This window comes from Protopterus annectens, chromosome 2.part1, assembly GCF_019279795.1.
Source record: "Protopterus annectens isolate FY-2018-M chromosome 2.part1, PAN1.0, whole genome shotgun sequence".
Classification (NCBI taxonomy): Eukaryota; Metazoa; Chordata; order Ceratodontiformes; family Protopteridae; genus Protopterus; species Protopterus annectens.
The window spans coordinates 406,287,412-406,431,590 of NC_056729.1; positions in this window are offsets into that span (position 1 = coordinate 406,287,412).

Here is a 144,179-nt window from a genome sequence, read left to right on the forward strand (position 1 = left end):
TTGCAGTATGCAGAGATCCCCAATGAATAAACTGAATTGGCATTATGTGGACTAAGTAACACTTAAATGACTTATTAATATGGATGAGCATACTGCTTATAAATGCCTTTTACCTCTGAAAATCAAGACAGTGACAATAGTCAACATCCTAGCCAGAGACCCATTTTAGGGGTCCTAAGGATGTCTTGGTATATTACAAGCATCTTCAGTCAGGATTCTAAACCACATGCTTGAATTTAAGGTGCCACATGCAGTTGAGGTAATCCAGATGCCCATTTCCCCATGATATAGGCTAGAGTGCAGCAAACCAGGAGATATAATACACCAATAAGCAATTTCAAAAAGGGAGAACAGGAGGCTATGTTCCCTTTTAGAGGACCGCACTTTCTATCCTTCCTGGAAAAGTGTGTGCCATAGTGCTAGAAAGGACATTTTACCCTATAGTGGTGCCCCTGATTTAAGAGGGGAAATGTGGATTCTGGCCTGGCAAGTCTTTTTCCTTGTACATATATTCAAGGAGGTCAGGGGAGTTTGACAGCACTGTCTATATGTGTTTGTGGCCTTGGAGCTAGCATGTGACCACGTACTCCAGAATGTTGTGTTGGAATTGCTACACCAGCATAAGGTCTCAGAGCCAGTGCTATGTGCAATTTGGTTGCTGTATTTGAGGCATGAAAGTTGTAGAAGAATTTTTAACTTTGAGATGAATTTTTTCAAAGTGGTCATTGGACTCCAGTAGTAGTGTATCTTGCCTTCTGTCCTGTTTCTGATTTTATTGGGAAATACAAGATACATCCAAGGTGTGGAAAGTATCCAGTTTAGGGATGTGAGGGTATCACCTTTGCTGTTTACAGGTGATAATGTCCTATTAACCACAAGTGACTGTGATTTCTTTGCTGATTTTAAGGTAACTGAGGTGAAAATAATTACCTTCAAATCAGATGTCATGATCTTCTCTCAGATCGGAGTAGATCCCCCACTGCAGATCAGGGCCAGCAGTTGCGTCAAGGGGAAGCATTTAAACATATTGTGATCTTGTTTATAGTTACCCTTCACTTGCAAATGCACAGTCATGTGACTTTTCACTGAACTTGTTCAGTCAAGGTATCATTTTAAGTATATTGACTGCTTTTTTAAATTTAATTTATTTGGATATGTTGTGGTTGATTTTCTCAAATTGTCTGGTTTATATGATTTGGTATGCTTTTGTGATTACGGTTGTATTTGTTATTTTTAATTTATGGGCATGGTTACTTTGTATGTTTTATTCAAAATGCATTTGTTGATATATATATATATATATATATATATATATATATATATATATATATATGTTTGTTTGTTTATATGTTTCTATATTGTTCTTTGAGGTTTAGGTTTGTTTTTTGTATGTAATGAATGCATTATTATTTACTTTTTACAGTGTGTTTTGTCTTTCATTTCATAGGCTTAGTGAGATCACTATTTAGGTAAGGCCACTGTATGTTGCAAAAGTGAGTTTTGCTTTACCCCCAGTTGTTGGGTAACTGTGGAGTTAGTAGGGACAAATAATGGGGTGGTGCAGAGATGTGTCTTGACCACTGCGTAGATTTTATAGGTTCATAGATATAAAGTAAGCAATCAGTCTGCATACTATTATATCCCTAGCCAATAACCAAACAGTGAGCAAAGGTGAGACTCAAACCTGTACTTCAAATCTGTGAAGTAAACACCTTAACTGTTATGCCAACCCCCAACTCTAAAGGATGAGATCTGTGTTGTGTTACAGAGAAGATGATGTTGAGAGAAGGTTCTGACATTGATGTAGACTCACCCTGCAGTATAACAGTTACTCAAGGCTCCTATTATATTGAGGCCAGCAGGTAAGGTCATATTTACACAACTTCATACATACACACACACAAGTTGAATGCTATAGTATTAGAATTCCCTACCTATCTAGTTATACAATCTAGAGAACACTGTACTTAATGCAAGTGCCACCACAGAAGTGTTTTTAATGCATTTTTTAAATACATTTTTGTTTAATATGTTTAATATTAGGTTAACTTAAATGGTAACACTTATATTGTTATACTGTAGAGGAAGCTTTATTCATGAGTGAAAATGGAGGGGATTGGGAGACTGACCAATGGACGGACAGGTGCAGGCATGATAATATTGCAGGTATTATGCTGCAGTGTGGTTGTGAAGAGAGACAACTGTGTCTTAAAAAGAATAAAGCTGCCATTTTGCTTGTTAGTCTGTGTTACCATCCTCACCTATAATCATGAGCTTAGGATTGTGGCTGCAGATGAGAACATAAATACAAGCATCATAAATTAGTATATTCATTATACTTCACTGTTGTGGTAATCACTTTTGGGATTTCCTGCCCTGCAGAAACTTAAGGCTGACCCAAATGCCAGAGACTTTCTCCCTTCCCCCAGGCCTGGTGGACACCCACCATTCTGACATCAAGGTATTGGGGTAAAAAAGGTTATTGACCAGTGCCACTTCTTTCCTACCACTTGAATCTGATTTAATAGAAATTACAGTATGTCAGTCAGTTTGAAGCTAGAAGACTTCCCAAAGCTGTGTGCACCACTGGGGGGGTGTTGTGTTGCTTGGATTTTGGTAGATATCAGGCAGATATCTTCTATCTGCTTAAAGTGTAAAAAACAGATCTCCCAGCATAATTTTTAATTCCTTTCTGCATGTTCTGTCTGGATCTGGAGCATGGCATTCCCAGATGTCCCCATTCCACGTTTTCAATGCTTGTATGATTAGGCTCAGGTCTGAGTCTTTGAAAAAGTATTTAGATCAGCACAAGGAAAGTCACTGGCCTACACTTGCTATGGTGTCTGATGGTCTCTCAGTTGATATCACATGTAGAAGGAAGGAAAAGTATCTTATGGTCTCATTCTGCATGACAGAGTAAGGAGTTTAGCAATCTAGGATGCTTTAGGGTTACAGTCACATGTCATCTATGTTAACAGATGTCAGTTATGGTAATCTAGACCCCTTCTGAAGATGCCCCATAGGCACCTCCTGTGGGAAGTGTAACTCCTGAAGCCCATTGGGAGGAGATGTCATGGCAGTACCACAACAAATTGGGGGGATTATATCTAGCTCTCCCTTGAAGACTGTAACTGGGCAGAAGGAAGTTGGGGTGACCCAGCTCACCTTGCTACCACCATGACCTTTACCAAAAAAAGTTAGAAAATGGAAGGAAGGATAGATGGATGGATGGATGGATGGATGGATGGATGGACATTCCAATAATAAATACATAGAGGAAAGCATTCAGTGAACATATACATTTAAATAGTGAGGACAAAGTAGGAACAGATGTGGCTGATTAAGGATAAATGCTATAAACTACTGATTTATATTTTATGTTAACTTTGTCATTGTTGTGAAAAAGAAGCTGATGAGGAGTCTTTGTCCTTGTGCAGATTTTGTCGGGATCATGTGGGCTTATTTAGTACTGTCTCTATGTGTTTTGTGATCTTTGAGTTAGTAATGGCAAGCCACTGACATGACAGTACATAGGGATCTATATTAAAAGACCGAACTTTCAAAACCGGACAACCGCGACATGTAAACGCTGAAAAGCTGAAACAGTGAAACACGTAAACATCGAAATACGGAATGCCAAACGTATTTCCTTGGCCAGCAGGGGGATCATGGGTAAGAGGAAATATATCCTTTTGCCCACTGTAGTGTGATCTCGGGGTTGGTAAATATAAGAAGGGGGTGTGGGGGGTGCAGGGGGGCTTGCCCCCCTGCAAAAGTGTGTTTATTGAGGTTTGTTTAAGTAAGTTTTACTTACCTGTAAGGCACTGTCATTTGCAGAAATGTGTTCGGCATTCCATATTTCGTTTACGTGTTTCAACTTTTCGGCATTTACTCAGACTGGTAAATCTCACTGTTCCTTTTCTAGTGACATCCATGTACGGGTCTATATTAAAAGACAGAATGTTCAAACCTGCGAATACGACAACCGCGACACGTAAATGCCGAAAAGCTGAAACACTGTAAATGATTGCATAAAATATTTGGTTAGCTGATCCTGGCCAAATGCTTGATTGTGAGCTAGTCCTGGAAGGACTAAGTAAATGCCTAAACATTTCTAAAACATAAGCCAAACAGATGCAGAAAGTGCCAGTAGTACTAGCCTGCAACCTTTTACTATACATACAGAGAGGGTATCTGTCTGCAATATCAACATCAGTTTTGATTAAAGACTGAGGTGGCAAAAGTTCAGCAGAGAGAAATAGCATTAAACAAATGATAACAATCTATTCTGGCACAAAGGAGGACTGAGAGGAATTAGAAATGTCAGTCTGCCTGCTCATGCAGACTAATACACCATTCAGAATTCCACTAATCAAGATGCAAGCAGGCATCTATCAAGGAAAAAAAAAGGAAAGAGATCATTAGCAGTGATGCTTTTTATTTTATCAAAGATTCTTCATGTTTGCTTTCAAGTCATACTGTGACCTCTGCCCCCACAGTCATTAAAAGCAAAATATTATCATTTAGAATATAAGGGCTATGGGGAAACAGCACATTCTCAGAACTACAGTGGTAGATCTGATACACTTTCAGTTATGAAAGTCACATTTCAAATGACAAGAAGTAATTGTTGGCTTTCATGAGGTGTCTTTACAGATAAACACACACACACAAACACACACACACACACACACACACACACACACACACACACACACACACACACACACACACACACACACACACACACAGCAACACGCATTCAGTTAAAAAAAAAACTCCAAAGATGTTGTTTCTATCATAATTATGACTGAATACATTATTTTCTACTAAATTCTTTAAAAATAAATGCTATGTTATGTTGAAAAAGAAACTATAGTACTTCTCTGACATTCTAAAAATCGATAGCCATATATGTGAAATGAAAGCATAAATACTTCTTCAAATACATTTCAATCTGCATTGCACTGCCAGGTTAAAATTAAAGCCTTTTTGACTGTTTAGAAACGTGATGCTTATTAAAATATTCATTTTTAGAAGTCATATCAGCTCAACATTTTTAAAATTAATGCACTAGCCACACTTTCTAGCTGTTGTCATCTGTCCTCACTATATTTTCAAGTCCCGTAAATCATATATTTTTCTTTAAATGAATCAGTATATAAATCACAGAACTTCTAGCTGAACTTCATTTTGTAGCTGGAATACCTCAAAGAAATATTATTACAGAAATTTACATCTTTTTAACTTTTTTCCCTTTTTCCCCAACAACACAATCCTTTACTATAATCTTGTTCACAAATACATATCCGACAAAGAATTTTACTTGCAGTGATTTTTGTCTCATCATGTGGACAGTTGGATAACAGTCTTCTCAATGCAATTTCCTGAAGTATTTTAAATCTACTTTCAGACACGCTGAATAAAATTACTCTATAGCAAGTTTAATGCCATGTGTTTTGATAACCTTGAATACAATGAGTAATTGCATGTTGTGGCCCAATCGATGTATAATGACAGCATTCAGCCTGCTCTGTAATGGTCCCTTCCACTGCTCATACCCTTAATTAAGCGTGCATCTGAAACATTACTCACCCTGGTCAGCATATATCAGAAGCAGTTGGGCCTTATGCAATTTTAAAAAACAGGTGTTCATTTAGACTTCTTCAAGAACAATGTGTAACACTGTTGATTCAAAATAAAAAAAAGAAGGGGATAATTTTTGCACATTCAGTCTCAGAGTTAATGCAGTACGTTTAATCAGAATTCTGTCTCTGTTTCTTTTGGTAGACACACACACACACACACACACACACACACACACACACACACACACACACACACACACACACACACACACACACACACACACACACTTTACATATTGTTAATGCATTTATTTCTGTCTTGCTGTTTCATTTAAAAAACATGGTTCATGTATTTCTTTTACTATCAAATCCAGATACATAACTGCCTCAAACTATATTAAACAAATACCATTGCATTTGCAGTTATTAACTACTTTTTTGCTAGTTGCTGACCTACTCCACTTTCACAAGAATAATGATTACTGATCCATACTGATAACATCTGTCTGTACTTTGTAAATAAACAGTAGCATCTCTTTCACATGGACAATGGCGTTGACTGTTGGTAGCACTGTTGATATATTTAAATGTTGCATTTGACAGATGCTTACTATTGCTGGAAACAAAACTGGGTGAACCTGAAACCACTGCTCATATGGTAGAAAAATCTGGGTTGTGCTGCCAAACATGAAGTGCTTACTGAAGTTCAAGTTTACATCAAATAAATAATGTAGCAGAGTGAACACCAGCAATCTTAGCATGGGTGTGCTACAGCTCTGTCCAGTAATTTAATGGCTGTTTAACCTCATTTTGCTCTGGCCAGCAAAAGGAGGCCCAGGTTTGGACAGGTGTTGAGCACAGGAATGCTAAATATATTAGCTTTAGGAAAACAGATTTTAAAAGTGTCTTATAGAAGACATCATGCACTAGAGCTGCTTAGAGATTTTGTTGAGGACTAACTTCCATAGATTATCTGCATCCTAGCAGTTGTCTGCATTCAGACTGCACACACGTCTTCTTCAGTAGAGATAGAAAGGATTAATACTGGTTACTGCATAGGAAATATTGCTCAAAGATGTTTTGCATTAGTCTGAGACTAAAATTCATGTAACTATTTGTGACGAAGGGAGATACCGCCAGCACAGCTAGCTGGAATTTTGTAAATAATTATATGTCATTGGTGAATATCAAAATGATTTATATAAGATGCTTCTGTTACAAATATATTAGAACTGTATGCATGCACATATCAAACTGATTGTACAGATGTGTATGTTGAAAAGGTATTTGTAGAGTTCTGTGTTTGAAATGTCACTACAGTGTGCCCTCCTGGAAGAGAACAGTAATGTACCTGCACTATTGTAACTGTTTAAATGCATATGCTTATCAGAGGAAACTGGAGGTTAACCTCAGTCCAGCAAACTTTAGAAAAATATCAGAAATTAAATTACTGTATAGGCTACACAATAAAGAGCGCTTTCGCATGAGCTTCTTCAGACCTATACAACTAAACTGTCTGTAAACATCAGTTTAAAAAGCCATATATAAAATTCCTATAATGGCTTTGTTTTGAAATGCCGTACTGTTTTATGATGGTGTATAGGAATTTTATATATGACTTTTTTACATGATATTTTTAATGAGCCATGTACCTTTAAATAATGGACAGGATTTTGGCGCCATTTTGGCTTTTTAAACTGATGTTTACAGACAGTTTAGTTGTATAGGTCTGAAGAAGCTCATGCGAAAGCGCTCACCTCTTTTTATTAATAAACCTGCTTTTTACATACCTCGCCTGCACTTGGATTATTTACATCATTGGCTATTGGATTTAGGAGCTACTTGTGATTTAAATGAGACTGCAATCCTCCATTGTTTTGCTCAGCGGTGTTTGTTTTTAACTATTTATCTTTGAGCTTGTTGTTCCGTTGAGCATTCACTCCACTGGTCCTCTTTATTCATTATACACAATAAAGAGGCTATCTTTCAGATTTTCAATGCAGCTAGAGACACAAAGTCTGTACTAAGAAGCTTTCTGTATTGTCAATTGAGTGAACTAATTGCTACTTTTGAAGCATGAAGGAATGCGATTGTTTTATGACTTCCATCACCTGCCAAAGATGTGTGCAAAAGCTCTTGTCTGTATATTTTTACAGGTAGATACTAAATGCTGCCAGCTTCTAGTAATGGGGGTTTTGGTCTGAGAGCTAGAAGTCAGACGACCAGAACTCTCATTCTGCAAGCTATCCCAGCAGTAATATTTTAGATATTAATTTGAGAAGTCTCTTAGTGAGACAGACTATTGTGTATTCTGTCTTGGACATAACAACATCAATAAGAAACATTAACCACATCTGCCTTGCTCTGATGAAGTAAGATTCCAGGAAATATTATAATTCTCTTAGATTCAATCAGGAATATAGTGAAGCTTCTTTAGTTGTGTGAGCCTGTACTGCAATGTTATTTGAAATATTTCCTGTGGTTTTGAACTCTGATGTCACTGTGAATATATATTCGGTATTGCCTTGTTCTTTTATTATTCATTATTATATATATTTAAACATTTTATTGTGGCCATTCTGTATAGATATATTTAAGTTTTGAGAGTACTTGCATATTTATTTGGTGACACTGTGAGGGGCACTCCTAAAAGCCTTGCTCTTGGTCAAACTACCATTTGTATTAATATTAATATTACACAGTAACATTGATCACCCTTTGTTAAGGGCCTTAAAGTAGCTGTGTATGAGTGGTTGATGGCATTGGAAACTACCTTATAGTCTGAGAGAAAGGGGACATAGCTAGTAAACCTGTGCCAGCCTCTCCTAGGAGGTGTGTGTGTGTGTGTGTGTGTGTGTGTGTGTGTGTGTGTGTGTGTGTGTGTGCGTGCGTGCGTGCGTGCGTGCGTGTGTGTGTGTGTAAATCAAACCTCAAAGAGTGCAGGTGTCAGCTACTTGGGCAGGGACACAAAGCACTGGTTGGACAGAGAGGGTACTGGAGGTCTTGGTTGGTCACTCAGCTGAGATCTGAACTCTATAGCTGTGTCAGTAGGGAGTCTTATTGGGGATTTGGAGAAAGAATGAGGAAACCAGCCCTGGATTGACTGTGGTCTCTGTGTGCTCTTAAGGGCAATTGCATTTGATGCAGAGAGCTACATTTGGAAATACTGTGTGTGTACCTGTTATCCTCTCATTGAACATCTCCCACAGGTGCCAGTGGTGAGGATTGAGGCTCTTTGATTACTGGTCCAGTGGAGGGTCATCACACTATTACAGAGCTGTCAAAACAGAAAAGCATAATTTATTTATTTGCTTGTTTTCTGGAGGAGTATGATTTGACATTGCCCATTTCCAGCTGAGACCTAAGGAGAAAAGTTCCACAAACACTTCATTCAAGAGACATAAGATTAAACAGTAAGTAATGTATCTATAAACTATATGCATTTAAAGTCTTTTGTAGACTCAGCAGTCTCTGTACAATATTTACATATGTGGCACAATAATCAGACTTGCATGGAAATATATAAAACTGAATACATAAGTCATATAACATGAGTTAGATACAGTGTAAATTTTAAGACTGTGCAAGTTAAGCATGTTACCAGAAGCCATTAACTCATCATCATCATCACCACCATCATCATCAACAACAGTGGATACCAAGGTATGTGTTTGCCTATGAATACTAGCTACAGGTACCTTCCAGAGACCAACTGGTGATATGATGGGTGTTTCACAGGCATCAGCATCCAGGGTACTGCACCAGTTCCTGGATGCCATGTCAGCACATGTCGGTGAGCATGTATATTTCCCCAATTCTCCCAAATAGCGGAATACCCTGAGGTGGTGGGTGCAATAGACTGCACGCACATACACATCAAAGCACCACCCGGTGAGCAGGGTAGTGTCTACATCAACCGCAAGGGCTTCCCCTCCATCAACTGCCAGGTCATGTGCAATGCCCAAGGCATAATAATGAATGTGTGTGCTGGCTGCCCTGGAAGCTATCACGATTCCCACATCTGGCATCTAATGCAGCTGTACCAGAGATTTGCCAATGGGGACATCCCTGATGGTCACCTAGTGGAGGATGCTGGATACGCACTGGAGCCGTGGCTGATGACACCTATCAGAAATGCACACACACCCGAACAAGAACTCCATAATGAGGCACATGCACAAACAAGAAACATAATTGAGCATGTGTTTGGGATGCTCAAGTCACAGTTCCAGTGCCTGGATACATCCAGTGGAGTCTTGCAGTACTCACCAACTACATGTACCCAAATTGTCATGGCATGTACCATGCTACACAATATGATCCTGCGAAAACAGCTGCAGCAGGAACAGCATGAGGCAGGGCCAAACAGCCCCCCACCATTGCCAAGGCCTGCACAGGCACAGCGTGACTCAGAGGAGGAACAACCTGAGCCTGCCCCAGTAGGCAGAAGGAGGCTTGCCCAGTATGCCCTGGCCTTGGCAAAGAGACAACGCATAGCACATACACTGAATCAGTAGGAACCCTGGAAATGGCACCTCTCTCTGACAAGCACATACAATAAAAGGGATGCCTAACTTGACACTACCTGTTTCAAACATGCATAGGGAGGGTATTATGTGCATCCAACATAGGCAGCCCTGCAGCACCACCTGAGGCATCATTGCCCTATATTAAGCAATATAAAGCAGTGTTAAGCACATTTTACCACTATTTAGCATATTTAAGCACAATTGCGCGGAGCTGCGTGCCGCACAAACTAGCGCAACGTCGGGCAATGTTGGGCAACGTTAGGCAACGTTGGGCAATGTTGGGAACCGTTGGGCAAAGTCAGGCAAAGTCGGCTAAACACGCTCACACCTGCTTTACTGTTTCTTAACCAGTCAGGTCTGCCCAGCAGGAAAATAAAAAGCAGTGACAGGGCTCAAACTCAGGATACTGTGCACTATAGACACAGTACTGAATCACTAAGCCATGGCAGCATTTCACTGGCACAGACACAGCAGGGCAATTGTAGACTAACGCAAACACAAACAAATACTGTATCATGCCCTCTGAACGTCTCCCAGACCTATGCAGACAGATAACAGCAGGCCAGGCAGTGTGATGTGGGCTGGGTAGGCTATGAAGTCACAAACTAATAAACATGGAATTGGAAGCTAAGTTCTGTGGTACAGTAGTATGCCTCAAGCCAGTATGATAGGCAACAGTACAGACTGAAATGGATTACCTGGCAATGCAGTGCAGGCCTAGCAAATGTGTATAAGTGTCAGGTGAAACCCTCATCCAATGTACACCCACAGTAACAATCAGGTGTGCCCCCTGGGTAGAAATGTGCAAATAATAGCTGTCCCCCCTGTATGAAGAAATGTTGATAAGTCTATGCAAAGCGACTCATGGAAACCCTGCAGGCACAGCGTGCTTCCTGTCGATGTACAACACAAAGGTGAGCCTTGAAGTAAAAAACAACTTGATTTTTCACACACATATAGTATATATGTCCATACTGGGCATGCTCACACACTTCAATAAACGAAGCAAATGTCAGTCAACAACATACTGAAAGGTCATACTGGGCATGCTCACACACTTAGGCCATGTCTGAGTACAGCAGTGGGCCACACATATCTGGCAGTTGCAGTTCTCACCCCAGAAACATGTCACTATCCATCAATCCTTTCTTGTGCACACAGTGATATGAAAACAGACCCATACAATATATTGGACTCCTGTCATAATCAGACTATGTACTACAAGTACTGAACTCATTCAGAGAAAGTGAAAATTCAAAGAAGACCAATAAATATCCGATCAGTATCATTAGTAATCAATGAGCACTCCTAACATTATCCAATCCATGCTCTGGCAAAAATATTGTCAAAGAGTCCATAGAGAACCATGAGGCTTTATTTCGCAATATCATAAATATCAATGTAAACACATATATGTTCTGAGACAGTGCAAACTGTAAATTAATACATGTACATGACTGACACTGCCAACATCTTGTCAGACAGGTTCATACATACTTACCCCCCCTCTCACTGACAAAAGGGCCCATTATCATACCTGGAGACTGTAAAAACCCAGAAATCACATATACAATGGTTAAACAGCACTTTCCAAACCTAAAAACACGGCGTCTATGGGATGACATGGCTTCCCTAGCTGTGTCATATGTGAACTCCAAAATAAACAGACCCTGCACCTGAACAGTCTGTTGAGACTCACCCTCTGTACAGGATATGAAACTGTTGAATGCATTACAGAAACATTTGGCACACTCCACAAGTGTTGGTGCACAACAGACCATAGGAACTATTATCTTATAAGCCTATTAAGCCTGATCTGCAAGGCCATGGAGTCCATCATGATGGAACTCATAAACAGAGCTATTGTGAGCCTACAAACACCCAACCCTACCAATTTCAGTTTGGTCAGGGGCAGATCATGGTTCCCAAACCTGCTAGACTGTTTTCAAGGCAGTCACCCAGGACATACATCAATGAAATGAGCTACACTTGTCCCACATAGACCTTGGAAAGCCCTCTTCCAATATCCCAGACACATGTCGTATCCACAAAATCAACAACCAATAAATATGTATGTCATCTGATGGATTGCCAGCTGAGGCACAGATAGATCCCATAAGGTAAGAATTATGGTCTCCTGTTCAAGCTGGTAACAACTGCTGTCCCCCATGGCTCAGTCCTGGGACCCCTTCTGTCTGGTGTATACTTTTCAGAAATACAGTCAAACACACGAGGGCTATGTTTAGCAAAGTTTGTGGATGACTGCAAAAAAGTTGTCATAATCTTTGTGTGGGACAACAGAGACATCCTTAAAAAGGGTCTCAGTCAGACATATGTGGTGTAAAAATTATGCCCTCGAGCTACAGTCATACAAATACCACATAGGTGCCAACACCCTAAATATGGAGGTGATAATAAGGGATCTATGGACACATGTGGATAGTCATCTCTACTTCCAGAAATATATTCACAAAGTGGTTAGAAAATCATGCTATGTGTTCCCACAAACTGCCAAGGACTTTGCATGTAGGTCAAAGGAGGTTCCCTCTACTCATCAGTCATCAGACCCGTCAGAGAGTACCACAACACACTTCCGATGAATCTGACTAGTCACCTTCAGCAGCTGAAAAGACCACTGAAGTACCTCAACAGGAGTATTATGGCCTCAAACAGTTGCTCCATGCAACCAGACTGAATTTAACTCAATCTGTACTCTGTTGCATACTGTCTACTCAGGAGATCTCTGCCCAACAGACAGGTCGATGTCCAATGCAGAACTGATGTACATGCGCTATCTGATGTAAACACAGGCTCACTGTACCACATGCTCTAGGGATATCATCATCACAACATTAAATAGAACATGTTGGTGGGATACATGACTAACTCACAGACTTCCCTTGCTTTGGAACAGGCTCCCAACCGACATTAAGCCGAGACCCTCACTGACACTCTTCCAGAGGAGTCTTGATGAGTGTATGTGAAACTGAACTGTCACACCATGGATCACTTCATCAGCTCTACTACACAGAGGCCTAGGGAACTAACTCCATGGGTAGTGATAGCTGCACACTCTTGACATACTAATATATGCCTTCAGGCAGATAGCCTATCACCTACCTATGTACCTATATATATATATGTAGGGGGAACACAGTATAATAAGCCAAAGATGGATGGGCAGAGATGTGTGTAGAGGGTGACCATGACAGGGAGCCATCCAGGACTGTCCCACCCAGCACACATCCCAATGGCACGAAAGACATGAGGTGCACATCTCTCCCACTGTACATAACAGCCACCAGTATCTGTAAGCATTACAGTGTATGTGGTCCATGTGCCTGCTGTACAACATGACTGTACAATGAAGTACACATCTACTATCTGTAGACATGTACCTGTCACATAGGTCCATAGGTATGTAGTAGACTATCTCCATGAAGGCATATATCAGCCTACGCAATTTGTGCAGCTTTCACCACACCACTGGGTAGTCTCCCAAGGCCTAGTTCTAATAGTTAGTACCCTAAGCCCCTTTCTAGTGGGGCTGCTGATGTGATGCCTGGCATGAACTGTCTGTTTCCCATCCACTCATCAAGGTTCCAATTGAAGAGTGTCAGCGAGGGGTTCTGTCTGATGTACATTGGGACTCTGTTCCACAGTAAGGCAAGTGTCTGGGATGGTACTGTATCCCACCAGCATGTTGTATTCATCATCCTGATGAGGTTCATATCCCTGGAATGTGTATGGCGACTCAGTGTTATTATGTGTAGATGGAGCATGTTCAACAGTCATGTGTTGGACTTGGCTCTGTATGTTAGGCAGCGTGTGCCTCTGTGTAGGCGGTACGCAACGAAGAACAGATGTAGTTTTACCAGTTGCGTTGCATAACACAACTGTCTGAAGCCAGTAATCCTCTTGGTGAGGTACCTATGTGTTCTCTACAGCTGCTGGATATGCTAAGTCGAGTACATCCAAAATGGTGCACTGTACTCAATGATGGGTCTGATGATGTAAGAGTAGAGTCCCAACACTACCTCTTTGGATCCTGATGCAAACCCTTTGTTGATTAGGTGGGCCACATAGGATCTCCCAATCACTTTGGCATCATGGTTGTCAAAGGAAAGATGACTATCTACTTGTGCCCCCAGATCCCGTATCACCTTGTCATTTTTAAGGGGGTAACACCCATGTGGTAGTTTGTGTGTATTTTTTTTCAACAAAGGGGATTACTATGCATTCTGCCACAGTGAGCTTGAGGCCATGATTCTGACACCACACATCTGTCTCATAGAGTCCCTTCTGGAGAATATGTCTGTTTTCCGTGGAATCTATTATGGCAAACTTTACAATTCCCAGGAAACTTAGTCAACCACAACTCTCCTGTGTTGGCATGTACATTTGAGAAATCTATACCAAACAGGAGGGACCCCAGGACTGAACCCTGGGGGACACCAGTCATTACCGTCTGACATGTAGCCAGCAACTCGTAATGTGTGGGATCTATCTGTGAGGCAGTTTGCAATCCATCCTGTGATGTATGGATTCATGGCCAGGTTGGTGAGTTCATCTATGATACCTGACTGGGGAATGGTGTCAAAGGCCTTAGCGAGGCATAGGTAGGCTGTGTGGATCTCATTTCAATCATCCGTAGCCTGGGTAACTGTCAAAGAAATCCTCCTAGTTCAGGAGGCGTGTTCTGCCTTTGACCAAGCCAAACTGTGTGTGCTCAACTGTGTGAAGGTTCCCAATCTCTGTATTGTTGACTTCCATTATGATTGGCTCCATTGCCTTGCAGAACACAATTGTCAGGCTCATAGAGCATGAATGCCAAGGGGTTTTCATGGCCCCACCTCTGTGGAGTGTGAAGAACGTTGCTGTGCAACATTCTATGGGTGCATATCCTGTAGAGAGCATGTAGAGAGAGGTGTAGGTATCCTTGATGAATATGGATACATCCTCACCCTATGTGCTATGATTCAGGTTCTGATGCTGGAAGGTATGGAATGAGTAGTATCCTGGTAGTGCTGGTGTGCTGTCTGGAGCCTTGAACTAGGTTACCGATACTGCACAGATATCAATATTCTCCATAATGAGAAGTGCCTCGAGTGTGTGCATCTGGAGGCTGAGACTTCTGGCAATGAATAGCATTTAGCTCACTTTGTGGTTATTTGTGTTGGTTACGGGGTTTGGTTTGTCCTGCGTGACCGGTGTTCCACACCTGATGTCAGCGCCTCATTGGTCCCAACTGACCATAAGCTAATCACCCTACATAGCCACATTCTGGACCCATACCCCCATTAAGGAAACCGTGTTAAATAATTTCTCCAAAGCCAACGTCATGCTTCTTAAGACAGAAGTGCTGAATTGCAGGACACACATGCAGATGGACAATGCAGTTATGACTACTTAATCCTTCACAATTGCACTTCATAAGCACTTACATGACTGCATGCATCATGCTATCCCAAACAGAACTAAGACACTAACCTCCAAGAAAAGGAAGCCAATCTGGTGTTCCCCTGCCATAAACAAACTGCACAACAGAAGGAAAATACTGTTGCAAAACAGGGTAAAATCCCATGAGGGGAGGAGCTCCATGGTCCACATCAGTAAGAAGATGTGATCCATGATAAAATCCTCCAAAGCTAGTTATGAAAACAGAATCGACACTGATTCTAAAGACAGCCACAAAGCATTCTATGGCTATGTCAAGAATCTCAATGGCAACACTCAGATCTGCTCTGAGTGACAGCACAATGGCACTAAATTTACAGATTACAGACCCAACTGATATTGCCAACATCCTGGCAGATAGGATCAGTGCTAACTTTACCCCCCCTCACCCATGAATGAGCACATCTCCATAACGGAAGACTGCAAAGTTGCAGTCATCATGGCTGCACAGGTAAAAAAACACTCTCCAAAGCCAGTAACACAGCATCTATGGGACCAGATAACATCCCAGGCTGTGGTCTACACAAACTACAGAACGAACAGGCACCACACCTACGTACCATGTTCAGTCATAGCCTCACCTCAGGCTTTGTGCCTGCTGAATGGCACACAGCAACGGTTATCCCACTACACAAGGGGGGAGACACCACGGTCCCCAGGATCTAGCGGCCCATTAGCCTGATGAGCCTGGTCTGCAAGGCCATGGAATGTATCATCATATAACTTATAAAAAAAACATTGGTAATCTCCAAACACTGGACCACAACCATGTTGTATTTGTAAAAGGCAGATCATGTCTCCTAAACCTGATAGATGTCATTGAAGCAGTCACCAGACCCATAGACAAGGGTAAGGTGGTTCACACAGCCTATGTAGATCTTACCACGGCTTTCAACACCATCCCCCCACTCTGGAATTATAGATAAACCCACTAAACAAGGTATAAAATCACTATGTCACAAGATGGGATGCTAACTGACAGAATACACACTGTGAAAGTAGCAGACTCCAAGTACGACATTAGACCAGAGACAAGTGCAGTACCACAGGGTTCAGTCCTGGCTCCTGTCCTGTCTGGAATCTACTTCTCTGAAGTAAACTTTAACATGGAAGGTCTGTGGCTAATGAAGTTTCCAGATGACTGCAAACTAGGAGCCATAATCAAAACTACTGAAGATGTGAACATCCTACAAAAGGGCCTCACTGAGACAGATACCTGGTGTCAAAGCCATGGCTTCAAGCTCAGTGCCAAAAAGTGCATTGTCATCCCCTTTGGTAAAAACTCTGTAGCCATGAACTACAACATAGGCAGTAGTATACTTAACACTGAAAGTATAATTAGAGACCTTGCGTCACAGGTGGATGGTGGATACAACTGTGATAATCACATCCCCGCAGTAGTCCAGAAATCCTTCTATGTGGCACACCTCATCACAAAAGGTGTCTCATGCAGGATAGAAGAGGACATTGTTCCCCTCTACTCATCACTCACTAGATCCATAACAGAGTACAATGCCCCTTTTGCTATGTACCTCAGAAGACATCAACAACAACTGGAAAGGCTGCAGACATACCTCACAAATAGCATTAGCGGCCTGAAATACATGCCATACACAGACAGTCTCAAAATGCTCCAGCTGTACTCTCTCGCATATCGCCTACTCAGAGGTGATCTCTGCCTAATATACAAAGCTATGTCAAACACAGAGCTGTTGGACATGTTCCACATAAAACACTCACAATCCCTCAGATCTTCGGCCCCATAACCCAGAGTGAAATACAAAAGGAAGTGGTGTATCCATTTACCCTATGGATACCCACACCTTCAGGTTAGTGGCACAGCATGAGGCCTTGGAGAACATGCAAGTGCAACTAACATTGTGCAAAGCTGCTTATCAGATTGTAGCCTGCTACAGATCACCTACCTTGTCTCAGGAACCTCACCCAGTATTCCTGACAACAGTGGAAAATACAAATGTCCTACCAAACACCATTATATGAGGAGAGTACAACTACCAAAACACTGACTGGGTGAATTACTCATGTACAACGTCCTTTGCCCAATGCTTCCCAGAGTTTAAAAACTCAAATGCTCTGGAACAGCTGGTTACCATGCCCACTAGAGGTGACAACATACTGGACCTGATCATCACCAACATGGGGTGCCAGTGTTCCACAACAGAGATAAACCCCTCGCTGGTAATATCAGATCATAAAGTAGTCACACTGGACATTCACATCACGCCCCCCAAAGTCAAGGAAACCACTGTGAAGAAAGTTTCTAAAGCAAACAGCACACTTCTCAAGACCAAAGTGGAAAGTTCTAAAGCACCCTTGCTATAGGATAATGCTATACAATCTGCAGAATCATTTACAAGTGCATTCTATGAGCATCTACAGGGATGCATGTATTGAGACATGCCAAATAAAACCATGATGCACTCCTCCAAATATAGGAAACCAATCTGGTGGTTGTTGCATATAAATGAGCTATACAACAGAAGGAGGGAACGAACACATGATAGAGCAAACTTCACATAAGGAAAGGCATCACTGATCATTATTAGGAAGAAACAGTGATCATGCATAAAATAATCCAAGGCCAGTTTCTAAAGACAAATTGCCAAGGAATGTAAGAATAACAGCCACAAAGCCTTTGTTAGCTATACCAAACATTTAGGTGGAACTCTCAAAAATGCTGTCAGCTACTGCTAAATGGAAAAAAGATACACTGAATCAACTTACATTGCCCACATCCTGGGGGAAAAGTTCAGTGCAAACTCCCCCCCTCCACATCACCCCCAAAAGAGCCTGTGTCCATCCCAGAAGAATGCAGAGCACCAGACTTCATGGACATGCAGGTAGAAACAGCCCTCTCCAAACCTAAGAACACAGAATCAATGGGACTGGATGGTATCCCAGGCTGCGACTTACACCAGCTCCAAAAGGAACTACACCCTCACCTACATTCACTGTCCAGACTCAACCTTACCACAGGCTATGTACCCAAGGAATGGCATACAGCAACAGTCATCCAGCTCCACAAAGGGGGTGCCACAACAGAACCAGGAAACCATTGCCCTATAGGCCTACTCAGCCTGGTCTGCAAAGCTATGGAGCAAATTATCATGAAACCCATAAACAGAGACAATGGGGACCTACAGACACTGGACTTTACCCAACTTGGCTTTGTTAAAGGTAGATCCTGTCTCCTAAACCTAGTTGACTTATTTGAAACAGTTATCAAGGAGATAGCTGGTGGTGAATGTAGTCCACACAGCCCACCTGGACCTCACTAAAGCCTTTCAACACCATTCCCCACTCTGGCATCATGGACAAGCTTACCAGCTTGACCATTACCAGCTATGTCACAGGATGGGTGGCCAACTGTCTCACAGATCAAACACACATGTTCAGAGTTGCAGGTATCATGTCCGACTCTAAACCAGTCACAAATGGCATCCCACAGGTATTGGTCCTGGGACCCCACCTGTTCAGTAGATACTGCTCAGAGGTACAGGCAAGCACGGGAGGAGTATGGCTGAACAAGTTTGCAGATGACTGATAACTGTGGTCCATAATCGACTCCATGGCTGACACAGACATCCTACAGAAGGGTTATACGCAGACAGATACCTGGTGTCAAAACAATGCCCTCAAGCAGAATGCCAAAGAATGCATAATCATCCCCTTTGGATAAAACAAAGTGCACACAAATTACCACATAGGTGGGAATCCAGTATGTACAGAGAATGTAATTATGGCCCTGGGGACACAGGTAGACAGTAAACTATCCTTTGATGATCACATTGCCAAAGTGTCTACAAATTCCTTCTATGTAGCCCACCTAATGTCACCTAATGTAACCCATTTTGTCTAGTCTGATGATGTCACCATCCTACAAATATACCTGTGGAAAAAAGAGCTCCCACTAATGTGTATAGTGCGTCGTGTAAATGTGTACTGCTCTATTATCATTAAGTAGTTAGGGAGGGGTTTGAATCCTGCACTTGACAACTGTATGCGTGTATGTGTATCTCCTTGTAGAGGAGCAACCCTTTTGTAGACAACTACAACACCTTAAATGTGGTATACCCATCTTTGTCAAGTGTGATGATGTCACCATCCTACAAATATACCTGTGGAAAGGCAAACTCCCAGTAATGTGTGTAGCATGTTCTGTAAATGCGTACTGCTCTAGTATCACTAAGTAGTTAGGTAGGGGTTTGAATCCTGCACTTGACAACTGTGTGTGCATGTGTATCTTCTTGTAGAGGAGCAACCTTTCTGGAGACAACTACAACAACTCAAAAGTGGTATACTTATTTTTGTCAAGTCTGATGATGTCACCATCCTACAAATATACCTGTGGAAAGGAGATCTCCCAGTAATGTGTATAGAGCGTTGTGTAAATGCATACTGCTCTAATATCATGAGGTAGTTAGGTAGGGATTTGAATCCTCCACATGACAGTGTGTGTATCTCCTTGTAGAGGAGCAACCTTTTTGGAGATAACTATAACACCTTAAAAGTGGTATACTTATCTTTGTCAAGTCTGATGATGTCACCATCCTACAAATATACCTGTGGAAAGGAGAACTCCCAGTAATGTGTATAGTTCATCATGTAAATGCGTACTGCTCTAGTATCATAAAGTAGTTAGGTAGGGGTTTGAATCCTGCACTTGGTGAGTGTGTGTGTGTGTGTTCTATGTGTGTGACACAGTTGGTGACTGTGTTGTGGGTTTTGCTTTTACTACTGTATGACATATCACAATGACAACAGTATGTGCACTGCACGTCAGGTAGCTGTGTGGCAAATTCATATAAGTACATGTGACCTCAATTATTTCAGAGGTGGGAACCCTGCTTTCTCCATGAACACATCTGTTATCTTTGCCAGAGTGTGCTGCTGCTTTCCAGACCTTAGATCACATCTGTATGCTTGTGACAATCCCAGCCACTGCAGTGATCCCTGGCCTAAGTCATCTGTGTCACGCACACTCATTATGGTTTCTATTGAATAGTGTGAGTGAGGGTTTATGCCTGAGGTATATTTCAGACCAGTTAAAATGCAGCAAAGTCTGTCAATGATGGCTATTCATTATAGGTGTACAACAACCTTTGTGGATATGCATGCAGACCCCTTATTGCTTATGTGATTCACCGAGGGATTTCAAAATACCTTTGGAAATGGGATTACCAAAGGAGAGATGATGTAACACTTGGCTGTATGTACCCATCGGTACCTGTCAACATGTTGGGGGCTACTACCACTGTGGTACTGTGGGGGATACTATGTTTTGTAAAGGTGGATGACCATGCTTTAGTTGGCTTATAGTTTTACAACATGGGTTTGACAACAAGTATCTGTCCGTATGATACCCTTGTGGAGGATGTGTGTGTCATCTGGAGAATGCATTATAGGCCACAGTATGCATTCCCAGACATGGACGGACATATCCCTACTGTGTTTGCTTGTACCTAAGTGAGCTATATGGCAATCAGGAGTGGTCCCAGGAATGGGTGCAGGAGAACACCACTGGTTACTGGCATAGTATAGTTCCTGAAGGGTACAAATGTTACTGTGTGTCCTACATCTGTCTGTCAGTTGTCAAGACATCATCTAACAATTGTTTATGGTCAGGCTGCAGAGGTTATGTATACTACCAGAATGCAAACCAATGACAGATAGTAACAGTATCACCCACAGCACAGTGTCAAAATATGTCATACACACATGTGTACCCAAGTTCCAAAATGTGTGTAGTACAATGCATACTGGCCACCAATAGAAACTATGGAGTGTTAACACTCTGTAATACAGGGCATGTCACCCTGCCCATGTGTCCACTATGCACGTACATGTAGACAGTGCACCTCCACCATGTTCACAAATGTACACCTGCAAACCTGTGCTGCACACATCCCACACATACTGTCCACTCTCTAACACATGCTGCCAATACTACACACATCAGCCAAGTGGCATGTGGACAGACAATACACTATTGGGATTAACTCTTGTGTAAACAATACTACATTGACAATCATAGCTTTAATGCATCATGGCTGCTGAGCTACACCTTCAAGGATAACATTACACTTTACTGCTGACAGCATGCTAACATTGCTATACTGCCATAAAGTCACCCTGTGCATCAGCACCATGTTAGCCTGTTCCTGCATCAATGTTACAGATGACAGGAGGTGGCACAGGTTTCATCATATGCACAGGGTGTGTTGTTGGCTTGCCAGAGGCCTACATTGAGCCATACAATCAACATGTGTGTGTGTGTGTGTGTGTGTGTGTGTGTGTGTGTGTGTGTGTGTGTGTGTATGTGAGGGCCAAGAGTACTGGTATGGGCCAATGTTAATGTAATGTGTGCGGGCATGTGTTAGCCCTAGGTGTCTGGTTTATGTGTGTGTGTCTGCATGCACACAGTTCCACCATGTGACTGCCATATATGGGGATTTGTGGGACAGCCTGTACCTGCCAGGCTTTACAGATCACCGTCTCTGGCCACGGATATGGTACCTGTGCCTGGCAGGGGTGCTACTGACAGTATCAAGTACTGAGCCAGACTGAGTACTATCCTCAGAGGTAGACATATGTACACTGGACCCATGTCCCTGCTGGGACTGTCCAGAGCCATGTGCACATAGTCTTCTAGGACGGTCTATGGACAGCCCACCCCCAACATTGCTGGGGCTGGTACTGGCACTATGGGAATGGCTGTGACTTGAGGGACGTCCGTGGCAACTTCCAGCTGCTGATGTTGCTGGCATACGTCCACGTCGACGTCTCACCCATCCCACACTGTCCTGACACATGGACATGACATTGTAGAGGACATCTAATGTCTCACCCCAATGTCTATCCATGAACTCAGTGTAATTACAGATGGCACCTGCTAGGTCATGGATACTGTCACTTAAAGCGGTGTTATGTGCCCTCTGTGCCCTTAGTCCCCATCTGGTGTACCGTTCCATATGTGTCTGTGCCTCCATGACAGCCTGGAACATGCGTGAGGTTGTAAGACCTGTGGCATGTCTGACAAGGGCATGATGACCAGCAATGCTCCGACAAGATCCCCTGGACATCAGCCTATGTGGTACCATTCCAGACCTCTGGGTATGGCTGCTGTGTCCGGATGCATGTGCCATAGGTACCACACTGTCCTGGCCATTGCTGACTGTAGACTGTCCCTCAGCTAAGGGTATTGGTGATGAGGAATGTATTGGCAGTATGACTGTGTGCATGGATGGGGTGGACAGCTGTGTGCTGTCGATTGGTGGCCCAACGACAAACCCTGGCAAACATACCTGTGCCTCAACACACCTATCATCATTATCACTATTTGAGCCAGTGCAATCAGGTTCCCTGCTGCAGTGAACCAGCCCAGCCTCAGCACCTGTAAGAGGAAGACAGGAAACACACTTTATGACCTGTACATGATGTCAGAACACATGAACAAATGCACACATGCACACATGAACACATGCACACATGCACACATGCACACAAATACACTCCTCACTAAAGCAGAGACACACACACACACACACACACACACACACACACACACACACACACACACACACACACACACACCACCAGCAATCCAGAACATACCCAATAGCGGTTGATGGTGGGGTACAGTATCACAAGACAAACAGTCATATCACACGTGTCAGCATGCAGGATGTGTGTTGCTCAACAGCATGCAGTGCGAGTGTAGACAGTCCTTGTTAATAACAGTATACATGGCTTTGATGCATGTGTGTTGCTGTTCAGTGATTGTCCTCACCCTGGAATGCAATGTGTACATGGACACATTACAAGCTCTGCAATGTTCTGTGCACCATCACTCACAGGTATACCTACCATGGCTGGATGTTTATCTGTGTGTCACATAGATATCCATTACTGATTAGAGCATCTGTGTCTTTAGCAGATAATTGTGGACACCAGTTTAGCTCATGCATGCTATGTATACACACGGGATGAGTGGTGCGTGCATACCTGATGGAATGCCATTGCTCAACATAGCCATTGTACAGTAGTTATGGTGAGTGTAGAACATATTGTGGACATTCCAGTGCCAGCCATGACATGGCATGCTACAACACAACTGCAACATTAAACATCACACATACCCAATGTTTGTCATGTGACCTATACACTCAAAACATTACAAGACATATATGTGTCACTTTGTGCAAATGGTGATTGCTATGCATATTGTGTATAGGTGCATATGTTTGCACACACACAACATTGAGGTGTATAGCAATGAATGCTATGTGTAGTACTGTGGTTACTGTAACTGGATGGCTTGTTTTATCATGAGCCATCATCATGCAGCATCATGTGGTCACTCAAGGCTACTTATGTGTGCCAGATTGGCACCTATCATGCTGTACCTGTACCACAGTACCATGGCTACATTCACCATTTCACAGCCAGTTGTTACATAGGTTTGTAAGATGCCCAATAGGGAGCATTGCCTAACATGAATGTGTTATGTGTTGGAGAGTGTTGCACTGCCCCATGATAGGCCTCTACCCCTCAGGTATATTATGTGTGCTGTGTGGATGGCATTTGGGATAATGGAGTGCGACCTTACATAGTGTGTCTGAATATGACATGTGTAGCATATTAACATGTACTGCATATGACGGAGTTGTGTATGTCGTGTTCATGTGTATCGACTGCCTATCCAATGTCCACTATAGTGTAGCCACAATTGTTTGGAATGCTCTGTGTATTGCATGTGTTTGAGGCAGCCACTCATGTTACTGAGATGTGCATAGTCTCACAGCAAACATGCACAGCATGCATTATGCGTAGGTGTGTTACATGTGTACATGGCCTACACCTCACCTATGACGTGCACATTTTATTAGCAACATTAAATGTAGAACACACTCACCAGCATGGGTCTGCTGCCTTGCTGTCACACCAGAGGGACCTACAAGGATATGAAACAGTTTGTCAGTGGCAACAACTGTGGCATTGCTACTGTGGGTTTGCAATCTTACAGTAGCACAATGGTTGACAGTCACAGGCCTGCACATCATGTTCGAAATTATCAGTATTGAACAACACTAGGTTCCACATATTCTATCTACACAGTACACATCTCACATATGCATGATCTAACAATAGAGGTAACAGTAGTCTACAGATATGCCATCTTACCTGCACGCTCCATGTGAACTTGCTGGGGGGCTCTGGCCTCCATAATGATGCACGTGTGCTGTTGTTGTTGTTGGCCAGGAGTCCCCAGGCTCAGGAGCAGCTCCTCCACTCTGGTGAGGGGGGATGGGTGGCAACCCCACCACCTGTGGCAAGCTGTTGCCTATGGACATCAGACGCATGCTGCCCAACATGTCTAAGTAAATCACTGCAGTGATGTCATACCTGCTCATAAGTCCAGTTATGCATGCCTATGTCATTTATCCTACAGACAACATCTTGCCACAGTGCAGTCCGTTCATGCTGGTCCTGGCTGGTTCTTGAAAATAGCAGGGTGTACTGTTGGATGAGACTGTTGGTTAGTATCTCATCCCCTGCACGGCTATAGGCAGGATTGCGATGGTGGGACATGACCCTGGAAGACAATAAAACAATATGTGTGAGCAAGTCATGTGGCACACTTAACATTCTACAGTACAGATATCACTGAACTGCCATAAATAACAAACTATTGTCTGTCAGAGGATGCACACTTTCAATACCACATATCAGTGCTCAACCCACAACTGCCTGACACGCTCTATATATTAAAACATTTTCTGCACAGCAACAAAGAGAAACCACTATGTAAGACTATGCAACAGTACATGGCACACTGTATGAGACACAATGCACCAGCTAGCCACAGGAGGTATATATCCAGCTAATGCATAACTAAATATGTAATTCATTGCAATGATTGTAAAGTTCAGTTACAGTATAACCGTATATCCCACTAGTTGTTGATGGAAAACCCCTGCCTACAATATGTGCACATTCGTGAATATAGGAGGCATACTGTTGTACTAGACTATACATGTTGCTAGATACCCACTTATATCCTGTAACACACATATGACCAAGGGCATGTTACAGGCATACCCACACACACATCAGACATACATACAGGACACAGAGGTATGGCAACCCAGATGAGCTTTATGTGTGTACCATACAGTACTGTGTGTCAGTACTTACAAACCCTTATGCCTGAGGTATGTAATCTGTGAGGACTATAGGGAACACACAAAACAGTGTTTCCAAGCAATGTGGACATACACCGTACTGTGCTGTTTAGGCCTACAGCTTCAGGTAGTACTACAGTTCATACAGGGGTTTGATTCACCAGCAGTACCAATCAATAAGCATACATGTACTGCTTTATCCTCCAATGGCACACCCCAGTTAACACAAAGGGACTACGTCACACCATATGCCATACTGCTTTTTCTGGCTAGCAATAGCATACACATCTTTTGCTGGGATCAGAGCTAGGACACATAATACCATAACAGAAACAGTTATCCACTAAGCTATCCAACATATACACAACTGTGACACATTCACCAACACATTCACCATCACACTCAGTCAACCTCACATAGCAATTATTGCAACAAGTGCACGTGGGTGTGTATTAGTTCATAGGTAGGTTATAGGCTATTGGCCCTAGGACCTATAGAAGCCTAGCCAGACGGTACCCTGGCCTTTGACACCCAAGTAATTTAGTTTCATGTGTCCCTGTCAAGCAGAGACACAGAGGTGATTCCTGGGGTGTATTTCCTATCTCCCATCCAATCATCAAGACTATTCATGATGAGTGCTACTAAGGAGCTTTGTTTGCTATTGATAGGTAGTTTGTTCCAGAGTATGGGATGTCTCTGAGATAGGAATCTATCCCTCTAGCATGTTCTGTCCATTGTGGTGACAAGGTTTAGGTCCCTAGAGCGTGTAGCTCATAGGGATAGTGATCTGTTTACGTGGAGCATGTCCAACAGCTCTGGGTTTGACATAGCTTTTTATGTTAGGCAGAGGTCACCTCTGGGTTACCGGTATGCGACACAGTCTAGCTGTGGTTTTGTGAGACGGTCTGCATAGGGCACCTGTTTGAGGACAGTATTACTCTTTGTGAGGTATGTCTGTGGCCTTTCCAGTTGCTGTGGATGTCTTGTGAGGTACATACCAGAAGGGGCATTGTACTCTATAATGGGTTTTGTGAGTGATGAGTAGAGGGGAACACTGATCTCTTTTTCCCTGGATGACACAGCTTTTGTGATGAGGTGTGCCATGTAGACAGAATACATGACTAGTGTGGCACTGTGATTATCAAGGGTGAGACTACTGTCCACCTGTGTCCCATGGTCTCTTATCACACTTTCGGTGTTAAGTCGACTACCACCTATGTGGTAGTTCATGGGTCCAGAGTTTTTAGAAAAAGGGATGCGAATGAATTTTAGACATTGAGCTTGAGGCCATGGCTTTGTCACCAGACATCTGTCGCAGTAAATATGACTCTGTGTCTCCCTCTCTCTCTCTCTCTCTCTCTCTATATATATATATATATATATATATATATATATATATATATATATATATATATACACACATACATATAAACCTCCATTGGTGTACATATAGATATACATATAGGCACATATACAGTCCACCTTTCATGGTGGGAATATCAATTATGAGAAGTATGTGAGGTATACAGTTATGTAATGATATTGCACAGTCTTGTGCAAAATGCATTGAAGGTGTTCTCAGCCCATGTGGCTTTAGCAGGCCTCACTGGCTGCAACACTGCAAACCTAACAAATCACACCCACAGCGTTTAACCACCACATGTTATATACCAGCAAACAGCCATTGTCCACACTACTGTACAGAACACAGATGACATGGTTCAGATGTTTGACATTTAATGCTGAGCTACATATATCACAGTTATGTCCCACTGCACAGCTACACACTGATTTGTCCATGGCAGTAGTTATGCAGGGCATCTGTGCATAGATACGTACTGCTGCCATATATTGATGTTTCAAAGTATGTAGAGTAGTCTTCAAATACATCTGCTACATGCCAGTAAATACATATCTGTTACATACCTTTCCTTTGTATGTGTTCATAGTTTTCAGTTTACTGTATCTTTGGCTTTATTTTAATTTTTTTTTTCACTGGTGTGGGTGGGGGTGTGCGTCTCTCTCTCTCTTTCTCTGTCTGTCTCTGTCTCTCTCTCTCTCTCTCTCTCTCTCAGGGTCTGCAGTGGGATGATTGCATGTGTGGCCAGCAAGTACAGCCTGCTTTTATAGGTATCTACATATGTGCATGTGATGGCCTCTGCACCAGTTGGTGGCCACCATTTGGTAAGTGCATGCAGCCTGCTGTGTGGTAATTGCAGTACTCACTGTCATAGCAACCCAATGCTATAAATTGCTGTGTCAGGTAGGTGTAGCCCTTTCAGCTTTCCAAAGTGGAGCCCATGCTTGTTTGCTGTGGACACCGTTGTGTAAGTCAGAAGGTTGGTATAGTTCTTATATCTGATGCTAGGGGTGTAGCCAGTGAATTAAATGTTGTACTCAGACCTGAATGTTGCCACTTTCACTACACAGTTGTCAGTGTAGAATTGTACTCACCCCTACAAATGCTAACACAAGATACATGGGTGTATGTAGTTTCTTTTCTACTTATACAATTAACTGCCATACAAAAGTAGTTATTGAGATGTATTCATTTGGCACATGAACTGTTTGTGAACTGCTATACTGTGAATATTACTTTACTCACTTTTGAACAGTTTGTGGTTTTTTAGTGTTGACATTAGCACAGGCTGCTCAAGAAAACTGGACAAATTTCAGTACTGAATATGCCTACCTACACCCTTGGTAGACCCTGAACACACAGGTTTATTGTACATTTGGGTAGGGGTGCAGAAGAACAGAGAGCATTATGTGTTAATGTGTGAACTTCATCTTGCTGGACTTAAAGGGTTGCTGTGTACCTGTTAGTTTACCAAGGCAAGTAGTCTGTCTGAGTAGCTCCCAACTGTGGACCTATCCAGATGGTAGCCAGAGGTTAGCCTGTTATTCTTTGTCTGTGCACCACACCGTTTTTTTCAGCACTGGAACAATGGCATTGTCACAGTTGGTTGCTACCAGTACATGGCTACATCCCTTGGTATTTCACTGTTGTACTCCAACATAAGGGTATGCTGCTGGAACTCCTTCCAAAGCTATTTGCACAGTGTGTAACAGCAGAATAGCTGATATGCCTGTGTGTTTCTGCCTCTGCCAGGCCTCTCAAACACTCAGGTACATATTTGAACAGACTCAGGGAAAAGTAGGTAGAAGTGAGGTACACCTTTACAATATTAGAGACATTAAGTTGAGACTTTGAGAGAACCAGAGCATATGGATTAATACACATTTCCTGAAGTACAAGTGGTGCCTAACTCTTACTTATTGTCATTATTCATTAAGTGTAATTCACCACCTTTCTGCCTAACGTCAGTAGCTTTCAGAGGGATTCAGAGGGACACAGTAAAACCTTTCTCAAAATCAGGGACATGCCTGAACATTAGTCATAGTTGGGAAGTATGGCCTCTGGCCTAATCAAATATGCTAGTGTTTGTCATGCTATGATACTGTGTCAGGGTTGTAAAGTGCTGCTGTAACATTATTTCCTGCTAGAATGGATGGTTCTCATTTCACAGTTATGTCATGTAATTCCACAAGAACTGCTGATAAAGATCCACAGAACAGGATTTGTGTTATGGCATTCCTATTTATCCTTTACATTCACTCATTCTGATGCATGATATATTGATTTCAGCACCAATTTGTTGTATGTTTACCATGGCTCAGTGGTACTTCATGCCGTCTAATGTGTACAAGGTCCGGGGTTCGAGACTGACAGAGGTATTTTATTTTGCTGCTGAGCAGAACAAGGGCCCTGACATACAGAGTGACTATGGCACTTTTAAGCAGTTGTAAGCGGGTGTGTACGCTTAGCTAAGCATTGCGCAAACCCACTAACTACTGCTTAAAAGTGCTTACTCCTGCTAACCCCTGCGCTCATTTCTTTGAAAGGAAAGAAAATGGGGAGATAGGAAAGTGGTGAAAATGGGGTACAAAGAGGAAAATACAGTAGGGAAAACAGCTCGGGATGTGCAGGATGGGTGTAGGGAAGGCCCATAGCTACCCATTTCTTTAACAGCAACAGCTGTGCATATGCAATAAATTTGGTGGAAAATATGAAACCTTCAACCCCTGTGAGAGGGGTGAGGACAACAAAGTATGTTGTACTGCCAATTGGATATCAGTTTATGTGTCTAGCGGACATGTGTTAAAAAATGTTCAGCTATGTATGGGGCGTAATTTTCTTTTGTGAGCAGAATGCCCTTTTTTTTCAGGTGAGAGTGGAATGTGGGATAGGGGAAGTAGGTATATTTGGGGAGCTAGGTTGGGGAGGTAAACAGACAAGACAAACAAGATGCATACAGGGGCAGAATATGACACATGTGGTGGGTGAATACCATGTACAGGAAGGATGTTTGGAAATCGCAAGCCCATGAGCCCAAAGATGGCAACAGTGGAACTGATATCCCCACCCATGGGCAGTCACCACTGCACCTTCACAGCCCAGAGGGTGGCTGTGCTGGGGGCTGTGTAGGAGGGGCAGGCTCACCCATGAGCCGTGCCACTCGTGTCTCAAGCTGGCATAGGGGATCAGCGAGAGAATGCTCGATCTCCCTACGCACTACAGCCCGGACCATTCGGAGGGTGATAGGTGGCCCTCCTCCTCCCACGCTTGCATGGGGGGATGAGCCCCATCCCCTGCAGCACTTCCATCTGAAGGTGGCACAGGGCCAATGGAGGAGGAGGTCCCAGGCTGGGCACTGGACCTGCTGGTGCCAGGTGCCATCGCCAGCTGAAGTGGGACAGGTGGGTCCGCTGGGACCGACCTTCCCATACGTTCTATGTTTAGGAGGATTTAATGAAAATATGGGTTAGTAACAGTCAACAGCATTCCCAAATAGTTATAACAGCATGCAGGAGTGTTCCCATTAACCCAACACACCAGAGTTCCAACAGTTGAACAGCCAGCATGACACATGCATATATGGGACAACAGTGGACATTACAACAGCATGCAGGTTTAATTGATGGCAACAGGCCACCAATATTGTGGTATTTGAACAGGGCACATGCATCGAAATAAATGCAGATATTTATAAACCAATAGGACATATGTCCCAACAAATGTTTTTAGATTAGACATACCCATTGAGGTGTGGAATTGCATTTTTTATGCACATACAGTAGGGTGTAAAATGATAGCTCCATTAACAACTTATATATCCTTCTAGTTTACACTACATTCCTATTGACTGCAGTTATATGTCTCCTACATGTATTATTACACTACACATTTGTCCTTAGATCATGAAATGGGTTTTGCTAGATCTTTATATACATGAGCTGTATCTGACATACAAACTGTCCGGGATGCAGATGTTACTGCTACATATTTTGTGAGTTGCTCAGAGACACAACTGCTGAGATGGTACACTGACAGCTCTACTTTCATATACTTATCTAGATATGTGTAGGTGAAATTATCAGTTATATGTTAACAGCTCCCTACATTTCTGCCAGCACAATGACATTTCTGGGGAACACAATGCCAAGCTACTCATGTGCCAAATTAACCTGTACATGCTGGGCATGAACCAACAGTTGAGGACTGTGGATATGCTTAAAAGCTACTGGCACTCCCTTCATTCGCTTTATATGGGCCTACGCAACTGTGTGTTAACAGCACTTAATACAACAGTACTATTTCTATAATGAAAGAATAGAACAACATATCAAAGAAAATGACACGGACACAATCCAGGAATTATACCTTTATTAAAGACTTAAAACACTTTTCTAGAGGCTCTCTCATTTATTTTATATGACAGTACATGGAGAATAATTATTAGAGAATTATTATACCTTTATTTATTGTGTTTAAACACATTTTTCAGGCTCTCTCATTTATTTTACATAACAGTACATGCAGAATACTTACTAACCTGCCTGGTGGTGCAGCCTTAGCAGCCTATCTGCATAGGCTTGCTGATTCGCAGCACGGACACCTGCAGCTGTGAAGTAATTGAAGTGATATTGAGACATACCTATCCATAGTATACACTAGAATAGCAATTCCTACATACTTAATTCCATGGCTACTTACTCAGTAGTGGGGCATTTGGCATCCCACGGGCCTCCTGGATCCACTGGTCCAGTTGATCTGCCTTGCGTCTTCTCAGGTCTGAATGGTGGTGTCCGAGGGACGCCTGTGGCACTGGTGAGTTCATGAGCTAGACTGTCCCAGGCTTCCACTTTGTATTGGGTGCCCTGGTACTGGACCCGCAGGAGCCTATCCTCATGATGGTGGACAAGAAGCCAAACCATAACTTTTGACTCCTCAATGCCCCAACATTGCGCTCGAAAGCGAGAGCCCTCTCCAGCACCGGCCATTACTACCTGCAGATGGGAGCTTCAACCAGTTATGAATAGTATACCCACCTATGGAGCTTAAATATGCATCATTTCCTGCACTTCTTTGTGATTGGCCAGTTTTGAAAAAATGCAGCTGAAGGTGCACCTGCTTAGCAATAGGTAAACTTACATTGATATGTATGTGTGTGTTGAAAGTGCATACTTATGTAAAGATGTCATGGCTTAGTGGTTCAGTACTGTGATTATGGTGCACAGTATCCCGGGTTCGAGGCCTGTCATTGCTTTTTATTTCACGACTGGCCAGACCGGCTAGGAGGTGTGGCTATGTTTTACCGACTTTGCTCGACTTTGCCCGATGTTGCTCTACATTGCCCGACGTTGGGCTGGTTAGCACAGTGCGCAGCTACATGCACACATGTTCTGTTTGCGCTAGTTGGTGCGATGCGCAGCTCCACGCAAAGGTATTGCGCTAGTTAAAGTGCTGCTAAGCTATGAGCAATTATACTGAAATCTGCTTAATACTGGTAAACTTTGCTTAGCAGTGCTTTACTTTGCTTAAGATACATTACTTCTGCATTCATCATTATTCATAACAATTTCACTTTCTTATATATATATCAAATTTGTTCACTACTACATAGGCCATTTCAATGCTTTTTGCTAAAATTTCATTGGTAAATGGAAGGAATTCTTTTCATATACGGATTTCCAATAGAAAATAAAAATGGGACTGGTGGGACTCGAACAGGGAATGCCTTCTCTTACTGCAAAGGTTCTACCACTACGCTATTGCTATTTTGCTTATTTTGCATATAACTTTCTTATTATCCTCTTCGATGACTTACTGCTAACTGTAGCTAAGCAATGGGCATACACGCGCAAACACGGGCAGCTATATCGGGAATGCTAAAAAAAAAAAATAAAAGTTTTATATTTTATTATTGTACTGGGGTTTAGAATGTGGGGGAGTGTAGTATTGGGTATGTACACATTTGAGTGGACTCGCTCATGTCAGTTGACATTTCCCTATTGTGTTACTTGCAGGGGCGTGGATTTTTGGACTGCTCGGCAGTCCGACACGCCCCCTACACTCGTGCATGTTCCGTGTTAGCCTTGGAGTTGAGCCAACGCACCCTCGTTAATATGCATGGCACGCTGCCGTCTTATTCTTACACTGGCGTTTCCGTGTAAGCCTCCTCTACTCTTACACAGAGGATTTGTGAATCCTGGGGGTAATCTATTTATACAAATCACTAAATAGAATGCATTAAGATTTTCAGAAATTCTATTTAAGAAGAGAATATGATATTGATATGTGATTTTAGTGCAGAAATACTAAGGTAATATTTGATTTAAACAGATGAAATATTATTTGAATTCATATTTATGTGTGTTTATTACATATTTTGTTATTAGCATAACAGCAGTTATTATACTTAATACAATCTCACTGCAAAGGAGGCTGATCAACATACATCAACAGAACCAGGATTGAACTCAGATTTTCAGAAGGGAGCAAGCTCAGTTTCATTAAGATGCCTGAACCCAAATACTGTTGCAAAAATAGAGTGAAATAAAATAAAATAAAATAAAAACTTAAAGTCTCTGGGTAAATAGCACACAAGTAAACAAAGCTAAACAAACATAAAATACTAATCACAAAAGTAATAAGCCAGAGTCCATAAATGTTTCTTAACAGATGTTTTAAAACTGGCTAGGGCAGGGGAATTCAGATATTTCAAAATGTAATCTGGCTAGAGTAGGGGAATTCAGATATTTTGAAACAGGCTGGAGCAGGGGCATGGGAATGCAGATATTTTAAAATTGGCTAGAGTAGGAGAATTCCTTTTCCTCTGGATGAGAATCTTCTGGAGGTATAGTGCTTTACAACAGAAAAAGTGTGGACCAGCGGTATACAGACACATTGGATAACCTGTCAATAAAGTCAATGAGGAGGAATCCAATGGACTAACAGGGATGCATGGCACAACTACGGGAAGGTCTTGAGGTGGGAACAGATGTCTGATATGGTCAGTATTCCTAAAATTGAAACAAGATGACTTGAGCTTGATAATTGATACCACCTGGACCCTAAGTGTGAGTCTGTCACTTATGAATATACAAAGGTATTTTTTTTACCTTGTTCACAAATTTCAGCTTATCATCGCTATATAAACTAGTATGTTTTAAAGCCAGACAGATGGAATGCTGTAAAGTGGTATGAATAGCTATCTTCACTGTCTTAATTAAAGATGTTAAGTAATGGCTGATTACTAATCATTAGGTTCTGGATGCACTCCATGTCCTTAGCAAAACACTGTGTTGCAGACATTTTCTCCAGGGGGTATGTTGCAGATATTTTGTCCAGAGGGAAGAAGAAGTAAATTTGTATGTCAGCTGCACAGCACTGTTAATAAAGGCCTCTTGCCCCAGTAAGCTCTTCCAATGGGAACACATAGAATAGAATGAAAACAACAGTGCACCCAGGATTGAACATTGTGGGACAACAGAGATGACACCATGCTTGGACAAGGTGTAAAATCAAGACAATATTCACTGGGTATGTTTAGTAAGGCAGTAGGCAAACCAATCCAGAGCAATACCTGGAGTCTCAGAACAAGTCCACATATGGTCTAAAAGAATATTGTGATCCCCCAAACCAAATAAAACCATTTGATCCCCCAAACCATTTCACTTCATATTGCAATTCCTATTTATATTACATTAACTTGCTTTTATTTTTTCTACAAACTGTCTAAAATTTCTCTAAATATTAATTGAATATCATATACCTTGTACATATTCGTAACCAATGTTTTTATATTATGCCTAATTTGTTATGATTATTTAAACTGCATGTGTTTTTGTTTTATTTTTGAAGACTGTAAAATTATTGTTCTTAAAATGTTTTATAATAATTTGAATTTTTTTCTCCCTAGGCCTCTGCTGAAAATGAGCTTCTACCCAGCCAGACCTTCCTGGTAATTAAATGTCAATAAATAAAATAAACAGACATAAATGCTGAGGATATATCAAGAAGGATAAACACTGACTAGTAATGTTGATCCCTCATCATAAGGAAATGATTCATGACACAAATAAGAGCCATCTTATTACACTGTCTAGTACGGAATTCTGACTAAAATGGAACATAAACTCAATGTTTCTATAAAGCTAAATAGAGCTCTGAATGCACAACCTCTGTATAAACTTCTCACTAAACAGAAATCTAGAAACAGCATGATAATTATAAAGTTCATAAGGACAGAGTGAAGGCTTCTTCAAGATGGAGGCCACCAAGGTCAGTTGTAGTAAAGGTGGAAAGATCCCATTACTTAGACAATAGGACATTATATGATGAATCATAGCCAGCATGTCAAAGTAGAGTTTTCATGAATTATATCAACCTTAGTTAGAAGGTTGCATTTGCAACATCAGTGAGATAAGTTCAGAGTAATCTAATAGCTGAAAGTCACACCAAGACCAACACACTGGAATCATGCCCTATGTTTACTGAGGAAGAGAGTACCACTCTTAGTGATGACAGTTCAATGACAAAGAAACGGGTTGCCAGTTCATATTCTTTGGAAGAAAACTCCCTACATGTGGAGAGATTTGCTGAATTGCTCAGCCTGTCAACCACCCAAAAAAATTGTGGCAAGTTTATCTGATGTAGAAGAGATCTCTTTTGACACACGTTTTACATTTTTATGAGAGATATCTGCTGGATAGACAATAAAATTCTCATTAAACCAATGCTTGTCACCAACGAAACCAGGACATGCCCACTTATGACTTAAATACTACACCTAATATCTTCAATTCAGAAGCTCACATGGAATGAGTATATGGGGTCATACACTCCATAAACTGGGGCAAGTAGGGCCAGAAAGAACATTGTGATATTATTACAAGTCACAAACAACTTATCTGGACCACATGCGTTGGACATTGAAAGGAACTAGAGGAAGGCAAGAGCAAAATGGTCAACACATTGCAATTTCACACATTCTTCCAGTTAAAGACTGGAGGCTTTAACTTGATTAAAGCAGCTACAAACCAAGTAAGGTGGTGGTCTGACTATGCAGTAGGTTCTGCCTCCAAATCAGAGGTGGACACAATAAGCTACAATGAAACATCAAGAGTATGTCCAAAACAGTGGGTAACATCAGTACCAACCGAGTGAAGCTAAAATCCTTCTTATACAGAGGAACTTTTGAGTTTAAGACATGGACTCCTGACTGACCTAGATGTTAAAATCAGAAGTCACTAAACAGTGAGCTGATGAGGAAGTCTGTGAACTCTTGTAGAAATGTTCTATCACTAAAATAAAGATAAATGAGGAAAACTTCTTGGCTCGCTCCTGTTCCCATAGTGTACGCCAATGATTTGGTAGCTTTAGCCATGGCCTTGGTCAGTTGAGGTGGCAATTAAAATCAGACTGACTTTGGTCAGTTCGGGTGGCAAGAAAAAATAGATTACTTCTTCATTTATAGGTTCATAGGTAAGTACTAGGCCAGCTGCCCTTTTGGGCCATTTAAGTCTACCCAGTTTCCCTTTTTTGTACTCAAATTAACCTATCCCATTTGGTTAAAGATTGCCTTATCCATCCCATGGCCGACGATTATATATTACTCCTAATGAAAATAACTGGGATCATATGATAGATACTTTTATATTACAATTTTTATAATTTGATAATGAGGGGACCCATGCTTGGGATAAAGTAATTAAGGGCTCCCTCTGTACTTTAATAGTACAAGGTCAGTCCTGGGGCAAATTTTCTGTTTCCTGTACTTCGATCCAAGTTGTGCTCGAACATGGACAGGGATGAACTTTGTTTTATGTGGATGGAGAGTCTGTTCCAGAGCAGTGGTATCCTCTGCCAGATCCACCTGTCCCTCTAGACTATCCTGTTAATGTTAGAGAAGAGGTTTAGATGTTTACACTGAGTATTTCTCATGCCATTTGACTTGCTGGTGTGCAGTAAATCCATTAGTACTGGAATTGAGAATGGCTTGTATGCCACTCACAGGTCATCTCTTATTTATTACTGAACTTCTCCTCCACATTGTCCACTCTGGATAATTGCCACTTGTTCTATAATTGCAAAGCATGGAGATGTTCATTCTTATACACACAAAAAATTAATTTAATTTTTAGTGGAGGGAAGATGTAGGTCTTATGCAAAGTACAGATACTTCATGAGAAAGTAAACCTAGATAAATATTATGACCTTACTGCTGACAGGGTAGAACCCCTGCTGTAGCTGGTAGAAGCTACTGAATGCTAGGTTGATAGGGTTGCACGATGGTCACTTCATATTAAGAAAAGGTAGATGAGGTTACACAATGGTCACTTCATAGTAAGTGGGAGGTCTTTAAAGTAGTTATAGACCCAGGAATAGACCACTTACCATCTGGGATGCCTGGGTTTCCTAAAGTTATCTGATGCCTCTTATGATATATGTAAAAGTCCACACTGTGTAATATTTGGTGAGCCCTATAACCCAAGAATGATTTTACTTAAGCTAACCAAAGGAATGGTATAACCATCAGATTAGATCACTGGCTGATAACCATAGATTTAATGAAAGGACCTTTTAGTGCTGAATTTAAATGTAATTTATATCTGACCCAGTTTGGTTACAAAGGATCTTTAAGAAGTAGTGTACTGTCCACCGTCCCCCCACTTTGAACTCTTACTGATAAAATACCCACTACAGAGGTATAAATAAGAAGACTGGGTTAATGACTCCTAAATACAGGTGTAAGATATGAGATCAGCTTCTGAAGCCTTTCCGAAATATTTAAAATGAAATGAAAGGTGCTCATAAGCGTACTGAAAAATGCTGGGGAACAAAGCTTGACACCAAATAATGTGGAACTAGAATTAAAGATTGCAGTAACTGAGGAGAACTGAGGAGGGATGTGAATGCCATGAAATATGTGGAGTTGCATTGCAGCAAAGAATATCTGCAATTGTTTTACAGTCTGAAGGGTGCCTTGATTCCTAAGTTTCTGGCTACATATCTTAGAGTTATAAAGGTGGAACAAACAATATCTTGTTTAGGTACTACAATCTATACAAAATGAACCAGATGCTGTTGAAATATTGTTATGGGATCTACTGGATTAGGTTAATATGCACTCTGACAGCAGTACACAACCTTCATTTTCCCTTTGGTCCTCTTTCCAATCTCTAGGGCAGACCTAGACCTGCTAAGTATGCAGTCTTCTAATACCGAGGTTCCATAATCTTACACCAGAATTTCAGAAAGTCTGCAAATGGTTTTTGACTCCCCAACTACACACATTTCCCATCAAACAGAGCAGAAAGGACATATGTGCCATGACATGAAACTAGCCGCTGCTGTGATTCTCCTCAAGAAGGGGAATGAGCTAACTCACTCAGTCAGCTATTGTTATGTCTGTTTACTAGGCCTGAAACTTAAACTCTTTGCAAAAATCTTTAACAAGCTGACGGGCAGTTTGCTGACTACCCAGTCAAAATAGCAAAGGCTCATTAAGGTAAACTGGGAGGGAATCTAATCTGATCAGCCTATGGTGAATAGGTGCAGCTTTCTACCTACTCCAAATCACCAGCTAAGGCTATCTTTTAGGCTTCCATATCACCTTTGTTTCCCATGAATGTCCTTTTTGTTATGGAGATATTAGAGAAGAATGGAATGAAGATGGAATTTGTTAAAATATGTCAGCTGTTTTACAACAGCACCCTTTTACATTTAATCTCTCCAGAAACACCAGGAAATGATTTCCTCTGTCCTTCTTTCTCTTCATTCTTATTGAAGAAACTTTAGGTGGTGACCTGTTATAAAACTAGACCTATATAGTCATTCTCAGTGCTCAACGAATACTTGTATGGAAACAAAATGGGAACCATAGCATGTTCATCAAGAGTTGGTTTGCAAGTCAGTATTTCTTTTGGATACCACACCCTTTTCAGCATCTGGGTATGATTTAAGAAGTGTTGGACAACTATACAACTGCCTCTAGTTGGTAAATTAATATGGATAAATCTATGATCTTTTTCATTGAATATGAATGGTGAAACAAAGAATGGATGAATAAGACCATTTTTACTGCTGTCAACTCCATGGCATAGAGGGATAAAGCCCTAACTACAGCTCAGGTGACCTGAGATTGATTAGCAGCTCAGGCACCTGTAACAACTGGATGGGAAGAAGGGAAGTGAGTGGCCTCTGCTGGATCACCTATATTAGGAGGGGGGGGGGGTTGCAAAGTGATTATGGCTTGCCACTTTGGTGACACCTTGTGGGAGCACTGGGTGTTACAAACTTGGAGCACATGCCTAGAGAGCATGCACTGCAATTGTACAGACAAATAGACAGGAATATTCAGCAAGTGGAGGCATGCTGTTCATGGTAGCAGTGTGCAGGAAAGTATGGGGAGCAAATGAGGCAGACGACTCATCTAGGGGCGGGTAGGCCACCCCAAGGGCCAGCAAGTTGGCCTGCACCCTACCAGCTGATTTTTGCCACTGACGAACTAGATAGACCAGTTTGGCTTTTCAGGCAGGAAAAATAGCCATAGGGTTCTTGCCTAGCACAAAAATGCCCGGCTTCCATTTCCTCTGAAAGAATGGGTCAATTAGGTGCAGGTAGAGGAGTTATCTGGTGAGGTCCTGTGGGGAGAGAAAAAAAGGCAATTTTCACTGTGACTTACAGACAGTTGTAACTATTTAAGACTTTGTTTATGCCAAAGACAACTCTAACTTCTTTAGCTAGATTCTTCAGCTATTCCTAGATCTAATGCAAGGAAAAACTGTCTTGAAAGAGACACTTGAAATGCCCCTTCTTGGATAAGGCTACAGCAATACAGTTATTATTCTTTCAAAATATCTTTTTTTAGTGTTGTAACCTTCTACTTTCAGGCCTGTATGATACGATTTTGAGGCTTTAGAGGTACACTGCTATATATTATTTGGGATTCTCATCTGTCTGGATTGCACTAAAATTAATGATTTTTTTGGGAAAAAAATGGTTATTAGGAAACCCTGATTTGCAGACATATAGTTTAAATTTCTTTTGTACTAAATGCTACAGCTACTCCCATGCTCAATCTGATTGTATACTTAGATGAACCAACTACAAGAAAAGAGATAAAGATGGTATAGAATTACTAGCTAGGCTTTAGGAATCGCAGAATGTGTTAACATATTCTGCTTCAATATATTGGCTAAACAGGATTGCATGGGAGATATTGTTTTGGGCAAATCTTTACAGCAATCAAGACAAGAATTTTTGGTCATCTGAATACTACCAGAATATGAATGATAAACCTCACCAGAAGATGTGACAATGAATCCAGTTAAGGGCAGGGTATACCTCACAAAACTTAACTACCAATCCACCAGAAGCATCAGACTGACAACCCTAGTGGGACTAACTTGAGCAACAAAACATGCCTGAATAAATAAAAATACATTTTCAGCTATTAACATCAAGAATATGTCATGACATATGTATGCATGAACATACATTTATGGGGACCTATCGAGTGCTGGTCCTTAGGAGTTTCAAGATGGCAGGCAACATTGGGTACGGGAGCTGGGCAAATAATTCACTGACAACTAATGGGAGCAAATGCATAATTGTCATGTAAACTCAGTAGAGTATGTCTCTAGTTAATACATACTTTAAACTGATACACAAATGACAAACACAACCTTTTAGGGTGAGATCAAAGGACTTTGCCATAGTGGATCTGCTGGTGGTGTCAATCTTCAGGACAAGCTATACTCATTTTTTATGGAACTGAACAATAGTACAGTCCTTCTGTCATATGTTGTGGGTAGTAACTATTTGAGCCATGGGCTCCTTCTTCTGTCATTAGAAGATAAGTATTTTGGAAGTTGGGTTGGTCTTAGAAGATTGTAGGCTTTCAGAGAGGTATCAGGAGAGCTTAAACATATAGTCCAAAGCCAAATGGCAATACCTTTCACATTTGGAAGTATTATACTAAAGTTATATCTTATTTTTTAGTATATATGAAGATAAGCTGCCTAGATTCAGTCAGTCCAAGGTGGGGTGCATCCAATACAACAGATGGTATGACATCTTCCTATACTGATGGGACAATCCTGTGTAGAAGGTATATGTGGGTTAGTGCTTGTAAAAAATTTTAAAATGAGTGAACACTGAATGTGTGTTTTAAGAGTATCTTTTTTCTTTAGAAAAGCATACATTTACATTAGATAATTGCATGAAATACTGTCTTTCTGTAATGCATTTTTTGTAATATTTGAGTCATAAATGTAGTTTAAAAATTTGAATGCTGTCTGTAATGTAGCATGTAGACATTATCACAATGAAACCAGTAGTTCATTAGAGCAAGATTGAACAAGTCCTAAACTTTTAAATACTACAGCATCTTTTCAGGGGTAACCCAGAAGCATTTCTAGTTAAGTAGTTCGTTCAGAGTTAAATAATTTGGAGGTACAGGTGAAATTTATTAACTACTGCACATCAAGATGAATAGCGCAGTACAAAAGGAAATACCCAATAACATCCACTATACTATCAGGAACAACCCAGGCAGAATTAAAGCAAATAGCTGATTCCGCGCAATACTTTTTTGTAATGAATCCCAAGGCAGACAAAGTGTAGCAAACAAGACTGGACTTCATCAGAACTATTGCACTGTGTTCCTGTCATGTATTCATACCATTCTTCAATCATAACATATTATGTTAAGCAATTAATTAATTAACTAATTAAGCTCTGAAAGTAACCTTCCCATATTATTTCCTCTTTTTCTCTTAAAAAGTGTATTTTAACATATAAACAGAAGTACATTTAATACAGTTGTAAACAGCAAGATGTCTTTTTCCAAGGAAAAAAATATATACAATATTTACAACATGCCTGTTTGATATTAACTAAAGTAAATTGTGGTACTCCAGAGAGTAAAGTTCAGTAAAATAAATAGTTATATATTTTATATATACAATAAGCATTTTGATAAATTCAGGAGGCAGAGTTCTGTTGAAATAAATCAATTAAATAATTTTGTCCTGGGATACTTGACAATGTGTTAAGAAATAACCTACTTTCTGTCTCAGTTAAGGCTAATTCTTTTAAGAGAGATAACATTTTTTCAAAGAATGGTGGTAAAATTGATCTCCAATGTTTAGTGATACTTTTCCTTGCCATTGCCCAAATGATCCAGACCAGGTAGAGATTCTCATTATATAACTTGCAATTTCCAATTATATTAAATAGAACTAAAAATGTAGTTAAAGAAAAATAATCAAACCATAAAGTTTTCATGAAATCTAATATGGAATACCAAAAATATGTCAAAGAAGGATAGTCAAAAAATATATGCATCCAATCTGCATTACAAGTCTTGGTTTACCTTCAACATTTAATGAAGCTGTTTTTATTTATTTTGGTGCTTTTGTTGGGAGTTGACAAATCTGTATAAAAATTTCCAAATAAATACATGCCAGTATTTTAATAGAATTTAATATATGGGATTTCTGTTCTTGTGGGTAAGCAAAGAGTTATGATCCAGTGTTTTATGTTTCCAAAATTTTTCATTTAAATTAGTGTTGTGCTCTATCAGGATTTTATATAATTTAGAGAGAATATTTTTTACCTTAGGCTTGTTGTAATATATCACAGAAAAGTTGAATTAATTTAGGGTTTTCTTTATGACATGAATGTACAGGAAATAAACATTTGTCTTGAACTTGTATTTTAATATTCTGTAAAAGTAACCAATCTTAAAAATCTAAATTGTAATCATTTATAAGCCGTAGAAAATCTTTTATTTTTAGATCTTTAAAGCATCAGTACCAGCAAGAAAAGCATTTTGTCTTCCAGAACTCGTGTGTGTGGAGAGTTTATTAAAGAAAAAAAATGTTATATTATATGGAATGATAGGCTCAAGCCAAAGTTTCACATCTATTTTGCTGAGTATATTTCTGAAAGAATTTAAGATGTGGCTTATAAAAAGGATGATGGGGAGGGAGAATTATATTGTATGTTGTTATAAAGATAATGCCCAAATTATTTATTTTGATTTATACTACTGTTATTTCCTATTAAGTTATCATTAGTATTTTGTAGGTCAAAATGTTAGTTTTCCAATTTGAGTTGTAATTAGGATCAATCAAATTTAAGATAGTTTTAAAAATTGTTGCTTTAACATAGGTATCTACATCATGAAAGTTAATACCTCCTAAGTTCCAAGGTTTAGTATGATGATGTAGGGCTACCTTAAGTTTGTCTGGAAACCATAGGAATTTTAATAATTGTTTATTGATGTTTTTAGTAAGTGACTTATCAGGATATAGGGTTAAAGCTTATATTATACATGACAGTATAGGAGAGTGACTCATTTTTTATTAATTACAATCTGTCACCAAAATATATTATAATTTTGTTCCATTTATTAGTTAGACTTAAGATTATGTTTAAAATGTTTTTATAATCTGTAGTTCTTATTCCTTCAATAGTATTTTCATTGTAGTTATTCCTAAATATTTGAAAGAAGTTACTTGTTTACCTATTATATTTTTTGTGTGTTTGTAATTTCCTTTTATGTTTTGAAATATAAACTTGGATTTTAGATTATTAAAGTGTGGACTTCAGTATGACTGAAACAGCTTTATGATAAAATAAAAACCTTCCAGAGATGATCTTGAGATAGTAGCACATCATCAGCAAATAACATAATTTTGGAAGTATAACTTAATGAAATTCCTATACCTTTAATAGTTGTGTTATTTTGAGTTAAAATTGCTAGAACTTCAATGGCTTTAGTGAAAAAAAAAATAGGAGCAAGGAGACAACCCTGTTTAGTACTCCTAGTCAGCGAAAAGGATTCAGATGTGAAAGGCCCTAATTTAATGTAAGCTTTGATATCTTTATAAACAATTTTAATAAGGGAAGTGAATCGAAAAGAAAAATCAAATCAGTCTAACCTGGGGATTTAAGAAACTCCATGTAGGCTTAGCATGAAGCCTACATGGAGGTTATGTGTTTGCACAGTGAGCAGCAGCAGCACTAATTACATATGTATGCCGCAAAGCACATTTGAACGTAAACAAGGGCAGTTTCATGGCCAGCAACAGTGTTACTGGCCAGGAAACCATGTAAAGCAACACAAACACCTGAAGACATGCATGCCTGTTTACCTACAGGCAAATTAGGTCTACAGAATTGAGCAGCAAGAACAATGACTAGCAGGGTACAGTTCTAACACATTACATGAAAGTGTATACAAAGCAGAGTAGTGTGGAAACCTGTTTCAGGCATACTGAATAAAAGTTTTGAAAATGATCAAGGGTACACAGACTGCATTATAAATAAATAGTCATGGGAAGTATGTATATTGAAAAGGGGCACACAGATGAATTGTAGGAATGAACACAGGGGAAGAGGACAGTTGAAACTTGGTAATGTACAGCAGATGAGGGCATTTCAATGAAGACAGTTGTAGCATGAACACTAATCACATATCTACATGATACAGTACTTACTGCATAGTTATTGCATATTATGTAATGTCACACAAGGTGACATATCAGTGAAGAGGATTCTTTGTGATATAAGCATTCTGACATGAACATTGGAGAGGACATATATCAGGGACAGTATATACAACAGGGGTTATTTGAATATTGTGAAGCTATGCAAAATGAGTTCCCTGAATATGAATGTAATGTCAGCATAGGTCTCAACCAAGTAGGACACATAGCAACAGGCTCTTGGGCAACAGTACACAGAAGCACCCACAATCATGGACAATATCAGTATAATACCACCATTAATCCCATGTCTTTGACATAATATATGTGATTGTGAGTGATTATAGATGGTTCTGCAAGAACACACTTGTACAACTCTCAAGATTTGTCAACAATCTATGAGGGGAATCAAGCACAACTTCCTCAAAATTTAACATCTGCCAGAGGTGTTATGACAGACACTATTTTACCTGTGTTTGAAATTAGGAACAATCCTGGCTAAATGACAGGTGTGCATGGCATATATATCACACAGTTCACACTGTCATGAATGTATCCCTTGCCATCAATGTTGTCAAGTCAACTATATATTTATTGTGTGCATCACAGGAACAAGTATCACACATGCATCTTCTATAATACCTTGCGGGGGGTTCTGCACCATCAATCATTAATGTTTATGCAATAAAAAAAAATACTTAAGTATGACTGATAAGATGTGTGGAAGCTCACTCTTGCAAATACTGTGCACTTGAGTAACTCATCCCTGCAAGATGTGTTGTGCGGTACATGAAAATGATGCATTGTACTCAGTTGCTGGTGTGATGAGAGATGAGAGCTATGGAACTATAATGCCCTTTGATGTGGATGTCCTGCATTTACTCAGGAGTTTTGTTATATACAGGAGAGTAGTCACCTCTGTGGGCACATGCTGGTGGACTTTCTGCATACCATCTATCTGAGTACAGAGGTCACATACCACTTGGTCTGCTCATAAGGGTATGTTATCTGCATTAGAATTAGCTTGTATATTTGCTTTTATAATGTAACAAATCCACCCATGATTTTGTTCATCCCCTGTGCCTCAATGACTGTGGCAACAGTCCTTTGTGTGTGTGTGCTGACACTGTCTGTATTATATTAATACTACACTTGGATACAATGATTGTCCACAATCTTCAGTCCTCCACAAAGCTGGTTGGACAAAATGTATGTTATTCCTGATATCTGAGACTTAAATAATGAACAGGAAAGAGCCTAGCACAGAGCCCTGAGATATGGACCTGATCACTGGACTCTAGATATAGGTCACTTCATGCACAATTTGACATATTTTTCCATCATGTGTGTGATCCAGTGCTCAACCCACTTGGTGATGTAGGTGTTTACGGCCACTTGTGACAGTTTCTCAGTAATATCTTTGTGCTGATTTGTGTCAAATGTCTTGGTCAGGTCAGGTTATGCATGATGACAACACTCATCATGCATGCCCTTGGTGATTTTGTTGAGAACATTGAACAGATGTAACAGACATGATGTAGCCTGAACAAATCACACCTGTGTTTGGTACACAGTCAGAATATTGCATGTGCCCTTTTAGAGAAGGTCCATGATGACTTATTGGTCTACCTCACAGATGAGGAGAGTCAGGTGATGTTCCCCTAAGTCAGAAGGATGCATGTTGATGTACACCTTTCTAAAGGAACACCATGAATATGAGGCCATCTGGAGGTTTTATTGAAGTTTGGATCCAGCTGTGTCTGTTAGGTCCATGTTTTGAGTCATGTTATAGGCAACTTGTGATATTGTCAGGGCCCACTGATTCAGTGTTATTAGCTGTAGAGAGCACACATATGAGCTTCCCTCCTTAGAATAAAAACTGAATAATGTTTGCATGTATACCTTAGATGATGGCTAGTGGCAATAAGGGGGTGATCTTTGAGACAAACTGTAAGCTAGTGGATTGTCTATGTGGGTATGTATAGGCATCCACATACAGAGCTGTGCTTAGTCGTGTATTTCACTTAAAATTTCACATTTATTGGAATACACGATTTGTGAAAAGACCTCCAAATACAATCTTGGTCATTCATCACATTTCACACACTGGTACTAGGCACACAGTCATACAACTGTACCAGTGTCACATATTTACATCAATTATATATGCCTGTATCTGTTTCATGGGCAAGCTGTGCTTAAATGGCATGATGCCATATCAGGACACACTAGAGATCAGTTGTTTGTGGTTCATGCAGAACATTTCTGGACAAAAATGCTAATAATCCCACAATGGTGCTGCTGACCACCCCAATAATCCTTGGGTATAGCAACACAACTGCACATACAATAAATTCTAGAAGGTTGCAATTGAATCAAAACATGTGATACATTGGTTGTGTATATCACTGCATAACAACATGTGTATGAGACAAAACTTATGTGACCACGTAATCAATATGAATTTATATTGATGTCTGTCTCAGAACATTTAATGAGGGTATGTAGACACATGCACACCTATGCCATACTGCAAGTGTTGCTGTGATAGAGGAATGTGAACTGCATAGCAGGTTGATCTGCTCCACTACAACACATGTCCTAATATGCCATCAGCATACATATGTGTATCATACCATGTCAACAGTTCTCAGGAGGCATATTACTACAGCCATTTTAGAAGAAGCATGTAATGCAATGGCAGTAATGGACATCAATCTATTATCTCACATCATAGATTGTAATACCATCTTGTAGCCATGCTATACATCCACACCTCAATATAGCACGTCAATGACATCAATATTGACATGTCAACTGATCATAGGGTCATAGGACATTATTAGAGTAATGGCTAACATCACATGAAATTGTAGTCATTATTATACCATGTAAACAAAACCCTATATCTATATTATGGAAGATAGTAAGACTATTGTGCATATGTATATTTGTTGGATTGCATTATACCTTGTCACTGTACATATGGGACATGTGCACCACACCATGACAGAATTAGCAATCACACATGCAGTGATCTGGAGATGGTTTGCAGAGGCTCATGGAAGGACTCTGCTTCATGATGGTGTATGCATATTTGGCATGAGGACATCATCCACTCCTCTGTTGGAAGGATGTCATGTGGTCACAGGAATAAGGAGGATGGTGGATGCATGGGGCTACGTGAAAGGTTTGACAAGTGGTAGTGAAATGAAGAGTGATTACAAAGATCATACAATGACAATAATGTACCACCAACCACACACATATTACACCTGTGTAGGTATAGAATATGAATGCCATACAATGTTAGAGTAGCAACACCACATATGTCTGGCTGTAGCACTGTCAACTTGCACTTTATGGAGTATGATAGCATCACTGTATGCTGAGGAGAACATTTGGGTGGAGTGTACGGCATGGATGTGGAGTGACATCCCTGTGTCTCAAACATGATAGCTGTGTATATAGACCTGCACTTTACTTGCTGTCAGATTAGAATACCTATATGTGTAGGTAAAGTAGCTTGTAAACACAGTAAGTAATGTTATTGCCACAGCACATGTTTATCTTGAATACTGTCAGAGTGCATGTTATACAGGATGGCATAATTATTGTAGGCTGCAACAAGATGTTTGGAGGAGGGTTTGACATAGTTGTAGACTCACATATCATTCTAAAATTGTCACCACAATGATTGCTGAATGCACACAGAGTTGACTGCAGTGAGAAAATAACCCCTAACTATCTACAAAGCACAGCACTTAACGCATGTGCCACAGCACAAGTCTGGATTTCATAGTCTTGGACAACACTTCAACACTTTATAACTGATGACATCAGCAGTGTCTGGTGAGAAGAAGATGATAGTAGCATTGTCCCACATGCTGATATAAAATGGTTGCTGCATTGTCAACCAACTGAACAAACACACACACACATCAATTGACCACAGTGAGAACAGAACCCTTACTTAACTGTGTACAAAGTACAATACTTATGACAAGAGCCACAGCACAAGTCTGGCTTTTATACTGTTGGACAGCACTTTATATCTGATGACATCAGCAGAATCTGGTGAGAACAAGATGGTAATAGCAGTGTCTCACATGCTGGTGTAAAATGCTCTTTTGAATATCAACCAGGTGAACACACACTCACACAGATTGCAGTGTGATTAGAACCCCTACCTAACTAAGTACATTGACTAGAGAGCTCAGTATTTAATGCCAGTGCCACAGCACTTTTGCAATGCTATTAGACAATTTATAGTGGATGGCATCATCACTAGATGGTGGAGAGAAATTTTTTGGAGGCCTGAATGAAATCAATGGCTAGCCATGTACAACTGTCAAAATATTTGCCCTCAATAGAATTGTATTTCTGACTGGAGAATACTCAGTTACAATCTTCTGATTACACACATACACACACAAGTGGATTGCAGTTAGTTAGAACCCCTACCTAACTAAGTGCACAGACAAAAAAACTCAGCTTTTAATGTAAGCACCACAGGGCAAGTTTGACTTTTTGTAATCCTGATGTACAATTTGTAGTGGATGACATCATCATTGAATGCTTGATAGAAGATGCTGGGAGGTCTGGATTATGTGGATGTGTAGTCATGTATAACTGTCAAAATATTTGTACTCCATGGGATTGTATTGATGAGTTTAAGACACACATTTATGTTCTTCTAACTAGACACATACACACGGACCACAATGAGATTAGAACCTCTATCTAAGTATGCCAACTAGAGACCTCAGTATTTAATGTAAGTGCCACGGTACAAGTATGACTTTTATAATGCTGCAGGACAATTTATAGTGGATGACACCATCACTGGATGTTTGAGAGATGATGTTGGTAGGCCTGTATAAAATGGATGGGTTAGCCATGTACGACTTTTAAGATATTAAAGTTCTGCATGTTACCAGAATTTATGAGTATGCAAAGTGTAGTATTTGCTATTGTGTTTCCAATGTGCAGGCATACTTTAATAGACAGCTGTACAAACTATAGGCAAACAGCTGTCCACATTACTACAAGTATTAGACAATCTGAATGTGCATTGTCAGTACAGGGTATGTAACAAAGCGTTTTTAATTTATTTCTGTAGTGTACTTAATATATTTGGGGGCTAGTACTGAGACCACAAGTTCCAAGTACATGGGTGCAAGTAACATATGAATACATTATAAATATGTGTCCTGTCCTTAAAAAGTGCCTTCCTTTTGGTTGTGTTTTTACATGCACTTTAATGGGATGAAAACTAAGTGGCTGTCAACATAACTAATACATGCTAATGTGCACTTTTCTTAGCGTACTTCCGAGCAGTGGGTTTGCGTGATTGATGGGAAAGTGTTTGCACATGTAAGGTACACATTTAAGGACTCCTACTTGAACTTGAGAAGTACTTATCCATACTGGCTATGGTAGACACAGCTAACAAATACTATGATATTTATAAATAGTTCATATCGGACATGTGTCATAAATCGTCTAACCTTAAAAAATTATTTATACTGTTTTCCCGATTTGCACATAGTTAAGCAATGAGCAAACACAGGTCTCTGCATCATTGATAACATTATGAGAGTTCTATTGCTCTTCTTTCCTCCATGCAAACACATTAAGTGGAGAAGTGTGGAAGTCAGCACTTTGGATAGTGCTGAGTGTAAGAAACACACCTGCTGCTTAGTTGAACCTGTGGCAGCAGGTGTAAGTGCATGGAGAGTTATAATTTGAGCCCAGATGACATAGGGTTCGAATCCAGCTGTATGAAATAATTTTAAACATATTCATAATGTAATTAAATAATTATTTATTCTACTTTAGCTGCATGTTTCCTTAGTGCAGCAGGTTTAACCAGCGTTGCTTGGAGGTAACACACCATGCCACTGGACATGAAGAACCTCTGTGCAAACATAGGGGACAAAAAGTGAAGGGCTTCATTTAGGGATTTCTTAGTTATGTGTTTGGCTTGTGATTCTATTTTTGACCAGATTAAAGGTGTTAAAATGGGGTAGATAGGAACGTGATGAAATGGGAGACAAGTAGGGGGAAGAACAAAGGGAAAGCAAGATAAGAATATGCAGAAGGGAGGTAGGAAAGAACCATAGCTAGCATGTTGTATAGCCATTTGGACTGAATCAAGTGTGTTGAGAAGACACATATGTGAATTGGTGAGCTATGTATGTGACAATATTTTTTTTGGGGGGGCAGGTACAAATGACAGAAATGCTGGGTAAGGGACACAGGTATTTCTGGGTCAGTTAAGAAGGGTAGGTGAGGAAGCAGATGCAGACAAACAGGCCCAACAAGACAAGACACAGGAAACTAAGAAGAGTAATGCAGCAGTTGGCATTACTTTTGGGTTTGGATGCTGCTGTACCTGTTAGTTGATTTAACTTTGCAGACGTACTGAGCGTATAAATTTTATGACCTGACACATTTTTTGTGTGGCTGTACACAATGATAAAATTGATTTGCACAATGTGGGATTCAAACCTATACAACATAGACAAAACATGTTAAACATAGATGATTTTCATCCTTGCCACAGAAGAAGCACTTGTTAGACATGCTCATTAATTACATATAAATACACATTACAGAGTGAGTGGTTAACTATGTATGTATGTGACCTGACAAGGTCTGGTTTATACATTCATGTGTTCATGATTATCATTGTAGTCTAAAGTCCATCCAAGACCAGAAAAGACAATTATAATTACAGAAGCATAATTGCCAGTATATTCTTAGTCACACATTAATTCATATGAGCTCCAGTGCTACAAATATTTATTGTTATTTATAATTATGTTTACCTTGTTTTATATTTTATAAAATTGAGTGGACAAGCATTACTGTAGCTATTGTGTAATTGTACAAACATAATTGTACTGATACCCATAGTTACACATGTAATATAGCTCTGATATCCTGTGTATGCTCAATGCACTTGCTATAGATAATTATTCCTATGTATGATTATTTTTCTACTGTTAATTTTTATATAGATTGGAGCATCAGTAAGAAATGTCTGTACATAGCTGGATAAGAACCCAGACTCGCCTGTACTGTAACCATCAACTTACAACTGCTGCCACAGGAACAACTAGGCAGCAATTGTATAATTTCAAATTCATTACTCTGTATGTGTGCTGACCACCGCACAGCACTACTGGTGTTTTCATGGTGGCAAACCACACAGGATACAACAAATCTTTTTGAAATTGTATACTGTGTGCTTTCTGTCTGCAGGTGTTTTGGATCTGCTGGTGTTGTGGGAGCTAGTTGACCATTGTGCAACACCTCTTAGCAGGATTGTGCAATGGTAAGCAAATAATGCAACAATGTATCCATTTTGAAATTGAATACTGTCTGCATGTGTTATGTCTGCTTCTTGTGTGGGCCATTAAACCATGTTTGTGTGAAGGTAAGCAATGTGCAAACATGATGGGCAAAGCTCACCTTTTATTATACTTCTAAGAAGTGTTTGTTAGGTTTCATCCTTAAAAGATAAATGTGTGACTTGAACCATGATCTACAGGTAATATATGCTGAAATATTCATTGTGTTTACCAGGTATACTACACACACACTTGGTTCTCAGGTGCAGTTTATACAGTCTTTAGCTTTACATGAAATTTATTTCATTGATCAATTTCATCATGTTTGGCTAAGCCGCACACCATGCAAATATTAATATTTAAAAAACATAATCAACATTACAAAATAAATTTTAGGACACATTACAGATTTTTACACAATTCTGGATTTCATCTGTCACACCAATGAACCTAAAAACACATTATTTTTTAGCCCTCTTTGCCACAGAAACAGCTTTGCAGCAGGAATGCAAATAATTGTGCATATAAGCAAGTCACATTTCCAAGTACAGTATTATAAACACATATAACACTTGTACACTCTCAGTTGTTTGTTCATGTGTTGCTTACATATTTAGTGCAAAAAATGATCATGCAACCATTTATGATTATTGTTTACAATAATGTATCTCTGTCTTATGTTTAGATTGCATTCATTCTTCTCTTATGTGTGCTGTACTCTCACACATGCAGTCTATATGGCATTTTGCTTCATTGTCCTTAAAATGTATGACAATATTACATGACAGGAAAATGCATTTTTCATTAAAGGAAGTAGAGTTTGGCTATAAGTGCACTGAAAATTAAAAATATGTGCTGTTCACTTTCATTTCAAAACTTGCAACAATTACATCTACGCTTTGTAAGTGTATCCTAGCTGACACACTCACTGCAGGTAGGGAGTCTGAATTGTTGCATATTCCTTCTCCCTCCCACTAATCATACACAGTTATAAAGCAACAAACACTGAGTTAGTGCCTATACAATATTTACATCTGCTACACAAATCCAAAAGTTTGGGATTCAGCAATTCTAATGAGTTCACTCCTCATTTACATATTCACCATGTTCAGAGACATGAGTCTATACTATAACAAGATAACTGTGTAGCTAGGCAACATGAAGGTGAGAGGATTTGTATATCTGTAGAACACAGAGGATTGAGATTTCTTTAGATTTATCTGCACAGAAGGCTACTGGTGTTGCTAAGGTATACTTGTAATTTTCAGGCACATGCTAGATTTTTCACATGTTACAAAGAAAACTGTTATATATGTATTAGGGGATTAAACTGTTATCTATATGCACTACTTATACTTCACTCTTGCCAAAGACATTTTTGCCATGCACTGACTTTCACATATAGACAGTTCTTAATAACTGTCATTACAAATGTTATTGCTAAAACTAGTTACCTTACAGTCTTTTCTGTCTTATTTCATGGCAATGTAAGCACTATATTGTCAATGACACAGGGATATTATGCTTCTAAGATGGCCCATAAACACCACAAGGGGAGTGCTGACTATAGTGAGAGGTGACCAGCAATCATATACAATTGACTTTTGTGTTTTAAATGTGTACACATTTTGTGACAATTGTGTGGAAAGAGTTTATAACGTGAAGTATGTGTTATTCCTTGGATTGTGCAAACTGTAATTTTCCTCTTCTTTTGGGGGTGGGGCAGCCAAGTACTATTTGTGTGTTACCTCATCAACAGTTGGGTTTCAAGAGTTTTGCTCTTGCAATTGTACAGTCATCCTGATATTTCTGTGAGTGTACAGCAAAACTGTATGTAATCAGTGGCATGTTGTAGCCTAGCATTCAGAACTGGATGTTGGATCCTGGATGCTGATGCCTGTGATATCCCCAGCATATGCCCTGTTGGCCTCTGAAAAGTTCCTGTAGCTAATATTCTACATGCTACACATACCTTGGTCTCCACCGGTATTAATTCCCCTTGGCTTGCCCTTGATCTCAGTTGTGAATGACAGAGGTTTCAGAGTTCATGTAGTGTGTCTCTAGCCATCCTGTGGCACTCTGCAATTTCAACATCACACAGTCCATGGTAATTTAAAAGGGGTCTAAACACCTTTCTCCTTCTTGGCCAAGGTCTATTTGCTGCAGCAGCATAGACTTGTGCCTGTTGTACATACATATGTATGAGAGCAACTACAGCCCCTAACATTGTTTCCTATAGAGTACCTTCTGTGGCTATATTCCAAAAGGGTTTGGAAGTTGCAGGGAAAATCTACACTGGGTCTACACAGTTCCTTTATATAGTATGTTAAATATTTTCTCTATCTTGAATTGGTTGATTAGCATACGTGTCAGCTGCTTATATTGTAATTAGCATGCAACAGTGTTTACCTGAATATAAAATTGTGCACTACCATGTACACATCATGCTGTGATGGGCTTTATTGAATCTGCACCTAACACTTTAAATAAAGAATTTCAATTTAAAGAATCAAACTTTTTTTCAATGTCTGGACTAATAAGAAGAACTTCTTCATTTTTGTTATTTACAACATCTATAAGGGTTAATAATATGTTAATATTGTCATGAATTTGTCTTTGATATACAAATCCAGTTTGGTCTAAATTGATGATTTGCTATATTCATAGTTTCATAGTTTCATAGTATAGTACTAGGCTATCTGCCCTGGGGCATTTGTAAGCCTAGCCATGGTGATGTGGCTTTTGCCACCCCATGAAATGGTACAAAAATGTACAGATAAAATCTAGAATACTGTGCCTCTGTCTAGTAGTAACACAGTGAAGGTCCCCTTATATAATAGAATTAATTTACTGTGACTCTGTCTAGCAGTGACACAAATGTGACACCTGGGATAAACTTACGATCTCCCATCCACTCATCAAGATTTCTCTTGAAGAGATTAAGTGAGGGGCTCTGCCTAATACGAACTGGGATCCTGTTCCAAAGCATGGGAAGCCTCTGGGTTATGAATCTATCCCTCCAGCATGTCCTATTCATACTTGTGCCGAGGTTTGAGTCTTTAGCTCTCGTGGTCCTGATGGATTTGGATTTTTTGAGGTGGAGCATGTCCATCAGATCCTGATTGGACATGGCCTTGTATGTCAGGCAGAGATCACCTTTGAGCAGGCGGTATGCTACTGAATAGAGCTGAAGTTTCTTTAGTCTGGCAGAATAAGACATATGCTGGAGACCCTTGATCCTTTTGGTGAGGTACTTTTGTGGTCTCTCCAGCTGTTGCAAGTGCCGGGTGAGGTACATACCAAATGGTGCATAGAACTCAATCATGGGTCTGATGAGGGAGGAATATAGGGGTACAATGACATCCTTGGATCTGGATGTGAAACCCTTCATGATGAGGTGTGCAAGGTAGAATGTTTTTCTAACCACTTTGGCAACGTGGGTGTCAAATGAGAGGTCGCTGTCTACTTGGGTCCCTAGGTCTCTGATTACTTTTTCCATACTCAGTGGGTTGCTGTCTATGTGATAATTTGTGGGTACTTTGTTTTTTCAAAAGGGATAATGATACATTTTTTGGCATTTAGTTTAAGGCCATGACTACGGCACCAGTTGTCCATTTCAGTGAGGCCTTTTTGTAGGATGTGTGTATCTGCTGGTGTATCGACCATGGCACCTAGTTTGCAGTCATCTGCGAACTTTGTCAGCCACAGCCCTCCCATGTTTGCTTTAACATCTGAGAAATAAATGCCGAACAAGAGGGGTCCCAGGACAGATTGCTGTGGGACACCACTTGTGACTGGCTTTGAGTCTGACATTGCTCCAGCGATTTTAACTTTATGGGTTCTGTCCTTTAGCCAGTTTGCAACCCATCTAGTGACATAAGGGTTTACTTTTAAGCTGTTTAGCTTATCTATGATGCCTGAGTGGGGTATTGTGTCGAAGGCCTTAGCCAAGTCCAGGTATGCTATATGGACTGCTTTGCCCTCATCAATGGCTCTAGTGACTGTTTCGAAAAAGTCAACCAGGTTTAAAAGGCAGGATCTGCCCTTTACAAAGCCGAACTGGGAGGGGTCAAGCATCTGTAGGTCCCCTATGTCTCTGTTTATGAGTTCCATAATGATTCTTTCCATAGCTTTGCAGACCAGGCTAGTCAAGCTTATGGGGCGGTAGTTTCAGGGTCTGTAGAGGCACCCCCCCCTTGTGGAGTGGGACCACTGTTGCTGTACGCCAGTGTTCAGGTACATATCCTGAAGTAAGGCTAAGGTTAAATAGCATTTTTATGTGTGGGTTTAGCTCCCCTTGGAGTTCACGTAACACGCACCCTGGGATACCGTCAGGTCCCATTGATGCTGTGTTTTTTGCTTTGTTTAGGGCGGTTCTCACTTGGACATCTGAGATGACAGGGAGATTACATTCAGCTGGGATAAGTAGTTCTTCTTTTGGGGGGTGAAGGAGGCGAGAAATTTGCACTGAACCTATCAGCCAGAATGTTAGCAATATATGTGGGTTCAGTGTATTTTTTGTTGTTGTGAACCAACTCTGAGCATATCTGAGGGTTTCCCCCCAGGTTTCTAACATAGCTGAAGAAGGCTTTGTGGTTATCTTTAGTGTCCTTAGCGATTTTTCTCTCAAAGTTTGCCTTGGATGTTTTTATGAGAGTACGTAGTTTTCTGCTAATGTTGATCAGAGATGTCTTCCCTTCATGGGATTTCGCTCTGACGTGCAGTAGCTTCCTTCTTTTGTTATACAATTTGTTTATGGCTGAGGTCCACCAGACAGGGCGCTTGCATTTGGTGGAGAGGGACTTGGATTTGTTTGGGATTGCATGATCCATGCATTCTTGGAGATGTCCATAGAAAGCATTTGTGAAGGATTCGGCATTGTGGGATGTGGTATCCACTGGCACAGTGGGCTTAAAGGATACCATCTCAGTCTTAAGAAGAGTGAAGTCTGCTTTTGAGAAGTTTTTCACTGTGGTCTTTTGTGCTGGGAGTGGAGGTGGGATATGTATATCCAGGGTGATTAGTTTGTGGTCAGATCTCACTAGTGAGGGGTAAACTTCTGGTGTGGAGCATTTTGTCCCCTTGTTTGTGATGATCAGGTCTAGTATATTATCTCCCCTAGTGGGAGAGGTGACTAGTTGTTCCAGTGCATTTGAATTTATGAATTCCAGGAACTTTTGGGCTAGGGTATTAGGGCTAGAATAATGTACCCAATCTATGTTTGGGTAGTTGAAGTCTCCCAGTATGATGGTATTCTGTGATACATTCATATCCTCCAATGTCTTCAGGAAGGCTGAGTGGGGTTCTTGAGATTGGGAGGGTGGTCTGTAACATGCTACCAGTTGTATAGCAGTTTTGCCTATGGTTAGTTGTACCTGTATGGTCTCTGATGCTTCATGTGTTGCTACTAACCTGGAGGTGTGGGTGTCCTTTATGAATATGGACACTCCCCCTCCCTTTGTGGTTCAGCCCGGGTTTTGGGGCCAAAAAGCATGATACGAGGTATAGCCTGGTAGTGCTGGGGTGCTCTCAGGAGCCTTGAACCAGGTTTCAGTTACTGCACAGATGTCAATGTTCTCCATGCTGAGGAGTGCATCAAGTGCCTGCATCTTGAGATTTAGACTTCTGGCGTTGAGCAGCATTACCCTTAGTTTTTTTCCATTTTTGTTTTCTAAGGAGGTGGGTTTGTCTTTTGAGCCTTGCCTAAAAAAGGCACTATGGGGTGGCAAGAGCCTTAGCCAATATCCGGAAGCCCAGTGGTGACAGGTGTAAGCCATGCCTTGCGAAGCAGCGTGGCTTGTCCAACATATCATCCCAGGCAGACAGACATTGGATCCCCTTAGAATGACACCAGTACTTGAGCCAATTGTTAAAGCTGATCATCTTGTCTTTGTATTGTGGTATCATTCTTGGTGAGGGCAAGATGCTGCTCAGGGTCAGGGTCATACCAGCCTGGGCTACATAATCGGAGAGCTCCTCTATGTCTCTTTTCATGTAGTCCAGGGAGGTACATCTCAGGTCATTCACACCAGCATGGACAATGGCGGAGTCATATTTGTACTTGCTTTGGAGTGACCTGAGTGCGTGTGTTATGTGGCGGATCCTAGCTCCCAATAGACAGCTCACAGTCACCTTCTCCTTGTTCAGCCTGGTCAGTGGGCATCAGTGTGTCTGACTATGGAGTCACCTATTGCTAGTGTATCAGGCAAGGTGTTTGGCCTTAAGGGCTGCGACTGGTTGACACACTGATTTATTGAAGTATGTGTTGCATGTGTTTTGTTTTGAGGTGGTGGATTTTTGTTTTTTAATCTATCTGAAAGGGCAGACAAGTACCTTTAATAATCATTGTTTAGAAGTGGTATGGGTCTGCATGAAGAACAGAGTTGAAGATTTTTATTTTCTTTTAGTATTGGTGTGATTAATGAATATTTCCATGGGGGTGGGGATTATCGCATGTATATGAATTTCTATAAGGCTTTTATGGAAAAGACAAATAATAGATAGGGGAATAATTTACATATTTTAATATTAGTCCATCTATACCTGGGGCTTTATTATGTTTAAACTATTTGATTTTGACTGAGCTCTGTTTAAAAGTAATTTCATTGTGTAAATTTTCTTTTAGTTCAGAGGATATCTTTTTTATAAAAAGGATAAATCAAGATCTAGATTTGGGACAATCCCCAGGATCTAATAAACTCCATGTAGGCACCATGTAGAGCCTACATGCAATGTATCCAGGTACACCGCCATGGTCCCCCCTCAGCAGCATGCCATGCATATAAATGATGGGCTGAGGGAGGGCCATGGAACATGGATATTGAATCAGTGTAGTCTGAGTTTTTTTTTTTTTTTTTTATTAAAAATGCATGTTTGTATGGCACAGAGTGCAGCAATGCCAAGCTGTGCTCACATGTAGACAGCAGATACCTGTCAGACATTTAAAAATAGAATGTTATTAATTAATTTATTTGGTGTGTTTAAGCATGTTTGCACAGTGCAGCACCATGCTCAGCACTGTTAACAGGTAGCTCAGTGGTATATGTGAAGGTATACTGGATTTCTTAATAACCACATAGCTTAATGGATAGAGTTATGGCTGTATGTGGAATAGGTCCAGGGTTCAAATACATGGAAGTCAGAAGTTGTCTGTATTTTTGTTGCACAAGTTATGGACAAACTTTTAAAATATGGCTCTGCTGCACTTTGCTAAGCCATGCTCATTCATGCTAAGCAACACATAAACATATTAACACCAGCTAATGTTTGTGCGGTGCTCAGCTTCACTAAAACCATGATTCTGCATGTTTGAGAGCTACTCATCTCTGCTTAGCTGGTTTGCACACTGCTAAATAACATGGCACTTTTTTGAATGTTGCTCAGTTATGTGTAAGGGTGGGAAAACAGCCATTATAAAGCAAACTAGGCAGGAATTCTGCTGAAACCATTGAAGTCTATCATCTGTTTATATGACTGGTGGTGTTGGAGAAGGTGTGTGCTTTTGGGGGCAGCGGTAGGGCATTCAGGAGTCCAGGGTCATGATTGTGCTCCTAGCAAAAAAACATGAGGATAGGGCAGTTTCCAGGGCTCAGAACATTAGGTGGAGGCTTGGGACTGGCTGGCCAGAGAACTCACCAGTGTTACTTGTGTCCCCTGCACAGATGAACAGTGTTTTCACCACCATGATGACCTGAAAAGATGAAAGAGGGGAACCTTGGACACCTGGGTCCAAGACGTGAGGGCAGGGAATGCCCCACAAGTATGTAAGTACTTTTTCCTCTGTTTTACCAATATGTAATCTGAATGCCTGCAAAACTGGTATGCATAATTATGTGCTTCTCTCCCAACAACTGCAGCTGAGATGGCTCACAATGTCGAGTCTCATGCTGGGCACCTGGCCAGGTAGCGCCATGAGTGTGGTGAGTATGGATGGATTATGCCAACTGTAGTGCAATAAGCAAGAAAGAGTAAAGCATTAACTGCAATAAAGTATATACAGTAAAGGCTGTAGTGCAATAAAGTTGGAATTAGTGTTGTAGAGCAATAAAGTTGGAATTAGAACTGTAGTGCAATAAATGAATAATAACAACTGCAGTTCAATAAAAACAAGAAACAATATCAATAACAGCAAGAAAAAGAGAGTACATCAGAATTGACTTGTCATAACCATTGCAGTAGAGGTGTATGCATTGAGTCTTTAAGGTAAGGTTTCTACAGTCAAGGCTATCACTGTAATAGCTATAGAATGCAAATCTAATGGTTATGAATGGTATTGTTTAACTCATAGGGGTTTTCTCTAGACCAATACCAGTCACATAATGCTCTGTCTTCCACAGACATTAGGTAATAAGGGTATATGGGTGAGGTAGCACACTCCACGGCGAGATGTGTGTGTGAACTTCAAAGATATAGGCTCATAGGTTCATAGGCAGGTACTAGGCTATCTGCCCGAGGGCATTTATAAGCCTAGCCAGATTGTGCCGGCTTTTTCTGCCCCATTGATTAATTAACTGATCCTCTGTCAAGCAGAGCCAATGAAGTGATCCCTGGGGTGTATTTTCTGTTACCCATCCACTTGTCAAGCTTTCTCTTGAAGAGTGTTAGTGAGGGGCTCTGCCTGATGTAATTTGGAATTTTGTTCCAAAGCATAGGGAGTCTCTGTGACAGGAATCTATCCCTCCAGCATGTTCTATTTATTGTTGTGGCAAGGTTTAGCTCACTAGAGCGCGTGGCTCGCAGTGACTTGGATTTTTTTAGGTGGAGCATGTCCATCAATTCTGAGTTGGACATTGCTTTGTAAGTCAGGCAGAGATCACTTCTGAGTAAGTGATATGCCACTGAGTACGGACAGAGTTTTTTCAGTCGGGCTGCATAGGACATATGTTTGAGGCCAGTAATCCTCTTGGTGAGATACTTTTGTGATCTTTCCAGCTGTTGGAAGTGTCTTGTGAAGTACATTTCAAATGGGGCATTGTACTCTATGATGGGTCTAATGAGTGATGAGTAGAGGGGCACTATAACCTCTTTATTTCTAGATGTGAACACTTTAGTAATTAGATGGGCCACATAGAAGTATTTCCTAACTACTTTGGCAATATAATTGTCAAAGGAGAGATTACTATCTACCTAGGTCCCCAGATCTCTTATTACCTCTTCTGTATTAAGGGGGCTGCCACCTATGTGGTAATTCGTTGATGTTTTGTTTTTCCCAAATGGGATGACTATGCATTTTTTGGCATTTAGCTTGAGGCCATGACTTTGACACCAGGTAAGGCCCTTTTGGATGATGTCTGTGTCAGCTGGAGAGTCAATTATGGCTCCCAGTTTGCAGTCATCAGTGAACTTGGTAAGCCATAGTCCTCCTGTGTTTGCCCGTACTTCTGAGAAGTATATGCCAAACAGTAGGGGTCCCAGGACCAAGCCTTGCGGGACACCACCTGTGACTGGTTTAGAGTCGGACCTGGAGCCCGCTATTCTTACCGTGTGAGTTCTGTCTGTAAGCCAGTTGGCAACCCATCTCATGACATAGGGGTTTATGTTCAGGCAGGTAAGTTTTTCTGTAATACCCGCGTGGGGAATGGTGTCGAAAGCCTTGGTGAGGTAAAGGTAGGCTGTGTGAACCACCTTTCCCTCGTCTATGGCCTTGGCTTTCCTAGCTAGCCTTTTTTCTTTTCTTTATATTTTGGCCTTGGTGACTGTCTCAAAGTCAACCAGGTTTAGTAGGCATGATCTGCCCTTAACAAAGCCGAACTGGGTCGGGTCAAGTGTTTGGAGGTTCCGAATGTCTTTGTTAATGAGTTCCATGATGATGCACTCTATAACTTTGCAGACCAGGCTAGTCAGGCTTATGGGGCGATAATTACCAGGGTCAGTTGTGGCCCCTCCTTTGTGGAGAGGAATAACCATTGCTGTTTGCCATTTTATGGGCACGTAGCCTGTGGAGAGGCTGAGGTTGAACAATGTGTTTAGGTGGGGGGGTTAGTTTGTTCTGTAGTTCGTGCAAGATGCAGTCTGGGACACCATCTGATCTCATTGATCAATAACAGTAATATGTGTTCACCTGTATTGCTGAAAGTGAAATAAAGCTGTTGTAATATATGAGATAAGGGTTTATACCATGCATGAGTATACTATTGGCACTGCAGTCTAGTAAAACACTGTAACAGTACTAGAGTGCTAGAGGAAAGTCCTGTAACTTGTATTGCACAATTCATAGTATGTGTTCAGGTAGTCTCTGGGCAAGTATCAGCCACCTGGTAATCAGCAGTGCCTCAGTAGCTCAGTCTGTTAAATTCCTTGTATACTGTACATTTTGTCACACACAGTCCTAGGTTCGATTCCAGTGCTATGTAGCTCTACAATTTCATTAACAGTCACATAATGCTCACAATTTCTCTCTCCCCAAGAACACAAAAATGTGATGGGTGAGTAAGCCCACATTATGTGCAGATATTGTGTTCAGATCTCTCAGAATGTTACACTCAAAAGCAAGAATGGGTGCATCAGCATTGTTGATTCAGAGATTCAACTGTATAATCTCAGTATGGCTGTGTCGCTTGCTTGTCCATACTAAGTTGTTGTAGTCAATTAATAAAGTATTTTCAGATGCCCTCTGTAGTCATAGGTAGTGAGTTCTACTCCCATGCCTGCCAACTAAGCCATGACGGCTGTCTAATTTAATTACTGTACACAAACATGCCTCTCAAGTGTCACAATTTGTTGTAATGTAATTAGAACTGATTAATCTGTCTGTCACATGTTTACCAGATAAATTAATACCTGGAATGCAATGTATTACCAAATCTGTTTACAGGACATGCTTGTAGTTATATAAGTCCACATTATGTGAAACCGTTCTGAGTAGTTCTGTACCTGCATTTGTTAGTGCTTGCCCCTTATTGTCTCATGCTATCAGATTGAGAGGTATGTACATACTACAACAGCTATAGTAGAATTGTAGTCACTGTAATCATAACTATCAGTACACACCTGTAAAAATATGTATGACCAGTGTTGTCAGGGATATTATCTGCTATCTCACTAATGGAATGTTTTTTTCTCTCTCCCCACCCCTTATCTTAATTTTTTTATTATTGTAATGTATTATTATGATTTAATATTAACATACTTTGTTTAACTATATTTTGGAAAATGTAGTTGATTATAGTTATGTTTTATTGTGATTTAATATCAACATATTTTGTTTAACCATATTTTGGAAAATGTGATTGATCATTGTTATGTTTTATTATGATTCAATATTAATGTATTTTGTTAAACTAACTTTTTTGTTGGCCGTATGGTTTACTTCATGCTGGCATGCTGTTACAATACTGACTGTTATGTTACATTATGTTGTGTTGCACATAATATACATTAATATGTATTTGGATGAATAAATATGATGTTCCATTCTATTAATGCTAACAATGGTTTGGTTGTTACTAACTGTAACATATTGCTTTACCTCATGTTCCACAGCACATCAAGATAGGCTGGGTTCTGGCTGATCCCCCTACTTTGCCTTAACCAGCCATGGCACTGGGTCCCAACATGTAAGAGAACCAAACCGGTGGTGCTCCCTCTGCTGCCCCTGCACTACCTGTGGTACAGGGTAGTAGCACCCCAGGGGGCAGGGCCCAGTCCCCCTCTGGGAGTGGTGGCAGAGGGAGAGTAGTCACCCATAATGAGCTACCATCCTGGTTGACAGGACAGTCCACCATGGCTATGTCCAATTCCTGCCCCAGATTAAGGGCAACCTGGTGGGGCAGTGTCACCCTGTTGCCCGACCTTCAGCACAGCCACCCTCGGGGCAGTGAAGGAGCAGTGCTGACGGTCCCATGAGTGGGGACATGTGTCATGCTGCTGCCGTCTGGATGCATATGGGACCTGGATTCCACAACAACATCCCCATCAGAGTTGTTTACTCCCTCATGTGTCACACACCACCCCTGTCTGCTGTCTTGTCTGTCTTGTCTATTTGAAAATGCATCCTTACCTACCTAACTTACCTCCCCCACATGTACCTATGTCCATTCTCCAACAGTCCACTCTCACCTTTAAAAAATAAATAAATAAATAAGGGCACCTGTCCCCCCAAAAAATGATTGTCCCATCCATAGTTTTCCATTTTGCACACATGTCCACTGGACACACTAATTTGGTTCAATTGGCTTGACAATGCAGAGTTATGTTGTCCTCACCCCTCTCTCTGGGGTTTGAAAATCCAGATTCATGTACAAATCTGTCAAAGTGCACAGTTGGTGCTTTACAAGAAATGGATAGCTATGGTTCTTCCCTACACCATTCCTGCACATCCCTACCTGCCTTTCAGTATGTTTTCCCCCTGCTTGCCCCCATTTCACCACTTTCCTAGCTAGCCTTTTTTCTTTTCTTTATATTTTTTAGCGCAGAGCTGCACAGTGTGCCACATTGCACAACTTCACATAGCTCAGCTAAATAGAGTTATAATTAGTATATGTGCTTTTAACATTGTAAGACACATGTATAAAATAAGCACCTCTGTCATGTTTTGAACACAAGTCCATCATACCTGCAGCAAACTGCATTAATCCTCCAAGCCACACAACTCATAATTAAAACAGGTAGTTAAACATAATAATTGCCAGTTGCAGTCATTAGGCATGTTTCAGCAGAGCTGTGTGCCATGCTCCACCGCACAAATTGGAATAAACAGTAATGGAAGATATGGGAATGTACCTTGTATTCTGGTGCAATAGCACACCTCTAGAGTGCCAAACACATGATAATGGATGTAAATGAGGCCTGTGATAGGAGGTAAATGTGCCCTTTCATCAGCAACATGTAGAAAGTCACCAGCTCAGGCATTCATGGCAAAATACATGTCCAGCTGAGACTCTGGTGCAGAAATACATTCATATAAAGCCATGCATATACTGATGGATGTAGATAATGTTTGTCACAGCCTGTATGTGTGCACATATATCTTGCAAGTACAGCTGCTACAGCAGTGACTCAGTAGCTCAGTCTGTTAAATGACTTGCATAAAGAACATTTCACCAAATCCGGTGTTGTGTTGCATTTCAATTACATTATTGTGAAGACAACAATTAATGGATCACTAATACACTCTTTATCCACACAAAGCAATGCAAATTATATAGTCGGTTTTCAGTGCATGAAGTCAGTGGCCTGCAGGTAGAGACACACTTCACATATCTGTAGAGCAGTACAATATGTCAACTAGTACTCTGTTATTGACACAGTTGCCTAATATACGCACCTTAGACACATGCCTTAATTGGAGTGTAAAGGGTACCCTCACCCTGGCACTGCCTCCACAACAAGGCTGACACAAATACACCTACAGCTTGTTGTCCTCCATAGTGTCCACATTCTCTGCCTATGTCTACTACCTGCAGCAGCAGCTGCAGCCTGTGGCACACACAGCTGTATGCAAAGGTTTCTGCTGAAGACCTACCCTCTGTGATGATGTAGTCTTCTCACCCCAGTAGTGTCCATCTTAACAAGCAAGAAAGGGGTGCAGGTCTACATGAAGGCCTTATATATTGCACAGTGCTTGCATGTCATTGGCTAATGATAGTGCAGTTCAGCTGCTTTGGCTGCAGTTAGCATAAGAGAGCCACAGATTGATTTAGAGGTAATCACCTGCTGATATGAAGCATGTTTAAATATGGCAGGCAGAAGGCTATGGGAACCATTCTGTATGAGCCCTTACTCACACAGAGCATGCATTTATGAAACTTTATCAGACACACAGTTCAACAGAAGATTACTGCAATCTAGCAGGTATGTAACTGTTTTTTTGTGTATAACAGGATTCAGATGGGTGGATAGAGGTATGGGAAATAGAGATTACAGCAGTAAGCTGGTCCTAGACCTGTGGTAATGTAACGTCTGTGATACCCTGCTGACTTACACCTACAGGGGACATACAATACATCAGGGTGGCATTGTCTTATGCCAGTGTGGCATACTGGCGTTGTTGGACTGTCCCTATATAGTGGTTGCTATAGCACACTGTTATTTGTCTGGCAGTGCATCTATGACATATTATTGTGTGGTTGGCCTTAGTGGACATACCACAGTGGACTGCAGTGTTTAGTGTATGATCATTCAGCAGAAGTTGTCATGGCACACAAGGAATATTACTGTAAAGGTACTATCTCAATTGTGTCTACACATGTAGTATGTTGTCAAACTCTGGGTTATGCCATGTGGACTGCAGTGTTTAGTGTATGATCATTCAGCAAAAGGTGTGATGGCACACAGGGAATATCACTGTAAAGATACTATCTCAACTGTGTCCACACATGTAGTATGTTGTCAGACTCTGGGTTATGCCATGTGTGAGCAAACAGTAGATAGTGCCAGCCATTTTGCTCTTGCTGTATCTGTACATAGTGGATGTCCACATATCTGCTCCTGTAATGTGTTCCCCTTGTGTTGTCTTTCAGGAATAATGTACCAAAGATGACACCCACCCTTCTCGGATGCAGAGAATGAGATAATCTTGCAAGGACTAAGGCAGCATCATGACATTCTGTTGTCTGGGGAAGACATAATAGGGAACAGCGGGCTGCAATGTGGTTAGCCCTTTTCTGTAACATTAATGCAGGGCAGGACATATGAGCATGTTCGACACAGGGCAACTGATATGATTAATTCTACACATCAATGGGGAGTGGATATAGCTAGGGATTGTGCTGGTAGAGAGCCTGTAGCAGAACAACAACTCTCTGCCACTGAGGAATTCCTGGCATACCTAGACACATGCGACAGCTCCCAGGCATCCATCACACCGTACATCGTGTAGGTGGGTGTCACAGTTTCCACAGCTGAGAAGCATGCAGGTAAGCTTACTGTGGTCAGCATCATAATACTGTATCAGTCAATGTGTCAGGCGGTAGATACTTTTATGTGGGGGGGGTCAGATCTTTGTTCTTTGGAGAGGTGTAACCTCAGGTATACACTCATATGTAGATTGGAAGAATACAACAAGTAACAGAGTAGCTACTGTAAATGTGAGCTATATGGATGTATTACCTTGTTGTCCTGCAACATGCAGTGGTACTGACATTACCTCACCCTTTACTTTTCACAGGTCCATCAGGTATTGGCCTAGGCCATGGTCTTGCCCTGGTAAGTATGACACTTGTTTTGTCAAGGAAAAATTATAGTCTAGTATGGTTAAGGGCCAGAATAATGGCCTATGTACACTTAATTATGTGTGTAGACACAGTAGGACGTTTTTAAATGCCAGTCTGGATGAGGTACCTAAGGCTTTGAGATGGGGTAGTCACAGGAGTGTAGTTCAACAAACAGATTCACTTTGGCAGTTACAGGTAAGATCAAGTAAGACTCCTGGTTTAAATGAGGCAAGGAATCTAAAATGCCCTTTACTATACAACAGGTTGAAAGCAAATACATTAGGCAGTGAAATCTGTAATTCCATATAATTGTGAAGAGAGTTGTACTGGGTTTTATGTGTTGTTTTTTTTTAATTATAGTATCATACTGAGTAAGTAAAAGGTAAATATTACTGGTCATGTTTGACTTGCTTTCCTTCAAGTGATGGTTATAAATGTCCTGAGTTAAATTTGAATTGCGTTCCGAGGTAGTGCTTTGCGGACAAAGGCAGAGAAGACAGTTGTTTGACCACTAATGCAGTTGTGGGTCTTTGTTGTTAGGAGTCTTGGATGCTTTTCGTGCACAGTAGTACAGGTATTAATGTACTGCTTTTTTCATTCTTATTGCAGGTGACCATGGGGGTTGAAGTCTGTCCCCCACACAACCTGATGTCAGTGCCTCCTCAGACACTGATGATGATGGGGGCCACAGTGAGGCACAGGTGGGGGTGTGAGGGACTGAATCTGTCCCAGAGGTAGACATCACTTTTCTGGCCCCATTGTCACCACACACAGTCTGTATGCCCACACATACCCCATCCTCAGAGGCCACAGATATTGGACAGTCAGAGGGTGGAGACACTGAACAGGAAAGTGTAGCAACTATGGCTCCAGTGAGTGTAGACACTTGGCTTAGCCAGAGAGCTGGCGAGGTCCCACACAGGTAGATTGGGAGGGGTGCTTGTTGGGGGCCTGCTGTCCATCCACCACCTGTTGCAGGTGTCACATCACGGGTCACCTGTTGCATGTTTCAGGCCATCATGGAGGCGCAGGCACTTTCTGAATGGAACACCAAGTGTATGCTTAGGGTTATGGGTGCTGCACAGTCTGACATCCATGACAGCCTCTACCACATTGGAGACACCCTGGATTGGTTGACTGATCCAGTGGACAGAAGGTCGGCTGAGACAGTGTCTGTCTTGCACTGCACATTGTTTGTGCTAGAATGTGTGGTTGGAGTTGAGCATCGGACCCATGGACGTAGGGCAGCAACACCATCTGCTGAGAGTCCATGTGGCCGTGCACACTCATGCTCCCATAGTGGCTGTACATCCAGTGCTACAGAGGGGAGTGTGCTGCCCACACCATGATGTGTCAGGCCATGGGCTCATGGTCCTGGGGGTCCTGTGGGGGGCACAATCTCAGCAGACAGCAGTCACTGTCAGGTACTAGCGCTACTTCTAATCCTTGGTCATGGAGGTGCCAGTGCAACTCCTGGCACAGCCAGTTCCCATGTTTGAGGCCAGAGACAGTGAACTGTCAACTCTACCATGTATGGTCCAAAGATATCCAACATACAGTGGTGCAGTGGTAGTGTTGTCACCTCACAGTAAGAGGTTCTGTGGTTCATTTCTTGGCTGGGGTGCCTTCTGTGTGGAGTCTGCATGTTCTCCCTGTGTTTGTGTGGGTTTTCTCCAGGTGCTCCAGTTTCCTCCCATGTTACAAAGACATATGTCTGGAAAATTTCTTCCCGGGCCTCCGCTGAAAATTGGCTTTGTTCCAAGCTGGACTTTCCCAGTAAACAAATGTTAAATAAATAAATAAAAATAAATAAATATGCACACGTGTAGAGCTAGCACTGAGCTTGACTGTGTACATGCACACACTCCCACTCCACTGTCAAATGCAGGTCACCTACAGACACACAGCACCTTTCCATGGTCCATCTTACATGCTCCTCTCTGACTCAAACACATGCTGTCTACCATTTGGGCCAGCCTAGGTCTCCTTCATCCCCCACACAACACCCTGTACAAGTGATGATACATGTGCCACATCCCTGTCATCCTTGACATTGATGCAGGAAAATGAAGATATGAGTCTGATGCACAGGTTGAATATATTACTTAACCTGTACTTGTGTAATGCAGTGTTGGTTCACCATGCCACTTATAGTGGTTAATGAGACATACTGTATGCTGGCATTTCTCACGTGTACACCACATACATTTGTTTACCTTATATGGTCCTTATGTTGTATGTTGCTGAATTGACTGCATACTTACACAATCACAGGTGTGTCATGGGCCTGTTTATGTTTCTGTTACAGTATTCTGTTGGGATAACCTATGGATCACAGCAGAAATAAAGCAGCACAGGATGGCATGTCAGCACAGTGGACATATGTCATCAGCAAGGTACAGCACTATAACTGCATAGCTCCATATGTTCATATGTGTATAACAGGCTAACAAAGACAATGTTGGCATTCAGCATACTCATACATCCATAATCTGTGGGAAGGTCTGCTACCACTCATAAGTTCCACCAGGGTTTTGATGGAGATGACACATCTACATATATCCTGTGTCCTGTACCAACAGTTGCCTGGCAACAGTTATGATCGTGTTCTGCATCCCAATGTGTAACCTGCAGATGATGTGTTTCACAGCAGATATGTGCATGACATGCATGGGGGGGCCTGCTTTATGTAGGGTGTACTGCCTGTTTTACATACCTATCTCACAAGCATGTACTATGCATACCACACTGATGTTGGTGTGTAGCACAGGTGATACATGTGCTAGTCCTGTCATGGATACATGGGAGGTACACAGTGGGAACTGATACCTCACTGTATGGAGCCATACACATCCCCTCCAAAACATTTCAGAGATAGACTACACATGTACAGTCCTGACATAGACTCCATTGGACATGTTCTCTACAATGTGTATTGGTGTACCTTGGAACCTGTGTGGCTGCTACAGTTGTATGATATACCTGTGTAGTGACATGGCAAAGCTGCCATTGCACACAATGATAGCTGTGATGACTGCCATAGTCAGTATACCAGTGCCAGCCTGGGATGTAAGTCCTAAACCTGTCGGTATAGGTTATACAACTGTGAATGCATCCACATATTTCTGACCAGTGACAGTCGAAAGCAACATTACTCTCTGTGTTCAATCCATGTGTCCCATGGTTCCATAACATGTAAAATGCTCTAACAGGCTCACACAAACACATGGCTGCATTGAGGCTAGCATAATTTCTAATCACTGTGTACAGGACATGCCAAAGCACACACATAGTGCAGGTTGGCTGTATGTAGGTGTGCACACTTACCTATGTAATGGTACATATTACAGCTGACAGTATGTGGTGCACGCAAAACACCTCATGTCTGCTGGTACTATCATTTTAGGACATAGTATACTTGATGACTTATGTAGGCCTTGTTGTGGTCAGTCCTTTGGGGGGGGCACATCACCCACTACAAATAAAACACTGAAAAACCCTACATTTGTCTAGGCTACCAAAGTTATGCCATATGGATAAATACACACACACCAAGTGGGCTGGTGTGAGAGTCGAACCCCTACCTATCTAGTGTTTTATACTATAGATCATAGTACTTATCATATGCACCATAGCTTACATCTGATATTACATTGTCAGCCTTAAGGTGACTAACATCATAGGGCCTTGTAGAAGAGGTCAGCGTGGAAGCCAGCAGCAACTTACAGGGCCAATAAGTGCATACCCATTGTAGGTGGATAGCCCCTGAAGGCATGTCCATTCTTTCGCAGGAAGATACCCATGTACACTCTGACACAGTCATGAACCAAGTGGGCTGGAGTGAGATTAAAACCCTTATCTATCTAGGTCTTATACACTACAGATTACAGCACTTATCACATGTGCCACACATCAAGTCTGTTGTATGTGTGAATGCAGGCACAGTACTTGTGAATTACACAAACTAGGCCTGTGTTGACCAGCATCTGTGGACTGCAGTGTGATATTGCTTCATAATGTTATCTGCATCTAGTATGCTAGCAGTGTGATAACTGTAATTATCCTAGCTATGTGTGTACAGTTGCCAGTATGGCCATATGTGGCTGCTTGCAGTTACATAGGCATACCTGTGGGCAGGGACAAGTTGCGCTGTCCATACATGCATTGACATTACACATTATACATTACAGCAACTGCTCACCTGTGTCTCTCTACATGTTGACATCCAGCAGGCACACGGGTCTGTGGGTATGTGGATTTGTACTGTTGCACTCTTAACTTGAATCCCTTGTGCAACAGTATGGCTGTGTGATAGTGGAGATTTACTCACCACTATTAGGGTATATCAGTCAATACAGACATCCACACACATATGTCTGTATATAACAGGGATGTATATGTAACTGTAGCTGCATGTGTGTATGATATGTATATGTGTTATATAGATATATGGGGGGTGTATGTATCATTTTAATATATATAGCTATGTATATCGGTACATATCTATTTGACACTACATAGTGATAGATAATATCTGCATGTGAGAAAGAGATAGTGACAGACGGACATACCTCTCAACCTGGAAACATCAAAAATCTGGACAAGGCTCATGAAAAATAGGTACGAATTTGTACGCTGATTAACATCTAATTTGCATACATAATTACATAACCCCACCCACTGCAATGGAATTGTGAGATACCAACTTTCAAACGCAAACTGAAGAACAGACAACCAAAACATGGCACCAGAGTCCCCCTGCAACCATTCTAATGTCCCGTTACCTGGCTATTTCACCCCATTTACCATAAACACTAATGTATGCATACTGCTTTACTTCTACAATGATTTGGATTTTAATTTTTACATTTTACAGCACAACAATGCAGAAACACTAAAAGACATCTGGTAAACAAAGCAATACTGTCTCACAATGAAAATAGGCTTGACATTAAAACTTCTTTGCCCTTGAAACTCACATTAATTGAAACAGCATTGAAACCTACACCACATCCAAAGAAAATGCATCTGGCCAGTAGTGGATAAAGATTACCTTTGGGCTGTTTTCAAATAATTGGCCCCTTGCACACAAAACAACATATGTGTGTTCTTTTCTTTATACACCTTCCTGACTTTATTAAATTATATTCCTTGTATAATACAACACACATGTTAGAGCACATTTTAAATTTATTGTTTGAACATTTTACCAGTAATCTGTACTGTAGGCAATGAAACAAAACGCATGAACCAATAATGACAAACTGCCCAATTCAGAACTTTTCCATCATAAAAGTCTGCTTCCACACACACTATAAATAGAATGACAGTAGTGTAAGCCATAGGCATCTTGCACAGCGTCCCGGACTTATTTTCAATTTAACATTTTTTTTTTTGGGGGGGGGCAGAAGGTAAAAAAACAGGGACACATTTTAAACATTGCTTGTATAATTTTGTAAAGTTGCTAGCATAAAATGTTGTGTTACCATCATGCTTTTCACTGGCAGGTTTTGAACCCAGGACTCTGCACTACAGTCAGAACAACATACCACTATGCCAAATCAGCAGAACAACATACCACACTGCCAAATCAGCACCTGCCTGAAAAAATAGGAAGACTAAAACTTAATAGCCATCATTTAGTGAATTCATTTCTCACTTCTTAACATAGCTCTTAACCTCAACACAAAAACATGAACAAACAACAAAGCCAATAATGGGGGAATACAAATTCAGTTCTAACTTCTCACTCACCATATCTCTGAACTGTTAGCACAAAAAGCAATAATGGGGAAATGCAAATTGTGTTCTCACTTCTTATCATAGCTCTAAACTCTTAGCACAAAGACAAAATGTTCTTAATTATAGCTCTCTCAACTCTTAGTACAAAAAAATCTGGAGAAAGATCACAGCATAACTTTCAACTGTTAGCAAAAAAAAAAATGTTCTCACTCAGAAATGATGGTGGCTAGGGATAGTAGGCTCTTTTACCGTGCACCAAAGGTACAGGGTTTGAGCCTGAATACCTCTAGCCACCAGGCATATTACAGGGGGGCATTCACACACACACACACACACACACACACACACACACACACACACACACACACACACTCCTTAACCTGAGTAGTTCAAATTTCTGCTTTACCTGCCCTGATGTTTCTCGGCTGGTCTGCAGTTGTTCCCGGCTTGCAAATTCTCTGCTCCTGTTCTCGGTTGTCCTGCCCTGATGTTTCTCAGCTGCTGCACACAATTTCCTGGTCTGCAGTTTGAAAATTCTCTGCTGTGGCACAAAAGTTTCTGCCTGCACAGAAGACTTGTTCTCGATCATCCTGCCCTGATGTTTCTCGGCTGCTGCACACAATTTCCTGGTCTGCAGTTTGAAAATTCTCTGCTGTGGCACAAAAGTTTCTGCCTGCACAGAAGACCTGTTCTCAGTCGTCCTGCCCTGATGTTTCTCGGCTGCTTGCACATAATTTGGTCTGCAGTTTAAAAATTCTCTGCTGTGGCACAAAAGTTTCACTTTCTGCCTGCACAGAAGACGTTTCTAACGTCCCGCCAGCTTGTGATTCAAATCCAGTCAGCCGAAAATGATGATGTGAGCTCCTTGAGCTCAATTCCGACTGGCTGGTAGCCTGCCGACGCTGACGTCATCGCGCACGTGATGATGTCAGCTCCAACAGCGTGAAAGTTTAAAAAAGGAAAAATAAATCGGAAATGAAGGGGTGCCACTCGGGAATCGTGGCACCCCTTCATTTGGACCCCAAAACTCGGTAAAAAATGAGTAATTCGGAACGGTTGGGAGGTCTGCAGATGGATATGTATGTGTATAGCTGTATGTATAGACATTTATACAAAACAGGTCATTTCAATGAAGGGACAAAAGAATTGTGCTCATTTTTACTAATATATGGGCATGCCCAGTGGGACCGTCACTACTACTAAGGTAACTCCAGTCCACACCTACCTGTAGTCCGGTCCGGGATTTTGTATGTTACAGATATTAACATCCATCCCTGTTTCAGCAGTATTGCACTTCACTCAAAATGTCGATAGCATTCCCCAGCTGTCTGCTGTACTAAATATGTGACTGAGGTTGGTAATGTTACACCACCAACAGACTGACAATCTACATACCTCTCAACTGTCCTGATTTTCACAGATGTCCAGAGTTTTGTCTCATATGTTTGTTCTGTTCCTCACACATTTGTGGTCTTCTGGTGCTTTATTGAATGTTGACATCAATACATTCTACTAACTACAGACAATTGTGTGTCAGACTTTATATCCATCAAAAGATATGTACTACTGCAACACCTTTAATTCCAGCAACTGTTGAGTTTTATGTTTCCAATTAGTTCTGTCCCTATGTTTGGGCTTTTGTTTCCCCAATCTTTTTGGCTTTGTCCAGATTTCTTGCACTAAGAGGTTGGGAGGTATGACATTCTGTGAAAAGACCAACATACTCCTACCTGGCATGCAAAAGATGTGAGTAATTCCAGATTAGAACCATCAACACCATCACCCATGTTAGCTTCCCTTTTCCACTGAGTCACACAGGTCGCTAGACAGAGGCGTTAGTCATCACACAATCATCAGCATACATACATATATTGTTATCCTGCATGAAGAGAGACATACAATGTGTGAGCCCTATCTATGTTGCAGCCCTGAGATTGCCTGGTCTGCTGTTAAAGCAGTTATAGGGGTACACTGCTGTGTTGGGGGTGGGGGAACAACAGCACATGATCAGCTTGGGTAGACAGTTGTCCAAATATCATGTGTGCCCACTGTTTATCATCTCCCTTGCCTGTTGTTGTGAATATTCCAACCATGAGGCCTAGTGAAAATTAAGGAACACCTATTATTGGACTGGGTATCAGTTGTCCCATGTGAATGTTATCTCTGACTAAATAGCCCACTATATTTCCTTGCATAACAGCAGCATATCCATACATACAATACCTTATTATAGTAATCCTTACAATTACTGTATAGGTTAGAGACATACCTTGAGAATGCTGCATGTGACAGAAATGTAGTTCAGGGATGACTTGTGTAATGCAAGCAGTACACAACCAATACATGGATAGGTACAAGTTGTGTGGGTTGCCTGGCATCAACACATTTACTATATGTATTTGAGTAGGAATAAGGTGTCAGTCCCTAGGGCCCTAGGTTGTCAGTGAATGTGCTCTGCGTTGTCTGTTAGCCAATGCCAGGGTGTACTGGGCACCTATATCTGCCTACAGGGACATCATCAGGGGGCTTCTCCTCCGAGTCCTCCTGTGAGTGTGGCTGTGGTGACCTAGGCACTGGTCAGGGGCTGTGTATCCTTTCCCTTTGCTGATCCTGCTGCAGCTGTTTCTGCAGGATCACACTGTGTAGCATGGTACATACTGTGAACATATGTGAACATGTGGCTAGAGAGTACTGCAGGACTCCACCAGATATATCGAGGCACCGGAACTATGACTTAAGCAACCCAAACACATGCTCTATGATGTTCATAGTTTGTGCATGTGCCTCATTATGATGTTCTACCATGGATGGGTGTGCATTTCTGATGAGTGTCATCATCCATAGTTCCAGTGCATAGCCAGCATCCCCCACTAAATGGCGGTGTGGGATATCCCCCCTAGCAAATATCTGGTACAGCTGTGATGCATGCCAGATATGGGAGTCGTGATAGCTGCCAGCACACACATTCATGATAATGCCTTGGGCATTGCACATGACCTGGAAGTTGATGGAGTGCTACCCCTTGCAGCTGATGTAGATTCTACCCTCCTCACTGGGTGGTGCCTTGATGTGTACATGAGTGCAATCTATGGCCCCTAGTACCTCAGGGTAGTGTGCTACTTGGTAGAAGTGTTGCATATTGCTGGCCCTCATCTCGGGGTAAGGGAAAAATGTATGTGCTCACTGGCATCTGGTAGCATGGTATTTAGGAAATGGTGGAGTACCCTGGATGCTGATGTCTGTGAGACCCCCGTCATGTCCCCAAGTTTTGGAAGGTACCTGTGACTATTATAAGGGCTACACATACCTTTGTTTCCACTGGGATGGGTTCCCCTCTGTTGGCTCTGGGCCTGAGTTGAGGGTGGCAGAGCTCTTGTAGTATGTCACTGTCCACTCAGTAGCGCTCTACAATTTCCAGGTCATGTAGCTCCTGGAAGGTTACCCTGGACCTGAAGACTCTTCTCCTTCTCTGCCTAGGCCTATTGTCAGCAGCCACAGCAGCACTGACTTCAACATCTAATACATACAAATGTAGCAGACCTGCAGCAGCCCCTAGCATTTTTTTCAGTTAAAATTCCCAAGTCTGTACTCCAATGGTGTAGAGTACAGGGGAGAATCAGATTGTAGGGTGTATGCACACTTTATAGTGCTCTACTGTAGGTGCTGCCTCCATGATTGGCTACCTATGATGCATTGCACCTGCCTAGTATATCATTGACATCATTTAATGGCCGTTGTTTAAGTTAAGCAAGGATCAACACTAATTAATACATAATTGACCTTGTAGATACTCTGAGCACTGTGGCACACCACTCAAATGTGTGCCCTGTAGGTAAACAATGCTTAGCAGTCAGCACACCATGCAAACAAGAGCAGCTATGCTCCAATCAGCTCAGAAGTTAGTGTACACATTCTCTCATGATGTCAGCTACCTCCTCTGTGGACATCAACATGGTTCAATGCCTACACAAAGGGGATCTGGGGACACAATTATCCCATTATGCTTTCATTAACTCCACCTCATTTGTATAGGGATATGTGCTCACAACCTGGGTACTACACACTTCCAAGCCCTTCTATGTTAGCAACAGCACCAATACGCCATTGTAGATACAGCACACAGGGTCCTGTAATACATTTCTGTCTCATGATATTAATATTTGATTTTTCCACTTTTTTTATTTATTTTTTATAAGGCATGTTTGCGCACTGTAACACACTGTACAAAAAATATATTTTAACATATTTACTGTAACTTTTGGAAAACAGAGGATAGTGTTGCTCATATTTGTGTGTGCTATGCTATTTCTGTCTATCTACCCACATTTTTACAGCCCCTTTTGTCTGTCTGTAGTCCTGTACACGGGATTTTTCTGTGTGCAGTACGGACACTGACATGGGGTCTGCAGGACTGCCTATCTGCTTGCTGGATTGGTCTACCTGCCTCATTTGCATGATATTCACCTGCTTATGAGGTGATTTGTATGCCATGGAAGTTTCCACGTTAGAGTGCTTGTGCACGCCACTCAGCAGTGCTTACTGAATCTAAAAATGTTCATGGCCGTGCTAGCAGCACAGAGCAATGCCTACATGGAAAAAAATATGTAGGCTTTATTAAATTCCCCTCTAAGTATTTTTCCATGTTTTTGTACTTTACCACTTCTTTGCACTGAACTGCAGCTTAGTTTAAGTAGCCAATATTGTGTGTTTCTCTGTTGCCAGTTTGTTTGTGAAGCTAATAGATCCTCCATTTTGTTATACTGAGTGTTCTCTTTTGTAAATTTGTTAGATAACAGATTCAACTAGCTAATAGAAGTGTGTTTTTTCTGTGACCTTCTACTGCTTTCCCTACTTTTACAGTTTTCCTTAATTAAAGTACATTTTAGGTTGGTTTTCTAATTTAAGTGTAAACTTGCTGAGGGCGACAGTGGTTATTTGGTGGCAGGACGTACTCTGCTTTTGTTTGCGGGGCAGACATTATTGACTGTAGCTCTAGTTAATTTGTTATTAGTTCTTTCACTTCTTCCACTCAGTATATAGAGTGGGTGGCTATGGCAGTGCTCTGCAGAGTGTTAAACACTGCTGTATTTGACAGATGTAGATGCTGTCATTTTTGAATTCTCTCTTTCGTCTCTTAGTTAAGTCTTCATTTCTGTTATAGCTGCATAAATTGCACAGTTAACCCATGGTACATTGTTACATGTGAAAGGCAATCTCAATGACAGCCCAGACAAATTCTTTTGTGACCTTCTAAGTGTGGTGCACAAGCCAAATTTTCTCTATTCACACTTATTAGTATACCTCAAACCAGTGCCTTACCTGTAAGCCAAAATGCTCTCTCTCAGCAGCTGTATGAAGAGACTCTGGTCTTGCACTGAGAGGCACGTTACTCCTTCTGTGAAGACATAGATTAACCTCCTAGGTGCTACCCCTCTTGTTTAGCCCACATTAGTAAACATCTGGAACAATGGATATGCATTTCCCATCTGTCCATGTAGCCAGCTTTGTTGAAATGGGCATTCTGAAACAATGCGGCAATTGTCTCATTTACTGACAACCACCTGCTACTTAAACAAACTAACACAGTGTATGAGAAATGCAGTTAGATAATGTTATTGGAGGCAAAACTCTCACATAAAACCTGTACAAAACAAGCAGGCTCTAAGCATCACACACCTCACTACTGCAATCTTACATAGTTCTGGCCAAACACATAAACCTATGTATGCCGAGACTCTTAAATGCAAATTACTTAACCCACAAAGACTGCCAAAAATACAAGTTAAAAACAAGTACCCTCAGTCTATTCAGGCTGACAAACACAGAGCATAGACAGCATTGATTCAGGTCACAGGCCCATAAGGCACACCTGCACACAGTGCAATATCCTAGTCATAGGTGACTCTGTAGTGAGGCATGCTGCTGCACCACTCACCAGGCTGTGCAAGGAGAGGGACATGGTCAGTTGCCTATTGGGTGCCAGTGTTAGCCACATCACCTATGCACTCAAATTCTTGAACCACAGGTGTACTTATGATAAAGTCATTCTACATGTGGGTAAAAATGACTTCAGATGTACCTCCTTGAGCTATATGAAGAGAGAAATGATAGAGCTCTCAGAATATGTTCTGAGGCAGGTGTGAAATTAGCCTTGTGCAGTATTCTACCATCACCAGGAATGATGCCAGAATATTTACAAAAAGATAATTGACTTCAGCAATTGGCTTAACTTCTGGTGTCATTGAAATACATATCAGCCTGGTATGATATGGTAGACAGTCCTATCTGCTTAGCTAGAAATGGCCTGCACATCAACTCTAAGGCTTTTATATATTGGCCAAAACCTTGTCCATCCCATACTGCCTTTTCTAAGCAATGTCAGTCTTCTAAAGCTTCCAGCACAACTAAACAGATTCCAGACAGCATTAAGGCATTGTTGTTCAGTGCTAAGAGCCTGAACAAAAAACTCCACACCCTGCAGACACTACTTACACTAGAAAATGTTGATATATGCAACATCATCATCATGAAGACCTGATTCAAGAGCAGTGAAAGCACTCTATCAGTGCAGAGCATAAATACCTATCACTTGCACAGGCCTACTGCATTAGGTGAATGCAGTAAAGGTGGAGGTGTCTCTATTCTTAAAAAAAAAAAAAAAAAACCCCTCCAAACTCATTAGACAAAACAATGACCTGAAACTCATCTATGACCAACTTACTATGAAAAAAAATCCCTTATCACACAACAGCTAAATACTATTTCCCCCTCTGTCCTAAGCAGCATGAAGTCCCTATGCATTAAGCCACACACCATACTCCTAAACAATTTCAATTATTTTCCCATAAACTGGGAGACTTGTACAGCCTCAGACATGTATGCCCAGAGATTTCTGGACATCATCAGTACAAATCCACTGGACCTGTTAGCCTGCAACTCAACCAGGGGTGGTAAAATATTGGACTTGGTACTTACTAATATGGGGCAGCTATGCTCCCTACCCATTGTAACTTCCTCCCTGATGAAATTGGACTATGAGTCAGTCACATTCATTACAAGCCTGAAGCATCTTCCAATACCTTGGTATTCAGAGACTATATGAAGGCTAAATTTCTAAAACTGAGCAATGACCTGGCTAAATTCAAGAGTTCCCTTCACCTCACTCACCCCATTGTTTATGTAAAATTCTTTACTGGCAAATTCTATAAATATATAAATAGCTGCATAGACACATCTGCCCCCCTTCAAAATAAGTACAAAGCTAAATTAAAACATGATCCCCATTGCTGGAAACCAAATAGAAACAGGCTCTATAATAAAAGAAAAATCTGTTTGCATGCAAAAATAAATCTAACTTTCATTGCTTTTGGTAAACTTAAACAAAGAACTTCGGATTCTGATCAACTAAACCAAAACCAGATATGAGGTAAAAATAGCAATCCAGGTAAAATATAACTACAAAGCCTTCTTTAATGATGTTAGAAACCTCAATAACAATGTCCAGCACTTCAAAGAGCTGATAGTAAATAATATGACATACTCAGACCCAAAGGATACAGTCAATCTACTGGTCTATAAATTCAGCTCTAACTTCACCCTTTTCCATCTCTCCTCAAATAGTCTCAGATACAACCCCCTCAAATCTCTCAGGAGCAAGTTCTCAAGGCACTATCCAAGGCCGAGAAAGATATTTCTATTAGACTGTATGTCATAACAGGCTGCCTCGTTGTTAGCCTGAATCCTGACTTATCATACGCCTACAAAGGCTATTCAATATTGGCCTCAAAACAGGCTTTGTTTGAGATGAATGGAGGAAAGCAACAATCATTCCATTGCACAAAGGTGGGCTTCAGTGGACTGGGGTAATTACAGACCTATAAGCCTGACCAGTCTTACCTGTAAGGCTATGGAAAGGATCATCATGGAACTAATAAATACGGATATAGGTAAGCTACAGACTCACGACCCAACCCAGTTCAGATTTCTCAATGGCAGGTCCTGCCTACTTAACCTGGTTGATTTGTTCTAAAATGATACTGAGGCAATGGATGTAGTCATATCAGTGCATATTGCATAACTGGACCTCACAAATGAGCTCAACACCATCTCACACTAAGGCATCATATATAAACTCTCTTAGTTAAAAGTCAGCTCATAAGTAACACATTGGATAGCAAACTGGTTCACAAAGAAAATCCAGTACGTTATGTTAGGCAGCCCTACCCCCTCCAAAAGACCTGCCACTTGCAGAGTGCCACAGAGTAGTTCAGTCCTTGGGACACTCTTCTTTGATATTTGCATCTTGGAGATCAAAGCTACTGTTGATGGTTTCTGGCTTGACAAGTTTGCAGATGACTGAAATTTTGATTCTATCGTAAACTCCCTAGAGGACTCCAGAATCCAACAAGAGGGACTGGACTAAACAACTAGTTTGTATCAAAACCATCAGCTACAACTTAATGCCAAGAAATGCATAATTGTATCCTTTAGCAAGCATGACACCCCTTGTAACTATAACATTGACAATACCACTCTGAAAATTGAGCCTATGGTAAGAGATTAGGGAATCTATGTTGACAATGAACAATCCCATTATCACCACATATCCACTATTTTAAGGAAGTCATGTTTCATTGCACAGCTCTTATCTAAAGCTGTGGCATCCAGAACTAAGGATGTAATTGCTCATCTGTACTCAGCACTCATTAGGCCAATCACTGAGTATAACACTCTTTTTGGTATGTGCCTGTCAAAACACTTATCACAAGTGGAATAAGTGCAATACTTTTTCACTAAAAAAATCAAGGGCTTAGATCATACAAACTATACATACCATCTTACTATACATACCATCTCAAAGTCTTTTCTTTCTTCTCAGTATCATACAGACTATAGAGAGGTGACCTATGCCATGTTTATGGAGCTTCAACAGGTCCTTTTCTGTCAAACATATTACACATTTACAAATTAGCACCCACTCAAGGGACCTACATCTTTTTTTTTGCAAAATAAATAGAACATGTCTGAGGTATAGGTATGTATCACAGAGAACACCACTCCAATGGAACCATCTTCCATTCCATATAAAGCAACATACTTCCCTTACTCTGTTTAACTATAATTTGAATGATAGATGAGTAACTGAAAATTCACCTATGGCTTAGTACCACTGTCTCTCATGAAGAAGGGAAACATGTAATTATCTCAACATATACTTGTTTGTCCCACCTGTGGATATTCATATTATGAAGACTGGTAGAGATGGGTGAAGGCTGCCAGCCTAGCCAAATAGAATTTGATACATAATTCTGGCATTTGTGAATATAATTGTAAAATACAGGCTTGTGTCTTAAATGTAAAGAAATGCTGTTTCAACAATGTAGCAACATTGCTATCTGCTGTAAGGAAAACTAAGCCAAGCATGTCAAATGTTCTTTGAAATTAAAATTATGTTTTGTATGTTCTTTGATCTCCAGAGCTCGGAGCCATTTGGTCTGGGCTATCACATTCTTTCTATTGTTTTAACTTAAGGAATAATCATGTGAAATGTATTTTATTGTTGTAGTTTCCTGAGCAGGTGTTAGATTGTTAAACAATGTAGCCTGTTGGCTTGGGAACTCCAGACTAAGTGTCAAAATGATGTAATGTTATACTGGGAAAAACCTAAGTGTCAAAATGATGTAATCTGGGAGGGCCCAGCAGAAATATTTTAGTGAATTTAAAAACTATTGCACTGAGAGAGACTGTATGCATTTTTATCTTGATATCCAACATCAGTAATCTGCCTATGTCTTAAGTAAATTATTTCAGAAGTATGTTTCCTGTAGTAATAGCTAGAAAATTAGAAGAAAGTTAGACTAAGTGTTTTTTGTTATGTCAGAACTGCACTGCTGATTTATTTTAAGTTTCTGTGTGATCTCTGAACTCTTGAATAGCATTGAGGTGTAGTAGTATTGTCTTGTCTTTTTAGTATTTATTATTAAATATTTTAAAAACCTTTTACCTGTGACTGGTTTGTGTAGAGATAAGTAAGCTCTAGAGTACATTGCATACTTATACGTGATCCTGTAATAAGCCCTTCCAAAGCCTTAAGATTGTTTAAGTTACACTACTATTGGATAATAATATTGCACAGTAATAATTGGACACCCTTTTAAGGGCCTTCGGGTAGCTGATAAGTATTAGCTGGTGGTGGCAGTGATTACTACTGCATAGCCTGGGTAAAGGGGCACAGCTGGAGAATCTGTGTCAGCCTTTCCCAGGTGTGTCTGTGAAGTTGTATAAATACTTATCTCAAAGTGTGTGGGTGTGTGTCAGCTACTTGGGCAGGGACACGAAGCACTGGTTGGACAGAGAGGGTACTGGAGGTTAGCTTGCCAGCTAGGCTGAGATCTTGACCCTATAGCTGTGCCAGTGGGGAGTCTTATTGGGGACCTGGAGAGCAAGGGAGCAACCAGCCCCAGACTGACTGTGATCTCTGTGTGCACTTAAGGGAACTTGTACTTTACAGTGTGTATTTTCTATCCTTTCCTCTCTTATGAGACACCCTCTCTAGTGTTAGTGGTGGGGACTGAGGCTCCTTGATTGCTGGACCAGGCCACGGGCATCACACATATCATAAAATGTAAGGGTTAATAATTACCATGGGAATGCAAGACAAGGCTTTTAAGATCTTTACAGATCAATAGCCTATAAAGTACCTATGAACCGATGGTATAGATGTTTAGTTACTAGTAAAAATAAATATGTGTTATCATGTAGGACAAACAAGTGAATAAGGAGCACAAGAATGGATGAGAAGTGTTATTGTGAATGTGAAACAAAGAAGTATTAAAAAAATCAGAGTGGAGGATTAGGGGTGAAGGTGGTGGGATGTATTATTGTAGAACAAAATTAATAATGAGTACTTGTGCTATATCTGCAGTGAAAATTTTCTGTTAAGAGGAGTGGCTGGAATGTGAAAATAGTAATAGAAACTCTCAGGATCAATAAACTCTGTGTAGGCCTCACATGAAGCTTACACGGAGTTTACGTGTTTGCAATACAAGTGGGAGTGCCAATCATATATGAATGAAGCTCATCAAACATACACAAGTACAAGTGAGGTTTCATGGCCTGCAACAGTGTTGCCAGCCAGGAAACCATGTAAAGCAACATGAAGGCATATAGAACAGACAAGTTTACCTACAGGCAAACTTGCTCTGAAGAATTGTACTGATAGCCACAGTAATCACTAGGGATAAAATGAATGCAATGAATGCAGTAGTAACACATTATAGAAAAATATACTCAGTGCAATGTACACTACAACATGTTTCTGGCATAATGAAATAAAGGATTTGTGGTGATCATCAAGGGTACATTGAGTGCAGTATAAATAGACTAGTCTGGGGTAGTGTGTGTACTGAAAAGGGCCACAGACATGAATGTTAGGAATTAAGAAAGAGGAAAGGGGCATGTGAAACATGATAATTTACACCAGATAAGGGCATGTCGATGTACATACATTCCAAAGATAAGTTAGTAATATGACATTAATCACATATATACATAGCACAGTATGTTATGCTGGTTACACCTCTTGTGTGAGTATATTTATGTAATCACACATGACAGTATACCATGTGACTGTCACACAAGGTTACTTAACAATGGAAATGATGGGTTTTGACTTAAACATCCTGACATGATCACTGGAGAGAACATTTAGCAAGAAAGGTATATGCAAGAGGAGTATGTGCATACTGTGAAGATATGCAAAATAAGTTGCTTGAATATGACTGAAATGTCGGCATAGCTCTCAACCAATCAGGGACACATAACAATGGGCTTATGGATAACATTAGACAGAAGCATGAACAATCATGGAAAATTTTAAAATAATACCACATTAATCTGTGACACTGGCATAAAATATGTGATTGTAAGTTATTATACATGTTCATCATGAACACTCTAGTACAACTGCAATGCTTTATCATTGCTGTATAAGGAGAACTCAACACACATTCCTCAAAAATGATTACTTTTTGGAAGTGTTAAGAGGGACAGTGTTACACCTGTAGTTTAACTGAGGATAAATCCTGGCTATTTGAAAGGTTGACATGACACATAAGCCACAATCCACACCTTCAAGAATGTAACCCATGCCATCAATGTTCTCAGCTGTGTATTTACTGGGTACATCACAAAAAGATGTATCACACATGTATCTTGTAAAGCACCTTGAAGGGAAGTCTGCACTTTCAACTTCTAATGGTCATGCATCACAAAAAATACTTATGTATGGATGACAAGATGTGTGGGAGATCAATGTGGCAAAAATGATACACTTGAGTAAAGCATCCCTTGATGACATAGATATTAACCATATGGAAAAAACTCTCCACACAGCTGTGTATCAAATGCACCTGCCACATGTAATAGCAATGGATATTGTCTGCAGCATCTGCAATTTATGTGGGAATTCAGAAGTGATTCATAATGAATGGTACAGCACTATGTGAGACTCATGGCAATGTATCAGTTATGCTCTTGTGCTCAGAAACTATAGCAATGTAAAGTCTAGCTTCAGTGAATGAGGAAGGTGTCACTGTGATATTGTTCACATACCAAACAATACATATAGCACACTTTCTGTCAGCACATGTCAAACCCAAGACATATGCCATATGATTACTGTCACTCTGACATTGTCATGGAAATGTTTATACTACCATGATATCCTGACATGCATGCATATGTGTTCATGCAAGCTATCAATTGGTAATGCTGATGGGATGTATTGGTACGTCCATGATATGTGCAGTTGCACTCTAGCTGTACCTAGGATACAATTGAACTTCATAGGTTTATATGTGCATAGAAGAGTACTAGACTAAAGTCCCAAGATCCCTTAAAAGCCTAGTCATATGTAACATGTGTTTCACAATTTTCAGTAGCTATGTGAACAATGTTCACACAAGGTTGTGTCTGTGCTATGTTATCTAATACCAACTGCCTCTATCCATGAGGGATATGGTCACAACACAAGGAGCACAGTCATGATTAACCATCTGTTGATCTATGTTGCACTTGAAGAGGGTTAGGAAAGGCCTTTGCTCTACATGAATGGTAAGCTTGTTCCAGAGAAGGGTTAGTGTCTGAGAGATGTATCTATCACTCTAACATGATTTATTATGGCAGAGGTTAGGTTAACATCAATGGAATGAGTGACCCTTGTGCAGTTTACATTAATGTGCAACATTGCCATCAAGGAGAGATTATAGGGTGCCCCATAGGGCCAAATGTAGATCGACCCTTAGTAGTCTGTTGCAGATATAATGCAGTGACAGGGCTTTAAATTTTTCTGCATATGACTTCTTGTTTACACCATGTATCTCCACTGTGCAAAAACTCTGGAGTTACTCCAGCTGCTGAAGATGTATGGTGAGGTACATGCAAAAGGGTGCATCATACTCAATTATTGGTGTGCTGAAGGCTGAATACAGTGCCATTATAATGTCCTTTGCTGTAAATGGCCTGCCTATACTTATGAGTTGTGGCAAATATAAAGGATTTGTCACCGCTGTGGGCACATAGTGGTTGATGTACTGGTTACTATGTAACTGAGTACCCAGATCACATACCACTAGGTGTACTCATAGGGGTGTGCTGTCTATATTGTAATTAGCTTGGGTATTTATTTTTCAAAAGAGAATAATTATGCTTTTGTTTTCATTTAGTGTGTTTCCATGGCTCTGGCACAAATCATTTTTGTCCATTAATAGTTTCTGCAGTATATCAATAGTGTTTGTAGAGTCAATGATTGTCCATACTTTGCAGTCATCCACAAAGCTGGTAAGGCAAAGGCTGTCTAAGTTTGTCTTGACTTCTGGAAAGAAAATACCAAACAGCAAAAAGTGCAGTACAGAACCCTGTGGTACAGCCCTATCCCCTGGTCTCTTATTAGTGGTTAATTGACACACTTTGACAGTACATGTCCTGTCAATGGTCCATTTGGCTACCCACCTAGTGATGTATGTATTTATGGCCAGTTGAGACAGTTTATCTGTAATACCCGAATGGGGATCTGCATCAGATGCCTTGGCCGAGTCTAGTTAGGCGAGATGCACAGTCTTTCCCCATTCAAGCCCTTGGTGACTTTCTTGAAGAAGTCAAACAGATTTAACAGACATGATATATCCTTGATGAATCAAAAATGGGTTGGGCAGACAGTCGGGAGATTACCTGTGTCCTTTTTGATAAGGTCCATCATGATTCCTTTGATTGCCTTACAGATTAGATGAGTCAGGCATATGGCTCTATAATTCCTTTCGTCAGGCGATGATCCCCACTTGTTCAGATGGATGAGTGTCTCTGTGCACCCTTCTGCCAGAACATAGCCTGTCTGGAGGCTGTGTTTAAGTAGGGACCCAACTGTGTCTGCTAGGTCAGGTTGTAAGTTATTGAAAAGGCAACCTGGGCCTACTGATGCTGTGTTTTTAGGCTTAGAGACTGCACAGATGAGCTGTGCTCTTGAGAAAATAAGCTGAGTAATGTTTGTGTGTATACTTGGGTTGATGTCCAGTTTGAAACAGGGGGAAGAAGTTAGTTGTGAGCTAGCAGATTGTCTATTTCATATGGTTGAGTATGTGTGATGCCACCCATAAAAAGCTTAGTGCTTAGTTGTGTATTCCTCATATCATTTTGTACTTATTTAAAAATATTTAGTGACAACACCTCCAAATACAACATTGGGTATGCATCACATGCCAGACAGTGGAGGTCTTCGTACAGTCATATAACTCTACCTATGTCACATAATTAAATCAATTGCACATCATATGCATATATGTTTTTCACCCTCAAGCTGTGTGTGAGTGCCCTGATACCATATATGAACGCATTACAAATGACGTGAATGTGGTTTATTCAGAACAGTTAATGACCCAAATGCTGTCAGTCACACAATGCTGCTAGGGACCACTTCAATAATCCTTGTGAATAGCAACACAATTGTGCATACAATGAATTCACAAAGATTTCAATTGAATCTGTACTACTTATATGTTTTCATATATAACAGCATTACAACATGTGGCTGAAACAAGACATTTGTGACCATGTAATCAGTATGACATTATATTGATGTATCTTACAAAAACATTTCATGATGGTAGGTATACACATTCATCTGTGCAAGTGTCACTGTGATGGTTAAATTAGAACTGGGTAGAATGTTGGTATACTCCATTACAAAAGTGCATGCCTTAGTAAGGAAACAACATACATAGCATAATCCCATCTCAACATATTTTAGGAGGCATATTACTACAGTTGTTATGTAATGAACATGTAATCAAATAGCAGCAGCAGCCATCAATACATTACCTCAAATCACAGACTGGAATACACTGTTGTAGACCTACTATACATCCACACATCAGCATAGCACATGTGGATGACAGAAACATTGACATTCAATCTTCATAGGGTCATAGGACATTACTAGGCTAACAGCCACATCACATACAGTTCTGGCCATTATAATGTCATTTAAACACCACTTTCCATATCTATATGATGGAGGATAGTAAGGGTATGTGTGTAATGTGTGTATGTATTTGTATTACATATTGACTCTGTCCATATGTGACTTGTGCACCACCCCATGACAGAATTAGCAATTGCACATCCAGTGGTCTGGAGATGGCTTTCAGATGGTCATGAATGGACTCTGCTTCACGATGTGTGTATGCATCTTTGAGAAGATTATATCTTCCGGTCTTCAACAGAATGGATCTTATGTGGACAGAGTGAAAAAGTGGATGTTGGATTTTTGGATCTATGTTAAAGATTCACTAGAGTGAGAGTCAAATGAAAAGAGATTCCAAAGATCATACAATGACCATAATACACCAATGAGCACACACACAGCAGTTGACTGAGGTCAGATTTGAACATTAAACTTGTGTAGGAATAGAAGCTGGATTCATACAATGTAAGACTAGCACCACCACATATGCTTGACTTTAACAGTGTCACTGTGCACCTTACAGAAGCTGATAGCATCATTGTATGCTGAGAAGAAGTTGTTTTGAGGAGTGTCTGACATAGATGTGCAGTCACATCTTGGTGTAAAATTGTCTGCAAAGACAAACACACACTCACATTGACCGCAGTGATATTAAAACCTCTACATAGCTATCTACAGTACACACTACTTCATATGAGCTCCACAGCACAAGTATGACTTTCATAGTGTCAGACAATACTTTATAACAGATGACATCATCAATGTCCAGTGAGAAGAAATGGTAGCAGGAGTATCTCACATGCTGTTCTAAAATGGTCTACTGAATGTGAACTAACTGAACACACACTCAGTCATACCAGTTGACTGCAGTAAGACTAAAACCCCTACTTAGCTATCTATGGAATGCTGCATTTCACACAAGCACCACAACGCATTTTCATAGTGTCAGACAACACTGTATGGTAGATGACATCATCAGCGTCTGGTGAGAAGAAGATGGTAGTGGGAGTGTCTCCAGAATATGAACTAATTGAGCACACTGATGTTGACCTCAGTGAGACTTAACACCTTACCTAGTTATATATGTATAGATCACAGTACTTAACTCAAGTGCCACAGCACAAGTTTGACTTTTAAATTGTTGCAGAGAACATTATTGCAGATGACATCTTCAGTGTATTTTTGGAAGAAGATGTTAGGAGGCCTATACAAAATGTCTGTGTATCCATGTATGACTGCAAACATTTTTGTTCTCTGTAAAACTTGATTGCTGACAGTAAGATACAAACTCATGCTCTTCTGACTATGCACACACAAGTTGATAGTAGTGAGATTAGAATCCCTACCTAATTATTTACACAAGCTAGGGAACACAGTACTTAACACAAGTGCCACAGCATAAATCTCCCTCTTGCACTATTGCAGAATCCTATATAGCTGATGACATCATCAGGTATGTTTGGGAGAAGATGTTTGGAGGCCTGTATAAAATGGCTGTGTAGGCATGTATGGCTGTAAAAATGTTTGGTCTCCATGAGACTTGGTTGCTAACAGTAGGATACAGACTCATGCTCTTCTGACTACACACACACACAAACACACACACACACACACACACACACACACACACACACACACACACACACACACACACACACACACACACACACACACACATTGACTGTTGACTGCAGTAACATTAGATCCCCTACCAAATAGTTACACAAATTAGAGAACACAGCGGTTAACACAAGCTCCACAGCAGAAGTCTGACTTTGATATTGTTGCAGAACATTTTATAGCAAATGACATCATCAGCGTATGCTTGGGAGAAGATGTTGGGAGGCCTGTATGAAATGGTTGTGTAAGCATGTATGACTGTAAAAAATTTTGTTCTTCATGAGACTTGGTTGCTGACAGTATGATATAGACTCAAGCTCTTTTGACTAAATACACACACACACACACACACACACACACACACACACACACACACACACACACACACTTTGGCTGTTGTATTAATTGAACTGTTAATTATTTTGCTCCATCTGCAGAACATATTAGCTAATATTTGCACAATCACTGAAGTCGGAATTTTCTTTGTCACATTGTTTTTTTTATAGATGATGACATCATCATTCTATGATACAGGTAACATATCCTGTTATGAGAGTAATGTACAAAGTGTGGACTTTGGATTTTCTGTTTTGGTTACAATATGCAGATATATTTTAAAATACAGTTTCTTAAACTATATGCAATAAGCTGTCAAGCATGCATGTTGCAGAACTGAGACATACATGGGCCTGTTTCTCAATATGTTGTGAATATTACACACTTTCAGTTTTACACACACACACACACACACACACACACACACACACACACACACACACACACACACACACACACATTTTATCAGCATGGATGCGAGTGTTGATGTACGTGTGTTCATATTGTGATGAATTGATGTCCACAGTAAGACATGTATAGAACAATCTCAATGTCTATTATCAGTATAAAGTTTTAAATCATGTACCAATGCAGTTGTGCTGTTTATTTTTGTAGTGTAGTTGATGTTTGACCTATTACTGACATATCCATTTTCAAGGGTATGGGTGCAGTGCACACATGAGTCCAAGTAAATATGTGTTCTGTCATTAACAAGTCCCTTCCCATTGGCTGTGTTTTTAAATGGATTTTTATGGGATGAAGGCTAACTGGTTAATAAACATAGCAATGCATGCAAAAACCTCTTTACATAGCACACAGGAGAGCAACTGGTTTGCGAGAATATGGTAAAGTGTTTGCACATGCAAGATTCACATTTAATGAATATAACTCGAAGTTGAGAATTAGTTATGCATATGTGCTACAGGAAAGATAGCTGACTGATACTATATTGTTCATACTGTAGTTTGTATTTAAAATGTGTCATAACTTTTATGACATTAAGAACTTTTGCTATTGCCTTTCCCATTTGCGCAAAGTTAAGCAATGAGCAAACTCAGGTGACTGCTTAAATGGGGAAATATCAATACTTCTGTTGGTTCACCTTCCTTCATGCAAACTGGGTAAGTAGCATGGTGTGGCCATCAGCACTTTGGACAGTACTGAGTATAAGAAATACACCTGCAGCTTAACTTTCCCTATGGCAGCAGGTGTAAGAGCAGGGAGTTCATGTTTGATGTGCAAGTTACACAGGATTCAAATCCAGGTCAATCTAATTTTTACACATGGTGTCAGGATGGCATTACATAACTAAATGTGATAATTCCTGCAAATGTGAGAAGCAATGATTACAGTGAAGTACTGTATAAAAATAAACAGTAGTAAGTGATTTATGTCAATGCTGCACATATGTATTTGTATTTGTATACATTCAGCAGTCTAAATAACTGTTAGAGCAAATGTTTCAAAGTATAGCCTTTGCTCTGCTTTAGCTCTGTGTTCTTTTGGCACAGCGAGTTTAAGCAACATTGTACGGAGGTAACCACATTAGTGAAGCTGATGCCATAGGACATGAAGAACCATTTACCATCACTAGGCATTGGTGCATGATGCCAAACTCCGTGCAAACACAGAGGACAAAAAAGGGAAGGCATTTATTAGGGGGTATTTTTGCCATGTGCATGTGGCATATGATTCTATGCTTTGACAAGATTAAAGGTGTGAAAATGGGGTAGATAGGAAATTGGTTAAATGGGGGGAGACAAGTGGGGGAAGAACAAAGGGGAAGAAATATAGGAAAGTGCAGGAGGGAATTAGAAAAGAAGCATAGTTATCCATTTCTTCAACAGTGTAATATGAACATGGATAGAAAATTGGATGAATTTGGACTATCACCACAGCACAGATGGGTGACAACAATGCAATGTTGTTGTATAGCCAATTGGACCAAATCATGTGTGTCAAGAAGACACGTGCAAAGTGGAGAGCTATGTATGAAACAAATTTTTTGTGGGATAGGTGCCTATTTTTTGATGATTTGTAATAACAGAGGAATGTTGAGGAATGTTGAGGTCAGGCAAGTAGGCTAGGTGAGGAAGCAGGTGCAGACAACCAGGACAAGCAAGAAAGAAACAGGGATTGTGAGGAACACAAAAGCTGGGAGGACACCATGATTTGGGGATAGGGAGGGGACATCAGAGACACATGCCTGTCAAGCATGGGGACAGTAAGAATCTAGTCCTCACCCTCAGAACTGTCATCACTGTCCCTTTCCTCAGCTTCCTGTTGGATTGCTTGACATTTGGATTTTCTCCTCATTCCCACAAGGGCACTATGATTCAGGGATAGGGAGCGGACATCAGAAGCACATGCCTGTCAAGCACAGGGACAGTGAGAATTTAGTCATCACCCTCAGAACTGTCATCACTGTCCCTTTCCTCAGCTTCCCATTGGATTACTTGACATTTGAGTTTTTATCTGTATTCTCACAAGGAACTTTTCCAGATGGATGAGATGTGCACCAGTGCTACATTGTAATACCTCACACACCATGCCTGGCAGCTCTTGGTGGGTGACAAAATCCCCACCTCCACCAATACCACTACACCATCTACTGGGGTAATGCTACATGATGTTGAGGGCCCAGGTAGTACAGGGGCTGCAGAAGTAGTAGTACTGTCAGGTTATGTCTCAGGTGTGCTGGGCTTTGGTGTTGCAGCCGTTGGAGAGGTGGCAGGCTCTGCCACAGCCACTGGCATACCTCCATGTTCTGGAAATCATTTTGTTGGTTGTCAGAAAATTATGACATCAGAATGGTGTGATCATACATATAAAAATACATAAAAAGAGATAAGGGGTGAAGTGAAATAAAAGAAGAAAAAAGCTAATTAGAACTATTATATGTCGCATACAATAATTTAGTACAATAAAAATATATTTTTACTTTTACGTTTACTATACTTTATGAAAATCCAAAATAGGACTGAGAATTGTTACACATAATCCTTGCAATATGTATATATTGCACATATGCTTATAAAAATAATAAGTTAAGTTAACAATATGGCATGTATGCCAGTTTTGTTGAAATTAATATTAAACCATTTTTAATATGCATTTTTACTTGTGGGATTTGAACCCACAACTTCAGAATACACTATTACACTTGATTTCTACAATTCCCCTGAGCTACAGAATAAAGCATGCATGTTTGCTTTTACAGTTAAGATATGCATGCTTAATTTGCTAGTAATGTATGGAAGAGCAATACGGTTAATAAAATAATGTTAATTTGTGCTGCATACATACCCCCTGCTTTTCTGAGTCTTTCTAAGCATTCAGCGTGGGTCTCCGTATTTGCTGACATCTCCGGAGCAGCTGAAAAATAAATAAGGAGAGAAAAAGAGAAAAAAACATTAGTCATACCAGTCTTGGCTATCTACAGCTTTCTATATTAAAGTATCTTTATCTGTACACTTACTCAACTTTGAGATGTTAGCAGTCCTAAACTCATCCATCCACTGCTTACCCCTTTTCAGGTCATTGTAATGATGCCCGCATTGCTCCCCAGTGTGTGGAATAGCAGTTGCACTAGAGACAACCTTGGTTAGACTGTTCCAAGCATCCAGTTTATATTGAGACCCAGTATAGTCCCCCTGCAGCAGCCTATGGCTGTGGCGCTTTACAAGGAGGGCAGTGAATATTCTTGACTCCTCTACATCCCATCTTTGAGCACTGAACTGAGCGCCATCCTAGCCAGTTCCTGCCATGTTTGCACAGGTCATCCACAACAATTAAAGCATTTTCCTGCCAATTTGTGATATTGTGTTTTGTGTTCAGTGTGCAAACCCACACAACCATGCCAACTGCATTTGCATGATGGTTTGCAAACAGCAACATTTTCAAACAGAGAGGAAGTTAGTTTATGAAATAGGAAGGGTAATGTGACAGTTGGCATTAATTTATGGCTTTTCTACTGCTATATCTATTAATTGACTTGACATTTAAGACATGAATTGGGGGTTATAAATTTTATGGCTTGACATATAGTTTGTGGGGTCTTGCACACTGATAAAAGCAATTTGTACAATGTGGGATTCAAAGTTATGTATAATGGTGAATATATATTCCTCCACATAGGTATCTTTTCCTCACTGCCACAGAAAATGTGTTTGGCAAACATGCTCATTAATTATATAGACACATTAAAGAGTGAGTGGTGCTGCAATTTAGTTGTATGCGTGTGACATGACAAGGTCCTGGTTAATGCATTCTCATGTGTGATGCGGGAGCAATGTTTGACAATATACAGGAAATGCATACACTTGTATACCTTCAGGAAATATTTCTGAGATCTGGGTCAGACCACACAATGCATTCTGTTTGTCAGCTATACTTGTATTATGTGAGATGTGAAGATGATTATCAGTAAAGTATGAAATCCATACTCCAAGTCACACATATAATTCATATCATATAAAATGCTATACATAGCTATTGCTATGTATATTATCTTTATATTGTTAATTTTTATCTAAAATAAGTAGAAAAGCATTTATGTGGTGTCTTTCAGCTTATCCCGGTTAGGGGTCGCCACAGTGGAACTCCGGTCCGTTAATGTTTGGTAGTGGATTTTTAAGTAACGAGTTACCAGCTCTGACGCACAAACTTCAATGAAGGCACGCCCATCCATGTATGCCTCCACACAGAAGACGCTCTAGCTGAGAATCGAACAGGACAACGTCTTGCTGTGAGGCGACAATGCTACCGCAGCACCACTACAGCATTTATAAAATGTGGAAAGTGTGGGATTAGAATCCTAGTATACCCATATTGTAGCCTTGAACTTACAACTGTTGCTACAAGGAAAGTTAGGGAGTGGATGTAGTTTTTAATACTCATTACTGTCCAAAGTGCTGACTGCCACTCATCACCGCTCACTGTGTTTGCATGCAGAAAGGTGGAAAAAGTAAGAATGTATCCTTTTGCAAGTTTGTGTATGAGTGCTGATTGCAATGTAATGCCACTTAGCATGTTCTGTGAAGGAAGGCAAAAGAAAGCGTCTATATCACATAATCAAACTTTTAAAAGTTTGAACGTCATATGGGTGACACGATATGATCGAACTTTTAAAAGTTTGAAAATGTAATAAAAAAAATAAACCAAAGAAAAAACCTACCTGAACAGTTTAATCAGAAAGGCAAGCCCCCCTGCACCCCCGAACTGGAGAGCTGCACCCCCCCGTACCCCCCCCCGCTCTTTAAATATGCCAACTCTGAGATTGCACTACAGTGCAGAAAAGGGGAAATCTTCCCATTCCGCACTGTACGGAGATCTCCGTTAAAACTTTCAAACTTTTAAAAGTTTGACCATATGGTGCCAACCATATGACTTTCAAACTTTTAAGAGTTCAGCAATGTGATATAGACCCAAAAGAATAACAATGCATCTTTTTTTCAAGTTACAATGTATCTTTTTTTTGCCTGCAACCATAAGGCGTGTTTGTGCACAGGTGAGCAATGTGCTAGTGAGACAGGCAAAGGTAAAAATACATTTTCTTTGTAAAAAAATTCTTAATATCATTTATGCTTCAAAAAATAATGTGGGACATGAGCCATGGTCTAACTATCTTATGACCTGTGTACTTCAACATCTTCACAAGGTGTGCTACACACATAATTGAGTTATAGCTGTAATATGCTGCCCATATCATCCAAGGTGAGATTAAATTTTAAATACTGACATGTTTCACAGTGTGCACACTAAGCCATGAGCCATGCAAAGATTAATATTTAAAAAAAATAATTTTATCAAATGTGACATAATTTTATACAGGTGTGGATTTGAACTGTCATACTAATGAAATTACAAAATACGATGAAAGTGTGTTATCTGTCTCTGCCACAGTCAACTTTGTAGCAGCAAAGCAAATCAATGGAACCAGACAACATCCTAAGTTGCTTTTTAAACAACAAAAAAAAACATGACCTAGCAGACCCACTTGGATCCCTGTTTAACTACAGCTTGAGAACTGGCTATGTTCCTGCAGAATGGAGGACAGCAACAGTAATCCCTCTGCATAAAGAGGACCATCAACCGACCCTAGGAATTATAGGCCCATAAGCTTGACTAGCCTCATCTGAAAGGTCATGGAAAAAATCATTGTGGACCTTATTACCAAAGACATATGTAATCTCCAAACTCTGGACTCAACCCAGTTCAGATTCGTTAAAGGTAGATCATGCCTGTTAAACATGGTTGACTTCTTTGAGAAAGTCACCGAGGCCTTGGATCAGGAAAGACAGTGCATACTACCACCTATCTTGACCTAGCCAAGGCATTTGACAGAATCCCCCAGTCCGGTATTATAGAGAAACTTTTCCAGTTGGGAATTAACCCATACATTACCAGATGGGTAGCCAACTGGCTCACTGACAGGACACATAATGTCAAAGTGGATGACTTCACCTCTAGAAAGAGACCAGTCACCAGTGTTATGCCACAGGATTCTGTGCTGGATCCCTTACTGTTCGGAATTTATTTCTCAGAAATCCAGGCAAACTTGGACAGCCTGTGGCTGACCAAGTTCTCTGATGATTGCAAAGTGGGAGCAATCATTGAGTCCCCTAGCAATGTTATACTGCAGACAGGGTTAACACAGACAAATGACTGGTGCTAAAGCCATGTATTAAAGCTAAATGCAAAAAAAAATTGCATTATTATTCCCTTTGGGAAAGTTGACATCCCTGCTAATTACATTATAGACAACATTCCCCCTCTAAGTGTAGACCCAGTGGTACATGATCTGGATACTCAGGTTGACAGCCATCTGAACTTTGACCACCATGTATCCACGGTTGTAAGGAAATCCTTCCATATGGCACATCTTATAAGTAAAGGTATCACATCTAGTTCTAAGGATGTTATAATTCCATTACACTCAGCTTTCATCAGACCAGTAATTGAGTACAATGCCCCCTTTTGCTTGTACCTCACCAGACAAGTGGAACAACTGTAGAGACAACAGAGGTTTCTCACCAAGAAATTACAGAGTGCACAAAACAAGTCTTACTCAGAAAGACTGAAAGTCCTATCACTATATTCTGCCTTCTATATGCTGCTAAGGGTGGTCTCTGACCTGGCCCAAATGGAAATGCTACACATTCATAAACTGAACTAAGAGGGTCACTCACTCCAAAAATCTTAACCTAGCCTTTGGTTTGAACACGTCCTGCTGGAGAGATAGATACATCTCCCAGAGACTGCCACTTGTCTGGAACAAGCTTCCAGTTCATGGGAAACAAAGCCCCTCCCTGACCCTCTTCAAACACAGTTTAGAACAATGGATGGGTGACTGCAAATTCACTCCTGGAGGGGTGCTCATGTCCCTCCTGGACAGAGGAATTTGGTATTAACTACCATAGACCCTTAACTCTGTGAACTTCACTTACCTAACCACTGACAATTGGGGCAACTTAGGATAAAATATGGCTAGGCTTGCAAGGGTTCTAGGGCCATAAGACTAGTAACCTCCTATGAACATATGGACCAGTGTTTATACAAGCAATTCCTATTTCCTCTACAGTATTAGCATGACATGCAATTGTACCTTCTTGGTTGTGCATGTGTTGTTTAGATATTCAGTGCATTTATGAATATCTTTGCATAAATGCAGCTCTATCTTCCCTTTGCATTGTGTTCATTCTTCCTTTATCTCTTCTGTAATGTCAAACATGCATTCTATAGTGCATTTTGTATCATTTTCATTAAACTTTATGATAAAAAGTATATGACAGTAAAAACATTTATCAGCACTGACAGGAGATTGCAAGATTGCTAAAGTTAGTTCTACACTTTGTGAGTGTATCCTGAGTGACACACCCACTGCAGGGAAGGTAGTCTGAATTGATGTTGTGCCTTCCTTTTCTCTCTCACTAATCATTCACAGTTGCAATCCATTAGCAACTAACAGTATTGTAGAGCCTACACTATGTTTACATCTGATACATGAATTCAAAAGTTTGGTATTCAGTAATTCTAATGAGTTCACACCTCATTTGCATCTTTTCAGTGCTCAGAGGCCTGAATCTACACTATATAAAGGTAATTGGGTAGCTAGAGAACTTTAAAGTGAAGAGACTTATGTAACTGGAGAAAACAGAAGATTGCTATTTGTTTTTGATTTATCTGCAGAGAAGTTTTCTAATTTTGCTAAGGTATGCTTGTATTTATTCAAGTAAATTCTACATGTTGTAATGCTACAAAGCAATTTATATGTCCAGTAGGAAATGAAACTTTTATCTGTATGCACTTCTCATATTTCATTGTTGGCATAGGGAATTTGGCAGGCATTTACATTTCTCAGATAGATGGGATGTTAACTGTCATCACAAGTTTTATTGTTAAAATTATTTTACAATCTTCTATGTTATTTCAGATAAATGTAATATGCATGTCACTGACAAAAGTGTTATGCTTCTGAGATGGCCCAGGGCCACTTCCAGGGGAGTAGTGAGTGGGCACAGTAAGAGGTGACTGGCAATCATAAATTGAGTTTTCTGTTGTAAATGTGTACACATTCTGATAATTGTGTTGAAAGCATATATACCAATTTAATTATGAATGATGTGGTATGCCTTGATTTGTACAAACCTTCATTTGTTTGTTGTTTTGTGAGTAGGAGAGCCACCTACCACTTGTGTGTTGCCAGAACTAAAGTGTGTTTCAAGTGCTTTTCTCTTGAAAATGTGTAGGCATCCTGATATTTCAGTGGGAAACACAATACATTACTAAAGTGGTATTCCTTTTTTACAACATATGCTACTTGTTTAGGAAAGAAATGCCATTCTGAATATACATTATCTGCTTATATCTGCTATTTTACAAAGAATGTCTACACATTGTGTTATTTCATGTCCTTTTTGTAAAAAATGTATCCTTTTGCTGTTCAGGTGCACACTTTAGCCACTGACAATGACCTTTTCTGTTGTGTTTAAAATTATACCCTGAAGAATAATAGTTTGTTTCTAGTTTCATGTTCTGTTTCAAAGCTCAGAGACAAATTTATTGTAATATGTTGCCTTCATTAGCTCAGAAATTGTAGTAACATAAATCATATTAGCTACATTCACCTTTTTTAAAGTTTTTGGCTTTGGGCAAGATTACATGGTTCTGACATTATATGACCTGTAAGTGCAGTACATAAAATCTATCAATAACAATGCCCTTGGTGTCAGCAATAAAGCAGTCTCTTATTCTTATCACGTTCTGAAAGCATTTACAAGATAGAAGAATTTTGTGTTCAAGAGTTATAAGCCTGTGATAAATATTAATCAAAGTTGTCACTGCCTGATAATAGAAATCATTTTCTTTTATTGGTGTTTTGCAATTTTTTTTTACAAGTCAGGTTAAAAGAATTACTTAACACCTATCTCATTATGTTTTGTGAAGCTATCAGCGTAATGTACACGATAAAAAAAATAGTTAACTCCTGTCTCAGTATGTTCTATAAAACTGTCATAATTCACAGGATAAAATAACTAGTTAACTCTTGTATAAATGTGTTCTGTAAAGCTGTCAGTAAAACACATTTTCTATAAAAGATGCTGTACTAGATCATGCCAGTTGGCATGGTACACCAAAGTAACAAATGCTAAGGCTATCAATATGATTTTAGCAAACATATGTGCTGAGATTCATAGATGGTTATCAATTGTGCAGGACAGGTTAGCATGGGTAGAAACAATGCACAGTGTGTTGTAATTCTAACATACAGCATCGTCATAAAAAGGGCAAAACAGCTTAGTAAGTAACACATGCTAATGAGTGCATAATGACATGGAAATGAGAAGCTTCATGCAAATAAGGCACACGGTCTATGTACATGATGGTATCCAAAATGGTGTACAGATTTGTAAATATATAAAATGAGCATGCTGCACAGTGGCACATACATCTTTTTACACCATGAATCATGGTGAATATCATGGGAAGAATGTTTGGATTAACAGCAGCAATAGTTCAGCAGTATGTGTTATCAACCATGAACAAAGCCAGAGCTGGCCCCAATGTGCATCAAGACCATCCACACCAAAGGAGGTAGTAAAGACAGCATCCTGGCATACCATCTACTCACAGGGCAGCAGATTTTGGTCTGTCTCTGTGTGGAGAAGGAGACTGTAACGGACCTTGTTAAACTGTGTCACTCTCAAGCAAAATTAAGAAGAATGCATGATGTCCATTTCTTTGGATGCTAAGGTATGTGCAGCTTTATCCAACACAGCTACAGGGAACTTTGAAACATATACTGGGGGCACAGTGGGAATATCACAGCTTTACAAGTCTGAATCTAGTTCCTTGACATTAGGCTGCAACATTTGGAAGAGCATATTTGATTCACCGGGTCTGCATGAAATACTGAACTCTCAAAAGAGCTGCATTCAGACATTTTATAACATAGCCCTATAACCCTGATGTCTTGGGAGACATAGGTTGTACATACATATTGTGACTAAGATCATATCTGGTCCAGAGGAGCTATGGTAGACTGATAAGAAATGCATCTACTCCATTAAATGCCAGATGGTCTGTAATGCCCAGGACATTATATGTAATGTGCCAGTGTCAGTCCCTGTGTTACCCAGTCATTTTCCATGATGCAAGCATCTTGCATGTGCATGTTCCCATGATTTACACATTATGCACATGCATGATCTTTTACCAAAGATTCCTGCAAGGAGGTGTCTGATCAGGATAGCGGGATGGCAGGTACACACACACATGCAAGACAGACAGACAGACAGACAGAGCTATAGTTACAGCTACTGTGCAAGCTGACAGTAGATCACATATAGTATGTTGCTTGCTATATATTGCAGAATATACCAGATGCATTCTAGAGCCTTGACTGATGACCCTCCCAAATGCAACTCCCAGACCCCTCAGGAAGTAGCATATAATGCAGCACATGAGAAGATGTGTAATACCATGAGCAGGTGTTCTGCCTACTCACAGGATACTTCCATTACCTAGACATGGCATGAAGGACACTGGAACACAGTCCAATCATCCGCAGCAAGAGTTTTGTTTTGTGTGCCACTTTGCACCCCATACAATGTGACATTGTGCAAACAGTTGGAGCAGCAGTTGACCATTACAGCATGGCCTTCCATATTAGCTATAGCAGCAGCAGCAGACAACTTTGGAACACAACACAGAAAATACAGAACAAAACGATGTATGTGTTATCACATCTGGGCTATGCAAGGTAGTGTATACACTGGAAGCACTGTATCAGATATTACCAGTAAAACATATTGTGGGGGGTGACAGGATGGATTAATTATCACTTGGAAGGAGGGACACAATGACATACAACTACAACATTATGAAATGAGGTAGGGCTCTGGGAGGTGGACATAATATACATATATTCTGGGAGATTGTGTGGCATCAGAGGTGACATCCTCTAGTGGTTGGGTCAAGCTGCCAAATTGTAGCTGTTGGTTGAGTCCACTGTGTTGACGTGCAGTGTTGGGGCTTGATGTGATCCATGACAGGCAAGGAGTAGAGCTACACAACTGTGAGCATTTGTTCTAACATGGTGTACCATATGCTGACTCCAGTGAGTGCTTTGTCTGCAATTTGGTTATCTCCTACCTTTCCCAACTGGTACCTGTTTATTAGCGTCAGATAGTGATATGCACAAATTTCTCTGCACTAATTGCGCAATGAAATAATGCCTCAATGTATAGCTCTAGAATACCAAGCTCCCTGTATTATGAACTTTACAAGATCCCCGTTGCTTATGACTGCATTACATTGACAGTGACCTACATTCCTAGTTACATGTACATCACATCTACCTCAGTATGACTGAAATTCCCCAGAGTATTTGTTGTGCTTGTTGAGGTACTTTATAGGGTAGGACTCCACATCTGCCTCAGTATGATTGAATCCTCCACAGTTTTTGTTGTGCTTGTTGAGGTACTTTATACGGTAGGACTCCACATCTGCCTCAGTATGATTGAATCCTCCACAGTTTTTGTTGTGCTTGTTGAGGTTCTTTAAAGGGTGGGACACCTTTTTCAACCATGTAAAGCTGCAAGTCTACTGATTTGTTTCCCTGAAACTACACTAATATACAGTTGTACAATAATGAATGGTATTATGTAAAACAGTATAGACGTTTCACATCATGCTAACAAACTAAAATAAAGAGCAAAAAAGAAAACAAAGAGTAAAAAGGTCACACAGATAACTAACTGGTTAAAACACAAAAGAAAAATCTAGCAAAGCTAGACTTCTAACTGTGTGACACCTTAAACCTCTTATATCAGAGGCCTCATGGGATATATGCAAATTACCCTTAAAGGATATCAGGTGTTTCAGCTAAATGGCAATTCTGAATGTCCATGACTTTTTCTTTTACTTTCTTCAGAAGGCAGAAACATGCATGTCCACAGCTAGAGGGGTTTGGCTTTAATGGCCTGAAACTGTCCATAAATAGACTTAAAAAGAAACGAAAAGAAAAAGTCATGAACATTCAGAATTGCCATTTAGCTGAAACACCTGATATCCTTTAAGGGTGATTTGCATATATCCCATGAGGCCTCTGATATAATAGGTTTAAGGTATCACACATCATGCTAACAAGGGTGAGTTAGAATGACAGATATGCTAATAAAGGTGCTTAGTGCAAGTGTCACTGAATCTCTTCCATAGTATGTTATGCAGGCCAAACTTACTGGTGTTAGTCATGCATATCATGGTGATCAGGAAGCATGTTACAAGTATGATTGTCCGTATGGAATATGCACTCCTATAGTTCAGCACTGCATCCATGTTTAGAATCATAGTACATGAGGGTTATAAAGTATCATAATGTTACAGTACTATATATGTTTTTAATTAATTTTTTTAACACATTCATTGAATTATCAGTTTACAGATAGGCAAACTTGCATTTATATAAAAGAAAGCAAAACATAGTATCTTGTTCCCAATTACAAACATTATACATCACATACATGCTTTTGTGCAGTTATCATCAATCCATCAATACATAAATTGATCAATTTTATTCTTCCCTTAAACCTCACTCCTCCTCCAAAACATTATTTTGCATGTATTGTTCCCACAATTCCCATTTTTTCTATTTATGTGACTCCTAACCTTTCCAAAGGATCCCACTTCTAGTTCTTTTAACTCTGTTACTTTATTTGCTACATCTAGTACAGTTGGTTTAGACTTTGATTTCCATTTTCTAGTAATTGCTTTTTGACAGCTACCAGAAGTAAACTTAACAAGGTTTTACTATGTCTAGGCAATTCAGATGCAATAGCCCAGCTCAAAAAATAATTTCCTTAGTTGCACTCCCTTGCTCACCTAATATTTCTGACAGAGTTCTTTGTAGGAAATTTTAAAAGTCTGCCAACTCATTAAACTCCCAAAACATATGTGCCCAGTTACCTCTTTCTTCCCCATCACATCTCCAACATTTGCCCTCTACCTCAGTAAAAATTCTTTGGAGTCTGTTTGGAGTGTAAAAATACTCAGGCAAACACTTCCAAGCAAAAACTCCTAAATCTTCTAGAATTTGTTGCATATTTGGCAGCCATAAATATGTTCTCCCATTGTTTCCTTGTGAATTGCTAATCTAATCTCTTTTCCCAGTCTTTTTTAACCTTCTCTTATTGATTCCTATAGTTATCATGCAATATTTTTATGCCATACTAATTATCCCATTTTTTTCTAACAGCAGCTTCTACATGTTCTTGGTTCAACTAAAAACTCTACCAGAGCATGACTTTCACTTAGAATTTCCCTATCCCTTTCTCTTTGCCTGCACTCGAATATCAGTCCCTGACAGAGAAGGGAGTCTCTAGCCTGCAATCCAAATGTTTTCTTGGCCACCTCCCACTCTATTACTTTTCCCTCTCTAGTTACTTGCTCCAAGTATCTTGTTGCCTTCACAAATTTTCTCCAGTCAGTTCCAGATCCCTCTTGCCTATTCTCTGTACCCCTAATTGCAGTCATCCCTATCAGCAGAATCTCTTTTCTGTAGTTGGTTAAGTTCTTAGAATACTTTTTTTATTTTATTAATATAATATTCTGTATGGCTGTTTTATTCTCATTAAGGATCTACATCCAAAATCCCATTCTCTCATCATTTCTTGAATCCCCCCTCCCTTCATCATCACCTCTTTCAACTTTAAATTGTAACTTTATGCTTATGTTATGTATATGATCCTTAATGGTGTAGATCTAAAATATCCCTTCAAATCAAATATTCCTAAACCACCTTCTTCGATGGAAGGGATCAACTTATCCCACTTGACCCTTGCCCTCTTTCCCTACCAGATAAAATCATTCAACTCTTTATTAATTACTGTCCACAGCATCTTCTCTAGTTAATAAAAATATGTCTGAGCTGTATGTAAAACTAAAGGGACTAAATACATTCATGCTGCTTGTACCATGCTATGCACATATCCATAAACAAGAAGTTCCAGATTCTCAGTTTTTGTATTGTCTTTTGTTTAGTCTCTTCTGACATATCCCTAGCCACCATAACAGAATCCTTTTTAACTCATACTCCTAAATACTTCATGTTATTGTGCCCCCGTAGGTACATATTGCTAAACCAATTCATGTGTGGATACATAGTTTACAGCTATAGTCTTTTTGTCTGTATTAATTTCACATCCCCCCAAAAACTGAAAGTGTCTCAGAATGTTCCACAACACACTGACACATCCTTTTCTAATTTTATCAGGTACAGCATAATATAATATTCAGATAAAGCCAACTTTTCTTGATGACCACACCAATTATATCCTTGAGTTTCTGAAGCCCTTATTTTCTTTGCCAATGGCTATAGATATACTGCAAATAAGAAACAGGAAAGAGGACAACCCTGCCTGATTTCTCTATTGAGACACAACTTATCATAGAGGAATCCTCCCACTTTTAAGTTTTGCCCCAATCCCTCATATATTCTACTAATTAACCTTATTGTATAAGTGAAAGAAAATGTTTCCATTGCCTTACTAACAAAATCCCAGTGTACTCTTTCAAATGCTTTCTCTGCATCAAGACTCACTAACAACAGTGGTATTTTTTTGCATTCTGCTTCCCTCTGGATCATCATTGTTCTAGTAATGTTTTTAAATGTTTGCCTATTCCTCCAAGAATCCATACTGATCCACACCTATCAACGTTAGCAACAACTTTGCCATTCTTTTAACCCTAAAAAAACTAAACTTTTGTTGTTCACACCCACACAAAAATCTCCACCACTCCACTTCTCCATCATATCTAAAAACGGCACAGTCATATCTCCTGACACAACAACCAAACTTTTAGGTGTTACTATCGATCATTGCCTAAACTATGACACTCATATTAATACCACTATTAAATCTATTAACAAAAAGCTTGGCTCCCTCTACAAAATCAAGCCTTTCCTTACCCCTACAGCCAGAATTACCATTGCTCACACCCATCTTATCTCTACTCTCCTGTATGCATCACCTTTATTCACAAACCTATCTAAAACTAACCTGAACAAATTAACTACCGCCTACAATAATATAGCCAGATTTGCTACCAGCTCCCCTTTTAGATCTCACCATTGTCTAAATTTAAAACAACTTGGCTGGCTTGAACTTGATAATCAGCTTTTATCTCAGCAACTTATAATCACCCAAAAAATCCTTTACTTCCCTGAAAAAACACCTATCCTTACCAAACTTATTAGTCCCTATAAAAATCTTTCTAACCTTCGCTCTTCACACAAACTTTTAGTATCCATACACAAATCTAATAACAAAGCAGGTGACTCACTTTTTTCCAACACAGTGGGGAAAAGTTGGGACCTTCTTCCTAAGGACCTCACTATGATCTCCTCTTCCTCACTCTTCAAAAAGAAGCTCAAACTTCATCTTACTAACCACTGGCTCTGCCCATGCAGCAACCCAGACTAAAATCTCTCCTCCTTTTTATCACTATTTCTCGCTTCCTAAGCATATCCTCCTTACTCTCTTCTCATTTCTTAGGTCACTTAAAATCTTACTATGAACTACCTTCTCCAAGCTCCTCATATTAGATATTACTTCTCCTTTCTACCTTACTTTTTCCAAACCTCTCTGCATTTCTCTCCCCACTTTGTGTTTTTTTTCTTTTTATTTTTGCTGTATTGTTGTCACTTGTAAACTATTATCTATGTCTTTTTGTCTATACATGCCCAAAAACTTTGATTTGTTTTAAATTGACTGTTCTTTGTGGAGCTTTTCTCCCTGGCCTCTACTGAAAATGGACATATATCCAGCTAGACTAGCCCGGTCAACAAATGTTAAATAAATAAATAAAAATAAATAAATAAACTCTTTATAATCATGGTTTTAAACTGAAATGTGGCTATATGAAGCTGTGTTTAAGGGTCTTTACCATGTTTAGGTATCACAGCCACCACAGCTTTCTCCCAAGTTGTTGGTGCTTTCCCTCCTTTTAAAATGCTAATAAAGACTTCCAGAGCTTTATCAGTTTCTGCTTTCCTATCCTCTAGACCTTCACAGGAATACCATCTATTCCTGGAAAATTTTCTGCCAATTGATTATAAGTCATCATTTTTATCACAACTCCTCATATCTTAATTGTTAATTGTTGAGCCTACTCTACCGCTAACCTTGGCATACTTAAGCCTTCCATAAATATTTCCATGTCTACCTTTTGTGATTTTTCACTTTCCTCTGTTTTATACAAATGTTCTTAAAATTTCCAAAATATATCTAATACCTCTAGAGGATCTCTATTTATTTCTCTTGTTATAGGCTCCCTAATTTTGGCAACAGCATTTTCTATTTTCTGTTGCCTAAGTCATTGCGCTAAGAGGTTTTGTGCTCTTGAGTTATTATCAAAAAACAGTTGTTTAATAACAGTCTTTCTAAACTCATACATGGTATCCAGACACTCTGTTATTCTCTCTCTTTGGCACTTTGCAATTTCACCTGTCCTTGTTCTGTGAGATTCCCCTTATTCACAATACTTTAACCTTTGTCAGTCCCTCTAAAGAATTCTTGTAACTTTTTCTTCAACCATGTCTCTTTTTCTTTTATTTCTACTCTATTTTAAAACTCCACTTTCATTTTATCCCACTAACTAGTTATAACTTATAAAGACATTTCTATCTTCCTTAATAGCTCTCAAATAATTTCCATTGCCAGGTCCTTAAATTCCTCTCTTTTTAAAAGGTAAGTTGTGAAGCACCAATGTCTCATTTTTTACTTCATTACCCTACATTTCTATCTTTGCTGTTATTGGCGCATAATCTGAAATAGTTATTGGATGTGTGTTCATGCTTTCAATTAAATGCACATTTTTCTGTGAAATACAATTTTCTCTCTAGTTTAGGCTAGTTATTATACCATGGAGAATAACATGTAAATTCTCTCCCCAAGTTCCTACTACTGAATCCGGGTCTATATTAGAAGACCGAAGATGCGTTTGAGCGAATCAGAATTGAGCGACACATATAGCACGAACTATGGTAACGGCGAATGCCCAAAACCGTGAAATGAAATGTCAAATTGTCATGGTTGGCCTGTCTGTGGTATAGCTCCGTAAGGTAAGTGTGCGATAGTTACGGACCTTAGGGTTAGGGTGCGGGTTAAGGTAAGTGCATAGATAGGTAATGTATGTAAGGTTTAGTGTAGGGCTAGAAGTAGGGTTTTGTTAAGTGTATGTGTGTGGATTATTTGTTTTGTTTGGGTATATGTCTGTAGGGTAAGTGTGCGATAGTTACGGACTTTAGGGTTAGGGTGCGGGTTAAGGTAAGTGCATAGATAGTAATGTATGTAAGGTTTAGTGTAGGGTTAGAAGTAGGGTTTGGTTAGTGTATGTATGTGTTTTATGTATTATGTTTGGGTACGTAGTATGTAGCGCATGGTGGTGTTGGCCGACTATAACGATTCGAGACTTTATATTTTGCGGTTTAGGGGGATCGGCGTATTTGCAGTTCGGGCTATGTATGTTGGTGTTGTGGTATTCGCTCAAACGGGTTTTCGGTTTCCTAATATAGATCCACTGAATTCGAGTCTTATAGCAAATATTTTCATAATTTTTTTTTTTTAGAAATCTACCCTCTTTTATAACATTTTCCTTCTAGGTCCTGCAGATACATCCTCACTAATGCAAATCAAGTTCCAGTCCCCACCTATAATAATATTCCCTGCTGAAAGCTGATTATTTCCTAAATTTTCTTAAGCTCCATAGTAACAGTTTTAGGTGGAATATAAATACATGCCAGAATAATCCTCCTCCCCTACCAGTAGCCCCTTACTACCACAAATCTACCATTATTATATTTTTCACTCTTCTATCAGTATTGAAGCTCCTGTAGCAATTAGTATAACTATACCATTTTCCTTTCTCCCCAATATTCTGCCAAATATCCATCCTGAAATCTTTTCTTTATCAAATTCACATGCTCACGTCTTTCCAAATGCATCTCCTATAGCATTGTTATTTACAGTTTGCTTTTCTTAATATAATTTAATACACTTACCTTTTTGGTTATATCTGTGAGACCATTCATGTTCCAAAATAAGCTGTTTAGTGTATCCATTATGATAAAAAGTTATTATTCTCACATATTAAATATGACAGCTTTTTATATATCTATTTCCAGCTTTTAGGTTACGTGCACCCACTAATGCTTAACAGGGTAATCTCTTATGCAGTTGTTTCTTGTCATCTCCATTTGAACCTATGTCACATTTTACAATACTTTTTATTTTAATGAAAACCCTCAAACAAAAAGCTAACACACACCAGAACATCCCCAGAACAACCGCAGAACCCATTAAGTTAAAACAAATGCAAAAACTATGTACATCTTCAAATAATGAAGTTTAACATTCCTGACAGGAACACTTGCCCAAATCAACAGCTGCACACACAAGCATAACTTGACTTAAGACAAATTTTATCCATGCTAAGATGCATGTTACAGCCTGTGCTCTTCCTTACACTAATTGCTGTTTGTTCTTGTCTTATCTTCATTCTCTCCCAGATGCGAAAAACAGTTTATATGCTTTCAGAAAACATTAACCTTTAGCATAAAAAAAATCTAGCTTTTATTGCTTCCCCTTATCACTTATGTCCATGGAAACACAATTACCAAATATACAGTTCGGCAAACCTCTCTACTCACACTGAACATTTATTTGCAAAGTCTTACACATACACACACACACACACACACACACACACACACACACACACACACACACACACACACACACACACACACACACACTCACACACACACACACACACACACACACACACACACAGACACACACACACACACACACATACACACACACACACACACACACACACACACACACACACACACACACACACACACACACACACACACACACACACACATGTTTTTAGATTAAACCAAAGGCCTTAATCCAGACATTCACCTATGCAAAAGTAAGAGAGAACATAACTACTCTACATATGTTACAATATTTGCACTTTTGCAACCCATCCCCCACCTCAACAACTCAAGATTACAGCACTTTCTAACTTAAACATGCCTTTATCCAGCGTTTCTTCATGTTTTACATTATAATGCCCAGATTTCTTAAAACTATAACAGAAGGATAAAAGCACTTGCTTACTTTAGTATCTTTGTCACATACAACAATAACTGAAAATACTTTATTTCATAACATGCAATTTCTAACATGAAATGCCCCATACAAATACTGTTAAATGTCTTACTTACAGTTACTTTTCTTTTTTTTCCTATTCATTCCCTTCATTGTCATTCCAAGCATTTGTGACATGAAGTGGGGCATATACATTTCAGAACCCTACAAGTTTAACTTTCCACTTTTTCTTATAAAATTATATTTCATAAATGAGATTGATACTTTGTAGTCTCACATTTATTCACTAATTTAAATGTTGCTGGTTGTCTTCCTGTTCATCTCCCTCTCCCAACACCAGACTCTGGTTCAAGTCCAAAGTACTCCCGATACTTTTAGTCAGATCGTGCTTTTTTTGTCTCTCAAGCATTTTCCTTCAGAACAGTGAAAAAGGTTTCACTGGCAAACTCTCTCTATAAGCTTTGTTATCAGAGGAATGAGAAGCAGAGTCCCCTTATGTTTAATGGCTCACTTTTTGCTGCCCAAACTTTTGTGTTGCCTCCTTAGCCTGTTCTGAATCAAAAAAATTACTTTGATCCTCCTGACATAGTTGGGCACAGCAGCTTGAATCTCACACCTGCCTCACGACATTCCCTGATTGACAGAATACATTTGCTTTTTTTCTGCCTGGTGTACAGTGAATAATTATTTTCCACAAATACTCTACTGTCATCAGTTTTTAATATTTTGCCATTTTGCCACAGTTTTGTCAGGAACAATTCTTTCAGCTGGTATGATTGTGTCTTTAGTACTACTAATCTTGGCTGCTTTCTCTTGGACAGGTTTGGGACATAGACATAATGTTTCCTTTCAGTTGGCAAATCCTGCTGTGGAATACCAGTCCAGTTGCTTATTTGTTCTTTCACACATTTAATACAGTATGATCCATCCAGTTTCTCTCATGCAGCAGAAATCTGTTTTTCTCTGCATACTCTGTCCTCTACCTCTACCATTTTTAAAACAATTCTTCTTTAGCATCACATACTTAGCTGGCCTTTATAAGTTTATCTGAATAGCTGTTTAAAGCTTATTCCATTTTTTCCAGCATTTTTTATTTGAGTCGATATAGTCCTTCAGTGCTCTGTTTATTTTAATCAGTTATGAGCACATTTGACTTATTTTTTCCTCTAAATTACCGGAAGTCATATTTTGCTCCAAAGCGGAAGCTTGAACTGCTTTTTGCTGAACAGCTGCAGGATTCTTCCAAGTCACTGTTTTCTCTTCACCTTTTCTTGCTGATTTTCTTTTAGACTCTCTAAGGTTCTTCTTTGCTGGCATTCAGGCAATATATTTACTAGTCAGTAACTGAATTTACTGAAACTTACAGAGCTCATGGCTGTTATCTCTCAGTTTCTTTTTTCACAGTGGGAGAGAGAAAATCAAGCTTTTGATCAGTGCATAGCTATCTTTGAAGTCTTTGGTTCAGTACTTTATTGAGCAACTTGTGATCAACAAACATGCATTGTCTTCTACTATTGTTCCTGCATTATGTGTATACTTAAGAGTGTGTAGGTATTTTGTTTTCCACTGGTAGAGCAGCAAATGCTTAAAACAGCTGGATGCCAGAGAAGTTTGAAATTACTCTCCCTGCGATGAGGTTTGTATGACTTCTTTGTCAGTCTACTGTAAAACTGCAGCTACGTTTGAGGCATACATGTATAATTATGTCTGTAGCATTTGTGTAAAGTCATTCTTTCTCATTGTTTTGTCCTTCTGCAATTCTAGTTGTTAAAAATGAGAGTATGGTCTTGCTCACCTTTGTCTCCACCCCCACTAATGCCAGTGGTGGTAGGGTTTCAGTTTCTTCAAGAGCTACCTCTCAGTAGGGGAGGATAGCTCCCCCTGGCTGGTGTTGACCTGGAGGACTTAGTGGTGATCTCCTTTGCCATTCAGGATGGGGGGAGGGGGGCTCCTCTTCTAAGAATGATCCAGAATTGTCTGCCCTAGTTTCTTGGTGTTAGCTGTGGCATCTGGTAGCTACTGAGGTTTATTGCAAGACCTTTTGGCATGGCTTATGGAGTAGCATGGCTTGCATACCCATTTATTAGACCACCATGAATCAACTAGTTGATAATATCCCCACCCAGAAGAGTGAATGAAACCCAAAATGTTATAAGATCAGTAAAACAGATGAATATAGTAATCAGGACTATTAAGAGAAATTCCCACAATGTAACAGAAAAAAGAGAATATATTACTATGCAACTAAACTAATAATACATAAAGAGTTACGTACAGAAACAAAGGAAAGGAAGGGAACAAGCAACATGCCACCATGGAAGCATCAAATAGAGAAAACTATACAGCAATTAGGATGGGAAGTATCACTAGTAGAAGAATACAAAAGGGAACAGCTCAACAAATACTTAGAAAGACAGACCTGGTAAAAGCAATGCACAGTATCAAAACAGACCAGGATTTATCATACACTAATGCTAATAATAAACTAAAAATATCAGCACTGGCTGAAAAACCTAGAAGTTATACAGATAAGTATAAAGGAAAATTATAAAATAAGCAATTCATTTTGATGATCCAGAAAGATTATATAGACAATCGCGATACTGGGAGACAGAGGAAAAGGAATATAAACACCCACAAAAAAAAAAAAAAAAAGAAGAAGAAGAAGAAGATATCAGTGCATTTTTCCTAAATGTAAACTCCAAGGCACAGACACATTACCTAATTTCTGGTTCAAGTCATTAACACACAGAGATTTTGCCCTGACTAAGAATTATTTATATGTGCATCCTGAAGGGATACTAAACTGGTTAACAACAGGAAAAATGATACTATTCCTTAAGAGTGAACTTGTAAGTTGTCCTAAGAACTATAGACCGATGACTTGCCTTCTGATAATATACAGACTAGATACTGGAACTGATGCAGAAAGAGTTTATCATTATTTAGAAAAAAATCAATCATGACAATAGAACAAAGGGGGTAAAAAAAGAAAGACACATGTAAGAAAGGATCATTTGTTGCTAAAGAAAGCCATAATAGAGAATAGTAAAAAGAGGAAAAAATTAAGTATGGCATGGGTAGATGAAAAAAAAACATTTGGCAGCATTGCACATTCATGAATAAAGGAATGCTTACATATGTATAAGATAGGGTCTATATTAGATCAGCGAACGCTTAAAAAAGTGAACGCTGATTGATTGACCTTATGTAAGCAAAAGCTTACAATCTCGAACTGTCAGATCAGCAATTTTTTTCCTAGGGAAAAAAATTGCTGATCCAAAACACATACACACAACACAAGCACACCAAACAAACAGAAATCCACACACATACACCTAAAATCTGACACCTAACCCTACACTAAACTAGGCACACACCACTAACTATCCACTTACCTTAACCCAAACCCTAACCCTAAGGTCCGTCACTATCGCACACTCACCTCACCCGCTCCCTAACCCTAACTCACCTAAACCTGCCCTAACCCTCACGTCCACACAATCGCACACATACCTAACCCGAGCCCTAACTAACTCACCCTAACACTCACATCCACACAATCGCACACTTACCTGAATCTGACCAGTAACTTCCCAACACAGCACTGAAAATACTGAAGCAACAGAAACGGACAACAGAATTCTTTCCCTAGGAAAAAAATTCGGTTTCTGTTGCTTCAATATTTTGAACATTCGCTAAAATAAGGTCGATCAATCAGCGTTCAGTTGCTTAAGCGTTCGCTGATCTAATATAGACCCTATAAGATACACCCTGCATTCATCAATTACATTACAGTGACCATGAAACAGTGGTAAACCATTTTGCAGTTGAGCCATGAAAAGGGCACATTATTATCCCAAGGATAAAAATTCGAAGGATAGTATTTTTGGTTGATTCTCTGTCACCCCCTGCTGTTTTGTCTTGCCCTTAACCCATTAAGCTGTTTGCTTAATCGATTATGCTATGGTTACAGTTTAGCTCCCAAAAAACAACCTTGTTTAAAGATTCCTCATCTACCTTTTGTGGATGACATAAAATTGTATAGTTTATCAATGAAGAGTTGAAAACACAACTACAAATTGTAAAAACTTTCAGAGATGATATAAGAATGACATTTGTTCTTGATAAATGTGCAAAAGTGACATTTAAAACAGGAAAACTGCAGCACCAAGAAAATATTAATCTGAGACAGGAATGTGATTTAAAGGAACTGGAGCAGGAAGGAATGTATAACTATCTGGGAATGGAGGAAGGATCAGCAACAAAACATGAACACATGCAAATAAAGCTCCATAAGGAATATTTCAGAAGATCAAAACAAATATCAAAATTGCCTTTACATCTATGAATAAAGTCCAAGCTATAAATAAATTTTGTTCTTCTGTTCTGGAGTGATTGGCCCCAAAAAGTTTTGGATAAATTGGAGGCAAAAAGAAGAAAAATGCTTCATGTTTATCAAATTATATATATCCCTCAATCTAAAAGAAGTATGGGCCTCCTCAAAATTGATTACATATATAGATCTGCAATCATGGGACTGCATACATATTTGCTAACCTCGCCAGATCCAAACATAGTGAAAGTTTTAAAACATGAGAAGAAGAAGTCTAAGATGAAACATTTCTTTTTCAAGCAAGAATGAAAATTAAACCAAAAGCAGACAGAAATCAGACAGCAACTGAATGTGCCAGAAAACAAAAGAAAGAATATAAGAAAAAGAATCAGATGAGAAGAAAAGAAAAGTGGAAAAGCCATAAACATAATGGTAAGTACAGACATCTCCTGGAGCAATCTCATGTTGGAAAAGATCTGTTGCAAGGAATTGTTAAGGAGAGGTTAATTGAAACCAAAGGATGAAAGGCTGATAATGACAGCCCAGGATAGTGGACTGTGTAAATGTTGCGTTACATACATTGAACATGCGGGGAAACAGACAAATGCAGGTTCTGTAAAGAAGAACTGGGAACAGTTGCACATCTTGTTGCTGGATGTGATATATTCATACCAGAGGGCCTGTACAGTGAAAGGTACAATAATGTGTAAAGACTGTAGCACTAGGGATTGTGCAAACACTGTAATACTAAAGTAGCTGAGAAGCATTGAAAAATGAACCATAAAGCATTATCAGTAATGATGAAGTTTATATCACATGGGATCACCCATTACTAACAGTTCAAAATACACATGCAAAAAAAAAAAGCACAAAGTAGTCCATGAAAAAAGACAAAAGGAACATTGATCATTGAAACTGTTATACCCAATGATTACGATATCTTACATACAGAGAAACGCAGAGTCACAAACTATCAGGATCTATCGGTTTTGCCCATATAAAATGCAGGGCATTTTAAGCAAAATGCTATATAAACCACCCCCTTTGTATTACAATTGAACTTATCAGTTATAAAATATTTATTGCCATTCACTGTAAAAGAAGTTGTCACAAAAATAAATTTACACTAATGGCAAGCCCCACACTTGAACATGCTACAATGTGGAAGATGACATTTAATGTTATTACATTCAACCAAAGTTTTCAGGTTTCTGCATTTTACGTGGGCAAAACCGATAGACACCTTAAGAACAGGATTTATGAACATCGTTACGCTATTGCTAAAGGAAATTTTAATAATGCATTAGCTAGGCATGTTTCAATGTTTCCTAATCATGATTTCCATTTTCTGATTATTGAAAAGATTCCTGAAAGCAACAGGGGAGGTCCGGTTAGCTTACAACTTGAAGAAAAAGAAGTAATGTGGTAGCTTAAATTAAATGCTGCAGTTTTGCCAGGGCTTAATGACACTATTTCTATTATGAGTGTTTTGAAATTGAAAGCATTGCTTAGATAGTATTAATGAGTTTCATTTTATGTGAGATATACACTTATTACTTCTTCATATATATATATATATATATATATATATATATATATATATATATATATATGTGTGTGTGTATATATATATATATATATATATATATATATATATATATATATATATATATATATAAATATATTTTTTTATTTACTTATTTTTATGTGTATAAACCTTGAATAGTTTGTTGATTTGGATGATTTTTAATGTATGTTTATTAACTTATATGGGTATAGGAATTGCTTTAACTGGTTCTGTATGAGATTTTTATTGAGGCTGACTTTTATATAGGAAATGATGTCATAACTTTTTGGATTTAAAAATGTCAATTTCCTTTGGGAATTTGTCTGAGGAAGTTTACTTATTTCAGTAAACGAAAGCGCTTACTAAAATATTCATTTTGTTCCAGTGTGATTTTTTTTCTGCATTTGTTGTTTTTACTAGTTTCTTTTTGAATTTGTTTGTGGTTGTTAGACTGGGTTCTGATGAAGTCTAAGTATTTTAGATGAAATCGCTTAACCATTTTATTATTTTAATAAAGTATTCACTATTTTAGTTCCAGTTGCCGTATTGTGCTTATTTCACCATTCATGGTAACCTCGTAAGTTATTTATGCTGTGTAAACAGAAATAAGTGTTTGCACTGTAGCTTTACATGAGGGGCAGAGACACCTGCATGCTGCTTTCCTAATAAGCTGCATTGTGGAATGCATTTTACTTACAGAGTATATCCAAATTCCATGCACTTGCAAGAAAGTGAACTAGCCATGAAAACCTAATGTAGCATAACATAACCGGGATGATCTATATACTTTTCAAGATATTTTTCATTCTTGTGTATGAAATTATGTAGAGATGTTATAAAATGCTACATCATTTCAATTTAATGCAAGGTTATCATGGTTCTACAAGGAAGTGCATAACTGCTTAAGAAGTATTTACACAACTATATCGCAGCAGAACTACATACAGAAACATATCACTCAACTGCAAGTATAGGCAGGGTGGTAAGTTCCCCTGCACCCCCTATTTGGGGGGCTGTGCCCCCCTCACCCCCTGCTACTTAAATATATCAACTCCAAGATTGCACTTCATTACGCTAAAGTGCAATCTTGGAGTTGATATATTAGAGTAGCAGGGGGGTGTGGAGGTGCAAGGGGGCTTACCCCCCTAATTATGCTTGGAGAAGAGTAATATGGTTTGTGTTTAATTTGTTTCAGTATGTACTTGTGCTGGAATATAATTAGTGTTAGTATCCTATGAGTTTTCAGCATTTTGAGTTTTCAGTATTTTGAGCTTTGAAAGTCAATATTTTGAAGTGGACCCACACACACACACACACACACACACACACACACACACACACACACACACACACACACACACACACACACATGGACAGACATAGATACATACATATAAATAATCCATAACTATGTTTCTACTGGCAAATCAAAATTGTCTACAACCACTGCTTTCTTCATCAGTCCAGTGACCTCAATCTGCCTTATTTGTTAAATTATATAGTGTAAGAATGTAAGATGTCTTTGTTCTCGACTACTGGAGACAAGTAATATTTTAATTTTTGTACGTTGTGTGTCAGTATTCTATGACAAGCTATCAAAAATGATAATATATATATATATATATATATAGTTAAACAAAAAGTAAATCTAAAGTAAGTAATTGCATATCATGAATACATGAATAAAGAACTATATATATTAATATATATATATATATATATATATATATCAGTACTGCATATAAATTATGATTTTCTTAGGATTAGTCAATTTGCTTATTATCTGAGCTTTGCTCTGGCTAAGATCTACCTGAAATCAATTGGACGTGTAAGTGAATTTAAGTACACTTTTATCTGTTCTTTTTCATATAGTTATGCATCTAATTTATTTATTTGTGTTTCTCACTGAATATTAACTCAACTTAAAGTTGTGGCTCTGTCTCTACAGTTAGTTCCCCACCCACTCTCCCTGTTTTTGTTATGGTGTTAAATTTGGTGGCTTTGAAATTGCCCGCCCCTCTTGTAAATTTGTATTTGGATACTCCTACTGGGCCCATCTCATTTGCTCACTCATCTGAGTGCAGTGAGATCATATTCTGATTTCAGGCACTCCTACTGTGTACAAAGAGAACATTTGGGAAGGACAGCCCCTGTAGCCTCTTAATCCTGCTCTGTTCCCTCCCTCAAAAATAAATAAATAAATAAATAAATAAATAAATAAATAAATAAATACATAAAATATATGCATATTTTATTCAGCTGCTCTTACTGTAACTGTCTTAGTTGCTGTTCTGCATGCTGTTATCTGTTCAGTTGCTCTTAGCATAGCAATAGTGTAGTGGGCAGAGCACTCGCCTTACAAATAGGCATTCCCAGTCCAAGTCCCACTGTAGCACATTCTATTTTAGAGCTGAGTGGCCTAGTGGGCTAATGCACTGTGGTGTAGTTGACAGGGGCCTGGGTTCAAAATATGGTAGGGGTGATTATTTATATCTGTTGTGGCTTAGTGGTACTTCATGCAGTCCTATGCGTCCAAGGTCTGGAGTTCGAGACTGACAAAGGTATTTACCTATGAACCTATATAATTGGATGGGAAATGGGAAATTCACCCCGGGTATCACTTCTGTGGCTCTGCTCGACAGGGGCACAGGAAAATAATTTTCTTGGGTGGCGAAAGCCAGGGTACATTTTTTGGCTAGGCTTGTATGGGCCCTAGGGCCGATAGCCTAGTACCTACCTATGAACCTACCTATGAACCTATGAACTCTGCACTTATTACTGCTTGTTAGTAGCATTCTAATTTACTGCCTTTTGCACTTGTTTTTTAGTCATTTGTTAATTTAATTGCATTTATTTAAACTGTATTTGCCGTAATATTGCTATACACTCAAGTGTGCTAGCCTGCACTGCAATTTGAATTGTATTTACTGCTGTTTTAGCTGCTTTTCTGTAAAAAAAAAAAAATCTAAGCTTGTTTCCTGCCTTTCCTGTAACTAGTCTAGTCCAGATACAGACTTGCTGCATCCAGGACTGTTGGTAAGCATATGAGTCCCCCAAGCATTTCTGTGCTGGAGTGAAGCCATCTAGCTTATCAGTGGGAGTGGTAAGCACTAGGTAGCCTATCTACCATGGGAAGAGTGTGTTTTGGCCCAGAAATTGTAGTTCATTGGCCGTTCGGGCACTTTTTCCATCTCTTTCTACTTTCTGGTTTAAAAGCCTGTGCTTGTGTTTGGTCCCTGCTTTTCCTGTAACTAGTGTAGTCCAGGTACAGATTTTCTGTATCCAGAACTGTTGGTAAGCTTCTGAGCCCCCCCCCCCCAAGCCCTTCTGTGTTGGAGAGAAGCCTTCTAGCTTATCAGTGGGAGTGGTAAGGACTAGGTAATCTATATACCACAGGAGGAGTGATTTCTGGCTCAGAATTTACAGTTTATTGGGCATTTGGGAAGCTTTTCCATCTCTTTCAACCTTCTGATTTATAAGCCTGTGTTTGCACTTCTTTCCTGCCTTTTCTGTTACTAGTCTAGTCCAGGTACAGATTTGCTGTATCCAGGACTCTTTGTAAGCTTCTGAGCCCCCAAGCCTTTCCGTGTTGGAGGGAAGTCTTCTAGCTTATCAGTGAAAGTGGCAAACACTAGATAGCCTATCTACCACAAGAGGAGTGGTCCCTGGCTCAGAAATTGTAGCTATTGGCTGTTTGAGCAGTTTTTTCCTTCTCTTTCAACTTTCTGGTTTGAAAGATGCACTTGTGCCTGTTTCCTGCCTTTCCTATAACTAGCCTAGTCCGGTTACATAGTTGCTGTATCCAAGATTGTTAGTAGGCTTCTGAGCACCCCAAGCCTTTCTGTGTTGGAGGGAAGCCTTCTAACTTATCAGTGGGAGTGAAAAGCATTAGGTAGCCTATCTACCACAAGAGGAGTAGTTCCTGGCCCAGAAATTGTAGCTATTGGCACTTTGGGCAGTTTTTTTCCATCTCTTTCAACTTTCAGGTTTAAAAGCCGCACTTGTGCTTGTTTCCCACCTTTCCTGTAACTAGCCTAGTCCAAATACAGAGTTGCTGTATCCAAGACTTTTGGTAAGCTTCTGAGCCCCACAAGCCTTTCTGTGTTGGAGGAAAGCCTTTTAGCTTATCAGTAGGAGTGGTAAGCACTAGGTAGCCTGTCTACCACAAGAGCAGTGATTCTTGGCCAAAAAAATTAGTTTATTGACCATTTGGACAGTTTGTCCATGTCTTTCAACTTTCTGATTTAAAAGATCACATCTGCACTTGTTTCCCATCTTTCCTGTAACTAACCTACTGCGAAGCACTAGAAAGCCTTAAACTGATACAAGCCTTCTAGCTTAGAAGAGAGACTTTGGAGTGATTAAGTATCAGTTTTCTGTACTTTCTTGCTGTAATTAACTGTTTTCCGCCTAAACGCTGATTTTCCAGCGTTTATTGTGATTCAGAAGCTTGTTTTTTTCACATATTGTACTTATTTGACTGCCTGCACTTTTAAAAAAAGTCATTTTTTGTTTTAAATAATTTAACTATTGTAGGCTACACACTAAAGTGTGATAGCCTTTTTCTGATTGTTTGTAGTAGTTTAAAGCTGTTTTAAGTGTATTTTTACTGTTTTTGCGTTATCTTTTAAAAAAAAAAAAAAAAAAAAAAAAAAAAAAAAAATCCTTGTTTCCTGCCTTTCTAAGCTAGTATAGTCTAGTTTTCAGGCTAGTGCTGAATTCAGGGCTGTGTTACAAGTTTCTGAGTTGCCCATACCTTACTTGGATAGAAGGAAGTTTCTCTGTTCACCTGTGAGAGAGGGGAGCTTTGAGCAGCCTATCTGTCCATGGAGGAGTGGTTCCAGCCCAGACGTTAGTAGTTTATTGGTCATTTCGGGCTAATTTCTATCTCTTTCATTTCCCTGCTATAAAAACCGCGTTTGCATGGTTTTGTGCGCCAGGCAGGGCCGGTTAAGAAGGGTTAAGTTTTTCCCTTGAAACTAGTCTAACTCTCAACCTAAGCACTCAAAAAGCATTCTACAGCCCAGCACTTGCTCAGACCTAATAGCAAGCACTAATATACCCTGACACTTGATTGCCCAGCAGGGCAAGGCTTTTTATTCACCCCTCACCAACCAAGCGACTAAGCAGCTCACCCTACTATTCAGGCATGACCAAAGGGCAATTTCAGGTGTACTCGCTAGACCAGCTGGTGTATCTGGGTATCCTGAGGCAATGTTACAACTGCCTCATGTACACAGACAAGCCTCTCCTCCTACCACAAAACACTAAGATATTTGAAAGATGCAATTATACAGTCAAACTGGAGGCTAAGCTGTTTCCACCCAAGACTGGAACAGACAGTCAAGAGGAGAAGGTCAACACTTGCATCACACCTCCAGCCACACATAGATCTACTAAACCAGCACTGGCAAAAAATACACATAAATACACAAAATCATACTCAGAGGCTCTAAATAAAAACCTGCAAAAACATCAGAGACCTCCAAAGCAGATACTCAAACAACCTGCACCTCCTGTCACAAACCAGACAACACATAAAACACAAAATCAGTGTGCCGCACAATCACAGCCCTTAAGGTGAAATAACATACCTAACACACTAGTAATAGGTGACTCTATAGTCAGGCACACTGATGTCCCACTCACTAGGCTGGACAAGCAGAAAGTTACTGTTAGTTGCCTGTTGGGAACCAGAATCTTACACATAATACAAGCACTCAAGTCACTCCAGAACAAGTACAAATATGACTCTGTAATTGTTTATGTTGGTATGAATGACGTGAGACCTACCTCCCTGGACTACATGAAAAGAGACATGAAAGAGCTCTCTGATCATGTAGCCCAGGCTGGTATGTCTGTGACCCTGAGTAGCATCCTGCCCTCACCAAGAATAATACCTCAGTATAAAGAAAAAATGATCAATTTCAACAATTGACTAAGCTTCTGGTGTCATTCAAAGGGGATCCAGTGTCTGTCAGCCTGGGACGACATGCTCGACAAGCCACATTGCTTCGCAAGAGACGGCTTGCACCTTTCACCCCTAGGCTTTCGAATACTGGCCAAGGCTCTTGCTGCCCCTATAGTGCCTTTTTTAGGCAATGCTCAAAAGTCAAACCCACCTCCATAAACAGCACAATTAACAAAAAACTGAGGATGATGCTACTCAATGCCAGGAGTTTAAATCTCAAAATGCATGCGCTAGAAGCACTTCTCAGTATGGAGAATGTTGACATCTATGCAGTAACCGAAACCTGGTTCAAGGCTCCAGAGAGCACCCCAGCACTACTGGGCTACAACGCGTACTACACATTTTCGGTCACAGAATATGAACCGAAACACAAAAGGAGGGGGTGTATCCATATTCATCAAGGATGCCCACACTTCCAGGTTAGTGGTGCAGCATGATACCTCTGAGATCATCCATGTGCAACTAACATCAGACAAATCTGCAGTGCAAATTGTGGCCTGCTACAGATCACCCTCCATGACCCAGGACCACCACTCCACCTTTCTGGAGACACTGGAAAACATGAAGATCCTACAAATACCCTGATATTGGGCAATTTCAATTACCCTACCATTAACTGGGAAAACTACTCGAGTACAAACTCCCAGGCCCAGTGCTTCCTGGAATTCATCAACTCAAACACCCTGGATCAGCTAGTAAACTCCCCTACCAGAGGTGAAAACATATTGGACCTGGTCATCACAAACATGGGCGACAGCTGTTCCACACCAGAGGTCAACCCGTCACTGGTTAGATCTGGCCATAAACTAATAACTCTGGATATCCACACCCCACCACCACCCCCAACTATGGAAACCACAATAAAAAACTTTTCTAAAGCAAACTTTACCTTACTTAAGACAGAGGCAGTAAGTTTCACAGACCCCACGCTAAAGGATGACGCTGCCCAAGATGCAGAAACCTTTACAAATGCACTCTATGAGCACCTACAAGGATGCATGGATCATACCATCCCTAGCAAAACCAAGACTCACTCCTCTAAGAGAAGGAAACCAGTCTAGTGGACCCCTGCCATAAACAGGGTATACAATAGAAGTAGGAAACAAGTTCAGAAAAAAAGCAAATCCCAAGAAGGAAAGACATCCATGATCAGTATCAGTAAGAAACTAAGGTCCCTCATAAAATCATCCAAGGCTAACTTTGAAAGAAAAAGATAACCACAAAGCCTTCTTTAGCTATGTTAAGAATCTAAGTGGCAACTCGCAGGTATGCACTGAACTAGTGCAAAATAGCACAAAATATACTAAACCTACTGATATTGCCAACATCCTGGCAGATTCAGTGCAAACTTCACCCCCCTCTTACCCCCAAAAGGGCCCACAGCAATACCAGAAAAGTGTAGTGTCCCAGAAATCACAGATGCACAGGTGAAAATAGCCCTTTCAAAAGCCAAAAACACAGCGTCAATGGGGCCAGATGGTGTCCCAGGCTGCATCTTGCACAAACTACAGAACAAACTAAGCCCCCATCTAAACACACTGTTCAACCTCAGCCTCTCCACAGGCTATGTGCCCATAGAATGGTGCACAGCAATGGTTATTCCACTCCACAATGGAGGGAACACAACTGACCATGGTTACTATTGCCCCATAAGCCTGTCTAGTCTGGTCTGCAAGGCTATGGAGCGCATCATCATGGAACTCATTAACAAAGACATTGGGTACCTCCAAACACTTGACCCAACCTAGTTCAGATTTGTTAAGGTCAGATCATGCCTACTAAACCTGGTTGACTTCTTTGAAACAGTCACCAAGGCCATAGACAATGGAAAGGTTGTTCACACAGCCTACCTTGACCTCGTCAAGACTTTCAACACCATTCCCCACTCAGGTATTACAGGAAAAACTCAGCAGCCTGAACATAAACCCCTACGTCATGAGTTGGGTTGCCAACTGGCTTACAGACAGAACTCACACAGTAAGAATAGCAGGCTCCAGGTCCAACTCTAAACCAGTCACAAGTGGTGTCCTGCAAGGCTCAGTCCTTGGGACCCTTACTGTTTGGCTTATACTTCTCAGAAGTACAGGCATACACAGAAGGACTATGGCTAACCAAGTTTGCCGATGACTGCAAACTGGGAGCCATAATTGACTCTCCGACTGACACGGACATCCTCCAAAAGGGCCTTACTGAGACGGGCACCTGGTGTCAAAGTCATGGCCTCAAGCTAAATGCCAAAAAATGCATAGTCATCCCATTTGGGAAAAACAAAACATCCACGAATTACCACATAGGTGGCAGCCCCCTTAATACAGAAGAGGTAATAAGAGATCTTGGAACCCAGGTCGATATTTATCTCTCCTTTGACAATCATATTGCCAAAGTAGTTAGGAAATCCTTCTATGTGGCCCATCTAATTACTAAAGGGTTTGCATCTAGAAATAAAGAGGTTATAGTGCCCCTCTACTCATCACTCATCAGACCCATCATAGAGTACAATGCCCCATTTGGATATACCTCACAAGACACTTCCAACAGCTTGAGAGACCACAAAAGTACCTCACCAGGAGGATTACTGGCCTCAAACATATGTTCTATGCAGCCCGACTGAAAAAACTCCGGCTGTACTCAGTGACATATTGCTTACTCAGAGGTGATCTCTGCCTTACTTACAAAGCCATGTCCAACTCAGAATTGATGGACATGCTCCACCTAAAGAAATCCAAGTCACTGTGAGCCATGCACTCTAGTGAGCTAAACCTCACCACAACAATAAATAGAACATGCTGGAGGGATAGATGCCTGTCACAGAGACTCCCCATGCTTTGGAACAAAATTCCAAGCTACATTAGGCAGAGCCTCTCACTAACACTCTTCAAGAGAAACCTTGATGAGTGGATGAGTAACAGAAAATACATCCCTGGGATCACTTCATTGGCTCTGCTTGACAGAGGATCAGTTAATTAATCAATGAGGTGGCGAAAGCCGACACACTCTGGCAAAGCTTATAAATGCCCTCGGGCAGATAGCCTAGTACCTATCTATGAACCTATGAACCTATGAGTTATAATTAACCTCTGTATTGTAGATACACTCAACAACACTGGTGGTCGACAGTTATGCAAGACAGTCTCTGGAGTTGAAATATACAGTCTTGGAGTTGGCATAAATAAGTAGCAGGCATGTGGAGGCACAGTCCTCCAGATGGCGGGGGTGCAGGGGGCATGTCCCCATCCAAAAACACAATTTTATTATTTGTATATTCTGTGAATGCTCTGAGCATGAGCAGTAGCATGTTTATAGTTTTCAAATAAGTGTGTCGATGATAGCAACGACACTGTAGCAGCTGTTTGACAGTTGCTAGTATACCCATAAATCATATATGAACATTTCCAGGGGAAGCAATTCACTTCTGGAAATATAAACCTTTTTTCATTGTTTTCTCTTTCTGTGTATCTTGTCTACTGTTTTAAATTGCAATCAAGTTCCATTTGAACAAAAAGAAGTCAAATTTCTGCATCTGTATTAGTAACACCATAAAACAGGAATTATTTATGGCAATAGTTTAATTTCATTCCTATAATAAATGTTATCATACCTTACAATCTTACGAGAGCTCAGAGAAATAATATTCTACCCAAGACATGCAATCAATACAAAGTCACAGTAATAATTTCACCTTAAGTACTATTGTGGAATGAGTTTGGATGAGGAACACATTTTGAAACAGTTAAAAAATGGAGTTTGTTTAATGTCTTTAGAAAGACTAGGATTGTACTCTCACACCCTCAGATGCCAGAGTCACAAGCTACCAGGAAACAGAATGCTGGTGATTGTTTTCTACAGAAAATCATTGCCGGTGAAATTTCTAAGTGTGTTCCAACAATGATTCTTTTGTTTAGGTTCATAGGTTCATAGGTAGGTACTAGGCTATCAGCCCTGGGGCCTATATAAACCTAGCCAAAAAGTAGGGAAATGCTTTCTTTCTCATGTTTGCACCACTGCAGACTTTGTATATATAAGTTCAGTGGTGAGTAGGGGCCTTGTCTTTCCTATGCTGTGGAACACAGGGGGCTTGCTAACCCGCAAAAAAATTCTTACAGTTTGAGTTTTCACAGTTTTGTGCTTTGGACATTAGTTTCTATTTTTAGCTCTTCTATTTTGTTTTACTTGTTTAGTAGTGAAACTAAATCTGATCTGCTTGTCTATTTATGTTTTATAATTTTTCCAGCATATGTGATAAAATGATTCCACTTGCTGTGTCTTACTGATTAGTGGAGTAACTGCCAAAATAGGTCTATTTTATTTTATTGTATAAACTTAAAACATTCTCATATTTTCTTGAAAATGCTATATTTAATGAAACTAAGAAATTGCACAGAATTATATTTTATTTAAAGAAACTTCAATACAATATGATTCATTTTATTCACATAAAAGTTCATACGTCTGTTTAAATTAAGAGTGAATGAAAAGGTCAACATATGAAATGCAGAACTTTCTGTGTTTCTGTAAAAATATAACATTCAAAGCAAGCATGACTTTCCTTATCTGTAATTTCTGCAACAACTTCTGTGATGGATAACAACATTTCAAAACAATGGCAGTTAGTAAAAAAATAATAAGATTTGAGCAAATGTCACATCTATTTGAATATTGAAAACTTTGACAAGATTATTTTTTCACAACTCATTGGAGAATGAAGCTGAATTCAATAATTCACTTTTTAACATGACAGAATCAATACTACAACACAACAGTAGAAGCAGTGAATAGAATTAATAGTATATTGCTGAACATGAGACAGTTCATTCAGTAAATAGAAAACATTTTAAATTCAGTCTTAGATACATAGCTATGTTTGTGCATTAAATGAATAAAGAAGTGCAACACAGTAATTCAGAATATATGTAAATCAGGAAAACTCTTTATATTTTAGACATGCCTACAAAGTTCAAGTTTCTGCAAGTCCACTCATCTCTCACTGTGGTGGTAAGTAATGCAACATATATATAATCCTCTGCAAGACTTTTTTTTCTTTTTTCTATTTTTGCAAATCCATGGAGATTACATGGTTGGGCTGACTTTTGTGGATGTGTGTCTCTCTCCTATGCCCTCCTCTGCTTTATAGCACAGATATTCGGCATCAGTCAAGAGATAACACCCTCTGTGCTGGGGTCAGCCTGAGAGCAGTCACTGTTGCTTTCACAGAATGGCTAGATATAATGCTATAAGTCACTACCTCCATGCACTGACATCATTCAGAAGGTAATTATGAGCAATTAAGCATGGACCTCTGTTTAAGTATGTCTCTGTTGTTGTTGTTGTTGTTTGCCTTTTCGGCTTTTCCTGGTTAGGGGTCACCACAGTGGAACTCAGATCCGCTAATGATTGGCAGTAGATTTTTTTTTTTATGGTGCTGAGTTGCCAGCCCAGCGCTCAACCTTCAGAGAAGGCACGCCCATTCACGCATGTCTTTCGGAGGCCACTCTTTAAGTATGTCTCTGACTTTTCCTAAAGTGACAGTAGCTCCCATTGTGGCCTGCATGTTCATCTAGTCAAGCTGCCATTCCTAGTTGCAGTCCTGATCAAGGTACGGGGCCACAAGGAGCACCTGCTTCACCATTGCACATTATGATTTTCCCTTACCTTAAATAATAATGAGCTGATATAGCCATATAATTCCTTTCCCTCACCAGCTGCTTTATATGCCTGAGCTGCATAAATGATACAATGTCTTGGTCATTGTTAGGACTTTGACCCCTACATGAATGTAGCTGACTGCGATCTGCAAGACTTGCAGACTGCTGTACATACTGTTGGATCTGCAAGTATTTATGAGTATTGGCACTTTGTGATATCAGTCCCTGGAATGCCACACATTTTGCAGAAAATAATCTTCTGAAACACTGCCTGCTAATGAGGCCTCTTAAAGGTAGGTGTCATTGGAGAGATAAATATGGTGGCCAATATGCCACAAGAGTCTGTAGTATTCTAAGACATGCACATATATAGAATTTGTACCTATACTTAGGGAGATACCATATCTGACTGATACTAAGGTATGTTCACTTATTTATTATATGATATCTGCTGGGCTATATCATTTTTTAGGTTTAGTTGTATATGAATACGGCTATAGTGGCTATAGTGCTCCTATCATGTGCAGTTGTTGATGAACACTTCTGCGTGGAATACACAACCTGTAGATTGTGATACTGCCTATATTTGTGAGGCTTCCTTTGGAATCCCTTAAATGTATATTGTGATGCTTCCATGCTAATGCTTGTTGTGGGGGGGGGGGGGCTTCTGTGGTTATGGATGCACATTTTTCCACATACATGTGTTGTCCATAGCTATGCTATGTACTCAACATAGAAAGCTGCTTGCCATCCATAACTCTCAATGACAGTAAGCCACTTTCCAACACCAAATGGAAGTAGTTGTAAGTCAATATGGATATCTGGAAAAGTGAATCACTATGATGTTCATGTGTGTGTGTGTGTGTGTGTGTGTGTGTGTGTGTGTGTGTGTGTGTGTGTGTGTGTGTATGCATGCACATCTATGTGTACTTATAATGCAAGCAAAGCCAACGTGCACTGCCATGTGCCATTAGTGTAATGGATAAAAATCTTTCTTGTTAGTATTGAGAATTTGACATATTAACACTGTTTGTTATATGGGCCCTTTAATTATTCCAAAAACTGGAGAAAATATGCCTTGTCAATATTAGTATTCCTTTGCATATCAAATATCAGGAAGAGCAACTCCCATAATGGTAGGCTCTCTCTAATCAAACTAAGAGGACTAATGAAATCCAACAAGACCAATTATGAGGTCAAGTTAGCCTCACAGGCTAAAGACAACCACAAGGCCTTCTACAACTATGCACAAAACCTAAAAGGCAGTGCACATCAGTGTGCCAAACTGGAGGGAAATGGTGACACTTTCAATGAGTAGAATGACATAGCGAATTTGTTGGCTGACAAATTCAGCTGAAACTTCACCCCCTCCTCTCCTCCCCCATGAAATACCTACTAGCATAACCCCCCAACATGAGCACACACACAAGCGTGCACACACGTGCACATGTGCACACACACACACACACACACACACACACACACACTATTAACATGGTGCATGTTCTGGTGGCACTCAGGCCAAAAATACAGTCTTAGTGGGTCCTGAAAATGTCCCAGGATTCTTCCTAAACAGCTTGAAATATGATCTATCAAGACCACTTGAGTCACTTTTCAACTACAGCCTCAAAGCAGGCTTTGTACCATGAGGATAGTAGATTGCAACAGTTATCCCACTTCTCAAGGGGTAGAGCATTAACTGACCCCAGAAACTACAGACATATTAGTCTGACTAGTCTAATATGCAAAGCCATGGAGGGAATTATCATGCAAATGATGAACAAAAACATAGGCAACCTTCACACACTGGAACAGACTAAATTTGTCTTTGTCAAGGGAAGGTCATGCCTACTGAACCTGGTTGGCTTCTTTGAGAAGGTCACCAAGGCAATGGATGAGGTGAAAATGGCATGTACTGTCTATAAAGAACTGGCCAAGGCATTTGATACAATATCCCACTTTGATATAGTTGACAAATTCACCAAACTGGGCACAAACCCCTACAAAACTGTCTGGATTGCTAGCTGGCTCAAAGACAGGACCAAGGCAGTCAGGATTTGTGATACCATCTCCACTAAGAGACCAGTCACCAGTGGAATACCTCAGAGCTTAATGCTGGGACTGCTCCTATTTGGAATCTACTTCTTGGCTAAAGTCAAGGGCCTTTGGCTGACCAAATTCACAAATGAATGCAAACTGGGAGCTAGCATAGATTCCCTCCATGACACAAACATGTTTCAAGAGGGTCTAACACAGGCAAATGACATGTGCAAAAGCCACTGACTTAGGCTCAATGCCAAGAAATGCATTATAATGCTTTTTCAGGGTAAAACTGACATGCAAGCTAATTATTCCATCAATAAGACATCTCTAAGTGTTGACCCAGTAGTCAGAGATCTGGGAACATATGTAGACAGTAATCTGACCTTTGCTAAAATGAGAACAAGATAGAAATAAAATCATTCTATGTTGCCCAACTTAAAACTAAGGCATGTCATTAAGGTCCAAGGAAGTTGTAGTGCCATTTTATTCAGCCTTTATCAGAACCATCATTGAGTATAATGCCCCCTTTGACATGTACCTGACCAGACATATCCAACAGTTAGGAAGCCCATAAAGGTTCATTACCAGGGGAATCCAGGCTATAAACACTTAGCTCTGTATGGATCACCTTAAAGCCATATTTCTATACTCTGTTTCCTACAGGTTACTAAGAGACGATATATGCTTGGCATACAAGGCATCCTCTGATCCAGCTCTGATGGATCTTTTTGCACATCTGCAAAATGAATGGCACCAGAAGCACTAGTTCCAAAGATTTAGATTTTACTTGTGACATAAATAAGACATGCCAGAGAGACAGATATGTATCTCATAATATCCCCATGTTCTGAAACAGGCTCACCATCCATGTGAAGCAGAGTCCATCACAACCCTATTTAAGCATACCCTTGACCAATAGATAGGAAATTAGAAATTCTCCCTGGGTCTGGCCCCCATGTCTCTGATAGAGGCAGCAGTAATGCCCAAACTAACATACCCCCTCCCCCTACATAACCTCTAGGAACTTCCTATCACACCCTCTACTGATGAACACCCATGATACATGGGGACACAACTAAGTTGTACTGCATGACAAAGCTTATAAAGGACCTAGTGGTTATTAGCCTGATATATACTTACAAACCTATGAATACTATTTGTCAAATTGCACCCTTAATTACTCCTTAACCATCTGTGCAGTGCAGTGAGAAACTTTCAAAATCCTGCCTTTTGCATGAGATGCACAAATTATGATGTAAACCTCTTCCATTTGCGGCATATTTTATAACATATCAGCAAATAAAAATCAAGAGGATGAAAAAAATATTTCCTATATGTGATGCCATGCAGTTGAAGTCTGTATATTTTGCTGCAGTGTGATAGCCCATTTACATCAATATTTGGACAAGTAAATTATATAAGTTTATTTCTGTACCTCTGTTTGTGAAGGACTGTTGATAAACTTACATACAAGACTGTGATGCCCCACAACTAAATCAGTAATCAAGGAGCCTCAATCCTTACCACTGGCACCAGAGCAAGGTAGATGTTGTGGTGAATGGTTCCTATTGTTGTCAGGTCCAAGACAGAATACAGAATGCTGTGTCTCTGTCAGAGAGTTCTGAAATTAATATCTCAAATATGGGTCTATATTACCTGACTGAACGTTTAGGTGATCGAACAACTAAACATCGACACGTAAATGTTGAACTTTGACAATCGCGAATGGCCATTTACGCAAATTTTTCTCTGGGAAAAAATTTGCTTGGCTGTCATTTGTAATTTGCCCTTTTCCCCAATATAGAGCAATCTCAGAGTTGGTATATATAGTTAGGGGGGGGTGAGGGTGAAGCCCCCCACTTGATTAGTGTTTGAAAGTTTGTTTTGTTTCCTACAGCCAAGAAAATTTTTTCCTAGGGAAATAATTTGCATAAATTGCCGTTTGCAGTTTTAAGGGTTCAATGTTTACGGGATGACATTTAGGTGTTCGATCACTTTAATGTTCAATCACATAATATAAACCCCTCAAATATTACTGACGGGCTAGCTTGCAGAATGACATCATTTCTTGTCATCTGACTTCTAGTCCCCAGGCTCAAAACAGCCATTGATGGCAGCTGGTAGCATTTAACATCTGCCTGTAAAAATACATAGACAAGGGCTTTTCCTGGGATCTTTGGCAAATGCTGAAAGTCATAAAACAATAAAACACTTCCAAGACAATACAGAAAGCCTCTCAGCACAAACTCTGTGTCTCCGGCCTAGCCTATAAAGTAATTTAATTTCAGCTATTTTTCTAAAATGTACTAGACAAGCTAGTAGTTCTCCTCTTTAACCATTGCAGGCTTCACAATGGTTAGGTTAGAGGCTGTGTCTCTCTTAGCAGTGGCCTGTTTTCCATCTACTAAGATAGGCTATAACCTCTTGTGGTATTTTGGTACCCTTGTTATCTCCAGACAACTTACTGCTGGCATTCTGTTATTCCCACTTACTGGTTCTCCCACCTTTTGTTCCGCATCTTGCCTCAGTGGACATCTATATGCTACCTGACACACTGGTTGCATTTAAAACATTTAACCCTTGGTCCTGGCCATACACCTGAACTAGTGGCTTCCCCTGCTATTGGCGAACTCTGTTGGGGTGGTTTAGGCTGCCCACCATTGGTTCCCTTAGATCCATGAGGAGCACTGGGTATCCCTTTCCTGTGCAGTGATGCCTTTCTTGCTAGGTATAGGTTTCCCTTTTTCCCCAACTCATCTGCGGTATTACATTCCCTATCTGCTAACCAGATTCTCATGTCCTCAGACAAAGTGCTAAGGGCATGTTCCCTCACCAAAAGGTCCGCCAGCCCTTCAAAAGTGGTGACCTGACACCCAGTCACCCATCTATGAAGATAAGTGCTTAATTCAGCAATACATTCACACACACTTTATCTGCCTTGTGTCAAGTTTCAGGTGTTAACTTAAAGCACTCCAATAAACAAATTTTAATAGTATTATAATTAAAGCAATCAGTGTCAGAAAATTTAGAAATAGCAGTTACAGCTTTAGCATGGAGTACGGGGGTCAGGAACTGTACCCAGAGCCCTTGGTCAACATTATATTGTTTACATACCCTTTCAAACATATGAATACAACTATCAAAATTATCACCTTCTGTAAATTGTGGAAGAAATTTATGGACCTTTACTGTTTTTGGGGTTCGGTTATTCCCATCCCCATTACCTCAATGACCCTGGAGAAGAGTCAGCATTTCCTTTTCATGTTGCCTCTGCCTCTCCTTTTCTTCAGCCTCCAAACATCTCAGTCTCTCATTTTCTTTGGCCTCCAGACCTCTCAGTCTCCCTGCTGATTCTAATTCCATTTGTTTCTGTTTCTCCTTTTCTTCAGCCTCCAAATGAGGCAGTCTCTCTGTTGATTCTATTTCCAAATGTCTGCCCTGCAATTCAAATCTCTTTAACTCCAGATGGATTTTTAAGTCCTGTGAGGCAAAGTTAAACTGTCTATTTTCTGAGAGTTGTACATCCCCAAGACCAGTCTGGTTGTCTTTCTGGTTGACTAAGGCTGCAACCATTTCCACTTTAGTCAGGTTGGCATGCACCAATCCTTTGTCTTAACACATCTCAGACAACTGAACTGGCTCCTTGTCAGCTTGCGATACTCCTCTGCTGACATCCTTGCCTGGTCTCCCTGACTAAGCTAACAAACAATAAATAAAACTATTGTGATATAAAACTCTGAATGTTCACTGTGTGGCTGCTTGAGAGTACAAACACTTCTTTAGTGACTACTGTTTACACAATACAGGAGTTCAATATCCATACCACTAAATCACAATATGTGGATATCCCACCACAGCCACCAACAAATATGATGAACCACCACTGGAACAGTAATTAAAGGAGCCTCAATCCTCACCACTGGCATCAGTGGGGGATGTACACTGAGAGGATGACACGTGCAAATACAGTATTATCAGATGCAGCTCACTGCATCAAGTGTAATTTCCCTTAAGGGCACAGAGAGACCACATTCAGTCTGGGTCTGGTTCTCCCTCTTTCTCTAGATCCTCAATAACACTCCCAACTGGCACAGCTATAGAGTTGAGATCTCACCTGAGTGGCCAAGCCAAGCCCTCCAGTACCCTTTCTGTCCAACAAGTGATTTTGTGCCCCTGCCCAAGTAGCTGACATGCACACACTCTTTGAGGTTTGATTTACATACACACACACACACACACACACACACACACACACACACACACACCTGGGAAAGGCTGACACAGGTTAACTAGCTATGCCCCCTTTTTCCCAGACTATAAGGCAGTTATCATTACCACTAACCAACTCTTTATCAGCTACTTTAAGGCCCTTAACAAAGGGTGTCCAATCTTACTGTGTAATATTAATATTAATATTAATACAAATGGTAGTTTGACCCAAAGCAAGGCTATTAGGAGTGGCCCACACAGTGTCACCAAATAAATTTGCAAGTACTCTCAAAACATAAATATCTCTAGACAGATCAGCCACAATGAAAGATTTAAATATATTTCATAATAAATAATAAAAGAACAAGAAAATACTCAGTATATAATCATAGTGACATCAAAGTTCAAAACCACTTGAAATATTTAAAACAATATTGCAGGACAGTCTCAAATAAATAAATAATAAAAAAAGGAATCTCTGTGGTATCCCCAAAGTCTCAAAACAACCCACTAAACAAGTGTAGTGGGCCCAAAAACAAAACAGTGTAAGAAACTTCTCTGTGTGGAAGATTTTCAGTCCATATATCTCTAGTTAATCAGTGTACATTAATCAGATCAGACAAAAGTATTAGAAGTAGCGAACTTAAACTCATTTTAAGTCAGAAAAAAAGTAATATAAAATATATAATTGTACAGAATTGCTAAGTATTTGAAAGTAATCCAAGCAAGGCAGGCAGTCTGTTTCCAGTCAAAAATCCTTTATTAAGTACACAGGCAAGTGATCCAAGTAAAACAAAAATAGAGTAATAAGTAAAAAACAGTACACCAGAGCAGGAGAGCAGCTGATGCAGATGAAAAAGTTAAATGATGTCACCAAGTAGATTTCAAGCAAAAGATTTATTCCACACAAAAATCGAGGTCATAAGCACAAGCTTTTGTCCCTGCTCAGTCAGGAACTTCTTCACAGTGATTTAGTTAGTCAGATACACTTCATTTAAATATTTGAATGGCATATAATCAATCCTAAAAACACACCCCCCTCCCTTTTCATCTGCATCAGCTGCTCTCCAGCTCTGTGTGTGCTGTTTTTTACTTATTAGTTTATATTTTGTGTTTTTTCTAAAAATAGAGTAATAGTTTCCTCACATGCTTTCTAAATATATATATATATATATATATATATATATATATATATATATATATATATACTTTTTATCAGGCAAAGGAGTGGTTTATTGTGCTGTAAAACAAAGTGTTATTGGTACACATGTTAAATTCACATCCCTTCCCCATCAGTGTGACATTCGAGCTGGTCTTGCCCTACTTAGTAGCTGTCATAATAATATAACCCTTATGTACTTTAAATAAAATTTATAATGATGTGATACCTCTTATTTAACCAGCTTATCTTTTTCTGGTTCTCTTTATTCAAAATGATGTGTAATAAAATCACAGACTTAATAATCTACTTAATAATCTGGTTAAATAAGAGGTACCACATCATTATATATTTTATTTAAAGTACATAAGGGTTATATTATTATGACAGCTATTAAGTAGGGCAGGACCAGCTCGAATGTCACACTGATGGGAGAAGAGATGTGAATTTAACATGTGTACCAATAACACTGTGTTTTATAGCACAATAAACCACTCTGTTGCCTGATAAAAAGTATATATATATATATATATATATATATATATATATATATTTAGAAAGCTTGTGAGGAAACTATTACTCTATATCTGTTTTACTTGGATTACTTGTCTGTGTATTTAATAAAGGATTTTCAACTGGAAACAGACTGCCTGCCTTGCTTGGATTACTTTCGAATACGTAGTGATTCTGTACAATTATATATTTTTTAATTTAATTTTTTTTTACTTAAGACAAGTTTATGTTCACTACTTCTACTACTTTTGTCTGATCTGATTAATATACAGTAATTAACTAGAGATATATGGACTGAAAACCTTCCACACAGAGAAATAAATAAAGAAAAATATATAACTTATGCTTTGCTATATTTCTGACTACATCTAAGATAATTATATTGTTCCCTACAAAGTTAATTCATCAGAGCAAGGCAGATGTTGTGGTGAATGGTTCCTGTTGTTGTCAGGTCCAAGACAGAATACATAATGCTGTGTCTCTCTCAGAAAGTTCTTAGATTAATATCTCAAATATTACTGATGGGCTAGCTTGCAGAATGATATCTTTTCTTGTCATCTGACTTCTAGTCCCCAGTCCCAAAACAACCATTGATGGCAGCTGGTAGCATTTAGCATCTACCTGTAAAAATACATAGACAAGTGCTTTTCCTTGAATCTTTGGCAAATGCTGGAAATCATAAAACAATAAAACACTTCCAAGACAATACAGAAAGCCTCCCAGCACAGACTCTGTGCCTCTGTTCAACCTCCTGTATCCCAGTTTCCAATGTTAAAATAAATACATCTAAACAGTTACAATAGTGCATGTACGGTTCTGTTCTTTTCCAGTAGGATACAATGTGGATACATTTCAAGCACTTTGAAAAATCTTTTCAGCATACATTTCTGTACCAGCAGTTTGATATACATGACATACATTTCTAATTCATTTGTAACACAAGCATCTCATATAGATCTTGTTGATATTCACAAATGACATATAACTATTTACAGAATTCCAGATAGCTGTGCTTGCAGTATCACCCCTTGTCACAAAGAGTTCTGACATTTTCCTTAAGCTATAAGACAAATTGACAAAATATGGTTAATACAATAAGTATTGAATAAGATGCAAGGAAGTATGGTTTATTGAATAACAGTTTACCTCTACTGCATAGTAAAGCATGAGGTGCTTGTGCTGAGTATCTTTAGCAGTAGGATTGTGCTCTTATTAGTTAATAAACCTCATCTGAGGTTCAAAATAATGGGCCCATATTCATATAAAGTACCCATTACAGGTAGGTCAGTTTACACAATCATGGAAAAAGTGATTTATAGAGTTTTAGCTACAACAATGAATGCATTGTTATTGACTAATTTGCATGTCTCTGAATCACTCAGTTTTACAGTTGGTTCTAAAAGCACCTTGTGGCGATTGTGTGCTTAGGAAGCCTATACATCACATCTGACCAAGTTGCGTATCTCTGAACTGTCCAGAAGTCTGCAGAACATCCCTGATACTGTCTCATATATCTGTCATGTCCCTCAGAACATTCACTGAGGCTTACAGTCAGGCAATAATGACATATGTTAGAGTTTTGTACTTCTTATTGTTTAGAAAATGCATGTTGATGCAAATCTAGTTGTTCTATTACTTTTTAAATTACTTAGACATGTGATTAAGCATTGTCCTTATTTTTAGTATATTTTCCCCATTATATTTAGTTTTGTCCAGAAATCATGAGCAAGGGCATTTTATTATATGAGTTCTAAATGAGACTACCAGGGTTAGACCAACTCAAGTTGGAAATAACTCAATCATAACTAAATGAATTTTTATATGTGTAAATGCTGACGTAAAAACTTCATTAAAATCACGAATGTGCACTTACTCAATGTGAATATTTATTCCATTAATATAATCAAATAACAGTATCCTTTTCAACTAATGCATTTTAATGCTATATTTTGACTTATTTTTAACTGGACTAATGTACATGTCCACCATTTATGATCCTACTGTTGTTGGAGTGCCATACAGTTACATTTTTTTAAGAGTGACTGCAAATGTGGCACATCATTCCTGTTCATTACAATTTTCCCACTTTATTATTATGTACAAAACTTAATATCCAATCGATAGTCGTTATGTAAATAGGGTCTCAGGATCAGTCTCTGTGGTACACCAACACCACTTGTGCAATCATGCCTGGTGATACATCTCAGGACACTCTCTGGGTTCTATTAATTAACCACTCCTGTGTCCAATTAATGAGTTGTGATAATACAGCCAACATATATTTATGCAAGTATAATTCATTATTTATACTATGACATGAAAAATAACTAATACTACTAGTAGAAAAAAGTGTATATGTACATGTTGATTGATACGTAACAGTTGTAACAGTTTTCTTTTTCAATTTCTGCTATGACATGAAAAATAACTAATACTACTAGTAGAAAAAAGTGTATATGTACATGTTGATTGATACGTAACAGTTGTAACAGTTTTCTTTTTCAATTTCTGCTACTTTTTAAATTACTTAGACATGTGATTAAGCATTGTCCTTATTTTTAGTATATTTTCCCCATTATATTTAGTTTTGTCCAGAAATCATGAGCAAGGGCATTTTATTATATGAGTTCTAAATGAGACTACCAGGGTTAGACCAACTCAAGTTGGAAATAACTCAATCATAACTAAATGAATTTTTATATGTGTAAATGCTGACGTAAAAACTTCATTAAAATCACGAATGTGCACTTACTCAATGTGAATATTTATTCCATTAATATAATCAAATAACAGTATCCTTTTCAACTAATGCATTTTAATGCTATATTTTGACTTATTTTTAACTGGACTAATGTACATGTCCACCATTTATGATCCTACTGTTGTTGGAGTGCCATACAGTTACATTTTTTTAAGAGTGACTGCAAATGTGGCACATCATTCCTGTTCATTACAATTTTCCCACTTTATTATTATGTACAAAACTTAATATCCAATCGATAGTCGTTATGTAAATAGGGTCTCAGGATCAGTCTCTGTGGTACACCAACACCACTTGTGCAATCATGCCTGGTGATACATCTCAGGACACTCTCTGGGTTCTATTAATTAACCACTCCTGTGTCCAATTAATGAGTTGTGATAATACAGCCAACATATATTTATGCAAGTATAATTCATTATTTATACTATGACATGAAAAATAACTAATACTACTAGTAGAAAAAAGTGTATATGTACATGTTGATTGATACGTAACAGTTGTAACAGTTTTCTTTTTCAATTTCTGCTACTAGCTTATCCAGAACTAGTCTTTCCATAAGTTTTTCTATACAGGATAACAAATTAAATTAGAAATTTAACATGTGCAAAGTGAAGGGTTTGTGCAGAAACTCCGACATAGGTAGTGTCACAACATGATGGACCAGTGGGTCTATAGACAAAGGAGCAGTGGGTTTAATGGAATGTATCTGAAAAGGATATGCCACAGGGAAATGTTCTGGAGCCTTCTAAAGGAGAATCACATGGAAGCCCATTTGAAGTTGCACAGCAAGGGAAGGAGCAGGAAACAGTGACAACTCAGTCACAGTTAATTTTGTGACACTATGGGCAATAGGTGCATATATGGAGGAGCAGCTAATGAAGTAGGTTGCATTTGAAGAATATATGTCACATGATGTTCTGAAACCTTTTGTAGAAGATTAGCGGGAAATAGAGAGCAAAGAAGATACTCTCAGTCCTGAAGAAAATGATCTAAGGGAAGACCTGGTTGATCTTTTGGAGATTTATAGATATATTAAGATAGATGAAAGAAATAGATTATAAAACATAGCTAAGATCCAAAATGTTAGAAAATTGATAAAACAGTTGACACAAAAATCAGGACTTTTAAGAGGAGTTCATGTGATGTAATGGAAATAAATAAGCTATATTACTGTGCAGTCAAACTAATAACAGACAAAGTGTTAGCACATAAATGCACAGTAACAAAGGAAAAGAACAAGTCAAATGTTATGACAGAGGCATTCAACAGAGAAAACTATAAAGCTGCAAAAACAAGAAGTATCATTAGTAGAAGAATAGAGAAAAGGGCACAGATCATCAAGCATCCTTAGAAAGGCAGATTGGGTAAAAGCAACACAAGCAGTATCAAAACAGACCAGGAATTATCATACAATATTTCCAATATTAGCACAAGCAGAAGAACTTAGTATGTGTGTAAATGCAAGGGGAAAACAAAAAAAAAAAAATAAGCAATTAATGACTCAAAAAGATTTTATAGAAAATTTGGAAGCAAAAAAAAATGGAATAGAAACACCACCAAAAGAAGAAATAGATACATTTTGGGGAAGTATTTCTGAAGACACTGTTGAACATATAACAAAGATGCCAAATGGATAGAAGAACTGAAATAAATATTAATCTCTAATGCAGGGGATATGAAAATGGGATGAAGTAACAGCCACAGAAATTAAGACAAAATTAAAAAAGCTCCTAAGTGGAAAACCTTGGGCCTAGATTCAGTACATAATTTCCAGCTTATAGGTATTAGCACCTCTGCAGAAAGATGTAGCTCTGAGTAAGGATTATCAATATGCACATCCCCAAAACACACCACCCTGACTAACAACATGAAAAAGACATTCCATTCTTCTTAATAATGAGCCTGCAAGCCACCCTAAGAACTATAAATTGATAACCTACCTTCTGGCAATATATAAATGATAGACTGGAATTGATGCAGATTGCAGACAGAGTTTAATACCATCTAGCAAAAAAATCAATCATAGCAATAGAGCAAAAAGGCAATAAAAGAAAGTCATATGAAGTAAAGAAACATCTGTTGTTAAACAAAGCCATTATAAAGAGCTGTGAAAAGGTAAAGAATCTAAGTATCGCATGGATAGATTATGAAACAAACATTCAATAACATCCCACATTCATGGATAATGGAATAGATGGATAAGATACAGCCTACATTAATCAATTACAGGTTCATAAGTTGTTACCTGGTTAATAACCACTAGTGCCTTTATGAGCCTAGCCATATACCCCAACCCAATTTTGTCCCTGAGTATCTTGAGTATCTATTAGGAGATGGAGTATATTAGTAAGGAGTTAGCCAAGGGAAGTGGGGGAGGATGTTAATTGGAGAACATTATACTTACTGATGGCTTCTGTCCTTCAGAGACATAGGAGCCAGTCTGGGGATGAATTACACTGCAGTGACTATGAAATAGTGTCAAACCACTATGCAGCTTAGCCATGACAGAGAGCAAATTATTACCCAGGGATAAAAATTCAAAAGAGGATATTTCAGGGTTGTTCTTTATTGCTGCTGCTGTTTTGTCTTGCCTTTAACTCATTAAGCTGTTTACTTAATAGACTGGGCTATGACTGCAGTATACCTCCAAGAAACCAACTTGGTTTAAAGACATAGTATCATAGGTTCATAGGTGTTTACTAGGCTAACAACCACAGAGGCCTTTTTAAGCCTAGTCATGCATCCCAAATCTCTGACAAGTTCTGATACCCTTGATAAGTGTAAGCATGGACCTGGGAGATGAACCATTTACAGGTTACCTGTGTCCATTAGAAAAGAAGATAAAAGGGGAGTAGCAGGGAAAAAAGGCAGAAGAAAATGAAAAATGGAAGTACGCAGTAAGGATTCAAAGTAAGACAAAGAAATGGGCAAGTATGAAGTCTGGGACAATTCAATAGCTCCTTTAGGTATAAAAGCACATGAGGTAAGAGCATTTATTCCTATTAACAAAAATACATTTTGTGACATTATATTTGAGATTGTTTTTTCAATGGAAAGTTTTCTTGGAGAATATGAAATGAAAGACTGTAATCTATGGAATCTTTATGTGATAAAAACATTTAACAGGGAAACAAAAAAAGAAAATGTTTGCACAATTTTGAACAGAGGTGGAAAAAGACTTTGAAAGGACATTTGAAAACTATATGTAATGAAATACTGGACATTGCAAAGGATTATAATAAAAGTGGTTTATGGACTAGCAGGTGGTATTGTAACATTGTGTTAAAATAGAGAAAAAAATTATACATATAACAAGCATGATAAATGTGGAGGGGAATGGGGTATCATAAAATATTGGAGACAGTCCAAAACATTTTTTTGGAAAAAAGGACATTTGATAAGTACCTGTGATGAAAGAATATTTTATATTCATGGGGGAAATGGGACATGATGCAAAAAATGTGAATTGAAATATAACACATTTGGACATTTATGGATGGCTTGTAAAAATGAAAATAACAGTAAGGAAGAAGAAAAAAATTAAAGAAAATGAACAAAGAGAAGACATTTTTGAAGTAGTAAAATAGAAGAAAATTAGATGAGAAAAAATAAAAATAGGACACAGAAGAAGGCACTGAAATAAGTGATGAAGAAGACATAAATTGGGAGATAATAAATGAAAAAAATAATAATTCTATTGGTAAAAGGGTAAAAGAAAAAAAAATTAAGGGAAATGAAGGAAAAAAGAAAGCAAATCTCTGAAAAATAATATACATAGCTAATGGCTGGGAGTTGGTATAATGGATAAGGTGTTTAACTCACAGACACAAAGTACATTGGTAGGTTCTCTCCTTTGGGAGGGAAATTGGCTAGGTTTAGAATGGCACATCAAGACAGCTAGCTTAGTAATTATCTATGAACCTATATAACCATGAACCTAAGGAAAAAGGAAAATGAAAATTTTAGAGTGGTTTCTGTAAATGAGAAAAGTATTAAGAATATAGTAAGAAAAATAGGGATTTTGGAGTGGTATAATATATGTACTGCATATGTAATTATGTTAGAAGACACATATTTTAACAAATTATGAAAGATTACAAACAGAGAAACTATGGGTGGAAGATAATCTGGAATGTGGGAAATGAGAGATGTTTTTGGAATAGCCATATTCTGTAGAAATGCAATAAAGATATTAGATGTAACTTTAGCAAAAAATGGAAAGAACATGTATATATAATTATAACATTACATGCTTATACTAATTGTAAAGAAAGAGAAAGATATTTTATCAGAGTTTAGACTATGTAGTACTAGATAAGACTATTACAATAACAGGAAACTTTATTTGTGATTCATGAAGCAAGCATAAAAAGACAGGAAATTATATAAAAAATTGTTAGAAGTTATAAGATGTGGTAAGTTAAAACTCTGGGATAAAAATTCATGATGTTACAAAAGGGGTATGTATAGAATTGAAACATATTTTTTATAGTATCAGAAAGTTTAGTTACAGGAGAAGGGAAGGTAGTTGAAACAAGGTTTTCTGATCAACTTGCAATATGGCTAGAGATAAAGGAAAACAAGGAATATATAAAAATAAGCAAAGTAAGAAAATGGATAAATGAGGAAGCATGGAATGAAGAAGGAAGGAGATTAATATTTAAGGAAACATATAAAAATGTGTTTTTATAGTGGCAATATGATGTGAGAAAAGTAGAGAAAGAAAAATATAAAAGGACATATAATGATGCATTGGAAGATTTAGAACATAATGATAGAAACTGCTTTTACAAAGAAAAAAATTATCTGAAATAAATCAAGAAAAATACAAGAATTGTTATTAAAGCAAAGATATTTTATAAGGAAAAAGAATTATTGCATTACTTAAATTAGTAAAGGAAGCTGGAGTTTAATGAGAGAAATAAAAATATAAAAGGAGAAATAGAAAGAACTCAGGAAAAAATAAAAATAGTGTAGTACAATATGTAACAGAAATGTTTAAAGAAAAAATAAATTAGTGAAAAAACATGGAAAGCAAAAAAGTTAACAGAAAAAGAGAAAAGGAAATTTGTTTACATAAGCTAGATAAAGTGTTACCATAAGTAAATATAGATTTGGCTGCAGGACCAGATGGAATAGGTATGAACTGTATACAAATGTAAGGGATTGGCAAAAATAGGGTTGTCAAGCATTATTAATGATATAGAAATTGTGTATGATATTATGAATAGAAAAGAAGAAGCTAAAATTATGATAGGAGACCTTAATAAGGCACTTGATACAACTGGACATGAAATCTTATGGTTAAAAATGAAAAAAATATAATATAAGTGAGAAAGTTAGGAACTTAAGTATGTCAGGTTGTAGCAATAATAAAATAAAAATATATGTAAATGGCTGGTTAAGCTGAGAGGTGCATATGGAGAGTTGCGTAAGACAGGGATGCCTAATGAGTTGTATACTCTTTGCATTAGTTATGAATTTGATAGTATGTGAAATAAATTACAAAATGAAGGAGGGGTGTATAACACCATAACACCTGAATGGTTAAGAATTCCAGTCCTGTTAACATATGCAGATGACATTATAATAACTGCATTAACCAAAATTTTGATAAAAGAAGTAACAATTTTCACAAATGAGTGCCTAGATGTGATAGGGATGGATTTAAATAAAAAGAAAAAATAAAGGTTTAGGTGACGTAGTAAAGATAGGGTGTATATATTTTACAACGAATGAAATTTATGTGTTAGGTATTAAATGTGGGAATAAAAATGTAAGTAGAATTCATTGCTAAGAATTAATAGAAGAAATAAAACAAACCTGTCTTTTCTGGAGAAATTAAATTATGTTTAACGGCAAATGGATTTTAACAACAATATTAAGTAAAATCAGATGGTGGTTATGGAAAAAGGAATGGGGTTTAATAGGGATGAAAAT